General features: G+C 43.2%; 1 protein-coding gene across 2 annotated transcripts; it reads right to left on the bottom strand.

Annotated features, from left to right (window-relative positions):
* Nucleotides 1-35,510: 35,510 nt before the first annotated feature.
* Nucleotides 35,511-122,388, bottom strand: KLF7 (KLF transcription factor 7). Of its 2 annotated transcripts, none has more exons than XM_053905548.1 (4): nt 121,836-122,388; nt 78,573-79,206; nt 44,929-45,052; nt 35,511-37,812 (listed from the first exon to the last, which is right to left on the bottom strand). In XM_053905548.1, the coding sequence occupies exons 1-4, from the start codon at nt 121,935-121,937 to the stop codon at nt 37,761-37,763; spliced, it is 912 nt and encodes a 303-aa protein (XP_053761523.1). In that variant the 5' UTR covers nt 121,938-122,388; the 3' UTR covers nt 35,511-37,760. The 2 variants fall into 2 exon arrangements, with proteins under 2 accessions (XP_053761523.1, XP_053761527.1); XM_053905552.1 differs by having other exon boundaries at nt 78,576-79,206.
* Nucleotides 122,389-144,179: the final 21,791 nt, after the last annotated feature.

Raw genomic sequence — 144,179 nt, 5'->3', positions numbered from 1 at the left:
GACCCAGAATCAAAGTCTGCTTTAGCTGAGGTTTGAATGGAGGTCCTAGTCCAGACCCTGGGCACTAAAGCTGAAGAAATAACACCCTTCTGCCCTTTTTCCTCCTTGTCTCACTGGTTTTGGTTCCTACAGTGTGACAGTGTCCAAGTAGCATGTACCTTCCAAATGGATTCAGTGACATTTGCTCGCAAGAGTCACAGCCAGCAAACACTACCTTCATTGTCCCCAGCATAATGCAAAGTCACCATGGCCAGGGCAGCAGAGGCAGCCACCTCCCTGTCGGTTTCATTAACCAACCTTGGTGGAGGCTGGGCTGGGAAAGCACTAGAACTGCCCTTCCAGCCGGCAGCCGGCCTGGCCCGAGGACAGAGGTGGGATGTGATTGGGACCTGTCTCGGACGACGGTCCACCTCTGGATGAGGCGGGCCCTGAAAGCCCATCTTGGGTGATTTGGAGTGTGTTGATGGGAAAGGGAGTGGAGGTGGGAGCTTGGTGAAAAGTTTTTAGGAACAAAGGTCGAAACTGGTGGCAAAGCTTCCCCCTCAAATCAAAGAAAATGGCTTGAGGAAGTTGAATCTCTAGCCCTGTTCCTGTTTCCTCCTTATAAATCTACCCCTAAGTAATCTTGAGGGAACTGAAGCCGTTGCTTTCTCCCTGGCAATAATGGGAATTCCAACTACAGTCCAATTAGAATACACCCAGAACTGCCAGTAAAATGTTTCACTGACTTGATTTTATTGGTTTCACAAAACAAGTGAAAAAAAAAATCAGACAGTCTAGAACCTTGCCAAGGCACAAGTCTCTGTATGAAGCAGATCGAAGCCTGCCTCGTGGGCTCCTGACGTCTGGTCCTTCCTCCAACACGATGCTCTCAGCCACTGCCACCTGCTCAGGGTGTCGTGAACCCCAGCTCAGCACACAGACCTGAGGTGTAGTTGTCACTTCCCTGAATATTTGATCCGTGCCCTCAGAGGGCTCACTTTGTTTTTCTGAGCCTCAGTTTCCCCATTGGTCAGTTTCAGGTGATACCCCTCGGGTACCTATCTCAGGCACAGGTATAATTGCAAAGCCTAGAGAATGGCAGAACACTTAGAAATGCTAGCGATTGTCTTCATTCTTTCTCCCCTCCCCACATTACACTTCTGCCTTGGCTTCCTCTCAGTGTTTCCAGCCTAGACATAAATTATCCTTGCTCCTATTGACTCCCTGTTGCAAGTGCTGCGTGTGTGTGTGTGTGTGTGTGTGTGTGTGTGTGTGTTTGTGAGTGCGCGTGCCCTGCATGCCTGTATCCTTGTCAGTCTTTCTTTGTTCTTTCCCAAGGCTTCCCTGAAAGTAGCGAAGGGAATGGAATGTCCTTGACCAGCCTCCTCCCCCCAGCAGGACGAGGATGGACCACCTACTATCACCCCCTCTCCATCCCTCCCCCTCCCCCATCTTCATCTGTGCAGTCGATGAACTGAAAGCCGAGGAAGAGTAATTTGATTATTTGCCTGACCTTTGCTGGTGCCGGAAAATGTGTAGATCCACATGCTTTCCTCCAATACCCCTTTGGGGCTTTTCTGACCGAGTCCCCAAAGGAGCCCTTCTGCGGCTCCGCCTAAATCAGCCTCGAAGGGCTGGCTGTGGTTCAAAGCCTAGCGGACCCTCCCCCCAGCACCCCCACCCATCCCGCCTTTATCCGGCATCTTGTTCATCACAAACAACAATTACTGACAGTAATTAGCTGCCCAGAATAACAAGGACGTTATCTTTGCTCTGCTCTACTCAGAAGGCGCATGAGCAAACCTTACTGTGCTTAAGCACAGTAAAATACATTTAACAATACCCTTGTAGAATCCTGGAAAACACGACCCTTGCCACTCCCTTATAACCTGTGGAACCAATTCCCCTCTTCATTAAGTTGGATTTTCCTTTTTGGGTAGAGTACAAAGAGGGGGAGAGAAAATTGTGGTTAAGAAAACTGTCACTTTGTCCATAATTTTGATAATCCCATTGCTTGGTGAAATTTATTTCACCGTACACCCACTCTTTAATATGCATTTCTTGGGTTATAGGGCTTTAGGTCGCCTTTAAGGTGTCAATATTGAAGCAGAAGCCACAATCCAACGTGAAGTTACAGAGGAGAAAGGGGAGAAGTTAAGACTCTATTTAAACTACTGGAGAGGTCGGGAAGCCAACTTACCAAAATAGCAGAATCAAAAAAAAAAAAAAAAAATCTGAAAAACAAATTCACCACCAAACAGTTTCTCCTGCTCCATTTATTTCAACTAGTGTGGTATTAATAGAACGCCTAACAGCAGGGAGTTGGAAAATAAATGTATTCTCACTCACAAGGGAATGTCTAAATGACTCACAAATGCAAAAATAAATAAATGGTTCCCTATGAAAATCTGAAACTATATTACCCTGACTGAAACAACTAAGCTTCTTCACTGTAACCTAACATGTTAAATTCAATCAGTTTTATTTGAGGCCATAGATAGATCGAGCGATCAATCTCCATTATCCCAGGCTTTTTTTCATCTTCATAGTGCTATTTTTCTTCCTATGAGACATTTCAGTTCATTTCCTTGAGCCTTCCTCAGTTTAATGGCTGATTTTCAGACCAAAAAAAAAAAAAAAAAAAAAAATTCCCCCTTTCTCTAGAGGGAATGGGAAAAATAGAGCAAGGAAAAAATATTTAAGAAGGGCATGTCTTAATTCTATGTAGTAAAGAGAAGGAAAGAGGACACAGTGTGAGAAAAAGAGAACAGGTAGATAAATAATGTGTGTTATAGCTTGTTTCAAATGTTAAATGTTAACAGGTGCTGCCTCCTGACACTATAAAAAGATCAACTTTTTGTCTCCTTTGTAATTTGTGAACAGGTAGGCCCTGAGGACTTGAATGAGGTCATGCCAATTAACTCACGATTCCTGCAATCAGAGTGATAATGACATCCTTAGCAACCATCCTATCACTATGGCACCAGCTTGCTGCTATAAAAACCCTTTTTATCGACACTAGTTTTAGGTTAGGTGGCCAAAGCTGTGATCCTGAAATCCACAGACTGAGAATGTATGTTAACACTACCCCCCCCCCGCCCCGCCCCCCAGGCGCCACCTCACCCAGGAGCATGAATCTTTCTCTTTCCAAAGAGGAACATTGAGAACAACATTTTCACTGGCTCCAAAACCTAAGGATTGGGGCTTTTCCCAAACATCATATAAATCATCGGTCGGATCTTTGGAAGCATCTCCTATTAAAGGAAGCTAATGAACTTTATCTTTCAACTTCGTCCAGCCTGATTGCCCTATACATACATCGTATATACCTGCTACCTAAAAACTGCTCGTTACTGAATTACCTTTATCAATAAAGACTTTATCGGTTACTTTACAGGATGAGAATTGATAATTCCAAACACAGCTAAATGAAAACCATCAGCAACCTCTTAAGGGTTTCTTTCCCAGATTATGTTGAAAATTTTTAGTTTTCTGGAGATCAACTGAATACATATAACAAACAGAAGGGAGGAGATCAGGGAGACAGAGTCAAAAAATGTATTGGGTGGCCAAATTTATCTCCACAACCTTCTCCAGCTAGAAGCCTTTTAGTTTAGGCTAGCATTCATTATACTGGGCCTCTCCTATATGCCCCTTGTTAAATTGGGTACTTTGGGAAATCCACAAAAATCTAAGACACTTGAGTGTGTCCTTATTTCAAATAACTTGAAATCTATTTGAAAAGAGAGAGAGAGAGGCATCTGAAAAACAACAAGTTTCTGTTGTTCTGTTGTTCTGGAAGAAGCAAGTCTAGCAGTCTCTTTTATATGAAAATGTCTCACTTTGTACTTTTCCATTGTTTCCATCTGCCCCTCTCCCCAAACTCCTGGAACCAGGGACTCTGTCCAATCTAAAATAGTGCCAGCACAAGGTGGGTTCTCAACAAATCTGTTAAATGAATGAATGATTGCATAGGAAGAGTTAGTTGCAGGGGATGGAAATTGCACATCAGGGAAGACCGTGTCTAATACGAGCAGTGGGCAACATAACTGAAGTAAGAGCTATGTTCTCAGACAGATTCCTTCAGCATCAATGACAGTGTCGGGTAGGCCTGTGACTTCAGAGATGATTTGCAGAGCCAACGTTATCTGTAATGTCAGCAGTTACCATACACTTCTCATTGGAGGATATCAATTCTCCGTTTTCCTAATTGATTCCCGTAACATAGATACCCCGAGTGCTGTGTACAGCTCACTGATTGCTGGGCAAACATTATTGAAGTGTCAATATTTGCTCTTTTTCCTAGAGCATCATTTTCAAAAAGACTGCAATTCATTTGGGGACACTTCTCTTATATTTAATGCAAGGAAGTGCCGATACAAACTAAATCTTCCTTTTATTATTCTTTACCCTTGCTCTGTCACAGGGATGGTTTGACTTACCAGCCGCCATGACTGTCCTTAGGCGGCTCTAGACATGTTCCCATTGGATGCTGCTATTGGCAACTGCTACACAATGCTATTTCCATCTCTTCCGATGAGCTTTGCAGTTTAGAAAAAGACAATCTGGAGTGGCTTGGGCCACTGATGGTCAGGGATCTTGATCCTCTCTTCCACATATGGCAGCTGACTTTCCCATGTGACTTCTTGGTTCTCAGCCAAATTGGTTGACCTGAACCACACTTTGGCCCAAAGCTCAGACTTGGATCAGTAAGGAATCATTCTGCTGTTTGCAAGGCCAAACACATGCAACGTACTTTGGAACATTCTCTCCATGGTGGCAAACAAATGTGTAGTCCCTTTTCAGTTTGTTTGTTTTGCCTCAGGAGAGACTTGGCCTTGGCAGAGTCAGTGACCTTAGGCTAGGTGCCTGTAACTCATAGGGAGGTGATTTTTTGCTACACTTATTTCCGGATGCGAATAGAGCCATATTCCAGCACTTTCTGTCTCCTGGGAAATTCCTGTATCACGCCTCTTCTGGAGCACGTGCCCTGCTATCTCATTGGGTGTGCTCTCTAGCCTTGAGCAGTCCAATTTTTCAGGGTGACTTTCTTCCCACTCTTCCTGGGGGAGACTTCCAGACTTTGAACCACACCTGACAAAATCATTACTATGTACCTGGGAGTTTAGACAATGTTTTGACCAAGGCCTTTGATCCTGATGTCCCTGGACCTTTGTGAGCTTCAATCCCTAGATACCTAAGTCGAAGATATTAATAACTGCTCTATTCCTTCCAGCCACATTAGTGGTAATTGAGGTGCTTCTGAGAATGAACACAACCTGTGATCATCCTGAGATATGATCTGAGGTGATGTGCCAGGCAGTAATATTTCTGATTAGTCATCACTGGGCCACCTAGACTTTCGGTTTACTTCTAATTGCGTTTCAGATGCTGCTATTCCCAGTTAGGCAGATGATCATTGTCATTTCTGGTAATGAAATGGCTAGGGAGCCTGTCCGGTGCTGGGAAGTGAGCCAGAGGCTGGCACTTTGTAAGAAACAAGTGTTATGGTCTAGGATGGAGAGATGAAGCCAGGGTACTAGTTGAACATTATAGCATGTACGAGATCGAATCTTTATCTAGTGCCCTCTTTCATACTTAAGACTAATATGTTTTCAAAGGGACATCCCTCAGATTGAAAGCAACTCTGCAGAAAGCAAAGACACCGACAATTTTTCTTTCCCCTTTGCACCCTTCAATACGCCAAATAATCATCATTGGCCTTCCATGACGGCAAAGTCATTTTCTCACCATGGTCAATAGTGGTTTGACCAATAACATCTACAGACGGCATCGATAAACAATAATGGGAATTTTTATTTTATTTTTTTGGTGAAAGTTATCGAAAGGACTGTGGTTAAGAGCTCTCCTGATGAAAAAGTAAAATGAAGCGTCTCGAAAGGTGTGGGGCTGTCATTCCCCTCTTTTTCTGTGTGTCTAACGTCTCATGCCTCAGGTATGCTCATAACAAAATAATCACCTGGCTTCAAGCTTCTGAGTCTTTAGGCATGCCAACTGAAGGCTGACATCCCGAATCTAAATGGCTTCTTTTCAATCTATCAAGCAGTTCCTCAAGCAATACCTCATCGGCACGAAGATTTCCTTCTCCTTCCAGGTTGGAATCCATCTCTGTTGAGTCCGTAACTGTGGACGCGTCTGCAAACCACGTTTCCCACACTGTCTCCTCAGCAGGCTTCTGGCCGAGTTCAGGCAGTGGGAGGGTGCAGGAGGGCGGGAGGAAGGGAGGACTCAGCTCCAGGTGATGGTTGACAACAGTGCTTGAACCCTGCGGTTCAAGCCGTCCTTCTGATAGCCCCTCTCTCTGGAGTCCCAGCTTCTACCAAGTAGTCCCCGGCTTCTGGCCTAACATCACCTTTTCCCTGTATTTCTCCCGTCATAGGGGCGGCAGCCTCTTCCTGCTGCTGTTGATTTCTGGGTGGCTTCATCGCCTCCTGTTTGGTTTCTTGTCCCTTCCGCCACCTTCATAATCATTCTTGTATTAAATTCCCTCCATTTAAAATACTTAGAAACGGATTCTGTTTTCCTGACTTGACTGCCTGTGGCAACCCATTCTATCCTTTTCTGAGACTCTTCACTGGATACAGATTGCACCCGTATTCAGACTTCAGATTATCTCGTCAATGCTGAAAATGGATAATACAGTCACAACAATAATCGTAGCAGCTCCTACTACTCAACCGGAGTTTGCGGTGTCCCCGCAGTCAATCAGTCCTATGTACCGAGCTCGTTATTCACAGAGGCTCATCTAATTATCTCAAAGCATCCTGAGTGAGTAGTATGATTATCATCCCTATTTCCTAGATGAGAAGACTGAGGCTGAGAGACTATAAAGTAACTCGATCAAAGTCACACGGATAGCAAGTATCAAACATTGATTCGAGAGTAAGTTCATTTCAAGCCCCTAATGTTACGCCCCATGATGATTTTGATAACCACCAACACCGCACTGTGAAGTCACCGCGACTCCAGAGCGTGGTCGTTAAGCCTTGCAAGCAGCGTGTCTTTGAATAACGCTGTTCGCTCCCTACTTTAAACTTTCAGGGCTATTCCTTCCGCTTAGAGGCATTAAAATGGATATTTTCTACATGTCAAGGACACAGGGGAAAGAATAAATGCCCAACGCTGAGCACAGCTATTAAAGTCCCTCAGGGTGCTTGTGGGGGATGAGAAGACTGTCTTCTTCTCAGGGAGGGCAGCCCGGGCACCTGCTGGATGCCTGCTGCTCTCCGCTCTCTGAGATCCCTGCAGGCTTGGCCCCCCAGAGCTCTCAGGCTCTGATCTTTCCCTACCTAAAGGCTAAGAGATATGCTACAGAGAAAAATTAATAAGAGCGAAGGAAGAAATAGTCCTAAGAGGAGAAGGGGAGACTTGGAAAACAAAGGGGGATCGTCCAGACACATGTTACATCCTTTCCGCTGGCTTTTTTCCTCCCTGTCTCCATTTTCTCCTCCTAAGCTTTGTTTCCAGACTGATTTGCCTAAGCATTCCTTCCCCCTTCAATGTCTAAATACGGGGCTGAGGGTTAGGCATAAGAGCCAAATTAGCCAAACATTTTACCTTTGGGACTGAGTGATAAAAATAACAGCTCCATTTCAGCTCTCTGAATCATTTCAATAGCACTGGAAGCATGTGGAGGAGTGCCGCAGGAGGGGGGCTGGGAGGATAGGGGTTAAGGCTCTCACCCTGTATTAGAACTTGATTTATTGCAGGGATCAAGTTCATGTTCCTCTCAGGGTCTGGTTTTGAGTGAAAGCAATGACAACCTGCCAAGTCTGAAGTCCAAGATGGTCACGCAGCTTGTGGACATGTTACCTTGGCCTCTGGGAAATAGGCATCGGTGAGACCCTGTAAGCCCACAGCTTCCTGTGGAGTGTTTAAACGTCTCTGGGCCTTCAGTCCAGGGGTGTGACAAGAAATGAGGGCAGTCGGGGCACCTGGGGGGGCTCAGTCAGTTAAACGTCTGATTCCTGATTTTGGCTCAGATCATGATCTTGTCGTTTGTGAGTTCGGGCAGACCATGGGGCTCTGGGCTGACAGTGTGGAGCCTGCTTCAGATGCTTTCTCTCCCTCTCTCTCTCTCTGCCCCTCCCCCCCCCCAACAAATAAATAAACTTTAAAGAAAAAGAAATAAGAACAGTCAATTTTCTATTATTTGGGGTCACTTACCCAATTTGTGGTTGGTGAAAATCTCATTTTCCTGTTCTTTCCCTCCAGCTACTTGTTTTCAACACTCCTTCCAAAGAGGTGGGTAATAGAGAATTGAGACTACGAGCAGATCGGTCAACTCTCACTGTGTGCTTCTAAGCAACACTGGTATTGCTTGTTAAGCTGTCCCCTTCCTTCCTTCCTTCCTTCCTTCCATTTTTTTGAATGCGAAAAACGTTTTTTGAATACCAAAAAGTCAGAGATACAGGTGACCCTTCTGACCCTTCTAAAACCCTGTTTAGATCACACTAACAGACACCATATTTTTAATTTGACTGTGTGAAGGGGGAAAAAAAGATATCCTTGTTCACCTCCTTGCCCCAATTGGTGAATGGTACATGGCTGCATATACACAACATCTTTTTACACCCAAAGCCAACAGCTGCCACGATGATTTAATACTGCAGTCATAAGAGCTATTGAAAATGCAATTTTTATGAAAAGGGGACATTTTTATATAAATACAAGGATGATAGAAAATGAAAAAAGCAAAACAAATCCGAAGATACACCCTACGAATAAGTGTCTGCTATTTTAATTATTAGTAAAAAGAAGCAAAAAAATAGCAGATGGAGAAAGCTGAAGGAACGTACGTGCGGACTGAAAGACAAAGGAAAGGGGAATAAATGATATCTTAACACTGAGATGTGCGCCTCAGCAGCAATTATCACTGGCATATTCTGCCCTGACAGGGGGAGGCAGGAACTGTATAAAAGGACTTTTTCATTTCTATGTCTTACAGTTTGTGAATTCCCGGGTGACAATTACTCTGCCTCCTCCGAAGGCTTCCCTACTCGCTTCGACCACTCACAGCCCAAGCCCTTCAGAAATAAAACCCCACTGGCTCCTCCCATGGTCTTCTTTCTCTGAATTGCAAGCCTGACCTTGATGGACCTAGAGTTTGGGGGATAAAAATAGGAAAAGAAAGGCTACCTTAGGACAAAAACCTCCTCTCCAGGATTGATTCCCCTGCTCTGTGAGCCTGTCAACAAAGACCCAGACAAAGGGCCAGGTGCTATCTTGAGCCACTTCAGACCTGCTGGGGAGTCTGATGGTCAGCGTCTGAATGTTCCTGAGGTAAGAAGGAACCTAGGAAAGTGCTGGCGTACTGGCTTCAGGCTCCCCTTGGAGGTATTGTCTGTAAAGTGGCTTCACCTAAACGTATCTCCCCAAGAGTGTCAGAAATTCCATGAAGATTGATTTGTAGCGCTGGGGTAAATCAATGGGCCGCATTTGCAATTTGGAACACCCTAGGAAGATGTGATTTCAGAAAGACTGGGCTAAATATTTCTCCTTCCCCAAAGAACTCTTTTTTTCCCTTTTAGGATTCCAGTATCATAGGGGTAGTTGTCATTAGTCACAAACACCCTAGTGAGGATTAGTTTGTCCAAATTACATTCCTATAAGCACATTTTTTATGAAATAGTGGACAAAGCTCACTTTTCAAAGATGCTAGCAATCTCTTGGGGGAAAAATTGGAGATGAATATAAGGCTTAGAAAAAGTATGGAGGAGCGCATTCATGCCGACTGAATTACACAAATAGGAAATGTTACAACTCAGGGCAGGGGTACGTCGAAAGCTTCAGGGAGGAGGTAGGACTCAAGTTGGAAGGAAGATAAAACAGAAATGGAAAAATGTAGTAATCGTCCCACTTTTTGCAATGTTCACCAGTTGGAGACTTCTTTGAGAGAATGACATTTACTGAACTAAGACTTTCGAAAAATTAACATGAAATGCACTGGTACTCTTTTGGCTTATGCCACCAAGGTCTCTCCCTTAGGTTCTCATGTGCCATCCTGCCTTCTGTCCTGCCCTCCTGCTGTCCATCCTACAAAGAGCAGCAGCGGGATCTAAAACTCTAATTGGACCTTAATGTGGCTATGCTAGTGAAAAATCTTCATGGCTCCCCGTTGGTTTCAGGAGAAAATCCACACCAACACACACAGTTTACAAGACCAAGCTCACACCTCCAACCCTAGCTGTCCCCTTTCCCAGCATTGAATTTCAACCATGCTCTCTCTCTCCTCTTGGTTCAGAACCATAACTCCTACTCCAACTTCCTCCCTACCCACAGGAAACCTGGTTAATTCCCGCACACCCTTGAGGCCTCAACCTAGAGATCATCTCTCCCCAAACTAGATCCCTTCCCTTCTATATGTACTACGTGGCAGCACTTTTCTGGATCCTGTCTCCACCTTGATGACAAATGGTCCCTGTTCTTGGTGGAGCACCTATTCTGGTGGGAGAAGGCACAAGAGTGAAAAATAAGCACACAAATATACACGATCATTTGAGATGGTGTTTAGGCCTGTGATGAAAAGAAAACAAGACGGTGGGCCAGAGATCGATAAGAACAATGGTGGAGTCAGTGATTAGGGTATACTTATATCCTACTTCAGTGGAGTGGTCACAAGAGTTGGGACCCCTCCAACTGTTTGCTTTGCACCTCGCACTTCCCCATAGAAGGTGATAACCACCCAGTGTGGCAAGAGTCATTTATTCGTCTATATTCCCCAGGAGTTTATAAATGCAGGGGCAAGTCTTATCTACTTCCTCATCTTCCCCTAGTCACTTAATGGGGGGTGTAATACGGGGCCTAAAAAATATTTGTTGAACGAATGAGAGATTAGTAAGGGAAAGACTTGAGTTAGATCATTATAACCTCCTACTTAGTTTATGAAGGCCCGAGGTCAGATGACAGTAAGAATAAAAAAGAGAAACTGGATATGCTCAGCGATGTTGTGGAGGAAATATTAACAGGACCTGGGGGTTAACTGGTAAAAGGAAGGCAGTCCGAAAAAGACCTAAGGGATACTACCTTCAGGCTTTGGACTCAGGGAGAATAACAGACAGCTGACTACTCACTAAAACCCATTTCCATGTGGGCACAGGGCTAGATAATATTGCCCAGTGTCCTTTGCAAGTAGGTCATGTGACCAAGTTCTAGCCAATGGAATGTGAACAAAATGCCGCCTGCTACTTCCCGACTTGGACTATGTAAACCTCCTCTGCCGATGCTCAAGGGCCTTTCTCCTCTTGACATCTGGGTGTCAGCCCCTGAGACTTCCTTGGAAGCCATGCATCGAAGGAGGCAGAATCTCTATCTGGCTGAGTCATGAATGACCAAGCAGAGCCCACTCTTTTTCCACCTCTGCCCATCTTGGGATGGGAGGGATGTTTCTGCCTTGACCTCTTGCTAGGTCAAGAAATGGCTTCAGATCAAGAAATGAATAGAAATAAGTAAGTTAGGGGAAAATGATGGTATGGGTTTGGTGTGGAGAACACGGATAAACTTGACTTTAGAAAGTGGAGTGTAGGGGGGTGCCTAGGTGGCTTACTCGGTTACACATCAAACTCTTGGTTTCAGCCGAGGTCATGACCAGGTCATGATCTCAGGTTTGGTGAGTTCAGTCCCCACATTGGGCTCTGTGCTGACAGTGTGGAGCCTGCTTGGGATCTTCCCTCTCCCTCTCTCTCGGTTCCATCCCTGCTCTCTCTCTTTCTCTCTCAAAATAAATAAACTTAAAAAAAATTATGAATAAATAAATAAATAAGGGGGAGTATAAAGTTTCAGAAAATGTCCCAAAGGATGTTGGAAAGAGATGTGACTCCATGAGGACCAGATTGACCCTGTGGGCTGCATACCTGTGAGGCCTCTGCCATCACTCTCTTATTCTCATTTCATTTGGAGGCTCCTGTTCACGTATCTAGTCTTGCCTCATCAGCTCAATGTATTGCTTAATCGCTAAATCACAGGATTGTGTCCAATGTCAACGACTTGGACCCTGAATGGTACTCGAGCCTCCGAAACAGAGATGATAATTATGTGAAAGCCAATACACTGGCTGAAAGAGCAGAAAAGAACCATATCTCACACTTGTAACGGTAATACGATTAAGGAGCCTGTTCTGGAAAACAGTCTGCTTCTCTTGAATTGTATAAACTCTCAGGGACCTAGATTCCTGGGATAGAAAAGAAAATCTATTTTCTGCCCCTAGCATAGAGCCTGAAACATAGTAAGAGCTCAGCAGATGTTAGCTGCTCTTATTAATATCATCATTAACCACTCTCCCCTGGGGGGTAAAGTAGTCAGCCTAGAGCGTTATGACCAACATTAGACCAAGGGGTCGTTGATCATTATAGCTGAAGCCTAGGGTTTTCATGGCAGGACTTTCATTGGTGGGGGAGGGAGGAAGTGGAGGCAAGACAACTGTGGGCCTGGGTTTCCCACTAATGAAGAGGGTCAAATTTATACTTTAATCATTTCACCAAATGAGGTGGTGTCTTCAGTCTCAGAGTTACTCTGACAGGACTGAAAGAAGCTATTCATCATCCAACCTTAAACTTGTGTTCCATTTTTGGATCAGACTGCCTATGGTTCCCTAAGAATAACTATTTTTCATAAATCTTTAATTATCTTGCAAGATTAAATTGCATTGCAGTCTTATATTAAATGATATTAGTTTAAATGTAAACATAAATTATGCGTTCAAAATATGCTATTCAAATATTTTTTAAGCTTCATTTTGATTTTCTGATTACATAGAAACGCCCAAACGTCAGATATGAGTTTGGATAATTCCTGGCTAGAGATGACCTAACTTAGTGATTTTTAACCAGAGGAGCACATCTGAGTCCCGGATGGTACTTCTTGAAAGACAATGCCCCACCCAGCCCAAGAGTCTGCTTCAGGTGGGTCCGGATGTGTCCAGACTCGCACCTATTCTGAAACAGTCTCGGGTATTCTGTCCTACGGTTCTGATTAAGATCCACTGATGGGGCCCAGTTGCCTCTCCCGACTCCCCATCCGGGGCTCCTCCCACCAGTTCGCAGCCTGCGTGTCATTTATAAACATATGTCCTGACCTGAAGGGCCTGGGGCAGGTGCATTTGCCCTCTTTTGAATATTAGCAAGTGAGTCCGTTTGAGTTGTTTGTTTCTTGCCATTCTTGTTAAATCAGCGCCCCAAAGCAGGACACGATGTGGTGCCTCTTAAAAGTCATGTGTATCTGGCTTCAGAAACAATGAAAGAAGAGAGCCCTCCTCCCCCTTTTACCCTCGTGAAATTTGGTTTGGGAGGCATATGTCCCTAAACTGGAATTACTGATTAACTAAGAAGCTTGCTTTATGAATGGGACTTTAGTCCCTGTGCCCCTGGGCATGGAAATGCGATCGGTGCATTTTCCCTTTCTAGCATAGCAGCCTGAGTCTTATGCTCTTAGGATCCTGGAACTCTGTGTCTTGCCCTTGGGGCACTCCTCCTGAAGAGGGGCTGAAGTCAAATGGTTCAGCTCCTCCCCTCCAGGACACACAGGACACTGGGACAGCTGGCCTCTCGTGCTCCAGGAAAAGACTGAGCATTTGTTGATGTGCCTTAGACTCCTGGGGGACGGTACAGGACACAGATGCTGCCTAGAAAAGGATCGACCATGTGTCATCTCTGTGCTTCCAGAGGGTCACGGCACATTAGCATTGGTCTTGGCGCCTCGCAGAGGGACTGAGCATTGTCTCCCGATTTCATTCAAATTCTGGACTTAACGTCTGCACATTTGACGCGAAATCATAGCCTGGCTCATAAAATCGATGATCTTGTCTTCTGTTGTTCTATAACTTTATGTGAGTGTATCCTATGTCCCCCATTAGACGGTAGGTTCTTTGGGCAGGAACTGTAAGCTGTTCATCTTTGTGTCGCCACTGCCTAGGGCACAGTGTGGGTTCACTGATTTCAGATCAAATGAACAAAAGAATTCAGGAAAGTAGCCCCAGTATAATTCCTAGTTACTGGTGCTATTAATACAAAGTCATATCCAAAGGTAGGAGCCTTAGACCTTGTCCCTAACTGGCAGAAAGATGAAAAGCAATCAAGTTGATCATTGAACACACTCCTGTTGTTACGGGTGGCTCTCCGCAGCGAAGTAGATCCGGGCTTTGTCCCTTATTGGGGAATCATCAATGGACATCACCATTTCAAGTTCCTGAAGTTTTTAAAATACTGGAAACACCAAGAAGAAAGATCAGAGTGACAGCGGATGGCAAATGAAGTGTATAGTTTGGATTTTTCTTACCTGAAGTCCAGGCTAGGTTTTAGTAGATGATATATCAATTACAGAAGTGAGCATTCTGAGAGACACAATTGCTAAGAGTCCAGATCCATATCACCTGGTGTAAACAGGATCAGCACTCTTTTTTTTTTTTTAACACTCTTATTTAATCCACCAATCCTACTTCTAGGAATTCACCTTGAATTAAGCAATATGACGAGTGTGCAGAGGTATACATTAAGGAAGTTCATAGAAATTTGAAAATATTGGTAACCACACAAATGTCTACTCATGAAGGATTTGTTAAGTAATTTATGATATGGCTGCACAGGGCAATACTCTGCAGCCGTCAAAAAGTTAAGGTGATTTTTAAATCTCTGTTTCATCATTTATAAGATGCCTTTTAAATATTTTAACGTGTCTGAAATTACAATATGTCTTAGCATCTACGGGACCTGACGGTTATAATCTGCAGCATTTTTTTTTTTTCTTACAGATACTAACCTTACAATGAGAAGTGCCTTTCACTCACTGAAGCATGGCATATTGACATGGAAATATGGCCATCATACGTGAAGCTAAAAAAAGCTCCTACAGAACACTGCATAGAGAAGATTCCGAGATGCTATATGTGTGTTGATTTCTGGAAACATGCAGCAAATTCTTGACTTATCTGTGTAGGGTTATAAGATTATCTGGGTAGGCTTTAACTTTGTTTTTTTTTTTTTTTAATAATTTACACTTCTTTATTATTAAGAAAAAATAAAGATTATTTTCAAATGAATCAGTTGCTTTGATTTCTCCTTTCTACCCACTATGAAGCTATTACTCAGAGTGAGAAGTTCTGGACTCGTTCCCCTAAAGGAGCCAGGTGAGCCAATGTGGTCTTTCCCTCCTCCAGCCTCGGTCAGCCACATGGTCATGGCCACGAGTCTACAGTTCTTGGCCCCAATTATGCGATCCAGACAGTGGTTTTTTTTCTTTTGTGGAGTGAACTCGTGTGACAGAACTCCTACTGGGCCGGGATTACATTGATCCCAACAGCACTGATGCCATATTTTCTTCCGATGAAGGCAGGGAGGTGTTGTCAGGGAACCTGCCTAGCAAGGGGAGGAAGGAGAAAGAAAAAGTAGTTGTTTCAGGAGAGAACTGTCTATGTTGATAATGGAAAAAGTAAGGGACAGAGGAGGAAAAAAATAAGGCATTTAGAACCTATTTGCCATCTGTCTTCTTCTGCCCCAACAACTATCTACATTTGGCAGAAGTGTGGCCATCAGGATAATATTCCCTCCACCAGGACTGCAGGGTGGAACAGAAACTGCCTAAAAGGAGGACTCAGAATACAAGCGTGCTCACTTAAAATTATTAGGGCTTTTTTATTTTTTTTTAACAGTTAATTGTATTACATTATTTAAACAACCGTAATTAGATGATAACCAGAATCATTTAAATTTATTTGATGTGTGATTTTTAAATTCTTAAGCACTGTGCTAAGTGTGTTATTATCAACTAAATTAGCGTCGTCCCCACTTTTGCTCTCAATAACTTTCAGCTGCTATTATCTGGAATTTTAGTAGCATCTCATCAGTAAAGGCTCAGTGTGGTTGTCCCGTCTGTTCCATTAATAATTTCTTAATTAAATGAGATGACAGCTGTCCCTCCTTGTCCTCACTACCTTGTCACTCTCTTTCTTTCCAAAGTAATTTTTTTTTTTTTGGTCTTCCTCATTTTTGCTCCTTATTTTTCTCCCCCCACAGACAGCTCCTGGTGTCGTTCACAAATGGATCTGGAATTTCTTCTCTGATCCTCACCCCGCCTACCCCCATCTGTTCCCTCTCTGTCTTCTTGATTTCAGTTCCATATTCATTTCTCTGCTTCAAAAGCTTTTCTCACTTCTTGCCATCCCCTGTCTCTAGTCCTTTCTCTTCTCTTGGGTTTCTTTTCTGCTGAGCTCTCACTTTTGCCTGAAACACCTCAGTCACGTCACCTACCTGTCCTGTCCATTTCTCCCGATATTTCACCTCATGTTCTAAACATTCAGTATTGGAAACACAGTCCTTGTGTGTAGAGACAGAATTAGTGCCAGCTTCATCATGGAAACCCCTGATGACCTCACAACTGTCAGCTTCACATAAACAATCTCGACTGCAGCCATCCATTTATTTATTCAATTCCAAATATATATTTTTTCCTAGTGACTTTTCTTAATGAGAAATGGGGAACGCTAACTTTGGAACAAGTAGGCTGCTTGCTACCAAAATACAACTCCCGGGAGAACGTGTTTCTAAAGTAGTTCATCTTCCAGGATTGCGTTTCACTCGGAAAGATCAATTGACGGCAACTGGCTTAGAACTATACAAGGCAGAGGTTGAAGAATCTGGGACTCGGTCTTGTTCTAAGCTGAAGACCCCAGTGCCCTATAATAAAATTTATTTTGTAATGCTGCCTTACAATATAGGAACCTGAGAGGTCACATACAAAGGGAAACTAAATTAAATATAATTTCATATAGTTGATCGCTCAGGAAGAGAGGCGCTTCAGCTTACAAAGCATGTTCACATCCGTCATCACGTTTGAAGCTCACAGCAGTCCTATATGACGGAAAAGACAGGTGTTTACATCTTCACTTCCGAGAAGGGGAAACAGCAGTTCAGAGACATGAGAACTTGTCCAGAGCCACACTCCTGTAAAACGAGGATGTAAACCCAAGCCTCCTACTCCAAACCCCTTGATCTTTTCGTCATGTTGAAAAGCACAAGGAGGATGGACGCTACTACAAAAAAAAAAAAAAAAAAAAAAATCATGTGTATTAAGAACATTCAAGAAGCCAGGTGCTCTGTCAAGTGTTTGTGTGCATTATCTCCTGTAACCCCAGCCTGACCTTTAGTCTTAAAGGTCCAACCACCTACTTGACGTCTCCCCTTGAAAATCCACTAAGTTCTCTAACTGACAGTGTCTAAAATGGCATTGCAATAGCCTAGACAAGACAAAAGAACTAGGCCGGAGGTAGTTTTAGTGGAAGTGGAGAGACCCTGAGATGCTTGGGATATATTTTAGGGAGCAAGTTCACTGAATTCATTGATGGAGCAGGAGAGGGAAACTGAGCAACCAAAGACCTAGGTTCTTCACGTGAGCAATTAGATAAATGCTGGTGCTCTTTACTGAGGCAGACTGCTCGTTACAAAATGTAAATCAGGTAAGGACACCTGTTTAAATTCCTCAGTTGAATCCCCACTGCTTTTAGAACAAAGCCTTAGTTCCTGACCTTGCCCCACAGAGCACTTCATGACTTTGCCAACGTCCAGCCTCTCTCCTGCCTCGAACTTAGTTTGCTTCCTAAGCTCTGGCCCCAGGGCCTTTCTTCTGTTCTTTCAGCCCTGCAATCCTGGCCTCTCCCTGGGCTTTGCCCTTGTTTTCTCTGCCCAGAAAGCTCTTCCTTAGCTCTACACAAGGATGCTCACACTCTCCCCTTCCAAGCTCTTAGCTCAAATGTCACCTCCTTAGAGAAGCCTCTTCTTTTCTTTTTTTAAACGTTTTTTTAAGTTTATTTATTTATGTTCAGAGAGACAGAGATAGTGTGAGAGGGGGTGGGGCAGAGGGAGGGAGGGAGGGGGAGAGAGAGAGAGAGAGAGTGTCCCAAGCAGGCTCTGCACTGCCAGCACAAAGCCTGGTGTGGGGCTTGAACTCACCAACCATGAGATCATGACCTGAGCTGAAATCAAGAGTCGGACGCTTAGCCAACTGAGCCACCCAGGCGCCCCATAGAGAAGCCTCTTCTTACCACATTGTCTAAAGTCACCCGCATGGCCGTGACTGAGTCCACATTACTCTGTTTACTTCCTTTGTAGCGCTGCGTCACATTTTTAATTAATTCATTTACTTATTTATTTTCGTGTTTATTGTCTAGGGACCCTGTCACCTGTGTTTTCTGAAATACCTTCCTGAACCTTGAGCAGTGCCTGGCTCCTAGTGGATCCTCAATAAATTTTTATGCAGTAAATAAACAACCTTGGGAGTAAGTTCCATTATTATTTTCATTTTACAACTAAGGAGGTGAAGGCTTAGATAATAATTCACTGATTGTTTCACATTTAGTAGGCGGTTCAGCCCACAACTGATCCCAAAGACATCTGACACCAAGGCTCTTAATCAAAGGTCAGTGTTGTGCCTTTATTTTTGAAGTCCCTGTGTTAGTTGATTCATTCATCATTCATCAAACATTTATTGAGCATTTACAAAGTATCACAGCAGGATACTCTGAGCAAATTCTGGCTCTTCAAAAATGTGTCTTCATGCAGCTTAAAATTTAGCAGGCAATTCTTTTGTGAGGTGAAAAATAATCACCAGTTTATTTTACATATTCACCTGATGTGCTTAAATCTGCATGTATTGATTATAACAAAAGAATCGTAGAAATAAGCCAGTTCCTGAGAGGTTATTTCTTTGTCCCTCTCACCTCCCCTTCCAGGTGGGAAGAATCTTTTCTTTCAGGTAATTTTCTGGAATGAAGGTTTTGTAAGATAGGTTTTTTAATTAAAATTTTTTAAATATTTATTTATTTATTGAGAGAGAGAGAGAGAGAGAGAGAGAGAGACAGAGCATGAGCAGGGGAGGGGCAGAGAGAGAGGGAGACACAGAATCTGAAGCAGACTCCAGGCTCTGAGCTGTCAGCACAGAGCCTGATGCGGGGCTCCAACTCACAAGCTGTGAGATCATGACCTGAGTTGAAGTCAGACACTTAACCGACTGAGCCACCTAGGCAACCCTGCAAGATATTTCTTTTTTAAGTGTATTTATTTATTTTGGGGGGGGGGGGGACAGGAGAATCCCAAGCAGCCTCCATGCTGCCAGTACAGAGCCTGATGTGGGGCTTGAACTCATGAACCGTGAGATCATGACCTGAGCTGAAATCAAGAGTTGGATTCTTCACCAACTGAGCCACCCAGGCACCCCACAAGATATTTTAATAACTGACCGAAACAAAATATACAGAGCTCATTTGGCACCATCCAAGTGGCTTGTCACAATAGACTGAATTATTAGTGACACAGATGTGATCCCTTATGTTGACATTAAAGTAAAACCCAAGGAGGGGCAGAAAGAACACTCCGTTGGGAACTGAAAACCCAAGTTCTATTCGCACTTCTTCCCCTAAACTAACCTTAGCCAAATCACAGTCCTCTAAATATTTCTCTCTTCATCAATAAAATGGGGAGGCGGGGGATAGGCCTGTCCTGTTCATATCATGCCAAAATTGTGTGAATCCAATGAAAAAGTTTATGTAAAAGTGCCCTGAGGGGCAGCCTGAGTGGCTCAGTCGGCTGAGCGTCTGATTCTTGATTTTGGCTCAGGTCATGATCTCGCGGTTTGTGAGATGGAGCCTCTCTGAGCTGACAGTCTGGATGGAGCCTGCTTGGGATTCTCTCTCCCTCTCTCTCTGCCCCACCCACACTCGTGCTTGCTCTCTCCCTCTCTCTCTCAAAATAAATTAATTAACTTGCAAAAAAAAGTTCTCAGAGAAGGTCAAAAGTGCTATACGATGAGCTTCCTATCATTTCAGGACCTTATCGGCTCCTTAGAGGATGGGGAAGGTGGATGGGTCATACATCTATGCACAAAGGGACATAGAGTGCCACTCCCCTCTCCAGCCTCATTTTTCACTCCTATACGTTATGGTTCTATGCTGCTTCCCTCTGCCTGGAATGTCCTTTCCTCACTGATCATTCTTTTGTGTCATATTTCAAAACCCATCTGGAGTCTTACTTTCTTTGTTCCTGATTTCCTCTTTGGCAGAGTCATCCCTCCTTGTGTGTTTTTAGAGCGATCTGATAGATTTCTTTTATTGAGTTCATGTAATTATAGTGCCATTATTTGTTTCTATGTCATGACATTGGGAGTTTCATGAGAGTTGGGATTGTCCATTCTTCAGAGGATTGTCTTCTTCACACCCCTCCTCTAGTGGCAGCTCATTTTCACCTTCACCCACGTGGTTATCATGTGACCCATCCTGCTGGTCCAGTGTAATATCATCCCTACCCCCAACCAATTGGTTAGGAGTGAGTACCTGACCAAAGCAGAGTATCCTACTCCAAGGGGCAGAGTCATATGACCTAGGGTGAGCTTCTGGTCCAATTTGGGGATTGGAACTAAGGAAAGGAGCCCAGTCTCTTGGTTTGAAAGTAATAAACTCCAGAGTTATCAGCAGCCATGTTATCTGACATGAGGGCAAAAGAAGGAGAATGTTTAGAAAGACATGAATGAAATAAATGGGCCGAGAGGAATAGAGCTGAGACAGAGGGTCCTGAGTGTTGGAATTATCATTTCTAGTTGTTTTAGAAGTCATATTCTACATCTAGGGTTTCCACAAATATACTCTAAGATCCCTATAGTGAATTATACCCCAATCCTTATAATGTATTCCCTTTTGGGCATAGACCATTTCAGGTTGAATTTCTGTCACCACCTAACATAAATAAGTAAACATAAAAACACAATTCTAAAATATTTGCCTGGGCACCGTTGAATCTTCAGTGTTGAACACAGTCTTTAGCTTATTGTACCCATCAGATGAGCTAGTCAATAATTAATCCTTGTTTGAATTCCTGTGTCATACCATTTTCACAATCCTAAGTAAAAATGCCCGATCTTATAAATAACCAAATGTAATAATGCAGCTGTGTTTTTAATCTTTAAATATGGACCAGTTACTTAATAAAAATATAGCAAAACTCATTTTTTGAATAAACTTCCAAAATATTAGGATAACTTCATTATAAGCCTAAGTATCTATTAAATGAACCACATCTTTGGGTAACGTTTGCTTCATAAAGTGCTGATGGGCCCATGGTAGATAAGAGAGAGAATTAAGAGAAGAGAGATGTTATCATGTCAGCTCTAGAGCTTAGCACTTTTGTGGCTTCGGACAAGCCACCCAACCCCCCTGGGCTTTACTTTCCTCATTCAAAAGCAAAGAAGGGGCAGGCAGTTAGGCTTACATAATATCTACCCTATTGACTGCACAACTGGTGTTGTGAATATTAAGTGATTAGTATATTCAAGCTATGGGCAAGCTATTTAAATAATAACTTTTAAAGGATAACTTTTGCTCTTATCCTAGTATGTCACTAGTGAATACTTGGATAAGTCGTTTTCCTTCTTTCTGTGCTTATGGAGAGCTGACATCAAAAGTCTAAATAATCAAGTCAAATCAATCAATCCCACAATCTTATGACTGCTGTGCTATAAGCACTGTGACCTGTGATTAGCTGGTGAAAACCTCTACAAAGTTATTTTTAAAGAGAGGTGGGGGGTGGTGTGTAGAGAATATCTCAACATATTTTTCTGTAACTCTCTTTGGTGCCTTTCCCTTTTGAAGATGTCCTTTCTTCACCTCTCACTGAGTGCTATCTCCCAAGACAGAAGCCTTTTACAACAATAATATTAAGTTATACTTGCCTGCCATCTTATCTGGAGGGAAATCCAAATCATTTATCAAGCACATATTGTCTCTGTTTAGGGGCTGAAGAAACTGGCCCAATGAGACACGGCTCTTGGAAAGCCACTGCTGGTGAGTGACAAAACTGAAGGGAAAATGCTGAATCTTCTGCTCATATCATCTGGGGTCCGTTAAACAAAGGCCCTGTTCTTTCTATACAAAAATAACCAATACAAGAACATCTCAAAACCCTTTCCTGCCGTCGTGAAGGAAAAGGATGGAAATGAGTGGGCACTTAATCACTGCTCCCCTCTGTGCTGAGTTTCCTGACCCCTCTTCCTCCTGGTACTCTCCAAGAATTGCAGGAAATCGGACCTCTAATATGGAAAAAATAACACTTAGCAAAGAAAATGGCAAACATTTCCACCGGGGTAGTGTTTTGTGAGAACACACCGATTGGCTTTTCGGGGCTGAAGTCTCTGGAGAAAGAGAAGGATTGAACTTGGAAAACACTCAACCTCCCCCCCCCCCCCCGCCCCAACCCCCGCCTGCCATTCCCCCTAGCTTCTTCTCTGGCGATTTCAAAGTCAAGGAGAAACTGAGACGGGTGAGGAGAGGCGGGGGCCGGGGGGTGGGCACAGCAGTTGGGGTGGCTGCAGGAGAGGAGGGAAAAGAGAGGCTGTGTGCTATGAATGGAGATCCTCTTGTGGTCTCTCCTTCTCTGAGCCCAAAGCAGAGGCTGCCAGTCTAAGACTTGGGGTGCATGTGAGCAGCACGTCCAATTTCTCAAGGACAATGATTAGATTCAGATCCAGGAACCTCTTCTCTGAAATGCTTAAGCTTGCTATTAGTAATAATAATAATAGTAATAATAATGACAGCCAGCACTTACTGAGCATGTGACATATGCCAGTCCCATCATTTCCATGTATTAATGTGTAACATGTAGCACGCAACACGTAAGTACTTGGCTGAGCATGTAACATGTGCCAGTCTCATCATTTCCATGTAGTAACTCATGATTCTTTTTTTAGTTAAAAAAAAATTTTTTTTACAATTGTTTACCTTTGAGAGACAGAGTGGGACAAAGTGAAAGCGGGGGAGGGGCAGAGAGAGAAGGGGGGACACAGAATCCGAAGCTGGCTCCGGGCTCTGAGCTGTCAGCCCAGAGCCGGGTGTGGGGCTCGAACCCACGAACCATGAGATCATGACCTGAGCTGAAGCCGAACGCTCAACCGACAGAGCCGCCCCAGTGCCCCTTAACTCATAATTCTTAAAGCCATCTTCAAGTTGCTAACACAGACTCAGCCAGTCAACGTGGGGGGGCAATTCATAATCAACGTGTGATGGTGTTTCACAATCCTTTTACATTTGTCTTTGGATATAAAGGCTTCCGGTGTTTTAGAACTTATTCCAAACCTGAAAATGAAGGTTCGTTAGGAAGACAGAGATGGGGCAGAGATGAGCTAGCACTCAAACGTTCTCGATAAAGTTGTGTTTAAGGAATGAAAAGAGTGGATGAAAAGAGGAACCATTCTTGGTGACCACTCGACACCTGCTGTCCTATAAATTTTGTATCGTACATTTCTCGAAATTGTATTATCACAGAATTTAAGAATAAGGAAGGACTTGCCGATACATCTAATCTGTTCTCTACTTAGGAAGAGAAAACGAGGCTCAGTGCTTTGCCTCAGGTCCCACAGCTCGCCAGAGGCATCGTTAGAGCTAGGAAAGTAGTTCCCGACTCCTTATCCACTGTTTTGGGGTTTTTGGTTTTTGGGTTTTTTTCCTGCCTTCACTGCCTCACACGTGAAGTAATAGGGAAACTCGTCTTTGTCCTTAATAGAATTCTATGTTTTTCCCCATTGTTGCAGTGTCTCTCTTGGTTCTCCTGATGCTCTGATTTTTTTTCTTTTTTTTTTCCCCTCCTCACTCAATCTCTTGAAAGGAGATGTAGCAGAAATGTGAATGGGGAGGAGCTGGAGTTTCCGGCAGAGTGAGTGTATCAGTGCAAGTGTTGGAGTAAAGGATAAATGAGGAACCGGAAAGAAAACCAAAACTATTTGCAAGGCCGTGTTGGATATTCTAAGACGCCTGACAGAGGACAAGGCCTTTTACGTTGTCCCGAGGAAGATCATCAGAGCTGCTGGTGTTTTGACATCTGGGGCCCAGGGACTGTGTCCGTTCCTGAGGGTAACCAGGCGACAGGCCCTGCAGAGGCTGGAACCAGAGGAGTTATTTGGGGGCCGCTGAAGGGAAGGTATCCGGACTGTGTGCAGTGAGTGAGAAAGCGAAGAAGCTTATTTGTGGGAGGAAGGGCAGAGCAACAGGTCAGGGAAAATGGAAATCAATATGGGGGTGGGAGTGGGGGACCCGATGACTCTCAAATTCCCTCAGGGACAACTGACCCATCGCGAGCTTTGAACAAATTTCCTTGCGGGCTTTTTATTAACCTTTTCATCTTGAGACAATTGTAGTGAAGTTGTGTCCTTTGCAAAGAGGGGGTGACTTCTGAGAAGAGCCAGGAGAGGAAAGGGGCAGGTGAGCCGGTGCTGGAAGGGGAATAGCACTCAGAGAATGAGGCCGAAGGGCAGAGAGCCGACGGACACAGGGACGGGGACGGGCAAGACCAAGGCCTGGTGGAGCCGAGGGGAGAGGGGTGACGATGGCTGCCTTCCCGATCCCCCACGGACTCGGTGCCCAGCCAGACTCACTTTGCATCCCCAAGAGCCAATCAGCTGCTCCTCGCCGCTGCGCAGGGAGAGCATCAAAGGGATTTAATAATGGTTGGCAAATGTCAAATTACATTGAATCGAAACCAAATTCCAGACATTTCGGGCTGCCTAGTCATTAGCCACCAATTAGTGAACTCGCTTTTCAGTCAAAGCATTTTTTTATGCCCTCTCCTTTCCATGACAAGGAAGCACGTGCTGGGGCGGCCGGGGTCCGCGCATCACTCCTCAAAGCTTACTCAGCCGAGGAACAATGTAGTCCCTGTTCTCTCGCGGCTCTGTTTCCTTGCTTGCTCTCCCAACAGCACTTTCAGGAGTGGAAGGGAACATTGAGTGGCGTGTGTACCTCCCGTCCTGCAAATGTGAGGAACTCAGAGAAAGAGAGAAATGGGTCATTTTCCCCTTTTCCTGGGAATCGTGAAGTCATAAAACGTAGAGAGGACGTGGAGAATCATCTAAAACCTTTTCTCTAGGTGGAAGCAAGGGGCTTTGGCTCCTGTACATGGAAGAGCGATGCGTACCAATTACACAGGAGGGCATTAGGTGAACTCATTTCACCTCTAATGGCCCATGTTCTGATGCAACGGCATTACATTCCAGCAACAGAGCAGTAAACATTTACCACAAAACAAGACGACGCTCTATTGATTGCTGAGTATCTGCTTCATCCTTCCCTTTCCAAATTAGCTCAGATTTATGGCGATTCCCTTCCTGTTCCCTGAGCCAATCACCTCATCTCTGGGGCGGTACGGGTCAGAGGAAGGAGATAAGCAGGAAGCTGTGTCCACATTTTCAAGGAGAGCTTTTGCAATCATTTTGAAAATTCCCCTTTCTTCCTAGTTTTCCCTGTTCGGTCTTCCACAGGCCTATTTTGGGAATGGCTTTCTCAGAATATAGAAAAACCCACATTCTCCAGCTGTGGCATGGATTTCGTCCTCTAGTTTAGTTGATAAAACCTGGAGGTAAAACCAGGCTTTAGCTCAAGGGCTGCTTGACAGACAGCGGACTCCTCTGGGGTCCTCAAGCTCTTAGGGCCGGGGGACTTCTGCTTAAAAGATGAACTTCAGGGGAATCAAGGGGCAGTGATGAAGGAGGCAAAGGTATAAAAAACAAATAGGACTTGACACAGAGACATTGTTGTTGGCATCTCAGAAGCCAAGGACAGGGTCCAGAATTTGGTCTTATGCCCAGAGGGGATGGGTCATTAAGGCCGGGTAATAGGCTGGCATTTCTATGCCCAGGTTAGGGGTCTGCCAGAGATCATCTCTGCACAGGGCATGAGCCATATAAGAAGATTGAATCAAAACCAACAAAGATGAACCTTACTATCCCCAAGGAGTTACCACCAGAGTTCTTTTCTAAGAAAAGACCCAGAGGCCATCTGTTTCAACATACATTCAGGGGAAGGTCCCCGGGACTTCACCTGATCAGCTGCCCTGTTGGAGGTCCCCCAGTAGTCACTGGTGGAAAGGCAACTCTCATAGTGACAGATCCTAAACAATGCGGTCTGATGAAGGGACACACTGTCCTCTCAGCAAATCACAGGTGCACATGAAAATCCATATTTCCACTGAATAAAAACTAGAAAACACTTACATGAAATTTTAAAATGTTGCTTTGCTTTACATGTGAGTGTTTCTCAGGCTCTGAGATGCTCTGAAAATGACCCCGAGAGAACATGCTAGGTCCTAGGACCTAGGTGGGTCTAGGTCCCACCCCCAAAGAATCTGATTCAGGTTTGGGATGAGACTCAGGAAACTGCATTTTTGAAAAGAACCTTTGATGATTCTGATGTACATGGTCATTGGTCTGCCCTCTGTAAAACACTGCACACACCTGGCCTTTGTATGCATTGAAACCAAAATCAATTGCTATGTGGGGGTCAAATATGTCACATAAATCAAAACCCACCTATGTTGTAATGGACAGGACGGTGAGCTAAGAGAGAAAATTGCCATTGGGCATTTTACAATCCTGACTCTCTAAGGTTCATTTTATTGTTATTATTTTATGACTGCTTATGTGTCTTGAGAAACGTTCAAACAGGTATGCGTGTAGCTGACAAATCTTCTACAACGCACATATCCAGGCAGCCCTCCTGCCTGGAGATCGGTGTTTAGCAAACGAAGATGCGTTCGAATTCTCTGTGTCATCCCACAGATTTCTAACTGTGCCTAGGGAAACCAGGAGAACAACTCAAAGCATTGTCTTAGTGGCATCTTTTTAAGTTATGCTGAAAAGCGCACACACCCTTCCACAGGGAAATAGGGATGCTATAACGAGACAGAAGAGGAAGAAAAGGCACCTGGGAAGATGAGGCCAGCTCGCTGGGACAATACCAGAGAAGGGGGCCCAATGTGGGCTTTGGGGCAAGTTCCTCACAGTGATTTTCTGAAGACACCAGGAGGCAGAGAGCAGGGAGGGAGAAAAGAGGAAAAGAGAATAAATGGGACCACAAGTGGGAAAAAAAATCAAGATTGGGAACAGAAAGGTGTTAAAAGTCCCCAGGGCCAAAGAGAAGATTCAAATTATAGTCGTTTATTAATATTGTCATTGCATACTATATACATTAGGGTGGGATTAACCATTTCCAAGCAGGGATGGAAAGTGATTTTGTGACAAATTCGACACTGAATCCATTCAGGTAAGGTTTCAAGTGACAAGTCTTTCTGTTTTTGTTTCCATGAGTCCTCCAGAGCATGTAAATAAGATCAGGGTGTTTATTTCTTATAGCCTGGGTTCTTTGACTGGCAATCCCATGATCCTGGGTCATGTGCTTCTGAGAACAGTCTGCGAACTTAACCCCCCAGTGATGCTGCAGGAAATATATCCTCTTGCTTTGGTTTTGATATTATTTAGAATCCTTCGGTGATGACCATTTAAATATTCCCCCAAACACTCAAGCACATTCTCATTTTTACGGAGGGAACCTGACCTTCCTTTCATAAGACCAGGACCCAGGAAGTTGTTGCTTCAAGGAACAGAACCCAGCCTGGCAACTGAGGGTCTGTCATTGCCATTATTATCTAACTAGAAGCCACCCATTTGCTGGTAGCTGTTTCCTGTGATAAGCTCCACAGGCCAGCTTCCTGGAAACTCTTATTTTGATCATGTAGCAGACTTTGCCAGCAACAAAATGTTGTTTAAGTCCCTTTATGAACTCATTTGACTCTCCCGTGGTTCTGTAGTGATGGGCAAAGAACTGCCTGCCTGAATGCTAACCTCTATCTCCCGAGTCCCAAAGTTAGCCACCTGTATCTGTGATTTTTTTTTTCTATCCATGGTCCCCATATCTCCCATCCACCTTGCACTTGAAGCCTTTCCTTTGAAAGGATAGAATAAACTTGAGCACATTAAGGTACACATGATGGATAAGGCATAAAGAGTCACCTCTTTCTGCCTAGCTGTAGTTTAAATACAGGAAAGCCACTAGGCAAAAAATAAATATTTAGGAGTAGACTATCAAGTGCCTGGAAACTGGTTGGAAAAATATTTGGAGGGTCACATTGTGTATATGTGTACACATACAGATGGTGGTCTGGGAATTTCAGAAAACATGCCGCGGAGGTGAGCACATTTTTTTGCAGTTGTATCTTATAGCATATACATTTATTTCTAGGCATTGACTATTGATGGGGGACACAAGGAAAAGGTGATTTCCTTGATTCAGTCAATGCCTAATGTCCAGGGCACCATTTCCAGGATAATGGTATGACCTGGCCATGAGCCCATCCACTGAGAGCGCTTTTCCCTGAGGGAAGATGGGTGTTCCAAGGATGGGAAAACAAGGCAGAGAATGCATGCACACTTCACTCACGGTCACATTATCTGCTTCCTCCTAAGAGACCTCTGGGTCCTTAAGTAACTTCCCAGTCATCAAATCAGTCTTTATTAAATTTTCACATGCACTTAGTTTTAGATTCAATTTGAAATGTGCTCCAAGGAGCATCATATGGACTAAATAATTAGCTAAAGAGAAATGGAACAGAATAGATCTCAGACTATGGCACAGAACAGTGTGGAGAAACACTGCCGATCTTAGTTGAGCATTACTGCATGTCAACAACCCTGGGTTGACTCCTGTTCTGCAAAGGATGTGCCGTATCGCCGTGGGCAAGCTGCAACCTCTCTGAGCCACAGTTTACTCAAGTACAACGGTGGCCTTGAAAGAGATCTCCAACTTCCCTTTCAATTCTAGCGTGTGATGACTTACTCATATTCAAAAGTACCTTTTGTAATGAATCGGGGAGGAAATGGAAATAAAGTCAGTGTTGTCAGCGGTGATGCCGTGGCTAAGCCACACACACAAGCATCAAGTTAGCTCCTGGATTATCCAGAAGCAGTACATTCTAGAGTTACCTCTTTCTGGCTAATTGTCCACTGGATTGAGAATCTGGGGACATAGGAGCCAGCTCTGTCACTTACTCTGCCCCCTGGGCCTTCACAATTCGCTTGCCCTCTTTGAGCCCCGGGTTCTCTATTTGTGAGGGCAAAGGGTCACGGCAATGAATGATACCTATTCCATTACCATGCAGTCTTGCTGGACAGCTTAAATGCAGCACTTGTGAGGAGAAAATTCTATACAGATAGACGTCTTGTTCTACCACCCTTTTGTACCTGTCTGTTTCTTTCTGTTACTTTTAAACAGTATGGTGGTATGTATACCTATATTATGATAAGACAGAATTTCTTAAAAAGAAATAGGTCAAGTTCAAGCAGGCAAAATATTGATTGTCTTTGATAGCGCAGATAAAATGTTGAATGTTGGAGAAGGAATCATGAATTGGCTCCTCATGGATAACCCTGCAAACCGTCATGTAACCGTCACCTCGAAATCTTGTTTCAGTTAAAAGTTTTAACCATCTCCTCTTTTAAACCTCTACTCGTAAGCGGAAGACGAGCTACATTATTTGATAATTGACTACATTATTTATCAATTGCACTGAGCTCTGCTTTTTATGAGGCTCCTTTCCATTAGCACAGAGTACCCCACTGGGTAGGCAACTTCAGATTACAACTATCACGAGGCTTATGCACTTCTCTCCCCTAGGAGAGCCAGGTTATGCTTTCAGACGACAGCCTGTTGAGTTACAATTATCCTTCTTTTTGCACTCGCTAGTTACCAAGCTTGCTTCTCCAGTCTGCTAGTGGACGAGGAGATAAATATTGCTGGAAGCTGACACAAAGACGGCGTAATAGGGAGGACACAGCAGAGAAGGGAGAGTCACCCAGTATAAAGTCAGGAGCCATTTAGGGTGAGCTCAGGAATCCCAAAGTCTGGAGTCCTCCCTGAACTTGTATTATATTGCAAAAATGGATGCTCAAAAAGGTTGTAAAGTGGGTAATGTATTTTTAGCCATATTTTAAGCAAAAGTTAAGTCTCTAAATGTGGAAGCTTCAGTTGTCTAGAATATCCCCTTATGTAAACCATCTCGTCTCCTTATGTGAAACGATCAGACTTACTACCCGCTCCTCCTTTCAGCACAATGTTGGTCGTCCCCCACCTAAAATATCCAATTCGATCTCTTTTTTATCAGTCAGCTTCTTGGTACAGAAAAATAACCTTTGTTCTAAGTCATACTGCAAAGCTATCTTATCCTTCCTCCTGCAAAGAAACATCTAGGCAAATGACTTTGGTTATGAGAATTAAATCACTCATCTAGTTACAGAGCTACTGAAGGACCGGGAACCAGGAGACAGGTCCGTGGCCTCTGGGCCAGTGATTCCCCACCCCCGCCCCAGATCTCGAGGTGTCTCCCCAGTCAACATTGGGTTGCCCTGTTGCCCAGCTCACTTGTCTGCTCTGGAGATGTGGCAGCTGATACAATTTTCAAGACCCTTTTCTGGCCCCTGCAGCTCCTCCTTTTCCTGGTAGCCTAAATTTTATCAGGGTGAGGACACAATCACTCAGCTTCCCTTCCCAACCCACCGCCACTATCCTTTCGTCTGCTCTCCTCTTCAGAGACTGGAACATGTCTGTGCCAATGGACTAGGTTCGGTCACTGCACCACAGTTTTTCTCTTTTTCCTCTATGCAAATTTGAAGAGTTTCTTGCTGGATTCATTTGACGAGGAACTGAGGTTACTCACCGCTCTAGCCAGTTCCAAATCCAAAGCGTGAAAACAAAGCTTGAGTAGTGACACGTCCCCCGTAAGTGAGAAAGGTGCTTACTGTCGGTTCCAGTTAACGATACCACTTCTCTGGGGGAAACGCCCTGGAGGGGATGCTGGGATAACAACACGGGTTCGATTCCCTACCTTCCTCCTCACTCGGTTGTTCTTTCCTGGAGGTCGGGCGTGGGAGACAAGATTTTAGTGAGTGTTCTTTTCAGCTCTGAAGAATTTCCCGAGGCCTTTCACCCCACCCACCCCCCCTCTCCTCCATGTTTGAGGCTGCTTATATATGCATTTCCCTCCCCGCCCTATGTCTGGCCACCTGAAGGTCTCCACCTCTGGTTAGCCACCTGTTCCCCACTTTGTTCCCAACTCTCTCCTGGGCGTCGACTCCCCCCAACCCTCACCTCAGTTATTTCCTCCGACCTCTGCCTCTTTTCCCTCCTCCACAAACTGCTTCCAGGTAGCCTTTCCAAATAGGCTCCTATTTCACGCTGTCCCAGAATAAACTCTCGCCTTCTCTCACCAAACAAACTGCTTTCAATAAGCCTCTCCTACCCCCCCTCCCAAACAAATAACATCCCGTAACCCACCTTGTTCTGAGATATTGCTTTTCATAACCTCCAACCGTTTGTTCCCCTCCTCTCAGAGAAACAGTTTTCAGAGTTCCTTCTTATTGGGCACTGAGCTACCTCGGTGAAACCATAAAACACACACACACACGCACACACACCCACACCCACACACACACACGACCAACAGCTCCCAAACAAAGACAAATGACCTAATATAATCTCCCCTTCCCTTTCTCTCTCTGAGAAAGAAAACTCTTGTGAGGTGTATAAGGGCCCATTTGGGTCCCTTTGAGGATTTCCTTCTTCCCGACGAAATGAGCTAAGGAGAACTACAGTAAGGCATTCCAAGGCCAAACACATTCTACTGTTTATTACACATATTACATTCTTAAATAAAAATGCGTCACATAACATTTTTTGCATAGATATCTTACAATATACCAATTTAAAAAAGAATTATGAAACAGACCAGTAACAAAAATAAATTTTTTCTTCATTAATAATTTTGTAACATTAACATACCACCATCATATAATACAAATAATAGTTTTAAATCTTAAGACTTTTGTACAGCAAAAAAACTTGACAAAGTAATATATTTATATATATATATAAAAAGCTTAAAAAAAATAAAATGTCAAAAAAAGGCATAACCGAGGGCTATAAGACTGGGTACTTCTGTGATATATTATAAATACCAGAGAAGGCCTGAGAGAATGTGACCTGGGGGGAGGCGGGGGAGGGGAGGGGGCTGGGAGTAGGTCTCTCCTAACACACTTGTTAGACACATCTGGCAAAAAGAAAATGTATAGTGCAAAAATAAATTTCTTCAAGCAACTGTTAAGAGGATAATAGAGATTTGAAAGAAAAGTGGTGGTGGTCGGGAAGTTGTGTGCTGGGTATGGGGACAGGGTGATGAGAGAGAAGGAGTTTGGGGCGATTCATGGAAAGGAAGGGCAGGCTGCAAAAACATTCAACATTTATTTTTGCCTCTGTGTTAGCAAGGAGATCTTGGCCATAATAGGTGTATTTTTCCTCCCTGGAATGAAGCAGAAGTGAAAGATAAGGAAATTAAATCAGGTCTGGGTTTAGATAGGAAATGCATGCTGGAAAAAAAAAAAAAAAAAAGAAAGAAAGAAAGAAAGAAAGAAAGAAAGAAAAGAAAAGAAAAGGAAAGGAAAGGAAAGAAAACGGTTGAGAACCAGCCAATGAGCCCCAAAGCCTTTTGGAACCTAGATTTGCAGAAATCATTCTGCCTCCGGTCCCAAGGCCTAGGATTAAAATGTCCCCTTTCCCCACCCGCCGCCCCTCCCCTCCACGTGGAGCTCCCAGTGTGGTTTCAATATACTGGCATTATAAGCATCCGTCCCCCCCAAAAGATATTAGGCACTGGTGGCTACTCCTCTTAAACGTCAGTAGCCTGTTTTCCTTCTGCGAAGGTACAATAGGTACATCTGCACGCCTGTCTAGGCGTGGGCACACATACCACCCTCATTATTCTGACGTGGGGTCCGTTTTATGGCAGTAGACAGAAGCTGGAGTCAAAGCAGTTTACGATTCCAAAGCTTACAGTTGAAAAAAATTGTATAAACAGTCCCCAACAAAGAACGTATCACCCTTCCCTCATGACCGCTGAGAGGGAGCCCTGTTTGAAAAGAGTATCTGGTTGGGGATATTAGTGAAGTGACCGCCTAGGATTTCGCTCTCCATTTTTGATACCTGTTTCCCGAGGACTTAAAAACGTAAATGCAAAACACCTGAAGAATACAGTACTATATTGGAAGGGCGCACAGAAGAAAAGTGAATTGCAGCTTTATTTTTCCCCCCTTTTCCGGGATCTATTTATCAGGAACCAACAGAGGGGGGTTAAGAGTGTTAAAAGCAAGAGAAAACCCTGAAGCCTCAGGCCATTAGTCAGGGATCTCACGTTTACAAGCAGTTTTTGTTTCCTTGGACGCATTTTTGTTATTCCGTCTCAAGTATTCCCGAAGATCCTCACTGAGGAAAGGAGGCCGTCAAAGAGGCATTGGTGTATGCTCAGGCCAGCCCCTCTAGTTTCCAAACTGAGAGATCACCATGTTTACCGAAATTTAACCCAAACTCAGAATTCGAATTCTCTCCTCCAGCCCCTACCCTCCCACGACCACCCACTCCCCCCACCCCCCGCCAACGCTTGGCAGGTGGCCACTTCCAGAAGATGCCAGGGAAAGCTTCCACATGTACATTTCAAACAGGCTCTGCTTGATGAATTTTCACTTTGGCAAAGATCTGGGTGCAAAATTATGGCCAGAAATGCTGGCCCTCATGAGATCTTTTAAAAAGAAAGAAACGACAAACCTGATTTTTGCAGTTAAATACGTCGTATCTCTCTGACTTTCCCTACCTTCTTCCTTCTCCTAAAACCAACTTGTGCAAAAGAGAAGACAAAAGTACTCTGCACTGTAGTTTATATTTTATGAAGCGACTTCCATGGCGGAAATCATTTTGAACCAATGAAACTGATCACTAGAGGTGGTTGTTCTTGCCATTGGAGTTCATTCCTTTTGACTTTGCCATACAATTCAGGCATGGGGGCTATGGGCGGAATGTTCTGAATGCACTAGGTGAGCTGCCCTGAAAGTCCCATTTATTTCCCCTTTTGATGCAAATAGACATGGCTAATCTGGAAGCTTATCCCAAAGGAAAGTCCTTAAAAAATCTTCTCTGGCTTCTGGATTCAAAGAAGATTTTTTTTTAAAGATAGGAATCAGTTCTGCTAATCATGCGTGAGGTTGGCTGTCTTTTTACCCTGTTATAATCAGGCAATCGAAGATGGAAAAAGGGCACAAGAGGCGAAGGAGGGGAGGAGATGGGGTGTCTGAAGGGCTTTGCAAGGGAAAGCACACAGAGAGGAGGAGGAAATGGCCAGCATGAGTTCATTTTGGGGTTTCCGATATTTTTATAAAATGCAGCTTTGTCATGGAATCTGAACATTTCTTTTTCTGGACATAGGACTCATCACCACCAGGCTTTAGGCTGGGCCAATTAACTGTTAGTGGGGCAGGAGGCCAGTAGCTAGGAGAAGCATGATAATTTCACGTTTCCACATCTTTGACTCACAGCCATGTGGCAGGAGGATTCAGAAGCACAACTTGAAAGAAAGGAAATGGTCAATGGCTTAGAAACACTCTTCCTCTGAACATCAAGTTCTGAACCCTGGATAGAATGTGCTCGAGAGGACAACCGCAGGAAACACCATGCCAGGTTTTTCCTTCCAAATTTGGGATCCCCGGGAATGTCAGGAGGTAACGATTCAAATGAGAAAGCGGTTTAATGTGTTTTAATTGTCCATTAAAGCACGGTTTTAAATAACCTGTCCTCTTGGGGGGCAAAGCATCTTCAGATGGTTATTTCCTGGAAAGCCTGCTCCCGCTCACAGGCTCTTACCAACCATCTCTGTCATTTCAGAGACGATGGACATTTTATCACGAATCCGTTTCCAAAATGATGGGGTGTTACCCTCGCTTTTGTGGCTAGGTCACCGATCACAGGTGTCAACCAGGCTAGAGAAGAACAGTTTCAAAGCCATACACTTAGCACCCACCGAATTTCAGGCCAATTCTCACAGCCCACAAAGGACTCTGAAGCAAGTAAGCCTCACCATCGTGGTTCAGCGCGCCCTGCTCCGACCAAGGTCAGGAGCAGATTACAAAGGACCTCACTGATACAAAAGAGAGAGGAATTACTGAACATTTCAGACACTGATGAGGACCAAAAGGGCCTTTGTTCCGCCACATTCAAATGAGAACTTTTCAAGACCACAGATGACAACAGGGAGCAAACAAGCAATGATTACTCTTTTGCGTTCTTTTTTTTTTAAACTTTCTTTTTAATAGAGCCTTGCATTGGTCAGTTCAAAAATTAAATTCAGTATTATAAACCCTTAATAATAGCATTTCGAGAGGCAAGAGCAGCTCCAGCAGGGGAGAGAACATTTGTAAATCGTGGCAGCCACGGCTAATGCCATCACTGGTCTGTGCGTGCATTCATGCTGGAGGCTGCTGTAGAAAGGGAAATCAACGAACCAACAAAATCTGGGGTGTCTAAAGTTTCATCTAGTGCACTGACTGGAGGCGCTACAGTTTAATACAGCTGAGGTTTAAGGGTCCCTCACACATCCTTCATCCAGAAAGGATGCACCACACATTCAAATATAATCCCATGATACGCCCTGATGGACTGGCCACAAAATGCACTCAAATGCAGTAGAGAACTATAAGATTGTCAGCAAGCAGTGCTCCAGAAAATGTTTCTAAGTCATGTCTAGTTTTAAATCTTTGGAATAAAACTGATTTTTTTTTTTTAAATACCCTCCAACTAACATATACAGAATTGCCTCCGGCAAATGGGCAGATTTTATTTTATGTGTGTGTGTGTGTGTGTGTGTTTTAGGGTGGTTTTTCTTTTTCTTTTCTTTGTTGTTGTTGTTGTTGTTGTTGGTTTTTTGTTGTTGTTGCTGTTGTTGCTGTCGTTTTGTTTTTGGTCTACATCGAAAAAAAACGAAAAAGAGAAAGAAAACTTTAAGGGCCAGACCTCAGAACGCCCAAGTGTCCAACTGGCAGTTATAGCATTTGTGATAAGGAGGCTCCTTTACCCTTAGACGAATAGTTTCAACATTTCAGTGAAATCAAAGGTTGCAGAAAGCTGAGAAACCAAATGCCAAGGATCTTGAAGGTTGCTGTCAGAAATGTATTTGTGTTGCTTAGATTATTATTTCCTTTTAAAGACTTCAGTGTTGCATCCCAAATAGATATGGGGCGGCATTTTAACAGTCAATGAGTCAAACAGTCAAAGGAGGGCAGAAGGGGAGCCAGCTGGTATGAGGGAGCAGCAACCATGTGCGGACCAAACGCCATTTTTGTTTTTTTTTAGACGTGTCTTGAAGGGATGGTCCCAGAATATACAAAATATACAATCTGTCCTAATAACCACCCCGCTTGCTTGCATAGGCCATTTAATGGTCCTAAAGGCAGTCTTTGGAGTTGAGGCCAGGGCCAGCTAGCTAAGAATGCGGGTAGATAGAGACCGATATTGGATGTGTGTGGGCTGAAAATGAGGAATGTATGCCCCCTTGGAGTCAGCTTGCAGAGTACGTGTGAGGCCTCTGTTGATCCTGGGTGCTCTAGGTCACGAGTCATGGGGGGTCTAGCCAAAAAGAATTAGAAATATGTCTCTCCTTTCAGACAGACCGTGAGAGAAACTTCTCGACCCTTCCCTTAAATGTCCACCCTTCGTTCCCACAATGGCATTTCGAATTGTGTGTTTTAACAAGTGGGGGAATATGAGCTCAGTGGGTATGAGAGAGGAAGATAGGATGATGTTTTCTGAAGCCACTAGACTCGGGAGGCATCCTCAGTTCTCCCCACTCCTGGAAAGAGTGATATTTTTGGCTTTTTGTCAGGTCAGAACCCAGAGTTAGGTTAAATGTGCAGCTGCCCTTTGAGACTAGCGACATCTATGCTGAAAGTGGTTCTAAGGTGGCAATGACACACAGCACGGGGTTGGTCACCATGAGCTGAGGTCATGATGCCTCAAGGGGGATGAGAGAACTGTGATGTCCCATCTGATTGGCTGCTTCGAGAGCTGGACATCCAGGTGCCGAGAGAGTCCTGGAGAGGTTTAGTCCATGGAGAAAAGATAAAACATTTAAGCTTCCAAATAAGCTTTTTCAAGTTTTCGTTAGCAAAAACAGAGAGATTAAAAAGAAAAAATCTAGCACTGGCAATAAGGTGAGGCTCAAGGGATATACTGTGATTTATCATCAAGGACTTTATTCTCTTGGCCACTTTGCAGTCATGCTAGAAGTTTCCAGAATCCCTAGTGCATATGGTGTGCAAGAGTCAAAAAGTAAGAAAAGAAAACTCCTCCCTTGAGAGTGAAGTCTAGAGAAATGCAGGCCAGAAAGGTGGAAGGTGTTATTCCAGAGTCTGCCGCCGCTAAGGCCGTTGGTATTGACTCGAAAGATCTCAATAGTACTAAGAAGAACCAAAACCGATCAACAGTTCTGTGAGGAAGTCGGACGCACGGAATAGTAGGACTTTTCACACACAAAGGACAAATAAACCAAGAGTTAATTTTGGCTACCAAACTGCAATTTGGTTTTCTAGGTCATTTTCCCCCAACTATTTAAAAAGAAACATCAGTGCTACACATATGCAACTTTAAGACGTTGTATTCTCCTATCAAGTTGCACTGAGAAGCAAGTTAAATAAGCCCCTCTTACTGCCGTCCACCTGCAGAGACGTCACATCCATTTTCTTTGATTTCCATTGGCAACAGCGGGAAATAATTCCAATAGTGCTGAAGTAAGCAGCCAGTCTGCCTTGCTGAGTTCACCTGGTTTCCTTCTTCTTCGTCTTCCACCATCTGGCAAGGGCAAGGCATAAAGAATAGACGTATATATTTTAAATATAGCTGAGTGCATGACAGTGCGTGTGTGTGGGTCTATGTGAGTGCGTGTCTGTGTGTGTGTGTGTGTGTGTGTGTACACAGAGGTTTATACGTGAGAACTTTCTTCTGCGAGGCAATGGCTCCCCGCCTGAAGTCCAGCCCCCTGCCTCACGGCATTTCCTTTAGACAACGGCCGACGCCATGGCAACTCTGGCCTTTAGGGTTTTTAGATATGTCTCTTCATATGGAGGGCAAGATGGTCAGACCTGGAAAAACACCTAGGAAATATAAACAACAATAAGGATATAAGAGGGGTCCAGGTAACAAACCCAACTTCCAGCACCCCTTAGAAAACGATTAGCCCTACCTTAAAGGGACGCGGGTACATACGTACGAGAAATAAGGCAGTGTGTAGGGAAGGTGAGCTCGAGGTCAGACTGCGTGGGTTCAAATCCCAGCTCTTCTACTCTTTGTGTGAGTGACTCTGAGCATGTTAACCTCTCTGGGCCTTAATTCTTCCTCAGTAAAATGGCGATAATTATAGTACTTACCTCACAGGTTGGTTTGGGGGATTAAATGAGATGATCTATGTAAAGTGCTTAGAATATTAACTGGCACAGAGGAAGATGTCAATGAATGTTAACTATTATCATAGTTGTCATTATTAAAGAAGAAACCAACGAGAAAGTGCTTCGGAAACATGGGACATGCCCGTATGCTGCCCGTAGTACGGCAGAAAGTGATTAGCTTGTTTCATTGAATGGAGGAACTCTAACAGTTCAACGCCCAGATTTTAGTCTTGAGCTTTACAGCGAAAGCACAGAAATGCTGCCTGTGATACCTCCGGGTCTGTACAGACGCTCTATTACATAGTAAGTCAAGAACAAGAACGGAGAAGTGAGCTCACATTTATTGAGAATGAGAAAACACGCAGGCATGAGCTTGGTATTTCCCCAGTATTATCCAGTAACATTCTCAGCAACCTTCCATGGTAAGTGTTCACACCTCTTGTGTGTGTGTGTGTGTGTGTGTGTGTGTGTGTGGTAAGGAAACTGAGGCAAGGGTCCTGTAGCCAGCGAGCGGCAGACTTGGGATTAGAACCTAGGTAGATCGGCAAGCCCACTCTTTCAAATGCCCACTCTTTCGAATGCCCGGTTTCTTGTTGCCTGAGGTCCACCACTGAGTGCCCTCCTCAGGCTCAGATCCGGCACAGTGGTCATCTTCACTCCTCCCCCTTTCCTCTGGTCCCAGCAACTTCATCTTCTCTTGGCTAGCCATGCTTCTGCACTCCCAGGAGTACGGGCTGACCCTCCTCCTAAGGCTAAAGCTACAGCCACAGTGGGCCGACAGTCATATGACCCATGAAGATTCATGACAGCCAGTCCTGGAATGCTTGCTGAAACAATTGGAAGACAGAAGCTCTTTTCCCACTCGGGCTGCTGAGCTACTAAGATTGAAGCTGGAGCTGCTGGTGTCCGTTTGGCCACGTGGGAAACAGCCTACTTAAGAATGAAGTCAATGGGGGGAAAATGGGCAGGAGAAGAGAAAGAGAGAGAAAGAGTCCTGATGACCACATCTGAGACCCTGGATCCAGCCAAACCTAAAGACCAATCTAACTTTGGTCTTCTTAGTTCGTTGAGCTACCAAATCCCCTTAGAAGCTAACACCAGTCTGAGTCAGGTTTCTGTATCATATACCTAACAGAGTGGGCATTTCCATATGCCTGAAGCCTACAATCAATCTAAGGTTCTGGCTAGAATCTCAGTACAGTCAGCACCCAAGACAGCAATCATTCTTAGGTCTGAGTGTGTGCTCTCCCTCTGGATTCTTCTCTTGAAACTGGCCACTCTCTTACCTGTGAGAATATTCCCAGGCTCTCCTGAGGCCCAAAACAGGCTCACAGTCCAACATTCTTGTTAGGATGTTAGCAAGCTGCCCTGTTCAGGTTAGCAAGATTTCCTGTTTGGGGCAGGATTTCCCAGTGTTTGTTCATTCTTCGAACAAACAAACAAAAAAAAAACCCCACCCTACCTCCTGTGTTGAGTGAACCCACTCTACCCACTCTGTGTTGATTTTTTAAATAGGTACACATGCAGGATATAACCCCAAGGAAATGAAGCAAAACAGAACAAAGGCCAAAATGGAAAACATGTAAAAATGGGAAAAGTGCAGTAGAAAATAATCGAATCCAATAACGTATTGAATAATAATAATTCTAATTCTAATCACACCCACTTATTTCAAGCCCTAATTTAATATGAGCGAGATATTTGGATAATCCCTTAGAGTGCCATCTAAAGGGGATTTAACTTACTATAAAATAGGGATAAATATTCTTTAAAAGTAAGTGCTTGAAGTTACTGATATACAGATTAGCAATACAGCCTATAGGGAACTCAGCAGTTAACTTCCATGACTTTGTCTTATCCTGAGGGCATACTCAGTGTTGACCACTGCCTGCCTGTTCTCTTTCTTCCCTCCCTCCCGTCCTCCCTTCTTCCCTCCCTCCTTCCTTCCTTCTTTCATCCCAACAGCCTAGGGAAAGAGGATCTAAGTTGGGAAGTTCTTTTTGTAGGCATTTTTTAAAAAGTTAACATCCTCAATAAGGACTCTATAAAGAAGACACCATTCTTATCTCCTCCACCAGCTGAGACAGTCATCAGAAGGAGGCAAAGCCAAAATTTGAACCCAAGTAGTGTGACTCCAGAGCCCATGGTCTAGCCACACCTGCTCTTTAGACTGAGAAGAAGGGAAAGCTGAGCTGTCAGTTTGAGGAGTTTGTAGCAAGAAGAGTAATGGGTTTGCCCCCCACCAAATGTCTACACTGAATCCCTAGACACTGTAACCATGGTAGGTTATGTGGCAAAGGGGAATTGAGATTGTGGATGGAATTAATTTGCTGATCAGCTGATTCTAAAATAGGGAGATTATTCCGGATTATCTGGGTAGGGCCAATGCCATCCCGGATATCTTCAAAAATGCAAGAGGGAATTGAAAGAGAAGACAGAGAGATGGCAGCGGACAAGAACGCAACAGCTTGGACGAGGAGGGGACGAGTGAGTAGGGAAGAAATATGGGCCACCCCCAGAAGCTGGAAAAGATGAGGAGATGAAGTCTCCCCAGAGCTTCTAGCAAAAAAATGCAGCCCTGCTGACAGCTTGATTGTAGCCCAGTGTCACCTTTTAACCCACAGAAGGTTACCCGTAAGAGGGTGCCTATGAGAAAATGCACTTATAAAGTTAAATAAAGATGATACTAAATTTGTGGCAATTGGTAATGGCAGCAACTAGAAAATGAATCCAGAAGTGCATGCGGTCAGGCCTGAGTGGTGAGCACCTGTGAGAAAGCAGGAAAGCAGGCACCAGGAAAACGCTGGCTGTCTGAAAGAGGAACACGGGGGTTGGAGGTGGTGGCGGTAAAAGACAGGTCTTGGCCTGTGGACGGAACCTCTTTCCTTTCTATATCCTGAGAACCTAAGGGAAAATGGTAATCCTGATACGGAGCTTCATCTGAAGAAACCCCTCGGTGATGCACACGTTTAGATTTTTATTCTGCCTTTACCAATTGCCTACTACTATGTGCTGGGCATCCAGCGATATATGCGCAAGCATCTATCTTTACGCTTCAAGATCTTTCAGGGAAGAAGAAAAGTGCAAAAACAAACCAAGTCTTTCACGTGATATGAAATGTAACTGCACTCTTCCTGAATCGAACCAGCCTCATTATTTGTGCAAATTCTTGTAAGTGTATGGTGCTTAGAATTCAGACGAGGTCCCTCACCATTGGGGTTGTATTTAAATTCAATATACCAGCAAGATACTTAGTCGTGATTAATTTATATTTATTAATTTATACTTACTGAGAGCCACATAGGAATAGAAAAAGGTAATGCATAAACTCACCATCTAGAAATGCAGAATCAAATGATTCTAAGGGTAATATACCCCCAGAGGGTATTTATGACTATACAGCAGTCAGATGACCTTAAATAAGAAGGTCCTTAATGACTGAAATTTGTTCATTACAGAGGACTAGTCAAACCACTATTGTCATTTTGTCTGCTTATGAAAAAGGCACAGTAAAGTCATGAGGGCATGAAGTCAACGGCAACCCTCTAAGGCACCAAAGGGGCTAGAGATGGGTTGGTGTTTGTTACCACCTATAAGTGGGCTGACGCAAAGATCACAATGTTTCCTCTCCACTGCCCAGGATCTCGAAGGTACTGTCCTGATAGCAGTCTCCCTGAGTTGTAACTATGCTGAGTTGGCATAACAATGGCCTATATATCACGGCTCATGGAAACAGAGCCCTGTTTACCAGCACCAGTGGCCTCATGCTGCATGGGCTGAGACACAAGACTCATCCCTCTAGCAAGTGGTCACTCCACAGGCTATCCTGTTCAGTCTGATGGCAAGGAAGTGGCAGAGGCTCACGGCTTTCTCCCCCAACCCACACCTAAAGCCAGAGGTCACAAAACCCAAAGTCTTCAGGGGCCGGGCAGATAAAGTGAACAGGTGCAATGGGCCAAGGACTGACTACCTGATTGTACTTGTGATAAGGCATGGCTATGAAGCAATCCTGCTCTTCTCTAAGAGGAGACAACGGAGCAAGCGAGGATGCATGGCAACTGGTGGTCTGGCTTCACACTGGGAGACACGGGGTGTGGTGGGAACGGTGAGAGACTAGTGAGCATGTGGCCACCACGAATGCGTAGTGACGACTGTTTAGCTCCAGAGAATTCTGGCCACACGGGAATGCGAGCCCAGCGTGACCGGATCTTCTGATTTTTCTGGACAAAGCCAGAGATGCAGACATTTTTGTGGCATCTGGTAATTTTAAATGTAAGCAAAGCAAATACACAAAGACAAACTCATTTATTTTTTCAACCTCCCCAATCGGCAAAATAAAAGTCTAAATTAGACTTGGTACACGCTTTGCAGACAGGAAGCCCCATTCCAAGCTTAGCCTATGGAGTGGTCTGCTTTCTCAAATTACAAGAAGCAAGAGGGAGGTTTCTTACACTTATCCACGCTGTGGTACCAGTGGGACTCACAGTCCTGCTAAGGGCTACAGATGCCCTCTTTTCTGAAGGTAAAAGTCCTTTAGGAATGCCTGCTCCCCAGTCATACCAGGCTTGCCTTTCATCTGCTTTGGGACCACTCCAATCCCCCAATGCCACCTCCCAGACCTGCTCTATTCTTAGCACAATCGCCACCATTGAAACATAAGGTGCTGCCTGTCGTGAGACACTAAATGAGAATCCAACCCCTTATTCCGGACATTGTTGAGAATGCACTATTGGCCAATGCCACAGGACTTTGACCCAGACCTCTCCCAAATCACAATCTCCCCCAAATACTGTGTCACAGAACTTGTACCATCTGCCCAGTGAATTTCTAGCTCCAGAAAGCATATATTTTGGAGAAGAAAATAAAGCAAAAGACTAATCAAATTACCCATCTCTGACATCTCCTTCACTGAAATACCCAGTGGGCTTGAAGTTATCTCTCCACAGAAATCATACAAACGGTCAGATTTAGTCCTAGCATGTCGACTGCTGGACAGTTGTAAATTTCTTAAGAAGTCAGTTGATCTGAAGAGAGGAATACTAACTCTGGCCATTTCCCAATAAGAATTGTTCGTCCATTTCTAAGGATGAATGCAGTCCACAGTGCACAATCTGAGCCACGGCCACACCACTCTTCAGGGATGGGCGTCTTTTGTGTATGCCTGCTACCACCACACTTGGACAGCTCACAGAGGATTCATCTTCATCCCAGTTGATATAATCCTCTCCCTCAGAGAACTGTGGGCAAAGAGCCACACGCTATGCAGCTTCTTTATTAGCAGCCAGGACTAGAGAGAAATGAACTTGAGATGGCAGTTGAGGGAAGATGTCAAGTGAGAAACATTACTGAAGTATAATCTGTAGAAAAGCAGCCGATGCACATAAATTCAGGAGGCCTTGGCGGTAAGGGATAGAAATTAAAAATCAGGTTCTGTTCTTGGGGAGCAGAAGAGAACTCCAAGGGAATGAAGGACAATAGCTTCATAAAGTGGACTTCCTCGGCCAGCCCTGGGGTGGGAGGTTATCTCTGGGCTCCAGGAGGCATGGGGGCTTTATTTAGTGCTTAAAGAATGAAGATAAGAGGAAAATAGCCTCTTCAGGAAGAAGGAAAAAAAGGAGGAAAAACATGAATGCTCCTTTACAAGCATCTTAAAGGAGCACCAAGCCAACCGGCCACCCATGAGACCTGGCTACTACTGCTCTGCTCTCCAAACACACACGCGTGCGCACACACACGCACACACACACACACACACACACACACACACACACACGACTCCAGAGGAAGGCCTGGTGCAGGGAGGTGCCAGTACAGGCGCGGGGAGGCAGGATGTGAAAGCGATCGCATTTCCTCCCACGGAGAGCCAGGCCTCTACGGACATCCTGCGGGCTGGGGAACCCTGAGGCTTTCAGGGCTTTTATCGTATTAGGAGCATTTTTCTCATCATAACTGAGACCTTTAGTATTGCATTAAAAAGATGGTTAATTTTCTTAAGCTTCCTTTTAAACACAGAAATAGGATTAGAAGGATAACATGCTCAGATGCAAGCCCATTATTTGATTATGTCTAAACCTAATCCTGCCTTCACCTTGGCCTGCAGAGTCTCCATTTTGGGGTTTATTGGTTGATAATGCCAAGGCTGTCAGATACTATTACTTGTGAAGTATCTGTTGCTACGTGCTCTTTCTTCCACTATCAAATGCTGAAGGTTTGAAACTGAATTATAGGATAAGTTCTCACAGCCTCGCCATCTTTTAGACTTTAGTCCCTATTTTCAAAGGAGAACGAGTGATTCAGGCCCCCAAAGAATGGGGACTCTCTCCAGTAAATTCATTTCTACTAACGCTTCAGAGGAGAGCCTTATGAGTAGCCTTCCTTCCGTTCAGCAGGCTTTCTATTCTTTCATGTTATTAAGCATGAGGAAAACTGGTATTGATGCTAATAAAAAGATCAGAAGCAGCAGCTACAGGTGACCATTCTCTAGCTTATTACTTTTCATATTACAGTAAAATCACCTGCCACATCATCTCCTTGAGGGTAGGAACTGTGTCTTATTGCCATTCAGTGACGAACACGATTCCTGGCCCAAAGCTGGCATTCGCTAATTACCCATGTTACCGGACCACGAGTCCATATCACCTCTTGATTTTACCCTGAAAGGCACCCTTATCTCCTCGGTTTTCTCAGTGGCCAAGTAAAAGGCATTCCCAGGCCTGAGTCTCTGGGACAGAGGCTTGGGATAACCCCAGAAGCATATGGGCAGTCCACCCCCAACCCACCTCACCTTCTCCCCTCCCCATCCCGGAAGCTTCCTCGTTTCTTTACCTGTCGCAGTGGTTGCATTTAAAGGGCTTTGCACCTGTGTGTTTCCTGTAGTGCCTCGTGAGCTCATCGCTTCGTGCAAAACGCCATTCACACCCTTCCCATGAGCACTTATAAGGCTTCTCACCTGCAAGAAGAGACGGAACGACCATGGTCAACAACAAGAACAAAATGGCCACATACCTGATCAGGTTCTGCTCTCTAGCCACCGTCTTGAGAAAGGACGGTAGAAATCATTCTCAAAAGACTACATTGCCTAATACGCTGTGTCACATTTTCTTTAGTCTCCTGGTGTGGTGTTGTTGCTGTTGCTGTTGTTGTTTTTAACCTTCAAAAGTGGTCTCACAGGATCCTCTAATCTGGAGCTGTCATTTCAGTTCACAGAGTCAGAGCATTTCCTTCAACTGGTGAGGGATCAATTTTTATTTATTTTCTATTCCCTGGAGCACTTTGACCCCCACTGTCCAAGCAGAAAGGAAATGCGCTATTTTCGTCCGAACCGCAAATGCTTCTAATTCTATTTTTCTCCAGTACCTACAGTAATTTACCATTTCAGCCTTTTTAGCTTTCTCCCTCCTCTTCCCTCCTACCACAAACTGGAGCCAGGGACCTGACTGACAAGGCAAACAGCTCAGGTCTCCCAGAACCACTGTGCCTTCCAGTAAATGGGAGTGGATGGACAGTCAGGAGAAAGGGCTACAGTTTGAGAGTAAAACAGAAATCCCTTGACGATTCCTGCCATTTATGTAAAATACAGTCACAAAGTCCTATTTAAGAAGGCCATAACTTAATGGTTCCAGAGCTTTCATAGTAGAGAGAGATACAGAGTATTACAAAATATTTTTAAAGCCAATTTGTAGAGCAAGGTTTTAGCCACAGTGAAGCTGCTTGTAAGTACGAAATTCGAGCTCTTGTGCTCAAGTGACCTTTTTGCACAGTAAATACAGATGGAGGGATATGCAAGAGAAAGACATGATTTTTCCCTAGACCTTTTCTTTTAACCCATCAACGTCTGTCACCAAACATGGCAAATATTTACCCTTCCAACTGTATGGTGGGCTGGTTCTGATTATGAAGAAAAATAATCTTGGGGCACCTGGGTGGCTCAGTCGGTGAAGTGTCTGACTTCGGCTCAGGTCATGATCTCAGGGTCCGTGGGTTCGAGCCCTGCATCGGGCTCTGTGCTGACAGCTCAGAGCCTGGACCCTGCTTTGGATTCTGTCTCCCTCTCCCTCTCCCTCTCCCTCTCTCTCTCTCTCTCTCTCTGCCCCTCCCCTGCTCATGCTCTCTCTCTTTCTTTCTCTCTCTCAAAAATAAATAAAACATTAAAAAAGAAGAAGAAGCAAAAATAATCTTTACAACACGATGAAATCATGAGAGTTACCAAGCCCTCATAACTGACAGGTAGGTTAGCACAGTGGTCATGAGCTCTGAGGTCGACCTTCCAGGGTTCAGCTTTCAATGCTGCCCCTACCTGTCTAACTTGGGGCAAGTTAAGAAACTTGTCTGCGCCTCTGTCTTTCTAGAGATAATAACAGCATGGACCTCAAAGTGTTTGAAGAGCATAACTTAATACACATATGTATTATATGTTAATTAGAACAGCGCCCAGCACACTCGATGTTGACGTCACTGGTAAATATTACAAATTGCCAAACCCACAACTTCAGGATACACACACAGGTGCCAAAGTAGTCCTATGGCTGCTCCATTATATCTCTATTTTTAACAGCTAGACCTTCACTAGGCAGCGCTTAAGGAGACATTGCCCAGGTACTATACTTGACCCACTTTCTTCTTTCACCTTTCTCCTTCCCTTTATACCGGACTACAAAGTGTTCATGATTCTTTATTTGTATCACCTAGAATTGAACCAAACATGATTGAAAATTTTATTTCATTAAATCGATGCCCCAGTGAGCCACTGCTCTATAAGACCCATAGAGAAGAGGAATGAGAAACACAGGCATTTCTTTTAAAGGGAACCAAGAGGACATGAAGGAGGGCTAGAAGCACAGGAGGAAACCCATTCGGTTTTGGAAACTAGAAAAAAAAAAAAAAAAGAATCACTGAGCAGTGTTAAAAGTTCACCTTCTGAATCCTTAAAGCCGAAATTTTAGAAAATTGCACCTGCTGAAGAGAAGGTAGCAGAATGGGGCTATCAAGTCAACTTTGGGGTTAACACACCTGGAAGCTGAGTTAATTACAGACCCTATGCCTCAGTGTCCTTCTCTGTCAAATGGGGATGAGCTTCCCATGTTTGTTGTGAGGTTTAAATATGTTGTCAAATATAAGACACATATCCTGAAGCCTGACACGAGGTAAGTATTCAATCAATTTCAACTTCTCTTCCTCCCACGTTTACCTGTGTTCTCAGAAGCTGTCTAACGGCTGTCACCCAAAACTTTCAGAGCTCAGGCTCCAGACAGCTGAGCCTGGAATCACTCTGGGCAACCTAAATATTGGAAAGTAGTGTGTATTTCAGTTCTAAATATTTTCTCCGTATATTGATGGAAAATTCACCAGAAAAGTGGAGTGTTCTCTAGATCTACTCTGAACGAGTGAAATGCTGAAGGGGAAATTGGAGACCTTACTTGGGGAGAGGTGTGCCCTCTTTGAGAGGTGTGTTGGCATCATTCACTTAATGTGATTGATTACCAACCAGGCTCTGTTACTTCAAGGAAATCTGGCACAAACAAACAGAATGAGGCACCAAAGGTGTTAGAAATTCACAATGCCCTCCACCCCCAAGGCCCTCAAATGCAAGTAAAATTGGGGTTTCCTGGCACCCAGGGGAAGCAAACACACCCCAAAATGCAACAAGGCATCTGGAAATCCCATGACATTCTACAGCACCAAGCAGAGACTTCCAGTCCCCCAAATCAATCCCGCAATCGAACTAACCCATCCATCATAAGCAACCACATTTTGAAGGACACAGGAAGGACAGAGAGAAAATGGAGGTTCAAATGGATGTCTTTGGGTATTTTTTTTTTAAAATTATTATTTCAAACTGTTTGGTTTTCCTCTTGGTGAATTTTTAAAAATAGTTTGGTTTCCTTTTATTTTGACAAATAATATGAAGGATCTGTTCACTTCCTAGAAAATAATGTCGACTTTTAATTAATTCTGGCACAAACCAACTATCCTATCCAGTAGCTATTTCAGTGTCCCTTTTGCCAGTGTTCAGACAGAAACTGCAGATAGTTTGACTTGGCTTTGAATTGTATCACCTAACACAGTTTCCTGCTTGCACCCAGAACAAGTCCCTTTGTGCCCTGATAGTTTACCCAAGTTATATTATTGTGTCTCATCAAGCTATTTTTCCAGCGTCTGATCCATTTACCTACAAGTTGCCATTTCTGCAAATGCTCAATAATGCAAAATTTAAAAATAACCAAGAAAGAACTCCACCAAATGAAGGAGCAGTGCCTGATACAGGGCAGAGTTCAGAAATCAGAGGAGCAAAAAAACGTTTAAAGAATCGGGAATAAGACTTCTTTATTTAGGGCTCAGAAATAGCGGGGTTAGGCTGGCCTCATTTCTGGGTTCCATATCGGCTTCTGTAAACCAATGTCTACTTGAAAGAAAGCCGTGAAAACCCTCTGTCAGTACTTTGCATGGTCAAGATTACACCTCCCTGGACACCAGCGCCCACTGCTTGATCTCGGGGTTGGGGCGGCGGGGCAGGGAGCAAACCATCTATAATCCACGATGCACTAGTTTTCATCCGAACAGCCTACCTAAAGATTTCTGTGCATTTCATAAAAAGCTTGGCTTTCTTTCTTGGTGACAGAATAGCTTTCTTTCTAAAAGACAGGCAGAAAGGAAGAGAAAGGGGCCAGAGGGAAGGAGGAAAGGAGAAAGAAAGTAAGGAGGGAGGAAAAAAGAAAAAAGGGTCGTTCAGTTGTAACTGGAGCAGACCTCATGCAAAATCAGCTTATCTCCTTCATCTGCCCTCTCTTTCACTCTCTTTCTCCCCCTGCTCCACTCCAGGTACTAGTTCGGGGCAGAAAGCAGAAAATGGCATGCCCTTGCCAACGCTATCTGGTATGGCACCTGCACTAATGCCCACCACTCAGCTCACTGCAACTCAATAGCGATCACAAATGTTCGGGAGGGGTCTCTATGAGACAGGAAGATGGAGAGAGGCTTAAAACACGAGGACCCAGGTCTGGAAGGAGTATGTGGATGAAGGCGGCCTACAAACCGGATGGACGAGGGAGCGTGCCAGGGCCTGCACAGTTCACAGGGCCACAAGTGAGGACTCGGTCAGAACCCCCTGAATTGCAGGGGGAATATCAAGATCTACTTTTCCTATCTGGAAATTAGCCCCAGGAGACGTGCTTCCCTCAGAGGTGATAGGAGGTCTAATCAGGTGTAAATGGATTTATAGCCATACAAGGGCTCTTAAGGAGAGCTAAGGATGCTTGAGAAACAGGACTTGACATTTAGCAAGGTTGAATCATGGCAAGAATTCATGCTCTCCCACAGAATGGCCTCTGAGATGGAATGTGGGCTAAACCAGTAAGGCTTTTTTTTTTTTTAGTTCCTTACAGAGTAACTCTCTCTACATCACGATCATCAAATGTGATTGGTCCAATGCACGTAAATACTTTTGAACATGCATCTCCAATATAAGTAGGTTTATTCATGAATTATATAAGTTTACTGATGTCCTAATACATTAGGATATTATAAAATATGCATTCACTATAGAAACTAAAAAGAATGAGAGTAAATTAAATATAAATAGGAGGTACGCATTTTTCTTCCTGTGCTCAAAAAGACTATGTTGCACACCCTACTTTAGTGACCAGTGCCCCAGAGAACAAATGGAAGCAGCTTGGCTCCCAGTCCATTGGTCCTGGTGCTTCCATACTCGGTCTCTGCAGTCCATTCTCCCTACAACACTCAGACAAACCCTTTGAAAATATAAATCAGAGCAGGTGGGTTGTTTATAGGGGATTTTGGTCTTTATATTGCCATAAATTGGTTTCTCTGACATCCCCTGGATTTTACTTTGTGCATTTGAAAACGTTCTATGAAACCTTCTACAGATTTCACCAGACTGCCAAAGAAGTTCCTGACCCAAACAAGGTTAAGAAGAAATTAAAGTATAAATGCTGCACTGGCTTCCTGTCATTCTCAGAATCCAAGTCAAAAGCCTGTGCAGCCCTGTCGTATAGACTCCACGTGATCTGGCCCCTTTTTAATCTCATCTCCTACCCCCATCTCAGGGCCTTTGCACTTACTAAACCCTCTGCCTGGAATACACGCTCCCTCGTGCCATTCAGGTCCCTGCTCCAATGTCTCCTCCTCAGAGAGACCTACCCTCATCGTCCTCCATAAAACAACAGGTTCTGTCACCTTCTCCACTCAATCACTTTGAAATTAGATTGCATATTGTTTGTGTGTTTTACTGCCTGCTTCCCCTCCTAGAACGTAAGTTTTGGGCGGGCACCTGTTTCGTTCACTGTGATACCAACAGCACTAAGGCAGGGCCTGGCTCAATCCTGTAGAATACAGTGAATATTCGAATACGACATCCTGTTCTACAACAAAGAACCAAGTGCACCCAGAGGAGCAGGGCAGCCCGTGTGATTTCAGTCCCTGTCTTTCTATACATTGAACTGGCCTAAGAGTAGAAGATGTTTGTTTGCTGGCTAATCCTCTACTCCAGGGACTAAAGTATGGAGCTACAATGGATTAAGTATTCCTTCACCATCAAAGGTCACTCTTCTTCTCTATCTGCCTGAGCCTAAAGAAAGGCCTATCCTGAAAATCTCCCTGTAATATTCAGCTCACACCTGGGACCACAGTCTCCTGGGCAACATCCCCTCTGGGAAGCCAAGTGCGTCATTTTATGGAACTCATTTGTAAAGGTTCTCACTGAATATGTGTTTGGGAGAGCATAAGTGATATGTCAAATGTATTGCACCATGAATTTGCCTTTAAGATATAGATTGTAGAATAAAACATGAACATGTCAGAATCTCGCATACCAGGTTAAAAGTCCCTTGAAAATAAACATCGTTAATGCAAATTTTCTGCATTCATTTCCCGATCTGCAAATTTTCAAGTCCCTAATCCAATTCCTAGAGAGACTAAGACCTTGACACGCCCAGATTTCTGTTAAAACTAATTTTATCTACCGCTTTTTACTTTTTAAAAAGTGTTACTAGATTTCTGTTATCTGGGCATGTCAAGGTCCTAGGCTTCTTAGAATTTGGATTAGCAACTTGAAATTTTGCAGACCGGGAAATGAAAAAGTAAAATGGAAAGGAGGAAGAATACTTCGTAATGGGTTTGTATTGCCACTGAGTCCATAAAGAGGAAATCAGCAAAGACCCATCAATTGCTTTCACATCACACTCGGCAGCACCAGAGAATTTAAGCCACCTGGGGAATAAAGACACCGAGAGAGAAAATGTCACTAAGCTTTCTTAACACTGGAAAAAGAGTAAGCAATAAACATCACTCCCCAGCTTGGCAATCCCTTCTCAGGGTATATGAGCAGCAAGTAGAAAACCCCTGTTATTAACTCGGCTTTGGAAAACTGGCTCAGAGTTCCTCTTAGATTCCAGCTGAATCTTCAATATTTTCTTTTTCCAAGGAATTTTAGTCAGGTGATTGTTGGAAAACGAGACCAAGGCTTTCTTTTCCAGAACTTGAAAAGCATTTGTAACCACACCATAAAAGAAAATGTGTACTCATTTGTTCATGTTCCATGTTGGTTTTTTTCATTCATCCATTACTCGCTCACCCAGGAGCTACAAGGCGCTAGGACCTGAGTGGTTCAATTTGCATAAAGCAGCGGTCACTGCACGGAGCACACGTTTCCTCTTTTTTTTCTTTTGTTCATGAAACAACTAAGAAAACAATAACTGGCTGAGGTCTGGATAAGTCCTTACAGCCTGGATCGCCACCTTAAAGTGGCTGTTTAAAATGTATAACCTAAAATTTAAACCATACCCTCCGTAAGGCAGGGTTCCTACTTCAGCATGTGGAGAGGAGCAAGAAAGAATTCTGACATAACCCCACAAATACTGACATCTTGGTGTCCAGCCACTAGCCCCATGTGGCTACGAGCCCTTGAAATGTGGCTAAGGTGACTTAAAGAATCGAACTTCTAATTTAATTTTAATTAAAAGTTAAAGACTGAACCATGATAAAGCATAATTTATATACTCTTGTTTTGGTAGGGCTAACTACATTTAGCTTTAACTGTGGAAAATTTAGCATATGGATTTAAATATGCTGTAAGTATATATAATACACACTGGATTTCAAAGACTTAGTTTTAGAAAAGAATGCAAAATATGTCTTATTAATTTTTCCCATATTGACTTTATGTTGAAATGATCGTATTTTGGATATATTGGTTTGGGGTAAAATATTATTATTAAAATTAATTTTACCTATTCCTTTTCACTTTTTAAAAAAGGTGGCTACTGGAAAAGTTTAAATTATATATATGGCTTGCTTCCTATTTTAGACAGCATTGGTTTAAAATACATTCTCTATGTAGAAACTCCACCATCACCTCAAGCATAAGGATTCAGCCTTCCTAAACTTTTCCCCACGCTCAGTCCAAAAAAGCTTGTTACCACCTTGCCTTCCAGATCCATGAACCCTACCATGCGTTATCTCCAAAACACCTCATCTCTGTCCACAGCTGAGCAGGCAAGGTCAAATACCTAGACCAAAGCCTCATTCATGGATGATGAAAATACAGCCTCTTCCGTGTGACAAGTTGGATTCAATCTACATTAATTGTTGGCTCAAATCTGTACCGAGCAATGACACTGCTGGAGATTAAAAAAAAGCACAGGGTCTCTGTAGTAGGTGACTCCCATGTGGGGAAGCCCCACGCATGCATACAAACAACACAAGGCCCATGTGTTTGATAAATGCGTGTGAATGACATGTGGAGGAGGGGATCCCTAAGGCTCTGTAGAAACATTAGGGTAGCCATGCCTTGATGCCTTGATGAGACTTGAATCATTGCTCCATTGGAGAAAAATGGACTTGTTATCAAAAACAAGGACTAGCCATCAAAACCACCTTTGCTGCCTAATAGCAGTGTGGCCTTGTAGAGTCGGTAAACTTCTTTGGGACTTGTTTTTAACTGTATAGGGAAGGAACAGAAAAAAAAAATCTGTCCTACTTCCCTTCTAGTTATCAAGATGCGATGGCATTTACCATATAAAAGTGATTGGTCGATTACAAAGTCCCAAACACGTGAAAGATGTTCTCACGATGATGGGGATATCAGAAGGGAGTGTGCAGGTGCGTGGAGGCCAGAGAAGGCTATGGGAGCAAGGGCTTCTCCATGAGATTTAAACTACAGCCCAAGCATCACTTCTCAGACCCACTTTACCTTGCGAAGCACAGCCAGGAAATACACAGGATCAAACAAATCTTTGGGGGCCAGCTTCCATTTTTAATGACTCAACTTTGACCAAAAAGTTTCTTTGGGAGGGATGTGTTAGGTTCTTGGTGAATTGGTTTGAAATGTTGGAGGAAGACAGGGTTGGTCATGAAAACTGGCAACTATCCCAGAGGCTGGAATAAGTATAGCTGTTGGCAATTGGAGTTTTTTCAATGTGCAACCCGTGATTCCAATACGCGTGTTTCAGAAACCATAGTGTGTTTCTCCTAGGCCAAGGGGTATCATAATATTCTCAAAGTCAAACTGAATCTTTATTTAATTAGAAATGTATGCAGTGTTCTAATATTTTTAGTGGGCTAATACCCTCCCCCCTCAAAACAAAACAAAATCCCACAAGGCTTAAGATAGGAATTATTGTAATTCTCAAAAGACTGTAAACTCACTTAAAAATTTAGATTTCAACACTCATACCTAAAGTTATATGTTCTCAAGTCATGACACAGATAAGCATGACTATGTAGGTAAACTCCATGCTTTTCTGGCATTGAGGTTAGTTTTTTTTTTTGCATTTTTTCTTATTTGGCTTTATTCTTTTTTGTCTTTGTTGCTTTAATTTTTAAAAATTATTTGTATCAGCTTTTTTAGAGATAAAGCCAAAGAAAGTTTAACGTCAATTTGGAAACTTAAGTATATTTTGGTGATTGCCAAAGTTACAAAAAGTTAAAAGCTAGACAGAAACTGAATTTGAAGACAAAAGTTAAAACATTTATCTTTTTTCCTGTGAAGATGATGACACCATGTAAATTTACTGAAAATGAATTTATAGGAGACTTCTTCCACTTAGTAGTAAAGGTACTATTCTATAAGCCAATTTCCCACAATTCGATTTGATGTATTTAGATAGGAACATGATTGCCTAAAAATATGAATTTTAAGCTCATGGCCAATCTTTCGTTTTTGCATTCAAACGTGAAGATGGTCATATTGCAGAGGATGTATGCAGGGCACAGCCTAAGACCACCACGTGACCAAACTACTAGTTTCTGAATCACTTCTAAAAAGGTAATTTTAAGGGGCGCCTGGGTGGCTCAGTCGGTTAAGCGGCCGACTTCAGCTCAGGTCACGATCTCGCGGTCCGTGAGTTCGAGCCCCGCGTCGGGCTCTGGGCTGATGGCTCAGAGCCTGGAGCCTGCTTCCGATTCTGTGTCTCCCTCTCTCTCTGCCCCTCCCCCACTCATGCTCTGCCTCTCTCTGTCTCAAAAATAAATAAAACGTTAAAAAAAATTTTTAAAAAAAAGGTAATTTTAAGAATGAAGAGAAAGAAATTTTACTTTAGCTCCACACATGTTCCAAGTTTAGTTAATATCCAAAGTTATCAACAAGCCACTCAGAAAGTGACATCTCCAAATGCAGACGGGCGCCCTCAGAAGCAAGCCAATCCCAGGTGAGAATGCTTCCCCCGAAGATACAGTTCATTGCAGAGGTGGGCAACTCAGGTGTACAACTCCAAGCGAGCACTGCAAGAAACTGATTCTTCTGCACAGAGGGTAGTAGTAAGGAAAAGAACAAATGTGGAGCACACAGCTTTGAGGAAAGGTAGGCTTACTGGACACTTCCTGGGGAGGATTTGAGGGGGCCTGAGGTCATTGTGAGAGGACTATACCTGGGAGTGATGGAAACAGGGGGTGCGTGGAGGTCCAGTATAGGTGGGTGGGGAGGGAGGGGGAAGGCTGAAACAAGTCTCATCAGACCCAGGACCCATGGTAGCCATCAATGGCACACACACAGTAGTTGAAGATACCTCATCTATTATCCCTGAGCACAATGAATTTTTTACTAAATAAAAATTGGAAAATACAAGCCCAAAGCATTTACTATCAGGATTAAAGTTAACTTTCTGCTACATATTTGATAAATATGAAAAGAAATACATCGGGGTGCCTGGGTGGCTCAGTCGGTTAAGCGTCCAACTTCGGCTCAGGTCATGATTCCACAGTCTGTGAGTTCGAGCCCCGTGTCAGGCTCTGTGCTGACAGCTCAGAGCCTGGAGCCTGCTTCGGATTCTGTGTCTCCCTCTCTCTCTGCCCCTCCCCTGCTTATGCTCTCTCTCTGTCTCAAAAATAAACAAAAACATTAAAAAAAAAAGAAATACATCGATGGTCTAGAAAACCCATGGGAGTAGACAATCCAAAAACCACCCCAGATATGATTTGAGAAGCTAGCAAATGATTGGTTTCAGCATCCTGAATTTGTTCTGATTAAGATAAAGTTAATATTAATTGTTATTCCCTAATTATATAAATGCAGATGGTGGAGAAGTGACCCAAGCATATGATTATTTTATATGGCAATTTGCCCTAAAATTAAAAAGAAAAAAAAAAACCAGGTAAGTTTATCAGTCCTCAAGAAGCACAAATTGGATAATTTACATAGAAATGATAAAGAGATGGGCCCTCCCCTGGACCAGCTACTACTCAAGCACGGATCTAATTCTCCAGAGATTTTTAGAAGTAAATATTAAAGCAGCCAAGCTTTAAAACATCCATTTGTCTGCATAACTCTTTTCCAAGATGATCAAACACTGTTTTTCAGAGACTGAATTTCCTCATTAGCTAAGGCAACCCAAATATGTACCTTACCTGAATATGAAATATAAGGAAAGGGTAACTCAAAAGGGAAAGCTCAGCGTCTTATTTTGACAAATAACAACCTAAGACAGAGATGCTCTTCACATACCACTGCCTATGTACTCAAAAAAGACGTCCACAAAACCGTCTCACTTATTTTTCTACCCTAATCTACCCGTTGCTCCTTATATAAATCCCTCACTCTCCATCATCCTTGAGTAGCCCTCCCCAGCCTGTCCCACTTACCAGAATGTCCTGTACTCAGAATTTAATCTGTCTTCCACATGTCACCCCATCCTAATGTGTTTCTCCCGCTTAGACAGCTGAAATCTTGTCAGAGTTTTCACTCTTTGGCTACTTATTTATTTACTATGCCCTGTGAGATATTTAATTTCTTACGTCTTGATTCCTTGCCCTGCTTTCCCTACCCACATTACATAGAAAGTGCTTTTAACATTGGAATGCCTTACACCTCCAATTCAATAAATGGGATTAAGAATCCAATGTGTGTCCAGGAAAGGGGCAAGGTGATTCTCACTTGCTTCTGTGTCATCATCCGCAGCGTCTAGCACAGGCTCAGGCACGTCGTACGGAATCAATACAAGGCTTGCGAATGAACAGATTGGTGATCCATCAAAAATTAACAGCCCCAAAAGTTGTTACCACCTTGCCTTCCAGATTCAAAACCCCTAACACACAGTATCTCTGAAATACCTCATCTCTGTCCACGGGTGAGCAGGCAAAGTCAAATGTCTAGACTTCTGGTCTCATTCACTGAGGGTGAAAATACAGCCTCTTTAATGTGACAAGGTGGATTCAATCTACATTAATTATTGGTCTCTTATGTACTGAGCAATGACAGTGCTGGAGATTAAAGGTAAAAGCAAAGGGTCCCTGCATTAGAGGAGTTCCCGGGTGGGGAGGCTCCATGGATGCATACAACAACACGAGGCCTGATATATCTGGTAAATGTGTGTGCATGGACATGTGGAGGAGGGAAGCCCTAACACTCTGTAAGAACATTATGGCAGGCATCTCAGGGGGAAGGAACAGCGTGCGCAAAGCCTAGAAATGAGAGACAGTGGTTTGTCATAGCTGAGGCCAAGGACGAGTTTATAAGGAGGAATTTCAAGAATGGCTGAAGAGATGGCAAGACCCTGGTGGGGTCTTGATGACATGCTATCCCCCCAGGAGACTGACTGCCTTGAGGTCAGAACCCATGCCTCTGCATATCTGATGCCTCAGAGCCTCCCCCAACATGTGGCATTAGTACTTTAAAGAACATATCCTGTGTGAAGTGGTTCTAGACCAACTCTGATAGAGTTGGGTGCTCCTTCCTCTTTGGTCCCATAACTTCCTTTCAAAGAGTCTTATCATATTGCTTGAATAATTTTTTACATGCTGTGGCCTCACAAAACCAAATGGTTCCGTCATGGACAGAGACCAGGTTTATTCACTTTAGTGTTTCCAACACTCAGAACGCTGAAGACAGGTCAAAGACCCTCGACTAACTTGACTGAATGAACATGCGCATACGTTATTAGTCCTTCTTCAAAACTACTTGAAACACCGCAACCTAGATTCTCCTACATCCTCTTTCTGCTGCTCTGTAATATGAATAATTAGGAAGAAAACACAATGATTGAAGCCACCCATGGAATCTATATTCACACATACACATACACACACACACACACACACACACGCACACACACACACACGACATCCCCCCCAAATCTGCAAACAATTCAGCACAAACATATTGACACCCACATATATAGAAACACCCCCACACAATCTGTCAGCCTACATACCTCTAACCTGAAACAGCCTTGATTTTGTCTGTGCTAAACTCACAGCCACAAAATACTTTCTCTTTATTCTTCTACTTAATTTTCATCCTGGGAAAATGTCAAGGCGATGTGACTTTACCCTTTACCTTTTGGGGGGGATGCAAGGAATATTAAGATGTGGTTATTCTGACACTTTAAGCTTGCTCTCCCAAGTTATTAATTTCCCATTCACTTCATATTATTCCAGTAATGGACTATCCTCATAAAATGCAAAATGTAAATTAAGTTTCCATTCAAAACTTTTGGCATTCCACAGACACCTAGTTCTCATGCAGTTATTTTGATTTTGTAATGTGCCATGAACTAGAATATACTAAAATTTTTCCCTTACTGTATTATACATTTAGAATTTCAGAACTCAAGTGTTTCATGTTCAAATGCCTGCATTACAAGCTAAAATGGAACTATTCTTAAGACAAAGAGCATAGCACAATGGCCAGGTGACTTTCCATATTCATTTTCCCTTTCTCTATAAGAGAACCCCCAAGTTTTAGTTGGGCTCACCGCTACCCAGAATAAAGACTATTTCTCAGCTCCTTTGCAGTGACTTGTTGACATATGACTAAGTTCTGGCTGATGAGATGTGAGTGCAAGCGACAAGTGCAATTTCAAGCTGTACTTTCAAAGGTTGGGACATCTTCTCCCCTTCCCATTTTCAAAATAGCTGTATGAAAACTAGGTTCCTGGAAAGCAAGCCTGGTGGCAGCCATCTTGAATTGTATGGACACAGGCAATTCCTGAAGGGCAGAAACCCTAGGGATGGGGGACAAACAGGACAGAAGGAGTTTGGGCCGCTGACAACTTCTCAGAGTACAGCCGTCTGAGATTCTGGATTTTTATGTGAAAGAGCAAAAAATCTGATATCTTTTTAAGCCCCTGCTAGCCTGTGTCTCTATTACAAACAGCTTCATTTATGTTCTTAATAATTCAAAGGGTAACGGAAACTGATGAATGAAAACAATACATGCCTAAATGGCCCATACTTGCAGTATAAACATTATTTCATATCTCAATCACTTCTTTTACTCAGGAAGGTTGCCTGAGCTCCTGTAAATGGTGTCTCATGTGTGCAAGTACAATTTAGTAGAACACACACACGTACACACGCACACACATGGCTCACAATCAGGAGACCTGGGTTCTAGTCCCCATTCTCACTACTTAGTATATGATCTTAGGAAAGTGACAAACTCTTTGAGTCTCACTTTCTTCCTCTGCAAAGTGGGGCTGACCGCTTCTTTGATGTTGGCCTTACAGGACCATTGTGAAGTATGACGAGAGATAATACCTGTGTTAATGCTTTGTATATTGTAAAGCAGTTATAGGCATGGTGATTATTAAAATATTCCAAACAAAAATCCTTCTTTATGCAAGGTGGCTCATAAAAACACCTAGTGCCTGAACATACTTTCCTAGTGAATAAAGGGCCTGCCGTCACTGTTTTCAGTCAAGATGAGTAGAGATCTGTGTGCCAGTCTTAGGAGCAGATGCCTCCTGGGGCTGGCCTTTTATTGAATTCAATGCTCCAGGCCTCAGTGCCTCAACTGGCAACATGTCATTGATTAGAAAGCCAAAGAATTTAGACCCAACTGCACAAACCCAACACCACATATAGAAAGGGAGCCCAAAGCCTGTGTACCAATAAAATATGGTATATATCTCACCATGCCTTATGTATCATGCACTAAAATATATTTGGCTTTTTCTAGTGGAGATATAGATGACAGAATCAAACCATGATGAGATGTCTATATTTTCCTTCCTCACAGATATATACATAGTGTAGAAAACTAAATGTGAGAGAAAGACACAAAATGTTATACACAAACTAGACGATGAATGTATCTGTTCAGAGAAAGCACCTTGAATGACCATCCTGAGCCAAGACTGTGGCCCAATCCAGCCATCCTCAATTAATGATAGTGTTTTGCAAATCCTGAGGCAATGGGCTATTAGGCAATATTTAGCGAGCTCTCCTTATATGCTGGGCACTACAGGAAACTAAGGGCTTTATGTACATTCTCTCCTTTAATCCTCTCAATAGCCCTATGAGGCACATCATTCCCATTCCACAGACAAGAAAACTGAGGGTCAGAGGATAAAACCACTCACCAAGTTCTCCAGCTTATAAGCGGTCCAGTCAAGATTTAAATTCAGGCAGCTGCACCTTCAGTCCACAGGCTTAATTAACCACTACATCACTCTCTTACTGAAATGCCAGCAATTAAAATAGAATAAATGTTTACATTCCCCTTGAAAACATTTTCTGATAAAGCGAATCTTTCAACTGGAAAGAATGTCAAAAATATTTAGATGCACCCATATAATAGCTGTTGTAACTTTTTAAACCTGAGTAAGTGAAGGAATGTAATCTATTGAGACTAGAAGCCAAGGGTGTGGACTACAATTCACTCCTCCTCCCCTAGGTCCACCTTGAGCTCACAGAACAGTGCTACCCACCAAAGGACCTCTGTGTGGGACAGATTGATTTTCCTCAGAAAAGAATACCACATATCAACTTTACCAGTGTTTTTCCATTTAATTCCCTTCACTTTCTCAAAACACATTTGTTTAGCCTGACACAGCCTTAGATAAACCAAAAATGGAAACCCCCCCAAGGCCAAAAGCAAAGCCAAGGCTTCATCCTTAACCCACACCTCCAGCTGCCTGAGAGCCCCGCAGAGTGGAAGTATAAAGTGAAGATGGCCCAGTACTGGGCTATGTCTTCTACTCCTTAGCAGGGGTGAGTTTCTCCAGTCCTCTGCCACATCCTGTCCCACACCGACCCCAGATGCCCAGATGCCCCACAGGGATAGAGAGTCACAATGTGGCTGGAGAATCAGGCAGGGCTAGACCACAGGGCTTAAAGATGAGCTCTGTCCGATCTGGTGGCCACCAGCCACATGGGGTTCCTGAGCGCTTGAAATGTGGGCGGTCTGAATTGACATGTGTTTTGAATGTAAAATATACACTGAATTTCAAAGACTTAGTATGGAAAAAAAAAAAAAGGACGTAAAACTGCTCATTAACAATTGTTTATATTGATTACATGTTGAAATAAAGCTTGGCTATATTGAGTTAAAGTCTAGTATTAAAGTAATTAGTACAACTAATTAATAAATGAATAATTAATAAAGTAAATAAACCAATGAAAATAAATAAAGCTGCCAGAAGATTTATATGTAAGTGTACACATGGCTCACATAATTTATTTATTTCTATGGGACAGTGATCTTAGCGGCCACATTTAAGAATCTGGACCTTAACACAATGGTGGCCATTGTGAACTTTTAAGCAGAGCCATAACATGATCAGATGTGAATTCTCACAGTATCATTCTGGCTATAAAATGGAGAATGGGCTGCTGAGGGAAATGAGCTGATGTGAGAGGACTTCTGAGAGACAGAAGATAGTGGCTGAAACACAGATGTCATCGCCCCTAGCAGCAGAGATGGAGACAAGTGGACAAATACAAAACATGCTTAGAAAGTAGTGCCAGCCCGATGCGGATGTTGACTGAACAAGGGGAAAAGGCAAGGGTGTGTATCCGGGACGCCTCCGCGGGGGGGGGGGGGGGGGTTTGCTATGAAGACTGGGTGGCCATTCAGCTTCCACACCCTAGGTAGCATGCATCCGGGTAAAAATGGCCCATCAGGTTATCCCGGGGTTGCAGCAGGCTATCTACCTGAAGTTCCCCTGCAAGGGGTATGAATCATGGGTGTTCCCAGACTCTGGAACCAGCGCATGCTGCCCCAAAGTGCTTTCCTTCTGAAGAGCTCCAGAACAAGTAACCCAAGATCCTGCTCAGACAAAAACACCCTGGAAAGCTGTCGGAAACGATGAGGGTAATTGCCGCTGAGACCAGGAAATGAGCCGAAAGCACAACACATGGGATGGGCTGCAGTGGAAGCGGGGTGGGGTCTTTGCTTCCAGGCCTCTTCCTGGCTTCTTTCCTAGGAAATTCCAGGAGAATGCTGCCGGAGAACCGGCTTTGGAGTCAGACCGGACTCATAAGTCAGGTCCGCCCCTTACTCTCTGGGTACCCCTGGGCCGTTTGCAGGTCTACATCTCCTCCTGCCTCCGTGGGCAAAGCCCCACCTGCAGGACTCAGGACAAGGACGCAGGCACAGCACCAGCGCGCTTCCTGCTAAGTGGAGGGACTGCCCGGAACCCCGGGCTGGGACCACTAGGCCTTTCTCCTTCGCTGCAGTGCGCTCAGCACCCGCCCCCCAGAAAGGAGCGGCAGGCGTGCCCGAACCCCCCAACCTTTAGCCGGCTCACCTGTCGCGGGCGAGAGCACAACACAGCTCCCCGAAAAGCCGGGCAGGCTGGTTGGGTGTTCACCGCACCGCGGACCGGACCGGACCGGACCGGACGCGGTGCCGAGGGAGGCACGCTCCTTGCAGGGCAGGCATTATCATGAATAATTAAAGCGAAGCTCTGCTTATCTAACTGAATGAACAAAAGGTGCCTCTGACACAGCAGCCACTTTTTGTTGCTGCTGTGGTTTTAGGAGACCTTTTTCCCCCCCTCAGTTACTGCTGCTTCAAATCTGATCATCTTCAGAGGTCTCCCTATCAATTTGGGTAAATTAGCACGCTTCTCCTCCGTAGGGAGCTGCGGCCGTAAATCACGGATATGAGCGTGTGTAAAATTATATAGCATGGGCCCAGTGTAATAATAAACACATTTATAGTTTATAACCGCTGTTTTCTCCGCATTCGAGCCGTCTCACTGCCTGGGCCCCAGGGGCTCGCAAGCGCTCCCCACCCGCCCCGTGCGCGCCCGCAGTCCGGCTTTGTGCGCAGATTGCCTGCCCCCTCGGCTCGGCCCGCTATCTGCCGAATGCCAGCCGGCTCCTCTTTGTGCTGCGGCGGCGGGCAAGGGAGGCCACCCGCTCACGGCACTCGGTGCAGCGCGGCAGAGACACAAATGAGCAGGTGACCTTTCAAACCGTGTCAAAACGGGCCCTTGACCCAGAGACCTCAAAACTTCGGCGGTTTCGCTGTCTGAATCAGCCCGCTGAAAGGACCTATGTTTGCACAATGTGATTGTGTTTACACAAAGATTTAACGCCTCAATAGAGCAAAAGCTGTTCAGTTAATTTTAATTATTGCTTTATTCTTCCCACAACAGAGTAAAAAAAAAAAAAAAAAAAAAAGGTTAACAGGGAGCTCGTGGTAATTGATCCCATAAGCTTTGTGCCCAGGGTCCTTCTAGCTCCGGGAAGGGCAGTAGACGGAAGGAGGTATGAAAGGATTGTTTCCAGTCTCTGCCTTTGCTTATTAAACATGCTTTGTGGAGAAGACGGATACCAAAGAAAACCACAGGAAAACTTCAAGACCTGACTGTGGTGAGGGGAAGACTCACAGGTGGGTGGGAAGCGTTCTACACGCTTGGCAGTGAACTCAGTCGCAAGCAAAAGGCGAGTATCAAATGCGGACGGGGGCCCTGCCGAATACAACGATTTATGAAGGTTATTTCTCTAGCAGGTAGAATAAATAAAAGGGGAAAGTAGATTTGAGAAAACAAAGATAGACAGGAACATAGGATCAGATAAAAAAATATATATATGTAGGCAAACAATCCTCAGGAACCCACACGGGTCATGCGCGCTGTTCCTAGCACCTTCCAGGGATTTGTCTCTTGGTGTGAAAACCTTTTCTTTCTGCAGATCTCTGGAAGACAATGCAAGTGCCTGTCGCTTGGCGGTTCCCGTAGATCCTTTTGGCAGAATGTTAGACACCAGCTATTCTTCCTCACCGTGTGCTTTTGTGAATACGGAGGAGAGACTGTTGCACACAGCAGCAGAATCTTAACCTGAGCTTGGGATCGCTGCCCATCAGGGGATCGAGAATCCCTGTATCGCACGAGGATTCTTCTCCATAAGACATTTAATACATCCACAAATATCCTCCAAAAAGTGGGGGGAGAGGGGGCTAACGCAGGATTATCTTGAGTCGACATTTATCGTACAAATAAAAATAAAAGCACAAATTGTTTGTTCGCACTCCCCTAGCAAAGCTCCGGTGTACCTAAGCCAGCAATGTGCAACTTGTGCAGCAAGATCCATCCACCCCTAGCTTCTTCCGACTTCCCGAAGGCACCTCCATTTGGATTTGCCCATTTAGTAATAAATGAGGGCTGTTAAGGTGCATTCTTGTAAGGGGTCAGGGAGAAGTGTCTCTGTTCACGATTTCTCTCCACAAATTTTCTACAACGTGCAAATGCACGAGTACTGAGATAACGTTTTGAGAATCAATACCTTGCATGTGTTTGCATCTTCGAAACCAGCTTTCTTTCTTAAAATGGAAAAAAAAAAACCCTAAGATCAAGGATTTTTAAATTCAATCAAACTAGACAGGATATAGGAACATACAATATTCCTATACATTATATCATTCTGTCCTCTTAGCTCTTCTGAATTTGCTGTCATGTTGGACAAGTACGATAATAACTCGTGTTACTTAGCATATGTGTGAAATACATAGAATGGCAAACAGTAGGCCACTTATTTTGCTCAACTATAACAATATACCCTGCATTCATTTATATCCTGTTTTAATTCAGGCACTCTTGCAAAACAAAAACAAAACAAACAAACAAAAAAACCACACCTGATTTCTACAGGAAAAACAGCATAAGGCAGGCTCTACAGCCCAGCAGAGAAACCGGTGACAAATCACCCTCTGAGCCTCAGTTTCCTCATCTATTAAATGGGAACAATGAGAATATCTGCCCCGTAGGTAAGCGAAGGTGAAATGAAATGAGGTGTGTGAAAGCACTTGGTAAACTCTAACGGCTAAGGCAAGTTATATTATTGCCTGTTTACTCGGAAAAAGCAACCGTGTGGAGGCAGCCATTCCCAGGCTTGGTACCCAATTGCCTTCTCCTTCCCAAAGCCAATCTGAGTAGGAATGCCTCAGCCTACCCTTTCTTTAGCCCATCTGCGCTGGGGAGCTGTCTAAATAACCACTGCCTCTTCAGGTCATGGAGCTAAATATTACTAATTCCCTATTGTGCCTAAAACTAAGGTCCGATAACAACTGTGATCCAAAACATGGCACTTGCCATGACCCCAGGAGGCCGGCCCACTAATCGCAATCCCTCCAAGAGGCAAGGGATAAGCTAATCTGTGTGAAAGACACAGATGTCACGTATTCCCTACAGCCACATTCACATGTATGAGGGGAATAATGTCAGCAGTATTATCTCCAAACAGCAAGGACAATGCCATACAATTCTAATAGCATATTGTCCATTGTATCTGGGGACGACACTTCTGACAATGTTATTTTCTATGCATGCGAGCGTAGCTGAAAGGGCCGATGCATGATTCACATCTCCCGACAAAAATGCAAGCATAAAGTATGTGTCTGTTAGATATTGCCACTTAAATCTTTTTACCTTCGATGGCACCTTTCTCCCTGAGAACTCAAACTGCTTCATAGTACTTTCCACACGGTGTTGGTGCAAACTGGAATCGTGAGCGACGGGAAAGGCGCTGCAGTGGCACATAGAAATGCAATACGGTTTTCCTAGCAAAGGTTTCTATTTTCTGACTCAGACACCTCTTTCTGCACCAACAGTCGAACTTCTTTTTAAAAAAAATTTTTTTTAAACGTTTATTTATTTTTGAGACAGAGAGAGACAGAGCATGAACGGGGGAGGGGCAGAGAGAGAGGGAGACACAGAATCGGAAGCAGGCTCCAGGCTCTGAGCCATCAGCCCAGAGCCCGACGCGGGGCTCGAACTCATGGACCGCGAGATCGTAACCTGAGCTGAAGTCGGACGCTTAACCGACTGAGCCACCCAGGCGCCCCTCAAACTTCTTCTTAATAACAAGGAAACAATGTTATTATTGTTATTATTGAGGCTGCCGGATGCCAGAGGACAGGTAGAATATGATCGTCAGTGCCCAGTCGGTGAGGCCCACTTGGCTAAAAGCCTCCCTCCCACACACCAGCCTGGCAGCTCATGTGATTCAAATCCCTGCCTCAGCAAAACCTCAAATTATTACAGGTCAGGAGCCGTCAGCAAGAGGGGAGGGGATGTCACTTGCGAAGAGTCCCAATCACAAACGTTAAATCTAGAAAGCTGAGCGTCTTGCGGAGGTGGAGAGAGTTCTCTCATGTTATAAGGAAGGGCGGGGGTGGGGGGGAACCAGCACATCTAAGTCCTGACAGAAATAATAAATCATACAATATTTATACTTAGTCAATTTTTTAAAGATCATAAAAGGGAACCAAGACCTGGGGCATAGTCTTAAGAGGATGAGGAAATACTTTGCAAGTGGTGAAGAGTAACACAAAGAGAAGAAAAGGATAGCTGAGGTTGCATTGGGCCAGGGTTTCTCAACCTTGGCACCACGGACCTTCAGGGGGCGATGATTCTTTGTTGCGGGCCGTCCTACACACTACAGGATGCTTAGCAGCATCCCTGACCTCCCTTTACCAGATGCCAGGAGCAACACCCCCCCTTCCAAGATGGACAACCAAAAATGTCTCCAGACATGGTCAAACGTCCCCCGAGGGGCAAAATCAGTCCAAGTTGAGAATCACCGCATTAGTCAACTAATGACCTCACATTTGGGAGAACGGCTGGGCTAAAAGGTTTGCTCTCATGTATAATGGCCTCTTTAGCCATTGAGAGCAGGCCCCAGAACCACCACCCCACCCCCCGCCCCCGCCCGCCTTCAACAGTCACGACTTTCCTGTTCCTGCTGGAACCTCATTAGCCTCACAAGTTCTTGAAGGGTCAGGGAAGGCCCGCTGGAGTGGATCAGCACCTGTGGTGAGCAGGCGGCCATGTGACGTTGTGAGCACAGAGCGTGCAGCTGAAGGGCTGAGGACTGCCTCCAGCTCTTCTCCAGCACGGGGCTGCTATCTGCCCCCTAAAAGGGGCACTTTTTTTCTGATTCCCACACAGGCAGAATATGGGTTAGCAGCAGCCCTGCTGGGCAGCCCGGCCCCATCAGATTCCTCTTCGCTAGGTTTGTCAACTGATTTACCTCATATAAGGAGCAGTAGTATGGCATGCAGATGAGAATGAGCAAAGCAGGTGACTGAGGAGAATGGAAAGGTTGAAGCAGTGAGGTTGAGGACTACCTCCTTTCCTCAACCCCCAAAGCGTGCCTGCATGCCCCGACTGCTTTCATCCAAAGAATAAAGATTGCCCACCCACAAGAGCATGAAGATAGGAAGCTCAGAATTGGGAACTGGTGTTCACTCAGGGCTGAGGCTACCCGTGACTATGCCAGTTTTCGAAACCCCCTGTTTCACAGATCTTACCAGAGCCCGAGTGTAGACATGTAACTGCACCCAATGGACGGGTGAAGGAACGGTGGAAAAGACAGACACCAGGCCATCTTTGGGCGGTTCACTCCAGATCCTGCTTCGGTTGACTAGGGACGATCCGTCATACACATGGAAAGTTGTTATTCTGACGATCTCCCTCAACAAAGACTAAACACTCAAGCAGTCAAAACCGCTCCCTCCCAAAGTCAGAATATAAAACCTGTCGAGCGATGAAGGAATGTTCCGAAATCTGACGACTCCCCATAACCAAACGGCCAAGTCCTTCCATGGGGAAATACTCCTGAGTGATTAACAACCGGTCCTTTGAACAGAAAGGGCAGGAATAATATTTTGCCCGCTCTGTAGTTATCCTCTGATGATAAGGTTTTCTTTTGTAGTTTGAATGCTACTAATGGTTAGCGGGTTTAAGGCCTATGGAACATTATAATATTCTCTCCGTCATCCTAGACTAGTTTGAGGTCTCCCACCTATTTTAAGGATACTTGAAGCAGAAAAGATTCCACAGAGCCTGATCTGGTCTTATAAGTGGCTTGTTGCTTTGAATAGAACTTCTCCTTTTTCACTTTTGAGAGGGAGTGGTACATCTCATTAGTATGGAGAACCAGTGTCCGCTATTCACGTCGAATAAGAGTTGCCTTTGCTAACTATTTCTGAGCACGGTCACACAACGGTGGGCCGAGTCTTCTCACTAAAACAGCTCCTTTCTAGAGCAATGAAGCTGCCTCTTCAAGGGGCCTCAATGTGCATACACCTTCTCAACCATTTACAGTGGAACCCCCTTGAAATATCACTTCACTTCTGAAGAACCTTCGTCCCCATACTTCCAAGGAGGATTTCGATAATGAGGAAATGGAAACCTCTACTTCAATAGGAGATGCAACTATTTGGAACGCGATTAGACTTTTTTGTACATCACAAAACCAATTTTAGGTTTCTCTCACACCCCATTTGTTCATTTGCTATAAGGAACGAAAATAAGGTGTGCGAAACATGCATTGCTTCTGTGGAAAGCAATGTCCCACCAAAAAGCATTTGAGACCTTCGCTATGCTTATCAGAGGAATGAAATCCATAATGTAAAGTCATGTGTCTAGAAGTCTCCTTTTACTCCTTAATGAATAAAACAGTTGGGAAAATCCGATGATTGCCTTTAGTCCATTTTATTTCTTACTTTATACTCTGTAGGATACCAAGAAGAACGGCTACAAAAGACTCTGGTCCATTTAAGAGATAAAGAGCCACTACCTTTAAGATGTTAAAGATCCTGCTTTGTTATTAAGTTAGTGATTTTAACGTTCGTGCAAATGCTCTTAGTGCCCATATCAAGTATAAATGTGTAATAATTTGCCAGTTCTTTCTAAAGAAGACCAAATCCACCATTTAAGTAGTCGTCGTCAAATGTCTTATTTCTTTCAAGTTCTAATCAAAAGGTATGCAGAGAAAAGAAAGACTCCAAGATTCAATCTATTTTCACAGCTAAAGGATCTAGTTGAGAAAGCAGGATGAGGGGACGCAGGTGCCAGACATTGTGTAGAATTTGCACTTATGCTCCATTAATTGCCAGCATATCTTCCTTTTCCTTTTTCCTCCCCTCCCCCGCCCCCCCTTAAATCCCTTTGGAGAACAGCAGAGCAGCAGGCCCAGACTGGTACCCAGCAGCAACACCAGGAGCAGAAGTAGCCAATTAGCCTCCAGAATACAAAGAGGGGGGAAAAAAAAAAATGATGCAGTTACCTAGCAACCAGAAAGAGCAGAAACAGCTGTGTAGCAGGCCCAGGCTGGTACCCAGGCAGAAACAGGATAGCCAATTAGCACACTGTATTTAATGCTGATGTGGTTTCCTAGTAACAGGCTGTACAAGTCTGTCTGTTGCGTTTTCTCCCTCCCTTCCTCACATTTTCCTCAATCATGCACAGTATTACTATTTGCCCTAATTACTGTTTCTCCACTGCTTCGGGCGGCCATTATTTTGTCCCCAGAGAAATTGGAAGAACTCAGGAAAAAATCTTCTGTAATGACAGTATTTAGTTTCAAATTTAGATTAGCTGTAAGCCTTGAGACACCAAACAACAACAACAACAAAGAATGAAAAAAAAAAAAAGCCAGCAAATCGCCTTCTGCCTAAATTTGTAAGTAGCCTATGGTACCTTTTCTATATGCTAATATTTACATGTGGGTGAAGCAAAAAATATTTAATAATGCATAACGTCATTTTGCCATACGCTACCCTTCCGAATAGGCTGAACCCTCCGTGTACTTGAATTTATTCATATTGATTTCCTGACACTCTCTCCTGAACACCAGGAACATAAGATGTCTTATTACCTATATCAGAGAAGGGAGATGTATCTTTTGTTTTCTTTTTAAAATACGAATACTAGTTTCAACAAGCTCGTGACCAATGGAGAATTCAGTATGAACAATCATTATTTCCTTTCTACAAGAGAACTCGAGTGTGGGTAAAGAGTGTGCGTACCCCACGGCAAGGAGATGCAGACACCGTAAGTTCCTAATCCCTGTAATGAATTCCAGTAAGGTGACATTAACCACGTGAACACGCAAAATGAAGACCGAAAACGTTTAAAAATGACTGCTACACAGCTATCCTCTGCTACTCCTACTGCATCGTGCTGCCCTCGGATACTAGAATATGTACCAGTCAAGCTTCTTCTTGGGTTCTATTCATCGGGGCATAGATTATATAATTTTACATTTTTTAGGGCATCCATTAGATGCCTAGAACCTTCCTCACTTAACAGTGCCTTCGCTTTTGGAACAATTTATAGTCCTTTTTACAAAATTTCCCTGATATGAAAATAGCAAGGGCTCCAAAGGAAGACATTATATACCATAACACACTGAACTGGGCGATAATAATCTACCATGAAGGGAAAGTTTTTTCTCAACCGAAGATGGTTTCTGGCTTCCTTCCCTAAAACAAAAGGATTGATTGCTTTTATCAACTTTAGCTTAACCTAGTGAAACGGTTGAGACTGTTCTGTCCCAACAAAGTTGGGATTTTGAACAATTGTATTGTTTGCCTGAAAACAGTATGTGTAATACTGTTTTACTTTACTGAACTCCCTAAGTTAAATGTCAACTATGGTAATGAATAGAGAAAGGATACATTCTAAAGGCAGAAACAACAAAAGAAGCCTAACTCTATGTTTTATGATACTGGATGAGTGGTTTGCAATATAAAATGGGTTTTAAATTATAAATGCATTTTATTTTGCAAACAAAATAAAAGGGGTCTAACCTGAATGCAGGTAACTTTTGAAGGGAAGAAGGCAAAAGACTCAGGGTCTAAAAAAAAGGGGCGGGGGCAGTCTGCCAACTAGGCCTAGTTCAGGGGGTCCAATCCCAGGTGAGTCCTTAACTCTCCACCTCAATAAGCACAGATGGTGAAGGAGAAAGAAAGGTGAACAGAAATATGGGACAAACCATGAAAAGCTTATTCTCACTGCAGACACTCTTAAATAATTTAAGTGGGTTGACCTCCATTATATAAGCTAGTCAGATTCCAACATTGGCTACCAAACATAGAGACACTGCAGGAATGAGGAATAACTCTTGTCATTGGTTGGCCAAATAACTAGCACATTAAAAAGTCACTAACTTTTGATTACTTTGAACAATCTTGCTTCTACTAACATTTAGCTCGATAACTGTCATGTCAATAGGACTTTTAAAAACGGTTGAAAAGAAGTTACTTTTAGAAAATGTAGAACATCCAGGAGCAGAAGACGGAAGGTGAAAAATGCTGTCCCAGCTTCCAAAACGCCCCCATCTTGTCTCCCTGCTTGCTGGAAGATTCCTGAAATTCCACTAACTGCCTCCCGTAATCGAAGATTAGAAAAATAATAACAAGAAGAAATGTCATTCTGACGTAAAGAAGGGTAATAAAGGAAGGCTTCAAAGGCAGGAAGTGACTCAGTGCAAGAAAGCATCAGGTGTAAGGCTCTTAGGTGGGGCCTGAAGAAGGAACTGAGATTTTAGGAAACAGGTTTACCCACGGCCATCCAGTTCACCTCCATTAGGGTGGGGACAGACAGAAATCACCTGGTTGGAAAGAGCCAGACTCTCACCATTAATACCTGAGTCACCTGGCAGAGCTCTCAGCCCCACTGCACGTATCCCCAGCATAGGCTGGGTCCCCAGAGAGTTCCATTTGCTTACCAGAACTAACTTCCTTACATGAGAAGTTTGTTTTCTCTTGATCCATTTTCAAGGCTTCCACCATCATTTCTACTAAATTCAAGCCAGGTATCTTTCAAAGAAAGACAATCATTTTACAAATACATTTTCATCTATCCTTACATTCTAACTTTTTAAAAAGAGATATTCCAAAGTTTAAAAAAAAAGTTTTGTTTTGCTTTTTTTATTACACACTACCTTCTTCAACTCCTTTTTTTTTTTTTTGTCTGATTCAAACAGACTCACTCCATTTTTGTTTTAACTTCAGAAGACATAAGACATTAAGTATTGTCTACCCCCAGCTAATTCTTATGCTATCACTTAGCCTGTACTCTTTACAAAGCTTCATTTAATCTCCTCAAACCTCCCAATGTAGTATGTGTAGGACAACCACACTCCTCACAGTCATTAACATTCTTATTATAATACAAACAGCTCTGTACATTATCTATTTATTAAACAGAACAGTTACTTTTTTTTTTGAAGTTCACATTTGGCCTTCCCAGTGTCATTCCTTCATTTGCACAGACTTCTCATGACCTTCTTTTTCTCTTCTCTATCAAACAGAGCTGGCCTAACCTTTAAGTCTGAGAATTTATAAAATTCTATTACTTCAACTGCCTTTTCTGAAATGAGATTCCTCTTTTCTCTTCCCTCATTCCTACCTCCCACCCCCAATCCATGCCATCTTCTCTTTTGAGATCAGGTTCCAAAGATAGTGACTTTGTAAAACCACATTTCAGGCTTTTGCATCAAAAAGCAAAGTCCTCAGGGCTGGGGGAAGGAACAAGAGTCTAGTATAATGGGTGTTCAAGAAATATCGTTTATGATGAAATACTTATTAATTTCATACTTTTTTCTTTTCCTTCCATTCTTGTTTTAACATGCTTATTTACTTTGCGACTACCAATTATCCATTAAAAGGACATCTGGAATAGGCATCCCGTGAAGCCTACATTTATTACCATATTAAAATAATAAAATAAACGTGCTTGCTGTGTATATGCCGAGGTTTATGCCATTTCAGCCAGTATATGTTTACCTAAATTTATCTTCATAAATGTTAACAGCCAGCATATTGCTAAATTACCATGTGGTGAAGCTCTAAGAATTTCTTGAATCATAAAATTCTCCCATCAATTGTTTTCCATCATCTCATTCACACCCGTTCTTTTCAAACACTTTCTCCTAAGCTCTTGAATATGCTAAACCCAAACTATCACACCCTCCTATTAAACTCTCTCCACCTTGTGAACTGAACAGTTAACCCTTATTCCAGTTTCCATCCCATAATAGGGGTTTAATGAGTTTCTGCCTCAACACATGGATAAACTTCATTAGCAGCCATGTGTCTCAGCATATTAAAGGCCCTCTAATGTCTTAAAATTGCCCTATTTCAGTTGCTATTGTATAAATTCAAAGAATTCTTATCTATGGGGCTGAGGAGGTTGAAAGTGGTCGATGGGCCCCCTACAGTTCCAGACTGAGGTATTTAATTTTATCCTGCTGATACGCCTGACCTTGAATTAGGCCTTCTATTTATACAAATGGGTGTATTATCACATTGGCATCGTTTGAAACGATGAACAGCATTCATAAACACCCTGTTCAAAAAGAGAAAAGCGACTTTTTCTGAATCATGCTCGCTACTTCTGACCTCTGGTAGGCATCCCTACTCTCATGCCATGCTATGTCTCCCTTTGCACTCTTTCTTGGAAGGGCTGCCCCCAGCACTGCTTACTCAGTGGCACAGAGCCCGACATCTCTGGGCACTTACTACCCCATTTGAGGAATGACTGATAGAACAAACAAAGTGACTAAGAGGATGATCCATTAAATAGCACGTAAGCCCAAGGGACAGGAGGCCTGGGTCAAGTTTTAATTCTGCCAATGACAGGTCATAGAACCCGGGCTGGGGCATTTTTACACTGTTGGTGCTCAGTTTCCCCCAACACGTGATAATGCTTGCCTGATTTCATAGGGATAGAGTATTAACATTTGTCATTTTAATGAGTGCATTGGGACTGTTAGAAAAAGTCTCTCTTTAATCCTAAGGTAAAAAAAAAAAATGGTTTAATAGTAATGACCATAATAATAGTAACTATAACAGTAACAATAATGGGCCTAGAAACGGAAGACCATTCTTTTGTAATTTCCTTGTTCTGGTACTTAGTCACTTGATGAGGCAATATGTTTAAGGACCCTCCCAACTTTATTCTATTTAGAAGACACTGAAAGTAGTTTTCATTGTCAATTTGTATTTAAACTATGTCTCTCATTTCCTCTTAATAATGAGTTATTAAGAAAAAAATATCTACTTGATTTCTTTTCCTCTTGTTAGTTAGCATAGAAGTTAAGAGCTCAGATTTGAGCAATACTGTTTGGTTTGAATCCTGGCCCAACCACCTAGGAGCTGTGTGACACTGGGCAAGTTACCTGACCTCTCTGGGCCTCATTCCCTCTATATTATAAGAATAGCACCAATGTCATTAGATTAATACGAGGACTAAAAGGATTAAGTTTGTAAAACACTTAGAACAATGCCTAGGATGTAACACCCGCTTTATCTTTGTTGAATAAACAAAATAAATCACATTTCAAACTTTGAAGAACTTTCATTATATAAATTAAGCACTTTTATTCGCCTGTTAAACACAACACTCGTCTTTTCGTTTATAATATTTTTAGCTACCTTTTCATTTGAAGACAAACTATTTCCCCAGATCCAAGGTAAGCTTAGAAATGGTGCCACCCCGTGACTCAGTGAGACCTGTCCCAAAGCAGACATAAACAGTTAAGTAAATTGCACACTTGTGTTATCTTCCCACCTAAAAAGAACCCCTTTACGTTCTTTGGCACAAAATCCAGAACGTCCTTATCAACACCCGTTGATTAGTCTAAAGCAACCCCCTGTCCATAGAAAGAATCCTCCAAGTAGAACATGTGAGAACATGGCCTTCTTTTTTACCCTCCTCTGTGACCAGCAATCAAAGATTTCATTCCTGGCCTTTGTCCTGACTTTGTCAACATGACTCACTCTGCATAGTGTACGTGAATCTCCATATTAGAAAATTTTATTTGAATTTCCATATTAGGCAAGTCTGATCAATTAACACAAAGTGCCATTTCAATCCCAGGCTTTTTTTTTTTTTTTCTTCTTCTTCTCAGAAGTGACCAAGAAGAAACGTGGAAAACAATTCTTTCCCTTTTTGCATAGAAACTACTAACGTTTTAACAAACTGACTTGTGCGGAACGTGCGCATAATAAAGTGATTTTTTCAACTGGAAGTGAAGATTTCCTTTGCATCAAAATATAAGGACAATTTAGCTGACTCCAAGAAAATGAATAAAACTATGATCATGATAATTGAATTATTGAGCAAGAAAAGTCCGTTACACAAAGACCAGAAGACAGAGTGGGAGAGAAAGGTCTGTAATGGTTGGCTGCTAAAGGACATTTTTACGCACATGCCAGCACTAAGTGCTCCTCGCGATGAATAAACCATATGTCCATTTTTATATGCTTCCTTTCACTAAGATCCTGAGACTTCACAATATTCCCTTTGTCCCAGTCCCTGCCTTGTCTTCCCCCTCCCTCGGTTCCCCCATCCCTAACTTCACCTCCTTGGGCAAACAATATTTGTGCCCTAGCTACCAACTTGAACATCTGCTACCTTAAAAAAAAAAAAAAAAATCACCTCATTGCCTAACATGCTCCAGGGCAAAAAGTTTGAAGGATTCAGCATCCTCAAAAGAACAGCCACAGAAGGGGGGCTGGAGGGGGGGAGGGGGGCGGGGAGGCATATCTTTTCCAGCTCAGTAAATTCTATCTATATAAAGATTAAATGAATAACATTTTAAAAATTCTTCAGCGCAAGCAAATCCATGTTACCAACAATGTATTGTCTTTCTTAGGCATACAGGGAGACCCACACATTTTATTTTATTTCATTTTTCCAACTGTGTCTCCTTTTCAACATATTACCGTATAGAAGAGATACAGTGTATACAGAACTCTAGAGAAAAGGAGGCCAATGGTTTCCCTCTTTTTACCAATTGTTTTCTCATCTTCTTTTTTTTTTTTTTTTTCTGTCCCCAAACACTTACCCATCTGAAAGATAAAGAAATGTTTCCACTGGATTAAAGCGAGCCCTGTGTTAAAAGAGCTTGCCCGAATCCAACCAGAGCCCATTTCTTTTAAACTCCATTTCAACACTGGGTCGGCAGTTCTGCCCTTTCACTCGCTTATATCGGCGACTCCTCCAACCAGAATTCCATATACCTTTGCCCTCAAGCTTGCACTAGTCCATTGCTTTTATATGTTTGCACTTAATTTGATTCCATCCTTCATGCTTTTTTCATTATTCTTAGTTCATCCACACCACATAAATTATCACCTTTGTGTTCAGTTCCCCATGTGCCCCATTCACACCAATTCCAAATAAATACTTCTGATTCTCATCCATTTGATCCAAATTAATTCACACTCTCTCTCCCCATCCTCCACCTCCACCTCCCCTCCTATTTCTCTTGCGGCACCTACTTTTCCTTCCATGCTTATCTAGGAGGGAGGTTTTACAGGCAAAAGGCTTCTGGAGGATGCAAGGTGATTGCTTTCTGCAAGGTCTTAGGAAAGCCGAGCTCTACGGTGCTTCCACCTTCAATGAGCCGACGGCTGCACGTCCAGATGCACTTTCCTCAACTGGTGTCCGCGAGCATCGTCACCCCCTGCACAGAGTGTCGAAAAAGGCTTCTTGCTTTTCGATGGTATTTAACTTTGGCAACGGCCTTATTTCCAGTATACATAGAGCTGTTTTTTCACACGATCATCACTAATCAAGAGCAACAGCAATCCTACTAACTACAACCAACTCCACTACCATCTTTCATGAGCTCTCACGGCCTGCCAAGTCTTTTACATACGTTTATTCATTGAACCTTCAAAACAATCCAGAATGTAGACACAATTATCCCTGTACTTTACAAGCGGCTACACTGAGACTTAGGGAAGACAAAGCACTTAACCAGGTCACAGATCTAAGAAGCAGTGGAGCCAGAATTCAGACCGAAGTGCACCAAACCACAAAGCCCCGCTCTTAACCACTCTGCAGTACTGCCTTTCAGTAATGCATGGTGCCTCCTTGGATAAATCCCCCGCGGAGAGGAGTCTTTCCACTAAAGTCCACCCTACGGCAAGTGGTTGCAGGTGCTGGGGAACATAATTGAGCTCCACCTTGGTAATCGTTCCGAGTAGACGATGCCCAAAAAACAAAGCACCGAATAAGGGATCACTCCTAAGAGGTCTCCTTCTGACACGTCCGTTGGGCAATGGGGATAGGAAAAAGGAGGAAATGCTCTGGACTCCCCCTTGGAAAAAAGAATCCTGCTTCCCCAGAGCCTTCCGGCCTCCATACTAGGCAGGATGTAGCCCGTCTCAAAGTCAATAATTCAACAATGTGTCCATACTCATGAATTCCAAGCCCCCAACGAAGCTCAGCATTCTTGCCTCATCCTGCTTTCTCGGGTTTCCTGGGGAGAACAGGAAGTGAGTCACCAATGAAAGCCCGGGAGCACTGCAATGTCTTGCCATTACTTTCCTCATTGACTTGAGAAGAAAGAAATATAAATAATGATGACCTTCAGGACCCTCTCAGGGAGGGAAAGAAAGCTGACTCTCGCAGGGGATGTTAGCCTTGGTGTCTGTGGAGTGGACAACTCAGACCCAAACCCTCACGGGGAACCCTAAGTGGGCCTGAGCTGTGGGGTTCAAGAGTCACGTTAGGAGACCGTCCCATGAACCGAGCAGGAGCTACATAGGCAGCTAAGTGCAGAACTGGAGGAGTACGTGCCTCAGTCCTGTATAGCAGGAAGCAATGTATTCTCATGCTCCCATGGGAATGGTTTTGAGGTTCAAAATGGTGATTTCTTCTGGACATGTATGCTGCATCTTACTTCAGGGAAGTACTCCTGTCCTGCACAAAGGCATTTCACGCCCCCCCACCCCAGCGCACCGGAGCCTCAAGGGGCCTTAGGCCAGTCTGCGTGACAGACGTGGCAAACGGGGCCCGGTGAGGTAAAGGGACACTCTCAAGGTCACAGAGCTAGTTAGTGGCAGGGTTAGAACCAGAACTAGCTAGTTCGTTTTTCTGATTTTCCAGCCAATGAACTTTTCACTGCACACGTCCTTGGTGGCACAGACCAAAACCCGCCGCAGAGCACCAGGAAGACGAGCTACAAGACCAAAAAGAACTCCCGCCAGCCACTTCTCCTGGCTCAAATCCAATCACGCATTTCTCTCTGGCTACACTCTCACTCTGCTGCTTCTGCTTCTGGAGCTCTTTCCTACTCAGTTGCAATGTACAAGCAGTATGCACAACCATACAGGCGATACAGCCGGGACTCATTTAAAAGCCACCAATGACAGTAATTGCTCCTAGGATGCTAACGCCAAGAAGAAACACCATCCCTAAGCTTGCGTCTCAAAGCACACGACGAAACACAGGTTTCAAGGAAAATGCCAATCTCACTCTTTTCTCTATAAACCCCACTCTTCCAAATTATCCCATTGCTCCAAAGATCACTACGATTCCTGGGAATCACGCAGATAGTCCTGAGAAAAATATACAGTCCCCGCCGGTCCCTGCCCTCCCCTACCACACACATAGCGATGTAATCACTTTAGCAACTTCTCGGTAACAAGCTCATTAAAAAGCAATTCTGCCATCTCCCCATAAAGCACGCGCCAGAGAACAATGCAAAAGAGGAGATGCCAATTAATTATAGAATGATCACATCTAATGAACTCTGAAACCCTCCTGCTGTTGGTGACTTTGACGAAAAATCGGGGACGCCCCGACTACCTTGCGTAACTGTGAATTCTTTCAAATGGGCCTCCTCAGATTCCACGGTTGATCAAGGCTGCAGAACTACACTCCTGAAACACCGAGGAGTGTCGGGAGGTGACAAGTGCCCGGACGGCCGGAGCCCCCCCATGGGGGCATCCTTGGAACCGCCTGGTTCCATGCCGGGGTTGGCACCGCCCGGGAAAGTACCGCACGGCCAGCCCGGGGCCTGCACCCGGGGCCTCTGCGGGGGCTCAAGGTCACGCGAGCGTCCCTCGGCTGCCCCGCCCCCGACCCTCGGGCCTGGCTCCCACCCCCCGAGGCAGCACGAGGCCGCTCCTCGGAGCCCCGACGCCCTTCCCACCGCGAGGCTAGAGGAGGAGGAAGAAGAAACCACGTGCGGCCAACTTGTACCACTACCTGTGTGAGTCCTCTGGTGGGCCTTTAGGTGGGAGCTTTTTGTATAAACTTTCCGGCACCCGTTAAACTGACAGCGGTGAACCCTCTTCTTGTTTTCGGGGCACGCCTCGGCCCCCACCCCTCCTTGCTCGCTGTCGCTCTGTCCGCTCTTAACTGTCCCCGCTGCCGCCACGGCCGCCGCCGCCGTCGCCACCCCTCCCACCTTTACTGAGCCGAGCGCAGCCTTCTTGGCCACCAGTTTCAACGTCACCGTGCCATCCACGGCTGAGAGAGTCTGTGAGGTTTTGACCAGATGGCGGCTGAGCTCAGGGGACGAGGGGGGCGTTAATGAGGTCACTGCGTTGAGCTGGGCCTGGTTGACGGCCGTGTAGCTGTCGAGAGAAGAGCTGGTTGGCTGGAGGCTGAGGCAGGTCTCAGAGAGCAACTTGTCCCGAGAGAGCAGAATGTCCACGGCCGAGCTCTTCTCGCAGATGGTGGCTTCCACGGGGAGCAGCAGTGGGTCCAAGCGCCGGAAGCTCTCCTCAATGCACGGGGGAGGAGAAGCATGGAGGAAACAGTCCAAGTCCTCACCGAAGGTCTCCGAGATCCTCCTGGGCTCCGTCTGTAGGTAGCGTTCCAATTCAAGGCATGTCTGCAGGGGGGAAGGCGGGAGGGAGAGAAACAGCCATCAGAGGCAAAGAACACCATGAGGCCACATGTTGACAGGCAGAGCAGGGAGACACAGAGAATGGTTTCGCGGCCGGAGTCTGAAATTCTCTTGGTGGAAGGTCTGACCTTGTTATTTACTCCCTGAAGGCTTCTGAAGGGTTCCTAAGGGCCACATCATGTGAGTTTAATGAAGGGGAGCTAGAGGCCCAGAAGGGCTGTCTCGCCCCGTCGGGATCCCAGAGAATATTCGGGGTTAAAGTCATCTCCTGCCCTACAACCCAAGTCGGCAGGTGAGATGCTCCAAGCAGCCCCAGGAGTTCCCGCGTAAGCAAGAGGCAAATAGAATCAAAGTTTTTCATACCAAAACAAGACTTCCCGTACTCCACGTTCATTTTTCAAATAGACGGGGGCAAGTCACAAAAATAAGTCAATTTTCCAACCTGCCCTGAAGAACAAACCATACCCACCCAAACTAAGAGGTGACCTCGGCCACGATGAGCCAACAGCAAGCTCTGCCTCGGATTCCCTAGCTGGCAGGAACAGACACTGTTCTCAAGAATGCCTCTCACAGAATCTTTGATGTATAAGACAAAACTCCCATTGTCTACAGCAAGTTATTCAAAATCCGATTGCTACCTATTTTGTGGCAAGAAGCATGAGTCCCATTACAATGGTTTAGTATCTCTGACTATGTGATAAGAATAGGTTCAAACACAGCTATTTGACTTGCTAAAAGATAGGACCCAATAGATTTCAACGTAAAGCTTTCACCTGGTAAAGAAATAGAGCAAACTGAAGAGTTCAGAGTTGCAACAAATCTTCACCCATGGTGCTCCTCAGACTTTGTAAGGTGGTGGAAATGCTGTTGTGGCAACAGTGTGGATATTTAAGTTTGTACTAGAAAGCTCTCCTCACTTACAAATCCCACTTTTCCAGAATCTTGTGTAAAACGATGGCACTAACTTGCACCATCAGCTCAATTTGCTCTGGTTTCTGGGCTCCGACAAAGAAACACTGATGACCAATTTAAAATAAGACTAGCTCCTAATTTACTGCCTCCGTAGAGCATCTTCGATTTCAACCGATGTTCAGAATCTAGGCTTTTATTCTGTTAAGAATAGATTTTAATGATATGCCTCATTGTGCTGTATATGTTAAGGATTTTATTTTGGTGACATTTCAAAAGGTTGTTTTTGTTTTGGTCTTTGTTTTTCTCTTATCCCATTTATTCTCCCATATATTTGTAATAGAGATGCGCTATCAGTGGGGTTTACCTTTCCCCGGATATAGAATTCATAGAACCATGGAGTTTCAGAGCTCTTTGTCTGGATTTTATATAGACTGTGCTTCTTTACCATGTGCATATGTCAGCATTTTACCTGTTTTTCTTAGACTGCATGCAATAGCCATTGCCATTGCTTCCCTATTTTGACAAGGTTCTAGCTGCATTTGCACTAGGCTTAGTACTTAACCTCTAAATCAGAATCCATTGATGGTCACTGCCTTTGGTATATTCTCTGCCAGCCTGCCCTTCAAGGCTTCCAGTCCCCATCTGTATCCTCATGACATCTCATGCCCGACTTCTCCTTCTTGCTTGTCTCACTCCACTCCTCCTCTCTGAATAATCCAAGCTCTACCTGTGAAGTTTTCTTTCCTATTTGCCAAAGTATCTACTACCACCGTATAAACTTTAAACTTCAAAATCTTTAAATCACTACTTATGGTCTCTCACTGGTTATACATTTATTTGTCTTGTGTCTTCTGTTTATTTTTTGTTAGTATTTTTTATTGCGGTATAATTGACCTATAACATTGTATCATTTTCAGGTGTATAACATAATGATTCAATACTTGTATACACTGCAAAATGATCACCACAGTAAATCTGGTGACCAAAAAGATTGGTTTTTAATCAGCCTTATGGTAAAACTCTGCATTAGCGAATAAGACAAAATAAGATTTTTAACTATGAATTAACTTTGGCTTTCACTGTTGACTTTTAATAGTATAAACTAATGAACGAGTCTAATCTTCATTCAACACTCATGTCACAAGTTTTCACTCAACTCCTGTGTTCACAGCAAGGTACAAGGCTTTCTGTGTGTTGGAAGCAGATATTAATAGATCCATGCGAGGTAGGTGCGCAATAAGAAATTACAAGCTAAAAATGACATGAATTTACAAAGCAAAGTGATACCAAATAACATAACATAAAGTATATTGATGAGTTCTTAGGGGATGAGTGGACAATGAATTCTACATTCTATAATATAATGGTATTAATCAAGAAAAGCTTGTGGGAAAAGTCAGTTTTGATTCTGTTGTACTTACTGATTAAATAACAGCTCTGGTTGAGTAGCTTCCCATCACTTCATATTTGAAACCAACACTGCCACCTTCTCAGGTCTAGAAATTTGCATTATCTTCAGTTGCCCCTCTTCTGAATTCCAGGTCTCAAAAATTTCTTTTCCCTTTTTCCATCTCATTGCTAGAAATTGCCATTTATCTCTCTCCAATAATGAAACCCTCAGGCTTAGCTCCAGTGAATTCACTTCTGAATCTTACTCCTAAAACCTCCCTTTAAGCTCCTCTTCTCTTTTAAAACCCTCACCTACCAAGCACAGTGCCTGGCACCCAGCAGGTATATAATATCTATCAAACAAGGACAAAATCAACTTTATACCCTTACTTTGATTATTCTATCTCCTCCACTTCACAGAAGTCATCTCCTGACACCCTATCCTGGACCATGCTGAGGCCAGCAATCTTAGAAATGAACACTAATACATGTCTTCTGGAACGTAACTGTAATGCTTCTTCAGCTTTGCCCAAAACTGATGAACCAGATCTTTGAGACACAGATATGTTCTGGGTAAAAATCAGCTGAATCATGGATGATAAGTTGTCCTTGAGGCAGTTTTTTGCTTCACACACAAAGATTATTTCACAACATAGTCACCTCTGTCTTTTGATAGAGTTTCTGTATGTCATGTCTTCTTACATACTTTCTAGCTCAAAGATTTGAAAGCCACTAAGAAATTGTTGTGATCGTTAGGAAGCTCAGATCTCTTCATATTCAGAGTTGTGGGCAACTCAGAGATTCTAAACACATTTACATACTTTTCTGGGAAGTTAAAAAAAAAATAATCTACCCAGTATGCCCTAGTTTAAATCCCAGGGGCACACAGGTCACACTAATGATCTAAAGATAGAGATACATCTACTAAAATGTGGGAAATGCTGGACCACTTAAGAGCAGCTATCATTTGCAACCCTAATGCAGGGCATTCTTATTCCAACTGAGAATCAGAGAAGCAGGAGTACCCATCAGGATGTGCTGGATAACCCTATGAAATCATTTTGTAATGGTTTTTGTCTTGAGAAATCCCCTTCTTATAATATTCTACTTAGAGAGAAGAGAAGATTTTGTTAATCAGAAACTCATCAGAAGTGCTGGGAAATAAAATGTCAAGAATGAGAATTTTAATGTTAGATTATTTATAAGCCAAAGAGAAACTTTATCTCCAATGTTTTTCTTTAATGATTACAAGGACTCCCTTAAGAAATGACTCTGATGTTTAATTGGAATTTACTCATAGATGTTAATACATATATACAGAGAGAGAGGTTTATATAGAAATAAACATGTATATGTGTGGGGGGGTTTACATACATATTTCCTAGCTCTGTCTGTAGGAAGAGTCTACAAGCAAAGACACCTTGGTAGCAGTGAGCGCGCCTACTATACAGATCTTGGTTTCTAAATATCATCATCCAATAAAGGGAACCAGGGCATATTGGAGAAACAGTTGATTCAAAGTGTGGGGCAAAGTAAATAAAAGATGAGCCTAGACTATCTTGTGGTACTGGAAGGTAAGGAAGTGTTCATAAAGTGGTAGAGATATGTCAGAAAGACTCAGGAGCCAATTTGAAGGAGCTCTCAGTGGCCAAATCTGGACAATATGAGCAATAGCAATGAATAGTGATAATGTATTTTTAACACATGGAATAAAATTAATATCTATGAATCCATAGTGATATAAATAAATACTTGAATCAATAAACAAATGGAAAGGGTTAGCTTCTCCTTCTAATAAAACTGTAATTAATAAACATAGAAGTGATGATGGAAATAGAAAATCACCATTAAGCAAACAAAAAAGTAATAATGACTACAGGCAAGAATCACCAATGGATGCTAAAATTAGTACATGAAACTATAATGAGAAGCAAGATATTTGCCAGTCTCAAAGTATCCCCCCCCCAACAAGGTGGATATATTTTGACTACATAAACAAAAATAATAACTTAACAGTAGGGAAGCCTGGCATGCACCACTTTAAATATACGATCAAAGTCAGCAGCACCAGTAATAAAACATAATCATATTTTGTACCCTGGTATGACAGGCTGCAAAGGGCACAAAATTATTCTATTCCATTCCTGCCAAAAACATATAACCTCAGTGTAATCATGAGAAAACATCAGAACAACCCAAACAGAGGGCCATGCTACAAAATAACTGGCTAGTATTCTTTAAACCATATCAAGATCAGGGGTGCCTGGGTGGCTTAGTCAGTTAAGCATCTGACTCTTGGTTTCTGCTCTGATCATGGTCTCATGGTTTTGTGAGTTTGAGCCCCCATCGGGCTCTGCACTGACAATGCAGAGCCTGCTTGGGATTCTCTCTCTCCCTCTCTCTCGGCCCCTCCCCCACTTGCATTGTCTTTGTCTCTCTCAAAATAAATAAATAAAAACTTTAAAAAATATATCAAGATCATGAAAAAAAAGGAGACTGAGAAGCTGTCCCTGATGAGGGGACTAAGAAGATATGATAACTAAATGCAATGGATTTTGGATAGGAAAAAGACATGGATGGAAAAAATCATTTAATTCAAATAAAGTAAACAGATTAGTTAATGGCATTGTATCAATGTTAATTTCCTGGTTCTGATCATTGTACTATGGTCATGAAACATTAGGGGAAGCTGGGCAAATGTATACAGGAACTCATGCACAATTTTTGCAACTTTTCCGTAAGTTCAAATAATTTCAAAAGAGAAAGAGGAAAAAAAAAAAAAAAAGAAATGACCATTAGCAAACTAGGAGTGTCTCCAGATTGCAAATTTGGATGTAAAGTTCAAATATTTGTTTATCTACCAGAACCAGAGATTTACTCTGTCCCAATGACACTGTAGCTAGCAAACCCCAACTCTGAGACAGCAGATGTCAACTTAATTACATAAATTATGCCTTTCCAATACTTCATGTGGGAGATATGAGACTTCCCTCAACCTGACCTAACAATACAACTTAAGAGTTGAGCCGGTGGATCAACTTCCACTCCCTCAAAAATCCATTACAGTCAGCAACGGGAAGGAAATGTACCCAAGTACCAAGTGATTTTCTTATTATTTATGAGGTCCAAATGAGCTTTGTGAAGACACTCCAACATCTCAACTTCAAAATGTGTGGTTTCTTCTCCTAGTTTCATAACATCAACTGAAATTGGTTTTGAAGTCATCTTAAAATTTGATCATCCTGAAGTCTTTTTTAATACTCTCTCCATTTTGTTCATAGTACTTACTGAAACATGCTTATTAAAAGTGATAACCCAAGCCTTAGTTTAAAAAGAAAAAAAATTCAAACCTATTACTGCCATGCCTACAACTTCTGTGACAGGTTCTGGAGGCAGAAATTGACAGAGAACAGAATAACCCAAGTCTTGTAGCACAAATTAAGTTCCCCCAAATCTCCCAATGTTGGCAAGAGGTAGTTACTTTAATGGGATCAAGAAATATGTAAGAAACTTGGCCATATATGGGCATGATGATGCCAAGGTTACCAAATGGTTTTCATTAAACCTGTCCTTCTCTCATCATAAATTATATGAAATTTGTCATTCAGGATTGCAAACATCTCCAGTCACTTTTGCCATTTCCCCTACAACCCTCCCCTAAAGATTCTCTTTACCTATTTTTCCACTCTTTACTTTCCCTCGTATTCATATGCTTGATATAATCTTTCAACTTCCCTCCCACTAATCATTCTTTCATTCAAAGTTCAACATGGTCTATCTTCTTCAGGAACTTTGGTCTAGAAAAAAAAAATGGAGTTAAGAAAATATGCTGACTGCCAAGTGTTGAAATACACACCTCCTCAATCCTGGACAAATAAACAGTATCTCCAAAATGAATCTATGAGTCCATAGACTGATGGTATGCCTGGTTTATTAAGATCATAATCTCCTTGTGGTTTTAGTTTGCATTTTCCTAATGACTAGTGATGTTGAGCATCTTTTCATGTACCTGTTCACCTATTAAGGTCCTCTGCCCATTTTTAAACTGGATTATTTGTTTTCACGCTATTGAATTGTACGAGTTCTTCATATATTTTGGGTATTAACTCCTTGAGTACAAGGTTTGCAAGTATTTTTCCCCCACTCCACAGGTTTTCTTTTTACTTTATTGATGATTTCTTTTGCTGTGCAGGAGACTTTTAGTTTGAGGTAGTCCCACTTCTTCATTTTTTATTTTGTTGCTTCTGCTTTAGGTGTCATATCCAAAAAATCATTACCAAAGCCCACGTCAAGGAGCTTTATTCCTATGCTTCCTTCTCGAATGTTTTCTTTACACCCATGCCAGCATGACATGGGTGCAAAGGAAAGGGAACCCTTGTACACTGTCGGTGGATCATAAATTGGTGCAGCCACTATAAAAAACCAGTATAAAAAAATTAAAAATAGAACTACCATATGATCCAGCAATTCCACTTCTGGGACTATATCCAAAGGAAACAAAAGCACTAAGTCAAAAAGATATCTGCACCCCCATGTTGATAGCAGCATTATTTTTAATAGCTGAGATAAGGAAACAACCTAAGTGTCCATTACTGGATGAATGGATAAAGGAGTTGTAGAGTATATATACAATGGAATATTATTCAGCCGTTAAAAAACAAGGAAATACGGGGCGCTGGGTGGCTCAGTTGGTCAGGTGTCTGACTCTTAGTTTGGTTCAGGATATGATCTCACGGTATGTGCTAATGAGTCGCGTGTTGGACTCTGGGCTGACAGCGCAGAGCCTGCTTGGGATTCTCTCTCTCTCTCTCTCTCTCTCTCTCTCTCTCTCTCAAAATAAATAGGTAAACATTAACTAAAAACAAGGAAATCCTACCATTTGTGGCAAATGGGTGGCCCTTGCAAAAATTATGCTAAGTGAAATAAGTCAGACAGAGAAAGAAATATGCTGTATGATCTCATATATGGAATCTGAAAACAAACAAAACAACAACAAAACTCATAGAAAAAGAGATCAGACTTGTGGTTACCGAAGGCAGAGGGTTGGGGGAGAGGATATTAGAAAAGGTGGTCAAAAGGTATATGAGATATATAAGAACTAGAGATGTAATGTAAAACATGATGACTACAGCTAACGCTGCTGTGTGATATACAGAAAAGTTTTTAAGAGAGTAAATCCTAAGTGTTCTCATCACAAGTGTTCTCCTTCTCATTTCTTTCTTTTTATTGTATCTATATGAGAAGATGGATAATGGGTGAACCTACTGTGGTAATAATATATGTAGGTCAAACCATCATGCTGTGCACCTTGAACTTACACAGTAATGCATGTCAATTATTTCTCAATAAGAAAGAAAATTTAATAAATTAATTTTTAAAAATTACAATCTTCTTAAAAGCAATGATCATATTCCTTAAGTTACATGAGTACTCAAACAATAACAGTAATATTTCAGAAATAAACTTCTCCCTTATTATCTCAGATGGCGAAGATATCTAAGTGTTCGAAGTGGTGTAAAGTTGTAAGAGTTAGAACTTTCTAAAAGAATGAGCTAAAATCTCCTTACAACCCCCATCCATAACCACCACCATAACTACATCCATAGTCAGTTGGGCACACTCTAGTCCAGTCTCCTCAATGTCATCCCTTTACAAACCAAGTGTTTAGAACGTAAAAAGTTCTTGTTTTCATTTCTGTATCTTTTAATGTGAACATAAGATAAAGCCATTGGTCCAATATTTTTGCCATCACTCGTTACTGTGTCCTTATGATTAATTATTTGGAGTCTTTGTATCCATGAATACTCAAGTTGGTGAATCAAACACAAGACAGAAAAGAAAAGAAATCGCATTTTGTGAATTATTTTTTTCTGGAATAGTATAGAGTCAATTAAATAAAATGCCACCTACGACTACCTATGTTTATAATTAATTGTCAGTCATTTGTGGTCCCTTTAGCCAGCTACCCTTAATGCCAATCATTCTACCTATTTCATTCACCTAAAAGATCCAAGAGTTAAAAGGGCAAAGAGATCAAGCAAACCGGGGAAAGAATATAGATGCAAAAATATAAGGATATATCGTTTTCTATTTCATGGAAACTGGCAAAGTCATGTTCTTCTGAGATCAGACCTGGACCTGATGATGATATTGATGATGATGATGATGATGGTGGTGGTGATGGTGATGATATTAACGGTGACGATGCTTCTAGCAAGGAAGAGGTGAACTCTGTTCCCAGAAAGAATGCTCACCCAGGTAATTGCACATGCAAGTAACTGCATCCGGCTACCCATGGGAGCCCCTTCCGATATTTATTATGTGTGGTTTTGTCACGTGCTATTAACCATGGTACCACCATCCCCAAAGAGCATGAAGTGCAGAAACAGGGAGATGAATCCCTTACCTTTCTCCTGGGATTGTCCCAAAGCTTAATTACTTTTTTGCACTTTAAAATCTTCACACACATCCCAGAATGGAAATAAAAGTGACACAAGATAAGCCAGTGATAGTGGGGTAATTTGAGCTTCTTTTTAAAAATTATCTTCTAAAATACTCTTTTTTTCCTAATTCCTTCTTAGATATACTTTATACTTTATGTATACTTTATACTTTTCATACTTCATACTTTTTAGCAAAATCTGTATTCCTCTGACTCCTGAAACCAACTCTGTAGGACTGCAAAGCTTGATATGCATGGGAATTTTGTGATTTTTTTTTCCCTTTAAAGGATGATATGATGTAATGGTTCTGACATGTTTCAAGTTTTTAAAAATTAAGTCAGAGTTGAAAGATGGGAAAGGAAGTGGACAGCACCGTCAGAGAGTTCTGGTACCATTTTTCTTGGGAGTGAGTGGAGAGATAAGAAGCACCATGATTATGATTAATAGGTTCATTTAAGCCCACTGGAGAACCTCAGACACCAAGTAGTTGGACTTTATTGCACATCTTCCTGGGTTTCAACATTTTAAAGCGGGTTTGAGGAGGAGAATGTAATATTAAGTTTAACCCATGGTAGAGACTGTGTATGAGCCAGTGACAAGAATCAACCACATAAGACCCAAAAAATGATTCCTGTTAAACAAATATTCACTGTTGACTTTCATTGCCAGGAAATATTAAGGTGGAAGGCTAGGAGAGAATGATTTTGTCTGGAAAATAAAGGTAAGTAAATATATAGTACAAGTAAAAATCTCCTCCTGAATTTTTTAGCTATTAGGCTAAAAAAAAACCCAACCGCCCCAAAGCCACATCAATAGCACACCCCAGAGGTGCAACAGCATTACACATCACTGTCAGAACTGCTGAATTCCACGAAACAACCATGGGACTACAATGTCAGATCGCATTCCTTCCCTCTGTTTCTTACATCAACCGGTTGCTGGAGATGAAACCAAATTAAGTATTTCCCTCTGGTAATGTGTAAATTCTGACAGACAATGCAGTGAAAATTAATTGAATTCTAAACCAACATGAAAGTTAGGAAATGTGTACCAAAACTTCTTCAGCATCTCTCCTCTCCCCAACTATTTTCCACATACAGGGCCGCCTGGGTGGCTCAGTCGGTGAAGCGGCTGACTCTTGATTTCAGCTCAGGTCATGATCTCATCGTTCATGAGTTCTAGCCCCACATCGGGCTCCACACTGACAGTGTAGAGCTTGCTTCAGAATCTGTCTCTCCCTCTCTCTCTGCCCCACTTGCGCGCTCTCTCTCTCTCTCAAAATAAATAACCAAAAAAAATTATTTTAAACATACAAAGAAAATATTTGTTTGTATATTCTTCCTTGGGGAGGTGGGGGAGGAAAGAGAGAAGATTAAAGGCCTGGGGAGAGGGTGCTGTCTTTGAAATAGGCCGTCTCCAATATCCCTTTCATCTTCCAAGGATTCCTTAGTTGCAGCGCATAAAAGAAATCCCCAAAACAACTCAAAGCCAAATTAAATGTTAAGGTGAGTTGTAAAATCACATAACTTGAGCAGAGCGGGGGCCCCCGTCTTACGCTCCTTGAAGGAAGGCACTGGAGTCCCCCACACCTCCAACAACTTGGAAAAGGACTCCCTCCTTCAGAATGTCTATGATCCTCAGAAATAAGTGTCCACAAGGGACAGGATGGCCCATGCCCTGAAAAGGCTTCCTACCTTGGTTCAGAGTTGTTTCTCCAGATGTCACCTGTTTCAACATACTGATCCAAAGTCCGTCACACTGGCCTCTACCCACAATTGCTGCACCTACCCTCCACCAGCCCTTTAGAAGAGTCACTCGCTATTACTTGGCTGCTGGGCTAGAACTAAATTCAGACTCATGAGTGGTCAAGAGACACCATGGCTCACGTACAGCTGGATCCCATGAGATGTGTGGATATGCTACCAAACCAAGCCCGTACTCAGTTCGACATACACTGGAGGAAACCCCATGTGTTCATTTACAGCTTGAAAACAAGTTTCATTAGACGCCCCTGCTTTGGTCATTACACTTTCATGGACGAAATGAAATTCGTGCTTTAACAGTCAAAGAAGAATCATCCTACACTGGGCCAAAGATCTAGATTTGGGCTGACAGTGAGGTTTAGGAAAGAAGAAAAATGCAGAGGAGGCACTCCTAAAGGAAAAACCCATCACTGTGCAGAAGAGTGCCAGCCAGGCCTTGCTCAGGAAGGGAGGCCCACTATCCCCACCGCTGATGACAGCCCAAGGCCTTGGGAGAAGGCTTCCCCTCTGAGGAGTGATGGCTTCCCAAGAACAACAATGGCCCTGACAGTTTTTCAGCTTCACCATTAATTTTCCATAAAGAGCAGTTTTCTCGATGAGCGCTTGTGTCAGGCAGGGCCTGATGCTTCAGAAACCTGTAATTATTCTTGGCTCCCCACCCCCCACAGCCTCTGCACCTGTGTCAGTTCAAGGCACCAGCTGGTCGTGTCTTGCCTCCTGCCTCTTAAGGGGGTGGGGTGGAGGGGTAGGGGAGCCTTCATTGAAAACCCAAACTCACATTACTTGCCTCTTCTTCCAAAACACAAAAACAAACAAAAAAAAATTTTTAACTCACCAATCTCATCCCTTCCCCCAACGGGTCTTGCCAAAGGAAACAAATAAACATTAATTGGCTAGAGAGCCTTCATTCAAACCAAAATTACTGAAAAACACAGTAACAGGGAAAGGTCTGACAAGGGGTTATTAATCCTGTTTTACAACCCACTCTTACCCAACCCCCCCCCGCTCCCGTTAACTTTGCACTCACATGCACACACACCCTCCCCAAACTCCCGGGGCCCCTTTGCACTGAGTGGCCAAGATGGGAACATGCCGAACCCATTACATCATCTCCCCTGCCTCTCCCAAATCACTCGCACAGGCTGACTCAGGCTACTGGGATTTTTTTTGTTAAAGCAAACTCATTTCATTGACTCCCTTCTGGAACACTGCTTTATCCTTTTCATTTGGATTAATTAAATATACCTTACCCCTAATCCCCCTTGAAAATCCATGTATGAGTGTTTCTTTTACCCAAAAAGCACAGTTGCACACATGTACAATGTACAGAAACATGCGTGTGTACACACATTCTCTCTCTCTCTCTCTCTCTCTCTCTCTCTCTCTCTCTCTCACACACACACACACACACACACACACAAAGCTTGAATCCCAAAAACAACAGGTTCAAATCCCATAGGGCCCCTTATGGCAGACGCGATTTAGTGGCTTGTGATCATGGAGGATATTTCCAAATCCAAGAGAGTTTTCAGGAACTTCCATTGTGGAATGACCTGGGAGCACTAGGAGGGGTATTTACTCTACTCCTCAGATGGTGTAAAATGGCAGCCAAAAATATAACAAAAACAAGCCCTAAGTCACTTTTCCTGACATGGATGGTTGTACATTTACTTAAGTTGAGGTACACAGAATCAACTCCCCCAAATATTTAAGGTGACTGCATATATGTGCCGCTGTACTGCCCACCCCACTTAAGGAAATAGACAGCCCTGTGCACACTGAGGGGCAGAAGACAAGGGATTAAGAATATTGGCCCTGGAGCTAGACTGCCTGGGTCAAAAATCAGGTTAAACTACTTACTGGCTTGCATCATTGTTGGGCAAGTTACTTAACCCCTCTGTGCCTCAGTTTCCTCATCTGTAAAATAGCTAACAGTAGCAACCGCCACACAGGAGTATGTGAAAGTCCCAATCACTTGACATATGTCAAGTGCTTAGAACAGGGCCTGAAACATACACTATGTATGTTGTAGCTATTCTCTGACTAGGGTTATTTTCACTACACTTCCAAGAAGACGGTAAATATAAACAAATATAACAATGGCAGAGAAAGGGAAAATAAAAAACACCAAATAATTAGCCAAGTAAAATAAACCTGTGGCGTATAAAAGGTTAAGCAAAGCAGGGGACTCTAGCTGGGCAACTTGCCTCCCGGGGGGCTCAGTTTTCTCTTCTACCAAGTGAATGGGTTGGACTTATAAGGAACCTACCATACTAGTCTGGAGTTCTATGATGCTGTGAAATCATAGTGGAAGGGTAGAGGGTGAAACGTGAGAATGGCTCCTTCAGAGCAGGTTCGAAGGAACTGACCCATGGCTCTGCTACCCCGAGGGATGGTGAGAGGAAGGAAGTTGGAGACTCAGGAAGAAAATGGTCCTTGGACTCTGTTCTGCAAAGGATGCTGTGAAACTAATTCTCTGGTTCACCATGGATATCAGCCTCACATCTAAATGTGAACTTCACTAGAATGGAGGCTCCTCAAAGACAACTGGAGCCGTCCCTGAATCATCATGGCCTGTCTCGAGCATTTGTCAGATGAATGAATGAATGAATGAATGAAGCAACTCCCAAACAAACCAGTCAAAAGTCAATGGTGATCACAATCCTGAGCAGGCAGGAGTACAACAGTATGAGGAAAGCCAAAAATTCTTCCTTCTTAGAACAAAGAACATCAGAAACACTGTGTATGCATTTACTACCAACATTTCTTACAGGATATGTCAGTATTTTAGGATCTAGCTATAGGTGATATTTACTTGTCTCTACAGTGTTTTTTATTTGAAAAAGAAATAGTTCAATGTTTCCTGTCTGAGCTACATCCAGTATTCTCAACTGTGAGGCACATTTAGGTTCACAAAAGGCCACAGGACAGCCCTGGGAATATGTACCTGGGTAGGAAGTAAAAACCATTTCCTCACCTGGGACAGTGTCTCCCTCTTCTGCCACTTGCTTTTTTTTTCTCCTCTGACCTCTAGAAGCCACCAGAAAGAGAAGCAATAAAGACAAGTGGATAAGATGCTATTTTCAACTCTTGTTCTTTACTGATGAAAAGAACCTGACCTAGGAATCAGATTCAATCCCCTGCTTTCCCCACACTCTCTCTCCCCTCCCCACTCACTAAGCTACTGAACCTGAGCAGGCATTCCACTTCCTTCTCCGTAAAATGAGTGAACCACACTCTCATAAGCCCCTTCCAGCTCAAAATACATGCTGCCAATCCTTCCGTGGCCTGCCATCGCGTGGACCTCCTTGCCGCAGCACATCAGCTCCTCTAGGATCTAGCCTTGCTTCCCTCCTCTCTTACCCCTATCCCATTCACACAAACACACCAGGCTCATACCTTGTCTCAGAGCTACAGCGCCACTGTTCCCACGCCCCAGATGCAGACTGCACACTTGCTCTCTTTTAAATCTATTGGGCTTAATCGTCACCTATTCAGTGTCCTTTGATCTGCTTAGATAAACTAGCCCAAACACCCTATTTGTTCTTCATCAGGATACCTCATTTTAGTTGCTTTTTAGTATTTACCAAGTCCTGGAAAGATCTAAATTATTGGTTTTCATGCTTATGGTCTATCTTTCTCTACCAGGCTGGAAGTTCCAAGAGAGTAGGACTTAGTCTCATAAGTCAATGAATCTCCGGGACCTAGTGCAGCACCTGGAAAAGGCATCCAAAACATACGAGTTGAATGAATAAACAAATGAATCAGCAAAGCCATTCATCAGTCCTGGAATTCTAGGGAAGAATAACTGGTCTATCCTAAAGCTGGCCTACAATGTCTACCTTATCAGGTCTAAGGCTTCATCGTCATTCCTCCTCGATGCACACTCGATGCACATTCATCAAACAGAAGTAAAATGGAGCCTCTTCTCGAGACAGATCAGTCTTGGCTCCTCAGATCTGCCCAGTTCACACAGATGCCAAAAGGGCATTTCTTCTCAGCAGTGTATATTGCATCATATGCTCTGAGTGTCGCTCAGATGAACAAGACCCACCCCTCTCCAGGCCTCTGCACCAGGTGCTTATTAACTGGTGCCTTGAGGGAATAGATTAAAGGTAGAGGCTCAACCCACATCATATCACTTATTCCCATTTCTTTCACCTTGAAAGACCTCCCTGAAAAAAGTAATTCTGGCCACTGGTCTTCAAAGCTCTTGAGGGTCACATCAGTTGGGTCCCCAACATTGGCATCCTTACTATCATCAGTCCTTACATGAAAGGCTCTTAAATGAAAAAGTTCATTCAATTTTAGCAGTCATCAAGGGCTTGTGTTTTCTGTTACCCTAAATAGTGCCACACTCCATTTACATAGGCGAGGCCCCCAGAAATCCCTATGTGGGCCCATTCTGGTGACTTTCCCGTAAATTCCTAAACACAGAAGGATTTCGTTTCTCTCCATTCCCTTTAAGAATTTTACATAAAAAGATATCTCTACTGAGAGGTGCTATTTATTTCGGGATCATTATTTCACAGATACAGAGCCCTCAAACACTGAACCTGGAAGTAAGCCAAAATCCAATTAAGAGGGTATGGCGTTTGAACTAGGCAAGAGCTAAGGGTGAAAATGTTGAATATAGCTGTACCGGGTTTGTGTGTGTGTGTGTGTGTGTGTGTGTGTGTGTGTGTGCGCGCGTGCGTGTATCACCGACAATGAAATGTAGATTCTTTTTCATGTATTTCTGATGCCTTTCTCTAAACCTATCGTTGTTCCAGAGCCACAAAGCTGTTCCCTTTCTTGTTCATTAGGTCAGGCAGTAGGAATCTTTCACATGCTGGCTGCACAAAGACGAGGGAGAAATGAAGAGAAGGTTTTCCATCATGTAAAGAGAAGTAAAATTGTGCTTGGCCCATTTCTGAGCCACATTACGATGTACAGATTTCAAATTAACAATTCAACCAAACTTGACAGGGAAGAATCTAGTGCTGGGGCCCTGAAGTTTGGATTCCAGTAGCTCGGGGACCTCGCTTAACCTCAGGTGGCTCAGCTGATATCGGACGACATGCACTCGCAGGCACACCAGACTCTCATTGAAGAAGAGACACTAATTTGAATCATCACTGCCATCCCCTCTCCCCTTTGTTCCTGTCTGAACCAATTTCCATACAGTTTCAAAGAAATCATCAGCCCATGCAAAGGGGAAATCCCAATGGAACAAGAACTACATTAGCAGCATAAGGGGGAAAATCTAATTTCCAATCCGGTTGCTTTGTTGTTTCAACCTCTAAGGAAGGTTCCTACATATGCACAACGTAAATTAAGTTTTAAAACACCACCGCGATTCACGATTAATAAAAACTCTCATGGGAAAAAGGTGGTTCTTGATACAAATCTCCTTACACGATGAGGGTCAGCTCTACCCGGAGCTTGTGGGTGGTCTGTGTCTTTGAGGTCTCAATCATCTCAGCCAACAAAATATTTTAGAACGGTATGTATTCATTGAAACCAATGGACTTGCTACTTAGTAGATTATGGAGAATGAATTCTCAGTGTGAGGCAGTACCCACCTTAAGAATTCTTAAACTACTTTGTTGACAGAGCTTACTAAGACATATTCTAAACACTGAGATGGTCCAAATTAAGGATTCCTTTTTGGCATGACAGACTATGCCAATACAATTTCCTAGTGCCCTACTTGCTGGAATAAACTCATGCAAGACAGCAGTGTGACTACATCATTAATTAACCTGAACCACATACCGGAACATTGCTGCTAATAAAACTCCCCTATAAAGAAAACATGTTTTTTCTACTCAGAATCCTGGAATGTGGGCCCCAGCAGTGCCACTGCCTTAATGAAGGAGATATTTTGATGTCGTGTCTCTATCAGCGATTGCCATGAAATTTGGTCATATTTGGCTTGATCTTCAGTAACGTGAGTTCTTGAATGTGCTTTCCGGAAGAAGAAAATGGAAATGTCATCCACACTATCAGGGTGTGCAAACAACTATGGGAATGAAAGGATCACTTTTGCTAAGGTAGGAGTGCTTTATCTGTGCTGTTCTTAAAAGCAGTCTAAGCTCTCAACCTATGATCCACTAAATCAGAGATCTAGAGAAACCTGCCATTATCTCTAAAAAAAAAAACCACACACACACACAAAAAAACAGGCTAACAGCATCAGGAACAGAGTCATAACTACAGCAGCCAGATGAAACTGGGACTTTTTAAATGCAATCCACACGAAATGATGTATACTTTTTTACAGAGAATTCCTTTGTGTACAGCTTCTGAAAATGCTTATCAATATTGATCATGTGACTTTGGAGTTCCCCCATGAGACTATCTAGGCAGCAAAGGATTAAAATCCCTATCCTATTTATGGGGAGCCCAACCTAGTAAAGAAAACTGAGCTTTCCATAGTTCTGTAGCCATACAGAAACAGAGCTAAAAGTTTCTTGGCTATTAGGCTGTTTTTGGTCCGACTCTAAATCTTCTACCAGGATCTCAAACATTCTAAAAATTCAACAGGGGTTCCTGGGTGGCTCAGTAGGTTAAGCATCCAACTCTTGGTTTTGGCTCAGGTCACGATCTCACAGTTTTGTGGGTTCGAGCCCCGTTGTCGGGCTCCTCTGTGCTGATGGTGCAGAGCCTGCTTGGGATTTCTGACTCTTTCTTTCTCTGTCCCTCCCCCACTTGCAGTCTCTGTCTCTCTCAAAATAAACAAATAAACTTAAATTAAAAGACTTCTAAAAATTCAACAAGTCATCATCCCTCAGGATGAAGGAATAGGATTCCGAACAAAAGTTCAGGATCTTCCCAAACTGGAAACGCCACACCTTATCTCAAACTTCACTTCACAAGCTTTGCAACTACATATCTCTGTGTAATTTCTCCTGGTGAGACTGGAAGAAGAGTCTTGGTTTTGACACCACCCTTTACTGAGAGAGTCCTGGGGTTTCTCTGATTGCTCCATATCTTGCTTGGACTGTTAAAAGTAAATAGGATTTCAATCATTCCAACATGTCCATATCAAGAGTCACTGTTGAGACAGGAAGATATGAAACTAGTATCATTTTTTAAGATCTGCATTAAGAAAACTTATCATAACTGTTACTGAGAACCTAATTCTATTTGTTTATTGGATTAATGTCAAATATATGAAAACTAGAAATAATACATTTTTAAAGGGAAACTTGAACCTGCTATCCAACATTAAAAAAAATTTCCCGGTTGTAATAAATATTAAAATTCATATTTAAGTAAACCAGATTCAACATTTCCCCCAACCAATGCTGTTCAGAATCGTGGCTATTGGCCCATTTCAACACCAGGGTTATCAATCACTCTTTTCTTTTGTTCAAGAGTCAAATAGAAAATGCAGCTTTAAAAAGGACATGGAAGGAAGAGAAGCAGCAAAAAGAAGAGGGGGGAATACAGCAGCAATGGAAAATAGATGAACAGTGAGCATCTCATTCCTGTGTACGAATCCTGGATGCCAACAGCTCTTATCAGATTACGCACCTCTAACCAAGGGAATCCATCAGACTCTGGGCAGCAGAGCAGCTCGAGGGCATAACTGACACTTGGCCCCGCTCCCTACATGAAGCCTAAACATTAATTTTAAAGTGGTTTTGTTTATAATCATCTGGTAGTAACAAACTAGAGAGGAAGATGGTCAGTGGGCGAATAACATTACCGTGATTAAGAAATGTGTGGTAGAAAACCATCTTTGTTTAAAAACCAAGTGTTGCACTGGGATATTGTGCCTAACCAATCTTAGATATCAAAATCCTTCAACTTTGGGACTTTTTGTGGATATATAAAGTCAAAGGCAAGGCAGTGGCATGGAAAGAATACAGACCAAAGTCGGGAGGCCTTCTACCAGCTCTTCCTCTGTAATTAGCTTTGGCCTTCCTCAAGTCAGTTCCCCTTTGGTCTTTGGCTTCTCATGATCAAATCTTGCTTGCTTAAGGGAAGCAAGGCATGAGGAAGATGGACTATACTATCCTGATCCCCCTGCCTAAAGAAGTACCATGCCTCCAAGTAGCTCAACTTCAGACTCTGGACTGCAGTTTCTATCCTATCTCTTAGATGAGGACCCATCATACAAGGCCACATGGCCGTCCTTGAGGCGCTGGAGTAGACAAGTATTGTTTCTACCGATGCTCTACTCCAGAAGTTAACAACGCCATTCCTGATAAATCTACGTGGGGATTCACAAACTCAAATACCTACAGGGACCCGGAGGATCACATACATTAGTAAAATAGTCAAGGAGTGTGACTGTAGGGCCTGGTGGAGACCATGATAAACGGTTCCCACAATTTTCCATGAAACTCCTTATTTAAGGAGAGACTCAGCTTTTGATAGTCTTCTGCTCAGCTACTCTTGCCCAGCACCACTCAGCCTAAACCCCTGCTCTCAACAAGAATCTCGTCACAAGAATGGAAAGCTGCAGAGGCGGCACCATGAAATGTCACACAGAAGACAGTGAGAACTGTGACAAATCTACAAAAGCTTGGAGGTCTGGCACCAAGTTTTAAACTTCCCTTGGGCTAAAGCACAGTGTTTGGCATAATCAGCTGCTCAATAAATACTTCTTAAATGATTTTTAAAAAATCTTAATTAAGAGCCACTATTATTTCTCATTGCATGCTCTTCCCTGGGGTGACTGGGTCAGACTGGTAGATTTATCCAACGGGATAATGACCAGAGAGCAAGAACTCTGCTAGGATAAGCAGGTTACCCCCACTTGAATTTTGCTGGCCTTTCAGGGGAAGGTACTATATCTTATATCTCTTTTAAATTACTTACACAGTATTTACTGAGCTTCTGCCTTCTACCTGATGCTTTGCTAGAGACTTCAGGGAATCCTAGGGTTCAATATCCTCCTACAAGTTGCCCATGGTATATAGTAGGGAAAGAGGGACTGAAATGCATACAACTTAAAGATAACAAGGTGTACGTGCGACTAATAAACAGAATGAACAAAATGTTATGGCGACAAAAAAGAAGGAACAATTCACTCTCTTGGAGAGGTCAGTGAAGGCCATGTGAAGAAATCACATTTGAGCTAGACCTTGCAAAATGAGTGAGAGAAAAGGAGCAATGACATTCTAGAAAAAACATATGACATGAGAGATAGTGTAGACACATGAAAGCCACCCCCCGCCCCGTGTATTTGGAAAGGGAGGAACAGCCTAGGGGTTCTGAGCATGGGGTACATGTTATAGGGTAGCAAGAAATGCATCCCTGGGTCCTAGAAAATGCCAAATATTTTTGTCTGACAATGCTCTGGCCTCAGGCCTCCCTCCTCAACACCCCCATTTGTTCTGGCCTCAGCCTTTATACTTATGAATAGCAGTGGCTGTTTCTCTAGCTGCTCAGTGGTAGTTCAGGGAAAAACTAAGAGCTCAAAAGACAGTAGTGAGGCCCAGTGGTCATATTAATGTTGCCAACTAATATTCCTGAATGTAAATGTTTTCGACAATCATCTCAGGAATTTCCTTTACAAATTTATACTCCTAATTTAAAGCACACATGTAACACTTCTTCAAATGAGAATAAAAGAAGACAGGAATAAATACTACCAAAAAAATCTTAGCTTAAAAAAGAAAGCTACTGAATCAAGCGCAGAATTAAATTTAGCCCTGAGTATCCTGGTAGGCAAGGCAAAAAGATCAAGAATGAGTTAAGAAATTCTCAGCATCAAATAAAAGAAGCATCAGTTCCTTAGAGATAGTTGATCTGTGCACACCAGGTTTACCAAGAGGAGAAGAGGAAAAGAAAATGTGGAAGAGATGAAAGAACAAAGGAGGAAAAGAGAGGATTTAAAAACATATCTCCCCCTCTTTAAAAAAAAAAAATAAAGGCAAAATTCCCCATTGAAAACCATCAAATGTTTTGCGGGTGAGGGGACCAAAGGTTTAGTGCCGGGATATGTTTTTCTCCTTTGTAGTCTCTCTCTGTTGGTGTTTTTCTGGCTTTCTAAGCAAAGAGGAAACCTCGCCCATTCCTGTAGACATGCATTTATGACCACATTCTCCTGGCCAACAACCCTCCGCGGCTCCTTGAGGCACTTCTCAAGGGTGGAGTGTGAACAATTGGATCTGGTTATGAAGCGACTGCTCCTACTGCTCAGGTTGGACGCTGGCGAGCTCAGCGAGGGCTTCGGGGCAGAGCTAAGTCATTAAGGACAAAATGTGCAGGCACATCTGACCTTTGGAAATGCAGCCCTCGTTGGAAGCTTCCAGATTCAAAACAAAAGCTCCAGGGCTGGAAAAAGAGTTGGAGGAAGCACGCCGTGAGTGCTGGGCCCATCCCCCACGCATTCCCCAGTGACTGAAAGGCTCACAAAATCAATAGAGCCGCATTATTAACTTTGCAATATCATAAGAGAAGGCTTCACTCTCTGCCTGGGTGGAGGGGAAAGGCTGGGAGAAGCAGGCTGGCTCCAAGGGAAAGGATGCTTCATTAAAGTCTTAACTCTAGGGAGGCAGCTGCCACGTCAGCTCAACAGATGAACCTGGTGTTGATAGCCTCCCAGAAAAGTCTTGCCCTCGATCCAGGAGTTACGGGGAAGAAAGTAAAGCTGGAGCAAGGTCTGAACGGCCAAGAGTTTTTGTACGGTACGGACTTCCAAAAGGTCATGCCAGGGGGCTAGCCAAAAACAAAATTTTAAAACATATCATTCAAATGTAACACTCTTTCAGTGGCAGTGTCGAATTTTAAAGCATCCCACTGTTGCTAATTTTTCACTCACTTTTCCTGGGTTACCTGCAAGTATCGAAATAAATACTTTGTTTTCACCAGAAGAAAGTGCAGAGCTATTGTTATACCTGAATGGAAAGGAAACCACCAACTCTATCCTTATGCCCCCTCTGATTCGCCTAGAACTCCCACCGGGCTGGCTCACCACTTCCCATTCTCAGATCCAAGGAGCCAATCCCACTGTCTCTAGGACCAAGTCAGTGTCACCAACAAATCTTGTGCACACCTAATGACCAAAGAGGGGTTCATTTCATCTTTCCTTTCATATGAAGTATGCTTTGGTCTCTCCTTTATCCTGCCCCCAACCCTCAATAGTGACAGTAACTGGCATTGCAGGGCTGCGAACTGGCAGACATTAAAGGTAAGCAAAGTAAATTTTCAGATACGTCTCAATCCCAAAATCCTTCCTCCAACCCTGCAGATTAAGCAAATGTCTTATCTTTGTAAAGTCATTAATGCCTTCAGCTTCTCCAACTCTAGACAATAGCTTAAGCATCCCCTGTCGCAAATCGTACCTACATCAATTCAATCCATTTGCTGTTAAAGAAGTATCACACTTCCCAGAAACGTTTTTCCCTTTAACTACATACCAAGGCAGAATTGGGAGGAATATAGCTTGATACACTCATTGTCACTGTTCACATCACTCAACAGGGGACAATGGCAACTTGCCAATCAGTTCTGGAGCAGAACTTAAGGAAAGGAATACTCATCATAGCTATATTTTTAAAAACCGGCACCATTGATGACCATAAAACACCTCCTGCTTTTACATGCACAGACTTTGTTACAAAGGAAGGCCTTCACGGACACGCAGAGGCAAAATCTCTCACCTGCTCTGCTTTGCTATGTAACACGGAAAGACCTTTAACTTTTCCTCTCCTTCACTTCCTCCATTTTCTTTTCTATGTAAGGAATACTATGCATCTATTAGAAAATAAGTTAAGGTTAAAACCAAAATCTTTAAACAGTAATACATGTACTCAATGCCAGCAATATCTACGGAATATGGGATGTGATGACTTCTTTGCTTAGCAAGACTAAAACTCCAGCCACAAACATAGCAGGGAAGTTATAAACCCAAGAGGCTAGTCAGACATGAAATAAAAGTATCTAAAGGCTCTAAGTTTTGTCAACCCCAGGTATCTGTTCCACTTTAGATTCCTTTTGAGTGGTAACTGTAAACTTTCAGGAAAAAGTTCTGGGAACATTTTGGGGAAGTATACCAAAGAGCTGTCAGATGAACAGGAAAATTCCTTGACTATTTCAGATGGGACTGGGCAAGTCACTGAAGAAATATTCTGTCTTGGCACCCTGTCCTTTTCCTTATATCTCAGTCATGATGTAAACTTCTGTGTGTATTTATTTATCTTTGGGTTCTACTTCTACACTCTAAACTCCATAAGAGCAGGGACGATGCCCACCTGGGTCACTACTGCATCCTTAGCACCTAGCTCAGTGCTTAGCATATTGAAAACCCTCAACAAAAGGAAGAAAGGAGGAAGGGAAGGACAAAGAGAGGGAGGACTTAAATGAATGAATGAAAGAGAGAACCAGGAGAGTGATGTCACCAAGGTGGTGACATGGTTCATTCTTGACTCCACTTCCTCTCATAAGATGAGCCACTAACAATGATTCATAAACAAGGCACCACTGAGAAACTCAAGAAAAAGAACCCTCCCCCAACAAATCACAGAAGAGAAATGAAGCACAGCTACAAAATTAAGCACTCTCTACTTCCCTTTCGATAATCTCAATGGTTTATTACGGATCAGTCTTCATCCCTTGTCCTAATGTCTTCGTCCCTTGTTAATGAATGACATACTCTGATGAGCAAGGGCCAGTTGACTTCAGAGACTAGGAGTGAGTTCTGCTCTGAAGTGGCCAAGAAGAAGTAGGTGGACAAGTGGACAGGTAAAGGACAAAGCAGTCCCCACAGCCAGAGAGTTAATAGAGACATGGGATTCTTCTGTTCTCTTCTCTCCACCTATACCACTCTTACATTAAGGCTGCTGGTCCAAAGTCCTCCAATTTTTTCCATTTTTACTTGTAGGTGAGGTTGGGGAATTCAAGATCCACTAGAACCAAACACACCTTGCATCATTCCCTTTCCCTGCCTACTCCCTGAACATTCTCTCTCTGGCCAGTGTTCCTTAAGTACCAGGGCCAAGGATAGTGTACCCTTGACCCCTTCCCCCAAGTCAGACAGACCAATGTAAAACCATCACAGCTGACTCCTGTCTTCTTTCCTGCCACCCTGAGGCCTCCCACTTGCTTTGTTGGGCTCCCCCTCCCCTCCTCTGGAGGCAAGGTATTCCTTCTTCCTCAGACTTCATTCTGGGTAGAGGGAAGCCTTTCCCTTGTTCTTTGTTTCCCTGAGGGCCCTCCTCCCCCAGAAATAAATACCTCCCAGAAGATCCTGAAAGTAAAGCTTCCAAACTTTCTTTTACTTAACTTCACTCATGCCTGCTCAGCAAAGAAAGTAATTGGTGATAACAGAAGGAAAAGTGGATAGGGGAAGGGAGTGGAGGGGAGGGGAGGGGAGAGAAGAGGAGAGGACAGGAGAGGACAGGAGAGGAGAGGAAAGAAAAACAGTGTAGTGCTCACATCATCTCTCTTTACCCTGACCCCTCCCTAGAGGGCTTGACTCTACCCCCTGCCATGAGGGAAGCACCCTGGGGACAGGTTGGCCTGGTGAATCCCTGGTGAGCTGCTTTTTAGTGGATCAGACACTTACCTGGATGGGCCAGCCCAGAAGCTTAGCAGGAGATGGGGACAGGTAAACACTGGGAAGCCAGAATGAAACAGTACTTCCCAACTGGATCTAACTCCAGCTTTATCAATGATAAACCTGATACTCAACCTCTGTCTCGCTGATTCTTGACTCTATTTTCTCAAATACATTAAGGGCAGGAGAAGTGGGCTTAATTTACTGACTGCACTAAAAGAACAGCAATTGTGCTATAATTATAGACCACTATTAACAGTCCAAATTATTGATTCTCTCAAGAAGCTTGGTAATTTTTAAACTAACATATAAGACTTAAAAAAAAAAACATATAATGAGGAAAACACAAGTGGCCCATTATTCCATCACCTGGATTGCTCTTTAAAAAAAATTAAAGTAATGAACATATGTGAAAGTAAAAAACATTTATTTTTTATTTTTTATTTTTTTTACATTTATTTATTTTTGAGAAACAGAGTGAGACAAAGCATAAGCGGGGGAGGGGCAGAGAGAGAAGGAGACACAGAATCCTAAGCAGGCTCCAGGCTCTGAGCTGTCAGAACACAGCCTGAGGTGGGGCTCGAACTCATGGGCCGTTGAGATCCTGACCTGAGCCGAAGTCGGACGTTCAACCGACTGAGCCACCCAGGTGCCCCGAAAGTAAAAAAACATTTAAATGGAACAGAAAGGGTATAGAAAGTAAAAATTTCCTTTTCCTCACCCCCCATCATTCTCTCCTCCTTCTCCCCCAAATTGTCAGTAAGTACTTACACGTATCCTTCTATTTGAAATGGTAGGCATATCAGCATATATAATAGACATTTGTATTTACTCTTTTTTCTCATTTACACAGAAGACAATGGGCTTTTCGTTTTAACAGCCAAGAGAACCCCGTTGCAAAGAGGCTGGGGTTGGGAGGCCTGATTCCTTCTAGCTCACTGCTCTATCCCTGCCCACAACCACATTTGCCCCTCCTTTTCTAGGTGTTTCTTTCTGCCACACCTACCCCACTAACTCCGAGCAAGTGCCTCAGAAGGAACTAAGCCATCTGATAGCTATATAATAAGACGTCTCCTTTGGGGGAAGCTGGGTGGAGGGCGCAAGGGACTCTGTTAGATTTGCAACTCATTGCTGAGTCTACAATTATTTTGAAAATAAAAAATGTTTTTAAAAGGGAAAATAAGTCAGTGCCTGATGGGGAAAGTTACTGTGGAGGAACCCTCAAGCGGGAGGCAGAGGAGGAAGCGACAATGGCCAAGCTCTCTGCTAACAGAACGTGCTGAAGGCCAACACCAGCCCTTAGCCCCTGCTGCCCGCGTGGTGCCTGCTGGCCGGGCCTGCAGATGAGCCAGCTCTTTAAATGTCTTAGGACTGATTTGATTTTCTTTAAAAAAACAAAACAATGTTTTCCAATAAAGCTATTTGTCGCGAACTTAGAAATGTTACCACTAGATCTGGAGCCTGTTGTGGGCTTTTTTTTTTTTAATAGTTGAGTGTGTTTCTATCCTCTTTTAAAAACTCAAAACTAAATCCTAAAAGTATATAAATATTTAATTTTGTAGAGAAAGGTATGGTTCTCCAGATGGGGAGCCCGTCCAATTCATGATCTCAAGCATTTTATGGCCCCACTTCCCTGCAAATCACACTGATGGCAAAAACCCAGCTGCATACTCAAGTGTTTTGCCACATTCCTGACCCCGGAATCAGATTTCTCATGCGGGAGGTTGAGCCAAAGGGGTGTCCTGACAAATCCCTACAGAGGTGGATTGAGAGGCTGACATTCTGGCCCTCTTCATCTCCACTTTACGCTGAAGGTCTGGAGCTAGAGCAAACTGGAAGCTGTGAGCTTCAGGGGCCCCATCCCAGTCTACCTACACGGAGGGAGGAACCATATCTGCCATCGGACCCAGCAGACAGAGCAAGAGCGGCCCATGCCAAGCCACCACACAGGCTGGTCCCCAGGGCCATCCCAGGTGCAAACTTCCATCTGCTTCTAATGGATATAGAAAGACAGAGCCACTCAACCCCGAAAGAGAGAGAGGTTAAAACCCTGGTGGCTCCTCATCGACAGAGGAGGTGTGCTCTCATTTCCACCAGTGCTCCAGGTGAGGCAGTCTGCGACTGGACCTTTGGACCTGACACTGGCCTCCTAAGTCCTCATCAGTATGGCACCTGTCTTAAGTAGCATGGAGATCTGAGCATCCTTAGTGGAGTCGGTGTGGCCCTCCCGTCGTAGAGATCAACCTCCCTTTTTATCTATAGTTACCTCCTATGAGGGTTACCCAGACAGCATACTGGGTATGCTCTGGTGCTCTGTCACCCCAATCCCTATGTAACGTAAGCTGGGTTTCCCTGGAAGTCAAGCTAAGAGGTCACGGTAAGTCTAGGACTTCCTACCCAGGTAAGTCCCCATCCTCTTATCATCTATCAACATGTGACAGTACATTGTTAATGAGTCACACAGACTTCCACTTTCAGAAGCAAACTGTCCCCAGAATTCTTACTTCTACGCAAACCCCAAACTTCCTTCATCTCTGGGTACAAACGCACACACACACACACACACACACACACACACACACAACTGTTTTGTGAATGGTAAAATACTTTAATCTTTAAAAATTTAGCTTAAAAATTAAGTCAAATGTGTCATCTTTATCCAGAAGTTTTGACATACTATGGACTATAAACTAAGTTTACTTTTTCAAAATTTATGTAAAAAGCCAACACACACACACACACACACAAAGTAGAAAGTTTTGTGTCCCTGCTTTTAGACAGCCAGTAGGAAAATTCTTTCAAAGTGCCATGAGTAAGGCACAAATAACAGCCCTATTTGAGCAAACAAGAACCAAGTATATCCCTGCTCAGAAAACTGAACAGAAATCATAAGGAGGAAGAAAGCGAACAAGAAGGGCTAGTCCAAGGCTTGAAACAAAAGCCTTCCCTGCCGAAGAAGAGAAAATAATAACACTGTATGGCATGCGACAGTTTACAAGTCACTTTCACATCCATGTATCATTTGATTATAACAAATCCTATTATTATAATCCCCATATTGCAGATGGGAAAATGCAACTTTGCAATTTGCCCTGGTTTATACTTACAAAGTCAGGACAAAATTCCAGGTTTTCTGACTCCAAATCCCTTGACTTTCCTACCACACTAGGATTTCTCAAACTCCATTTGCATTCTACCTTTCTGTATTTTTACCAAAACAGCGTTCCATCTGTACAACCATTTCCCTATCGTTTTCTTTTTTCATTGCCTCACTAAGGCATTATGCATGCATTAAGGCTACATGTATTTTTAAATACTTGTCCTGTAAATGTCCGTCCATCAAAGCTAACCATAAAATTAAAAACAAGAGAACCAAAATGATAGTAACTTTTAGCTAGGTGTTCGCCTGCCAATAGTTCTGGGTCTGAGATCTGTTCTCTTTTTTGTGAGAAGAAGAAGAAGGAGAAGGAGATGGGAAGGAGAAGGAGAAGAAAAGGAGGAGAGAGAAGAAGGAGGGAGACGGAGGAGGGAGGGGAGGGCAGGAAAGAGAGAGAGAGAGAAAGTGAGAATGTAAGAAAAGGAAAAGAGAAGATGGAGGAGGAAAAAAAGGAAAGATTATCAAGCCTTTGTTGTTAAAAACATACCACTACAAAGCTGAGTCTTTCTCCTTGAGTTGGTCATGGGACTGGAAGGCAAAAAAAAAAAAAAAAAAAACTGAAAAGGGGAAAAGATTACCTTCCGTGGTGATTCCTTGTTATTTAACAGTGTTCTTGAAGCTCAAGAAGTGCAGCCAGCCCTTTAAGAGGCATGGCCTTCAGCTGTGCTGCACCATGCATTGTGTTAACATGGGAATGCATTTAAAATATTGAAAAGGGACTCACAATTCTTGAAGGCCCAATACTGGCTTGGACTTAACTAGTGATCTCTAAGGCTCAGACAGGTTATCTGCAAATTGAGGAGGAGGGAGAGGAATTGCAATAAGGTGTCCCATGGTCCTCAAATTCTAATACTTGTAAAATCCTAGTCTCTATGAATAAGGAGCATAAAAAGGAGATCATGGGGGCAAAAGCAGGAGGAGAAGTAGGCAGACACATCTTGGGTAGAAAGACAAAGGTTTTTCTGCATTCTGCTTCTCTTTCATGGAAAGCTGTGTCAGAACATTTTAAGTTCACATAACGGCTACATTTTTCTTTCTTTCCTTCTTTCTTTCTTTCTTTTTTTCTTTCTTTCTTTCTCTCTTTCTTTCCTTCCTTCCTTCCTTCCTTCCTTCCTTCCTTCCTTCCTTTTCTTCCTTCCTTCTTTCCTTCCTTCCTCTCTCTCTTTCCTTCCTTCCTAGAAATATTTTTTCAGAAATGTTTTAATGGTAGCTAATTCACACAGGAAGGTAAATAGTTATTAGTTTAAAAGTAATGAATATATATATGAACAAGATAATGACCCTCGATCTTTACTTAGCACTCAGAAATTTTTAAAAAGGAAAAGGAACTGGAGATTGGAGAAAAGGAGGAGAAACCCCCAGCATCAAGTAATTGAAAGGAATGGCTTTTTTAAACAGGAAAAGAATGACCCTGAAAATCACCATCTGGTCAACCTAAGTGATATCCTTACTAATATAAGGGAGCCACTATAACATAATATATTTTTTTAAATACCTTTAATGTAGAACAGCATCCTGAAAGCATTAGAAAATGAAGGCCAAGTGCCTTGCTGGCAGTATTTGCGTGCCAAGGGTAGGAAGAAAGCAAATTACTGGATTCTCAGGAAAGTACTTTATTATAATGCCCTGGGGTTCTTCACACAAAAAGCATCACTTCCTCAGTGAAACAAGTCGTCTAAAATCCACCTCAACAACAACAAAAAATCAGCCGTTAAAGCAGTCAATAGGATTCTGTACCACATGTCTCTATGTCAGACTAAGAAACCTCAGAACTGGCTATATGTTTTTCTTCCACAAAAGGAGTTTTTCCCACCACTGACCCATCGGGTCTCTGGGAGTGACAAAAGAAACCCTGACAAATAGCAGTCATTTGGTAAGGAGGGCTGTCTGACCAAAAAATACGTTTAGTTCGGATTGTCCCTTTTGCTCTCACTTAGACCAAGGGGAGGCTGCACGCTCAGGAAGCTCCGTTTCCAAATTGGAAAATGTTGCAAATACCAATAAGGAATGAACATGCTCTGGAGCAACTGCTCGGTGCAGGCAGGGAGAGGGGTAAACCAGATGGTCTTCTCCATCCCAGATTTTGAAGATCTACAACAGAACCTGGATGACTCGGAGAAATTCAGATGCAATTTGGAAGCTGCTTTATAAGACAGAATCCTAAACAAAGGCACTCAACAAGGCAAAGAAATCTAAGATGCAATGAAAATGGGTTCTGGGCAAGAGCAGAAAGCCAACCGGTTTGACACTGGGCGGAGCGGGGGAATAAAGGTTGTCCCCCAGTCATAGCATTTTGGAGGGGAAGGTGCCTTCAAGAGCTGCCAGTCTAAGGGTCACAAATCCAGACGCATGCTCACCGGGTCAGAGATCAGAAAGGAAGCTAGGTAGAAATAATCGGTACAAGGTTAATTGAAGAGTGCCTGATCTGTCTAAAAGCATTCAAACTAAAAAGAAAGTTGAAATAGGTGTGCTGGTCAAATAAAACACCTCTTCAAGCCAGTTCAACCTAGAAGCTTCCTGCTTGTATCACTGATAATCTAACTTTCCCTAGCTCTACCCCATGGTGTAACGCACAAGGAAACATACTAACACCTAAGGACCAGAGGGGTCACAACATTTGATGACAAGCGCAAAACAGTGGGTATATGTGGGCCAAAATGGCAGGATTATGTTGCAGACTAAAATGACGTTAAATAGAAAAAAATTAAATGATATTAAAGCAAAAATCTTCTGCATGTCTTCGGTTTGGATATACTAAGTTTACATGAAAACAAATTACCATCCAGTTAAACACAAAGCTACTGAGAAGCGGGGGAGGATGTATGTAGAGAGAGGCTGTACGAAACAACACCTAAGTAACCAGAGACCCAGGTAGTTAAATCTGTAGTTAGATTTGTCACAATGGCCCTGGACTAGCGGCAAATGGAGCTCTGACTTCCATTTTCCAGGCAGAAAAAGTGGGGTACTTAGAATCCTTACATCTTGTTTTCAAAAATATTTTTCTAAGTTACATGTTCAAGATTCCTTCGGGATACGTCTCAAAGAGCAATATAAGAAAAATCCTATCCATTCCTGGTATTGGTTAATGTATATTTTTACAAGATTGGATAAATGTGGGACTTTTAAAAATGTTCATTTATTTTGAGAGCGAGAGAGAGAGAGAGAGAGAGAGAAAGGAGAGGGGCAGAGAGAGGGAGAGAGAGAATCCCAAAGCAGGCTCCACGCTGTCAGCACAGAGCCCCACGTGGAGCTGAACCTTACAACCATGAGATCATGACTTGAACCAAAATCAAGAGTCAGAGGCTTAACCCACTGAGCCACCCAGGCGATCCACTTGAGAACTTTTTTAAAAGTGAAATTCCAGGAAAAAGATCTCATGGATATAGTAAGTCGTATGAAGTCTTCCCAGGAAATCTATGAAGTGGGGAGAAGGATGAGAACATTTTCTCTTGAGACAGCCGGAAGCAGACTAGACAAAGAACTGGAAATGTTCTTTCAAGGAGCCCCCCTCCTGCCAACCAACGGGACCTTCCTTCTCTGGCTTCTACGTATCTGAGAAAACACAAATGTACGCACTCCACAGAAGGAGGGAAGGCAGTCTGCACACAGAGCTGGCATCCCTGAAATGAATCTCTCCATAGGTGCTGGGCTAAACCTTCAGTATGAGGAAATAATCTTGGCGTTTTATAGCAGCATGTGCGTGATTCTTCCCCCTCCCCCATAAAACTCCCAACACGAACAACCACATCAAATTATTGCTTTTCAGAGGCCAATTCAAAAACGCCCTACTTTATCACAGAAAGAATATTCCTTGTGTATGTGAGTGCTTCCATTATGTCTTATTTGAAGGAGGAAAATGAAATAAAAATCCTATCTGAGATATTTATAGATCTCATAAAACCTGATTCACTCTCATAAGCTGCTGTAAGCTCAGTCATCAGGTAAGGCAGAAATGGCAGGTGTAGTAACCAGCACTGTATTATGTTATATATGCCTAATTCTGGCTCTTAAAACATAACCACACGCTGGAAAAACTTAAGAGAAGTAAGTCCTAAGTAAGACTGGAGAGAAAGAAAGGGGAATGGCTTCGACACATGCATGAGCGGGCCAGCCCGTCATGTAGGCCGCCGGTCAGGCCAGTCCTGCCCCAGGTCTAAGTATAAGAGACTTCACAAGAGCTTCCCCTGTGGGATGGATGAAGGAATGCCATGCCCGATGCCCAGCCCTCACTCTCGCCCTGCCTTCCACCATTCACCTTTCCCTAGCCATTCCGGTGATACCATTTAGAGAAAAGAGCATCGTGTCACTTTGCACTGTAATTGGGGAGAGGGAGGATGGTTGAAAATGGAGAAGGAACGGGAATTTGTTAAGTGGATGCTACATTCCAGACCGTGGGCCAGAGAGCCAACGTGCCTGCCCTTACATGGGCATTATTAACTCCATTCCACAGACGCCAGAATGAGGCTCAGAGACGCTGTCTCAAGGTTTCAGCTCTGCCTTATTCCAACACCTCCATGTAATTTGGCTACCACCAAACACTGTGACCTCAAGGAGATGTAGCACAATCCAGTCCTCTTAGAGATGACAAAACCAAGCCCCAGAAAGAAGCCCGACCAGAGAACAGTTCAAATCCATACAGGTCCATTGGTTGCCAGGCCATCGTCTTTAGCTTCTGCCCTGGTGTCTCCTATCTAATCAAGAGTCTGCATAAATGTTAAAAATTCAGAGTGTCGAGCAGACTGCCTGAGTTTGGATCCTGGCTCAATCGCTTCCAAGCCACTTAATACCTCCAACCTCGAGGTCTCCCTCCGTAAAATGGAGATACACAGAATCTGTATCTCACAGGGTTGGAAGGACTAAATGAAATGCTGCAGATAAGGTGCTCCAGTGAGATCATCCGCAGGAATGAAGATGTTAGACATATATTAGATATTATTATAATGCTTACTTGGCGATAGGAAGAGTCACCGAGTGGAAAGAGGGAGGAGGAAAACGTGTTCCACCACTGGTCTTGCAACTCATTTACTTCGCAGCCACAAGAAGACAACTTGCTCAATCTTCCTCTGCTTCCATTTTCCCACCTCTGAACGGGAAATTCTGTAATATCTGCCCGCTCCTTGGCCACAGGAGGAACGTGCTAACGACAAGAGACCATGAGCAAAACACCCTGATACCTTCTGAACAAAAGCTTAATACAGATGTTTGTTAGACGCTCAAAAGCAGTGAGAAAATCCCCATCACAGAGGAAATTATCTCCTGGTCCATACTGAACACTGAGCGAGAGAGGCAAATGCACAGGTGGGGGCTGAACAATCTTAGAACACAGAAGTGAACCCAACGACTCAATTTGACACGGAGCAGCATCCCCGGGGGCTTACGGGAGAATCAGCTCCGCACGGGGCCTCTTCCCAGAAGACATCTTCTATCACCATACGCAGGGACTGTGCTCTGTTATCGGGATCTATGGTGGCCATATGAACAAACATCAAAAGCTCAAAAGGTATGGGACGGGGGCAATCTATTTCCACTCCTTTGCGCGCTGACAAATGTGCCGCCTCTCCAAAAATAAGAGCCAGCACCGTGAGCACTCCGTTGCATTCCTGCTACCCGAGCTCCGGAAGATGAGCCCATGGAGCGGGGTCAGGAACAGGCAGGCACTCCCTTGCACAGCAACTGCTCCACAGCTAATTGCCGTTTTCACAGCTGGGTTGAGCTTTCCAAAAGGCATCCTTCAACCCTAAGCTCTGAGCTCCTCTCATGATGTTCTTTCTCCCCAACCCGTACCCCCATCAAAGGCAGTTTATAGATAAAAGGATGTAGCTACAGTACATACATTTTTGCAAACATCACAGTGTGAAATGGAGGCACTTCTAAGGCTTCTTTGTGAAGATCACCACATGCCACGGTCATTACCACAAGAGCTAAGCCTTCCACGGACAAGGAGGCAGCCTCCTTGCCTGGATGTCCTCCGTGGCAATTTTTCCACAGTTTATTTTTGCTCCTCTTACTAGAGACATGGGCCCTTTGAAATCCTTTATAAACAGAATCTACTTCCAAACAGTGAGGTCAGTAAGAAATATGGGGAGCTGCTTCCTAACGTCTATCTGGCATCATCCAACAGATGTTCATGCATGCATCCATCCCTGTGAAACCACAGAGCAGGCTGAGGTAAGTGGAAAATCATGGTCAAGGGCCTGCCGAGAATGAATTATTTGAAGCACGGCATGGTGGCAGTTGAACGCCCAACACCACAAAGGTACCAGAAATGGAGTTTGACCAGGTTAAGTAAACCTGTAGAGGGTCACAGGAATGTGAGCCAAATGGGACCACACTTGACACTTTAAGGTGAGGGAAAGCAAAACAAGAAGGATGAAACAACGCTTGGGCAGTCGCTATTAACCAGTGAGCTGGATGAAGTGCATCCACCGGCACTGTCCTGCTTTATTCTATACCTCTGTTACACTTGGACTCCAAGTTACACAAGAAATCAGGTATTTCCATGTAAGCAGCAGGCACCGACGACTCTAATACACCGGATATTAACTCTCTGAAGCTTAATGGCTCAAAGCCTTGGCTACTTATTGGAATCACCTGGAAGCTTAAAAACCAGCAACAACAACAACAAAAACAACGATGCCTGGCTTCCGCTCAAAGGGATACTGACTTAATTCGTCTGGGGTGTACCCATGATTGAGAACTATTTGCTGCAGACATAGTCAAATGTTAACTCCTGTCATATCATAATCACTACCTATGTATTGAATGCCTACTGTGTGCAAAGCTCTCTATGAACCTGAAGGGTTACATATTAAAAGTTTATTAGCAGTGCACCTGGGTGACTCAGTCAGTTAAGCATCTGACTTTTGGTTTTGGCACAGGTCATGATCTCCTTTTTCATGAGTTCGAGCTCCGCATCGGGCTCTGCCCTGACAGTGGGGAGCCTGCTTGGGATTCCCTCTCTCTCTCTCTCTCTCTCTCTCCCTCTCTCTCTCTCTCTTTCTCTCTCTCTCAAAATACATAAATAAACCTTAAAAAAAAGTTTACTATCAAAATTATAACCAAGGCATCAACTCTGCTCTAAAATATACCACCTCACTGGAAAACTAAGTCAGCGGGAAAAAAGAAAAGAAAAAGAAAGGAAAATTGTACTATAAGACAAAACTAAAAAGCATCATGAAAAATTAAAAAGCTCTACACAAGAGCGTACAAATAGTAGCAATTACTATCGGCCAAGGGAAGGGAAAGGAGTGTCCTGGAAGATGTGGCAACCATCTGAAACTTAAAGGATGGGTAGAATTTGGACAAACAGAATCAGAAGGGAAGAGGGAGGAAGAAGAAAAAGGCTAAAGGAAATGACAGAAATAAAGACAGAAGCAGGAAAGGCACAGTCATCCAGTTTGGATGGCATTTACTGCACTCAAGAGGGGGAAATGTGACTATTACCCAGGCCGGGAACTGGAACATCTTAGAATATCCTAAGTCCTTGAAGTTTGGCCTCATCATATGTGCAAGAGAGAAAGAGCCATCGACAGCTTGAAATCATGGTGATGGAGGTAGAAAGTCAGTCCAGGGGAAATGCAAGGGGCCGCTCTGGGGCAATGGCAGAGGGAGCAGGAAGTTGAAGAGCACGGTGTAGTATGTCAGGGGCCAAATCAGTGGGATTTTCCACCTGATTGGATTCGAGGGAAGAGAGGAGCCAAAGATGACTAGAGCTTTCAAACCTAGACCACAAAAAAGAAGGTCATCTCAAAAAAGAAACTGGGCAGCCAGGAAGAGGGGAAAAGAAGTTGCTGAGTTCAAGCTTTGGAACACATTCAACTGGGATGATCCTGGGACAACCCCTAAGGGATTTATTGTCAGTCCCATGTTTTCAATCCAAAAGTGGGGACTGAAATTCAAGAACATATCTGGAGTTGGAGATGGAGGTCACAGCTTTGAGGAAATAAAGAAGTCCCCTTTAGAGAGAAAACTGTGACTTCTAACATCAGTGAGATGCGTTCCCACAGAGAGTATCCCAAGATTGGGTTGAGAAGGGAAAAAATCATCAGGCACAGAGGCAAAGAGCACCCTTCATTTCCTTTGCTCAGGATGGCCATGTGGAATCAAGCCTGCTTCATCCACCAGCCCCAAGAGGACATTCTGAAAGGTTACAGAAGTTGACTTTCTTCCCAACTGCTTATCCCAATATGGAGTATTTTGCTGTTGTTGTTGTTTAAATCTGTAGAACATTACAACCTCACTGCCCATCCAACCTGCTCTAGAAACTTAGAAACACTTCAAATTTTTTTTTCCTGAATTGGCACATGATTGCTGTTGCAGTTTTGTTCAGTCCCTTTGTTGGCCTGGTGTCAGCGACGAAGCCATTGAACATTCGATGCTTTTGACATAAAACCCCAGTTCTATGGTCCATCCAACCCCCCTACTGCCTACATCCTACACCCTCCTTACTCCCACTCTACGTGTTATCATTTAAGTGACAGTCCTTTTGTAAACAAACCTACACATATAATTGGGGGCTTTTGTTCATTTTCTTCAGGACAGTGTACATTTTCCAGGTTAGCACACATTATTAAAAGTGGAAAAGGGATTAAATCATACACATAAGCCTTAGCCAAGAAAACCAAGAGCTTGGTTTAGGCCCCAGATAATTCCAAAATTCCATGTACTAGTACTGTTCTAAGTAAAAAGGGCATTTTCTTGTTCCCTTAAAGGGGAGAGAGGAAAAGAGAGAGGAAGAAAAAATGAGAAGTGACTCAAATTATATTCAGACAGTGTAACAAAAAGCAAGCAAACTGATGTGGGCATCCAAAAGGGTCCTGAGCCCTGGAACCACCAGCACTGTTAACCACAGGTGTATGACCTTGGAGGGTTCAATGCCTCATCTGCTTTAACAACCACTTGGTCCAACACTACAGTCTTTGAACTGAAGAACCCAAGACCCTTTTCAGGATTTGAAATTCCAAGATTCTATGTTCCTAGGTTTGGTACGAGGCCTGGGGCCTGACTTTCAATATGGACCCTCAGGGAATGTCAATAAACCCAAATTCAGAAATAGATACCGCATGTGGCTCTACATTAATTATTTTAATTACCTCTAATCATTTCCGAATGACACAGACATGGATGCTGTTTCCTGGCCATTATGGACATGTGTATTCACACTGTATACTCATCTGCCCTACAAGGGCCACCAGCCCCGACAGGCCATTAGCTAAAAAAGCAACAGGAAGTAGTAAATCTAAGGCACACTTTATGAACAAGGTTGTAGCAAAGTGGGGAAACACAGATAGGCATAGGGCAGTACTCAAAAACTCACAAGACTTACAATTTCTTTTTCTGGCAGTTATGTTCTGATTCTGTACTACTGAATTTTGAACATGTTGACTTTCCCCTACTGGGAGTCCAGCTTAGAGGGCAGATATGTAGTAAAAAGTACCTGCAGTGTAACCTTCACTCACAAGCTTATATCCAAGTCAACTCTGCATCACCCCAAGAGTCTCTTTGCACCTAACCAGCATTAAGAAGGGACTAAGTCTTTACTGTGATATATTTTCCACATTTTAATATAAATAAACAAAGAGAATCTCACAAGGTGTGACCGACTGCATTCACCAGCTCAATAAGGAATGGTATCGCCATGAAATCAGAAGTCACCCACACCTCAAGCAGGCTGATACTGGACCCCTAACCAAGACTGCTGCGGGCTCTTGGCTGTGATACCAACGTTACGACGCCTGTGGTGGCGAGGACAGCTAGAAGCTGCTCTATTGCAGGGAGAAATGGACACAACACCCTTAGCAGGACGCTTAGCAAGTTCTCCGGCACGCCAAAATACCAAGGGAGGAAAACAAAAAGGAGTCAAGATGGTAGAAATAACCCTCCAAATGAGCAGCAACAGATAAAGGCAAGGAAGGGGAAGGAACACGATCATGACCGTGTTTAAGTGAAAGCATATCCTGGTAAAGGCAATGCTTCATTTATTTGGGGAACTCTTACACTAAACTGGGAAAGGACAGTTTCTCAGGTGGATGCTCTAGGGCGAGCACACGATGTAACAGGGTAGAGGGGTGTTTCTTAAGTTGCCCACGTTACATGAAATGCTCATGATTAGGTACTGCAAATCGTTCCACAGATTTTAAGCCATTAGTAGTTGTAGAGCTTCCTAATCTCTGTACTTGTTAAGATTCAGCAGTTTGGGTTAAAATGTTTCTACTTGTTTATGCTAAGGAAGCATTCAGATGATTCAGGAAAACAAAGGGATTTCTTTGCAGAGACCAAATCTCCACCCCTCACTCTCCTGGCACCACTCAGGTTAAATCGGGGAGCTGTCCTAAACTTTCAGCAAATCCTAATTCCAACATACATGCTAACTAACGTACTGAGTGAACAGAATCACAGAGTAGTCTGCGTTCACCAGTCACAGGGTCCAGCATAGGAGATAAAGAACTCCTTGCCCACTACTACAAACTGCAGAGATAGGGGGCGTCAGCCATTCGATCAACACGAGCCAGTTGGGGCTGGCCAGAGTAAACTGTATTTTCCTTTGCCCAACGGGCACAGAGTGATTAAAGAAGACTGCAATGCCTTCTTGGACTCAAAAAGTTAAAATACAGGAATTCTCTGAAGGGAGAAGAATCTGAAGATTTATAAGAGTGGCTACTAAAAGCCCCATTAGGACCCTCTCTAAACTAGTCCCATTTAAGTGGAGAGGCAAAGAGCCCCCACTGGCATTTATATTTAAAATGGGCTGGAAGAGAGGAAGAACCACATCTGAACACTGAAGGTCTCTGACATACCCACACATAAATCATTTCAGGGTGAGGCTGTCACAGTGCATCTTCTGCTCTGCCCTTTAAATGGATTGGACCCCAACATCACATTCTCCTCAGGGTGGGGGGGGTGGTGGTGGGAGTTGCATGGAGAACAAAGAAGTCACCACTTCCTTTATCCCCCCACGGAAGACAGAGGTAATAAGAATATCTGCCATGTAGCATCCACTCACTTTAACATACTAAACTACAAACAGGTAGATGGAATGATCGCGTTCGTGACCCCTAAATCGACACAAAGATGTCTCCATTAAAAAGAACATGGAAAGAATCTATTAAAGAAAGGCTAAGTGTGTGATTGATTGCATACACATGTGCTTTCATTTGTAAAGCTACATTTACTTAGTGACTGCATCCTTATGAAGAAAATCTGAATTACAGGACAGTTTTCTTTTCCTTTTTTTTTTTTTTTCCTCTCCCAAGTCATTATTTCAAATTAAAAAAAAAAATAGATTGATGGTAACTAAAGAGCACCCACATAACATACAAAAAGGCAAAAAAGCCAGCTAGTTTATCCTTTCAGTGTGGTTAGCTAGGCTCCTTTGTGTCTACAAATTTCCCTGGGTGGTGCTGTTGCCAAGAAATTCTAATTCATGACAAGGTTTTCTGCAAATTGGGGACAGAGGCAAACCTACAGATGCAGGGACCCTACAGTTTGCTTTGTCTTTCCGGCTGAGACAGCACCTGGCCGCTCAGGCCTGTAGAAGGCAGTGCACAGGCCAGAGCACCAAAAAGAGGAAGCAGCAATGTAGCTCAGAGAACAAATCCCATCCCTGGTATCATGAGGCTGTTCTTGGAAGGCAACCATTTTTGTAGGTTGTCCCCTAGAGATGCCTCGTATCAAAAGCCCTTGTAACAAGCGTTACAGGGTGCCTGAAACCAAGATGAAACTGCAGTGTTATGGGGACACTTTAGTTCTTACTAAAGTGCCATTAGTTTAAAACAATGGGGGAATGGGGGGAGGAGGGAGGAATGTTCTATGATTTATTTATTTGTTTCCAGTAGCAGTGGAAAATTTTCTCTGAGCAAAAAGGAGGCCTGAAACTGACCCCATCTGCCAATTATGAATCAGCATTAATGACAAGCATAATTCCATAAGAGTTTTCAAGCAAACATACCACGCTCCTCAATGACATGAAGCAAAGCTAAGTGCAAATAACAACTTAGAACTTCATTACTTGACCTGCACTCCTGAAAGAGCAGGCGAGGTATGGAAAATATATCCAGATTCTCAAAGTCTTTGTAGCTTCTCGGAGAAAAATAACCAAGTGTATCATATCAAATCCTTTTTATTTTCCAAGGCAACAGCGGGTCCAGAAAAATCATGATTTCTATTGGCAACAAAACTCATGAATGTGTTTCCCTTTATCCATCAGCAAGTGGTACCCTATACGCTACTCCAGCTTCTGTCCTACCTTTGACTTTTTCCTGCTTTTGCTCAGACAGCTCTTGGAAAATTTCCTGCAAGTTTCCAAAGAACTTAAGGCTAGTAGCCTTAAGAGTTGTGCGTCAGCTGAATTCCATAAAATAATAGACCACAGAAGCACAGTGTAATTTACAGTTATATGACAGGCAGAGATGATGTTACTTGGGCCAAGTGCTTAAGTATGCAGTCAGAGCCGGGGAATGGAGAGCTGTTAATGTAGGATGTCCATCTGGATTTTAAAATTACACCGGCAATGATGTTCAGAGCTGGAGCTGTATGTTGCTATAGACATCACTGCCTGAAAGCCCAATGTCAAAATGACGACCCCTGTGACAGCAGGACCATCCCAAGCTCACTGACGGTTAAGCAGGACGATGATCCCAGACCCCAGTTTAAAATAACATCCCCAAATAGTCCATCTTTAATTTTCAAAGGCACAGATGTTCTTGGGTTTATCATCCAAGCCACTCTTTCTCTACAAACCAAATCAGATTATTAGAATCTCTGTATTTCGTTCATCTCAAGCCCAGGTACACTGTTCACTTGCAGAGAACATCTAATAATTGCTCCCCATTTGACCTCTAAAATCTGATTACCCCAGAGCATCAGGAAACTTCCTCCTGCCTGGGGTTCTTTGCAACAACCTTCTTAAGCCATTTTGAGCAAAGGAGTCTCAAAATTTCACCATCTGATGGTTGATTTGGCCCCAGCAGTTGCATGTAACCATCCCCCTCTCCTTACACACAGAAGCAGCAAAGGGTGGGGGAGGGGAGGGCCAAGGAGAGGGAGGAAGGAAGAGATGGAGGTTGGAGGTTTTGTCATCAGCATGAACTTAGAGTCATAGTCACCTTTAAAGAGAGCAGTTGTGACTATAGAGAGCAGGGCAGAAAGGTCCTTGGAGTGATATCTTATTTAGTAGTGCTTCCCCACAACTTATGTTTCGGCATAGACTATGAGCATGCTTCTCAAACAGCTTGGCAAAGGGTCTTAAGGTAAGAGTAGCTGCCAGTTGGAGAGGGTTAAGGCAAGAAGTAAGGAGGGAGGTGTGTGTGTGGTGGTGGGGGGGGGGGTGATATTCCTTGGCCTGCGGTAGAAACTAAGCTAGAGGTTCCTTGAAGGAGGTGAGTGGAGATGGATAGAGAGAGGAGGGGGAAGGAAAAGCAGAGAAGGCTTCTGAGGAAACAATAGATCTAACACTTCCCGAATTATCAAACCAGTGATGCTTCTTTACATATCCAGACTTTCTCCTGGACGCTCTAAACCAGATCTAGAAAAGCAGGTTTCCTCTGGAGCGGCCTTCCCCCGAAGCAGGCTTTACTACTGTGAAAACTTGAACCAAAACAAAGTTGTGTGATTCATCAGGAGGGAACGCTGTAACAAATAAAGCCAACTTTCTTCCCTCCAACACTGCTTAACAGTTAGTCACAAACAAGGGCTGCCTTGGGCAGGCTGACTAAATCAACAGATTCCCTACCCTAACCTGTCTAGACAGTCGTTAATACGCAACCGGTTTGACACCAGTGGGCTGACAATGTGAAATGGAGGCTATTTCGGAAAATGAAATTCTGGCCACATTTTGGCTTGATTAGCATGTGAAATAAAAGGAGGAAAAGATCTAGCGAGACCCTTCATGAGACAGTCTCATTAAGGATGGGGGGGGGGGCGGAGGAAGGATGCACTGAAGAAATGCCTTGCGCTAAAAACGTATGAACTATGTGCGCACTGAGAGACAAAGTCGAGTGTATCTGCCAGCATCCCTGGGCAGCAACATACATGTGGACACAGGGGCCGGTACCTGGAGGAAAACTCACAGCCTCTAACCAGGGGAGAACAGTAACTAGTAACAAAGGTACAGTCAGAGGATCGGCTTTGCCCCTCTTCACCCTACACCAAAAGCCAAACCTCACCCGCGAAAGCGGCAACTGTTACTTCCCAGCCTCGAGCTGGCAAATCCCGCTTTGGATCCTGGCAGGAGAAATTCAGCCGTTCATTAGCCTTAACAAGCTGCTGTCATGGAGCGAAGTTACATGAGCAGCCACACACCGAGCCTCTCTCGGTCTTCCCCAAGGGCAGGCTGGTTTCTCCAGGATGGACTGTGCGAGTTCACACTTCCGATGTGCAAACCCAGCCTGTGTTCTTGGACGTTCCATGGGGCACAGTGTAGTATTTTTAAAGGATACCCCAACCCCCCGCCCCCCACCCACCATCTTTCCTGCAGAGTGTCCCTTCAGCAGCTCCTAATCCATGCTGAGAAAACCACTGTTTCCGCAGCAGATCTAGCACTTTCCACTGACCAGCACTTTCTTTATTCCACTTCACAAAGCCCGGTGAACTTGTCACCAGACCCACTTTGCCCTCAGTGGGACGCCTAGCCAACTTGGCATCGGTGCCCTTCAGCATCATAGGAGTTTCTTAACTAGTCCTCTAAGACAAAGTCAGAGGCACGGAAGCACATACCACCCTTTGTCAGAGGTTGTGCTGTCTAACTAGGGAGGGACCCCAAACAAAAAAGAGAAACAGGGACACATACAGAGGCATCGCACTGGGGAAACCTACAATGCATGGTCAGCGTTAGGTAGATACATCTTCCCGTGCTCCTCCTAGATATCCTGGAATAGCTTTTGTCACTGGGCTCCTCTGCCCTCTGCCCACCTCCTCAATCTCAAAATCAAGTTTCTCTCTTGTCTTGACACTGGCTAATTACTGAGAAAACACTCGGCTATGCTCCTACCTCCTGACCCCCATCTGACGGTCGTCAGCACCAGTTGAAAGAACTGAACCCGATTTAAGGTACCAAGCAGGTAGAGCTCGAGCATGTAGGGACGCGGTATCCTGGCATTAATGGCTCATCGAGCCCCAAACCACCTTTCCACCCGGTTCCTCCGAACCCCAGAAGTTACGCAGGTCTGTGCTGGGGACAGTGAGCCCGACAACGTGTGCGCAAGGATGTGTGTTGGTGACTGAAACGCAGGCAGCTCAGACCGGCTGCTCAGCTCAGCACGCTAAGGGGTTAGAGGGTGGGTGGAGAGGTAAGCGCAGATGACTGTTTCCGAAAACATTTTAACCAACAAACAGCCAAAAAAGGGTGGGGGGAATAAAACAAACAAACAAAAAATTCAACCCCGAGCCCACACCAACGCAGCCCCTGCGCCTCCGCCGCCACCACACGATTTACACAAGTAATTTAAATCATTCACCTGCTGCCAGGTCTCCTCCAGGGATGGCAAAGCTGAGAAGTAGCCGGTGTCGTGGACAAGTTGTAGCTCCTGGAATATACTATAACTAGCCAACACGTCCATGCTGCTGCTGCCGGGCAAAACGGGAGGAGAAACCCTCCCCCGAACACAGTTGGGTCTGTTTGTTTGTCAGTCTGTCTGGCTCACCCCCCAAGAAGGCAGACATCCAGTGGCCCTTTTGTTTTGTTTTGTTTCAGTCAACTAAAAAGGAAAAAAAAATCAATGCAGGAGAGAGGAAGAGAGGAGGTGAGAGAGGAGAGAGTGAGTGGGGTGGATGGAGAGAGGCATCCAGCGTGTACAAGTGCAGACCGCTGCCAGGAAAAGGGGACTTCTCCACGGGAGTAACAATTCCCTTCCAGGGCTCTAATCACTCCAGCTCGTGGATCAGGAAGGGGGATGCAAACTCACTGACACGAAGCTGCCATCTATTTCTGCAGCGCTGTTCGCTCCTAATGCAATCTTTGCTCTTTATTTTGGGAGGTTGCATTTTTTTTTTCTCGCGATCGCTTCTCTCCCCCCCCGTCCCTTCCCTCCCCACCCCCCACCCCATCCTTGCTAGTTTGTAGTCTCTCCCCCCTCCTTTTCTCCTCCTCCTGCTCTTCCCCCTCCCCAAACTCCCCCCCTCCGCCTGGCTCTCCGCGCAGCCGTGGGATCTCGGAGGAGGGCGTCCATTAGGCCGCGTGTGACCATGTAAGGTAAACAGGGGGCTCATGAAGTCACTGAGGACCAATGGGGAGCGCGGAGCGGGGTCCGGGGCGGGGCTTGGCTCTGGCGGCGAGCGCGGATTGGCGGGCTGCGGATCTCCCTGCTGCCTTACAAGGCGGTGCGAGGCGAGCTATTTTTAGAGGGCTATATAAGGGGGCTGAGGCGGCCGCGCGGCGGCCGGGGAGCGCGAGCGCGAGGGACGGGGAGGGCCGCGGTGACACTCGCGCCGGCTCCCGGGACGCCGAGGCGGCCGGGCTTGGGCCGCGCGCCGGCCTCCGACCTTCGCTTCGGTGCCTGGCGGAGCCCCGGGCGCCGGGAGCCTGCGCCCCTCGGAGGGGCGGGGTCGCGTGTCGCCATCCTGGCGGTGACGCGGCCGGTCAGGAGGTGAAAGTCCAGAATGCGGGGTTAGGATGCCTCCTGGAGGAGGAGCGGGGCGGGAGCCCGGCGGAGCTGCCGTCGGGGGGTGGGGGAGGAGGCAGTGACACTTCCCACTCCGCCTGGCTCCGGGACCCGGGGGCGGAGAGCCGCGAGGGAGAGGCGTGCAAAGGGGGGGGGAAGGGGGGGGCTCACTAAAAAATAAACCGAGAAAGAAAGAAAAAGGCCCCCAAAGCCCTTTCACAAATTGCCCACAGGCTGCCAGGGCGCAGGAAGAAGCGCCCGAGGAGGAAGTGGCACACAATGGAACCGAACAAAGGGGAGCGGCGCGGAGACAACGACCGGCGCCCGCCCCCCGCACGCAGTCCCCGCCCCGGTGCGCGCCGCCAGCCGTCCTCCCCCTCGCTGGGACCCCACGCGGGGTCCGCGTCGGGAGGCAGACGCCCAGTTAGCGTTGATCGAAAGGGGACATTTCGCGGGAGTGGGAGTCCGAATGGAAGGCGCCCGGACCGACGCGGGGCGCAGGCAGCTTCTGTGTCTCCCCATGTGGCTTAGGGAGAGAGGTGTCTAGCGAGCTGCGGTGGTGAAGAGTCGGAACCGGATCCGGCTCTGGAATTGGCACGTAGAAATATCCAGAGATACTCCTCTCTTAGATGCAGACCCTGCACACGCACGTTTCTGGGGTCGACCAGTTGTTTGCTTGACCTTCCGTGGTCAGTGTGATTCACGTTTCCCTAAAATGTACCATGAGCCAAGCCTACACCTTTGGAACGACTGCAGAATTCGGTACTTCTTCAGATGAGAAACTTAATTTTACTCCTAAGAAAAGAAACCCATCCACCTTAATCGCCCTTCTCTCCTTCTGACTCTGTGGGACTCCATATCATAATATTTGTTAGATTCTGCTTTATAGAACGAGCATAATTTGAAATTTAGTTCTTGCCAGGGGAAATTAAACAAATTACTGGGCTTGAGGAAAGTCTAATTTATTTGCTTTGTGATGTCTGGAGTTCTGTTGGTTAGACCTACAGCATCCGTTGTAGGAGAATAATTGGCAGAGCTACTGGAGTGTATATAAGTCGTGCAAGGATCTTAGTGCATTTAGTATAAGGCATATACACATTAGTAGTGCTAGGGGAATGATGGTACAGAAAGGTTAAACGGCTACATGAATAAGATGATATCATGATAGCACACATATGTGTTAGCACAGGCCATACTTCTCATGAAGGCCTCTCTTTGAAAGGCCAGATGGGCCTTTCCCAGAAGTAGAAAACCACTTAGAGCCATCACATCCCAGTTAATGCGTTAACTTGATCCTTACGGTCACTGGTGCTGCTGCTTACTTGGCCCTGTGACTGAGCTTCCTAGCTCAGACCCTCTGATTACCCATCTCAGAAATAGAAATAATGGTATCTGCCTCGCCTGGATGTTGTGAAGAATCAAAGTAAGGTTTGCAACTCACCTAGCATAGTATCTGGTGCCATTAGGTAGATGCTAAATGTTAGCCATCAGTATCTCCTGGCTTTGGCTAAGTAGACCAAATAAGATATCTGAACTAATGAGACCCATGGAGGGGTGGTGGGAAGGGACATACCAAAGTCTTAGAGACTAAGAGGAGCGGTATAAGCCCCTTGCCAATTTGTAATAAGTATTACGAATGTAATGTTCCTATTGTGTGGGGGGATGGGGAGGAGACCATTGAAAAGCCCTGAGGCAGAAAACAAGTTCTCCAGTAAATAGGGGAAGGAAAAGAACTTAGACACAGAGAAACTCAAGAAGCAAAAGGCAAGGCAAGGCCAAAGCATGTAATTTGATGTCTGAACTCAAGTGAACTTCATTTCTGTTTTGTGCATTACCCTCTTGCCATTTTTGAACAAAATATGACATTCTTGTTAACCTGTGAGTTCAAAGATTACACAGATAATAGTTAACGAGTTAAACACTTTCAGTATGCCAGGCTGTATGGGCACACAAACGATTTTTATATGCAATTCTTCATTTCATCCTCACAACAACCTGACGGAAGTATTTTTGTATCTCCAACTTTATAGATGAAAATACACAGGCTTAGAAATAGTTGGTCAAGGTCACACAACTGAGAAGGAACTGAGCAGAGGTTCAAATCCAGGAGCATCTGACTTTCAAGACTTTGCTTTGCCTGGGGGTCTGTGTGCGGTGAAAGACTTAAGTTTCTTGTTTTAAGTCAAGATTTGTTTACAAAAATGCTTCGGTGTGGAGAAGGGGGGCTTCCTTTGAGGTTTTTCTCCTTGTAAATATCAACCGTCCAACTTACAGAACTCAACCAAAATCTCGCAGTGTCAATCTGAAAGACCTCATTATGACTTTCTTCAAAGCTTTATGGAATATTTTAGAATTCATTCTAAGAGATTTATGCCACAAGGCACTCCTAAAGTCACATTTCAAAAAGCTACTTTTTATAGCCTAGAGACCCTAGTGTCACATCGCAAAACACATACAAAGAATCTGAATGTACAGAATAATCAACAAATTAAGATCACAAGGGAACTTTGGCGGTCAAACAAACCAAAAATAAACATCACCACTCTAAGCACCATATATTGAATGCCCTCTCTGTATCAGGCATTTTAGACATGTTCTCATCCGATCTTCACCACGATCTTGTGAGGGAGCTGTCCCTGCTCCATTTTCACAGATGAAGGTATGCAAGTTCAGAGAGGGTACGTAATTTGCCCATTACCATATGTCTGTTAGGTGGTACAAGCCGATTCAAATATAGGTCTGATTCCAAGATGACTCCAGAGTCTGTGACCTCTACACACGTTGCCTTAGGAGACACTGATACTACTTTCAATAATATCACCCTTTGGAAGTTATCCCGTAGGAAACACCTAAGAGTAAATAATGTTTGCCTCCCCCGCCCCACAAAACTAAGAATTGAGGACGTTTTATGAACAACATAGTAAAAATTTGATATGTAAATAGACGCAACCAAGACATCAGACTGTTTCTACTAGAAAAGTCTCGTTCGTTAGTATAGGAAGTCCTTATTAGCCTTGTGTGATTAGCGCTGGTAAAGCCTCCTAAAAATAAATCTACTTAAAGCAGGGGCCAAATCTCAGAGCAGTTGGTGAAAAGTAGACTTCACCTGAAAATAAAAGTCGACGTTATTAGAATATGTTTACTCTATCTTTTATTGAACAAAATTTATGTTGTAAGTACCACTATGCTAATTTTAGGATGAATAAACAATAAATCAAGATTACTGTTGGCTTAATTTTTTTTGGCCAAATGTGAAGAACCTTACAAACATGCTTTAGTTCATTTTTGACTTTTATGCCATAATCAAAAGGAGGGTCATTTTATTAAAATGTTCGAGGGCTTCATCAGTTTTCCCCAGGATCTCAATTAATTTTGTGATATTCGAAGTATCGTCTTCTCTTCTTTTAAAGCATCAACATAGTCATCATCCCTGTTGATTTTACCTTCAGTTGTCTGTTTAACTTTGCAGACCCTCACTTGCCACTTGCTCTACCAATTTCACTTTCATTGACATCACGAAACCTTATACCTTTCGCAAGATTTGCAATTTCACTTCGCAATAGAACTAAATTTATTTGCATTGGATTACAAATGTTTACCACCATGGGGAGTAGAGGAGGGGAGCCTTGTGTTCAAAAGATGTTTGAATGGGGAACTCATTTATAGGTGGCCATGTCATTAATAAATATTTCCACATACCTAGGATTTTTGCTTCCCTTCCCTTCCCTTCACAGTCTCACTACAATGAAAGAACGTGTGAACTTAGGGAGCATGTTTTGATGATATCACAGAAAATAAGCATGTCAGAGGAGGTGGAGGTTAGTAAACAAGACTGAGAGACACGGTTCGAACCTGGAAGAAAAAGTATTTGTCCGTATGTGTCATAGAGCGAATGACATATGTATATACATATAACCAAAGAGTTGTTTCATCCTTGAAAAAAAATAGCACCTTAATCAGGCTCTCATGTCCTGGAAAAAATACTCGTCACCGATAGACATCACCTTCTGTTTTCATTCTGTACTTGCTATCTGCTCATAATTTGGTTTCCCCCTTGTTCTACCTGCAGGGAAAGAATGTACTGGCTACAACCACAGGAGCCCGGTGCTCATCGTGACAGTTTTGGTTGTTTTGTCAATACGAAGACATTTTAGTTATAATTGTGTTTTCTGGGAGTATAGTTAGCATGGGCCTGGCTCCCTGGATGTGTTCAGTTTTGACACTCTGACATGTTGAGGTTTCTGGACACGATGAGCTAAAAAAAGGAAGGAAGGAAGGAAGGAAGGAAGGAAGGAAGGAAGGAAGGGAGGGAGGGAGGGAGGGAGAGAGGGAGGGAAAGGACAGAGGGAGGAAGGAAGGAAAGAAATCTTGGTCTTAACGAATTAACCAAAAACTCTTGGCAGATAGTTTGCTGATCTCCAGAAAACATGCCAATATTGCTATCGCTTGTCAGAATTCTTCGGGTACGTTATAGTTTAATAAAAAACAAAATGTTGTTTTTTTTTCATGAAATGTTAAAGCCAACCCTGAATGTTGAATTCTTCATTGTATTAGGTCATACAAACAGGATAAAGGTGCATTGCTGGTGATGGGCATGTTGCTCTGACTCAAGTAGTCTTTTGCTTAACAAAAATTGACCTACCGGAGTGATAAAGGTAAGGCATTCAAAAATTTCTTTAAAAGTTTACTGTCAGGAATGTCCTACCCAGACCTTAGAATTGAACATTTAATGTTATTATGACCTGTAGTGCATTATTCCTGTGGTGATTAATATCTGCAGTCACTTTTTTTTAATGTTTATTTTTGAGAGAGACAGAGAGACAGAGTGCAAGTGGGGGAGGGGCAGAGGGAGCCAGAGACACAGAATCTGAAGCGGGCTCCAGGCTCTGAGCTGTCAGCACAGAGCCTGCCGCGGGGCTCGAACTCACGGACCGCGAGATCATGACCCGAGCCAAAGTCAAATGCTTAACTGACTGAGCCACCCAGGCACCCTTGTAGTCACTTTTCCAGCTTAAGCTACCAGCACTTACAAGCATCAGTATCCTCTAATGAAGAACAAAACCATCACATAAATTCAATTAGTTATTCAACAAATATGATGCGTGGCACCTGAGTGGCTCAGTGGGTCAAGCGACCAACTTCGGCTCAGGTCATGATCTCACAGTGTGTGAGTTCAAGCTCCGCGTTGGGCTCTGTGCTGACAGCTCAGAGCCTGGAGCCTGTTTCAGATTGTGTTTCCCTCTCTGCCCCTCCCCTACTCATGCTCTGTCTGTCTGTCTGTCTCTGTCTCTCAAAAATAAATAAACATTAAAAAAATAATAAAATATATGATGCAAAACATTCAGTCATTTGTCGTACAGTAGGCAAAGCGTTTGGTCATTGAACATATATTAAGCAGAGTGCATATGTTGAAAATAGAATTGCAAGCAGACACATTACCAATGTTGGTAGTATTATATCTTAGAAGTTTGAAAAGGCATTGAAGTGTCTGGTCCAACCTTCACAGACCCACTGCTTCCTTCTGCAACATTCCTTCCAGGAGAGGCCCAGTTGCTTCAGTGATGGGGAAACCCCAGCAGGCAGTGGGATAAACCACTGTGATGGAACCTAGCAGGCTCATTTTCCCTTCCCCACCTAAGAATAGCATCAGAAGCTATTCTGGGGGTTCTGGACAAAGATTTTGGGAAAGAGGCCAGCAGAAAATGAGGAAAGATTTTTAAATAATAAAAGAATTCCTTTGGCTATGTAATGATAGAAATGCCAAGACAGTTTGAAGCCTGTGTGAAATCAAGTTGCTAATGTTTTAGGGATTATTACCCCTTACAGCCTGTGAGGCACAGTTTGGAAAATTGTGTTATGTTTCATCCTGAGTATTTGTTTGCAGTGACATGTTGAATGTAGCCCAGCATTGCTATTAATATATTAAACATCACTGTCAATGTTTTATGCGAATATTATCATTTTTCTTTTAAACATGCCATTTGCAAAGCGTTTGGTACATGCTTCATGGGATTTAACAGCAGAATGCATCTCAGATTTTGTAATGGAAATCAATGGGAGAACAGATTGATTTGATAGAAAGTCTCTGTGCTGCAAACTTTGCTGACAGTGACCATTCCTTTAAGTGAGGGATACCTATTCCACAAGTGCCCAATGATGAGTTTTTCTGTGTATGATAGATCTGGGTAGTTTGGAAGATTAATAATGTCAGCAGCAGTTTTTTGCTGACTGGTTGCTCATTTGAATTTCACTGAATTCTCTTTACCGGAAGCATGCTCGTTTGCATGGTTAGAAGAGTCAGCTGAGTCAGTTTCGAATCTTGGTTACTGCTGTCCTCTGGAGTAAGCAAGGCAATGCCCTAGCCTTCCATTTATGCCTTCTAAATAGGTGTGCGGGGAGGATGCCTCAGGGTCTACCACAGCCTCACAACCCTCTCTCTACTCTCCCCACTGTTTTGCAATGCTCGTAGACCATTCTATGCCAATGTGGTCAGGCTTTACAGAGAGCATTTCATTTGGGCCTCTCCCAAACTGGGTCCCACATACAACACACTCTTCTGTTTTGCTTCAGTGCTGGTCATTATTTGGGAAGGTAGGGAAATGCCACTGACGAAGGCCAAAAGGGGGCGGAATGAAAGGGGCTCACTCCCCCTTTGGACATGTCCAAACGTGAAGTTCTAACCCAGTTCTCTTTGCCTCCCACATTAATCTACCCTTTGCTTTTCTGCAATATCGATCCTTGAGTTTCGAGGGATGTCGATGTTAAACCGATCCCGAGTATTTTCGTCCTTTCCACGTGTTCACTGTGCATCGTTGCCCTTTTGAGATGATAAATTTCTGGGGAACGTTTGTCTGATCACCCTATAGAGAATCCAAGATCTGTTATAGTATACATAAAGTTTTTTAAACCCAAATTAAGAGAGATCAGACAAAATATTTTTAGTAAAATTTAAAAATAGTATTCTCCAGTACTGTTTGGACACTGTATTATTTGTGCAGGTTTCTGTGAGACTGGCCTAAATAGGAGGAAATGGCATTACCTCAAATGATGTCAAATGTGGTTAAAAGAAAATGAAGATCTAAGGCACTTAGCAAAAATGTCTGTAATTAAAATTACCAACATCTACATAAAGTACATGAGATGCGTTGTCAAGGAACCCACTTCCCAGACTGATTTGGAAATCATAAAAATATTTTAAAATAAGGTACTTCCCAGTCTATCAGGAAACAGAGGCTGTTACATTTGTTACATTGTAAGAGAGACTGTAATCCTGAATATTGTAATATTTCACAGAGTGGTGTAATAACAGACTTTTCTGGGAACTAGTAACAACTTTAGCAAAAGGAAAGCTGGAAAACAAGAATTTGTTAAATTTAAGTTTCTTTCACACCGACCTGGACGAAAGGATGTCCTGATGTTAAAAGGGCTTTAAAGATCACTTAGAATAGAGATCTATGTTAGCAACTTGAAAGTAAGTATTCAGTAACCTTGGATTTCCTCTTTCTGTGTTACCTTTACCATAGTAACTTTCTCACCTGTAATTTGGTCTTCTGAGTGGACTTACTTATATTGCCTTTTGTAAACATGTAGCGTCTCTTTTTATTTATTTGCATCCTTTATTATTTCATCTAGGTTCAGAGAGGAAGTATGAATAAAGACAATAAAATATGAGAATGACAATACAGAAAACTATTAGCATTAACTAAAAGACAGAAGTCAAGTGCTCAAGGGTGAGGGAAGAAGAAATGTAATAAGGATCCATTATCATTCCAGCTGTGTCTCCTAGTCAACATTGATCCAACTATGTTGTTACTTAGATATTATTTCCTTGTAAACTTGCCTCATGTGAACCAATACTCCTAGAGCACAAGTTATTTGGTTTATGAACTGGCAACACTGAGCTTCATATTTTTCAGTTCTGGTGGCTCCACTAAGATGCCCAGGTAGTCTTATTTAAAGCCACATAATTTCGTTTACTTAACATTTATTGAGCACCTATTCTGTCAAACAGGAGGCTGGGGGCTGGGACTATAAGGATAATGAGATGATTCTTACGCTTCTACATCTGATATGTTAAATGAGGAGAGATACAAATAAAAAATAATATGGGTAATATGGCATACTAGATTATTGAGACATACTTCCTCCTTGTAAAAAATGGCCAAAATTCTGGGACCTAAGCACTGATGAGCGGACAAGATAATAAGGAATCATTGGGCTAAAATCTAAGTGACAGTGAAATTCAACATCACTTCTGGCACAGAGCACTCTTAAACTCAATATTCCAAGCACTGGCTGTATATTAGAAAGAGTTTAAAAAATACCATCGAGTGATATGGCTTCCAGCAAGTGTAGACTAGCTGTATTGGATGAGTGCCCCCCATCCCCAGAACAACTAGGAAATCTAGAAAAAAAAAATTAAAATTACATGATGAAGGTATTGGAGAAGTAGCAATGCAACAAAAACTCACCAAGCCTGGATAAGACATAATGCTTCATTCTTATCAGAAACATTGGAAGCAAAAGACAATGGAATGACATATTCAAAGTGCCATAAGAAAATAAGTGCCAATTTAGATTTCTATACCCAGTGAAAATATCCTCCAAAAATTGCTGGGGGCAGATCTACTCTAAAGTAATACTAAGCACAGATGTTCACCAGAAAGATAATGGTACCAGAAGAAGGTATGGTGATGGGTGGGAGAAAGGAATATAAATCTTGATTGTATAAGACAATAATAAGAAGATCTATGAGGTTTTAAATGATGTGAAATAGAAAATAACACAAAAATAGGGAAATAGAGTTAAAATAGTCTAATACCCTTGCATTGTCCCAAGACATGGAAAAGTAGTAATATGTATTAGGCTTTAACAAATCAGAAAAATGTTTTCATTTGTAAGGCAACCTAAAGAAAATAATTTAAGAATCTTAAATAACAAGCTAGTAAAAGGGGAGAAATAAAATTAATCTAGGAAAGGATAACAAAAGAAATAAGATGTAAAAATAGAGAATAAATAGTAAGATGGCATATTTAAACCCAAAATTTTCAGTTATTTCAGTTTTGCAAACAGACTAAAATATCCAATTAAAAGACAGTGCATAACTAAATAAAAAACAAAACTCAAGTATAATGAAATTCCCATTTTTATAGATTGGAAATGGTCTAATATTGGCAGCTTGAAGTACTTTTATCAGAAATGAATGCTATTTAGAAAAGATACTTATTAAACATAGAGAGAATGAAAGGAAGAAAAAAGATAAATTATGCAAATATAACTAAAACAAAGTTGGCTTAGCTCTAAGAATGCTCAACAAATGAGATTTGGGTTAGTAAACGCAGTACAGATAGTGAGGTATTTTATAATACAATAGAGTACACGAAAAGATATAGCACTTCTAGATCTATTGATATAGACTCAAAATGGTAAAGTAAGCTGGAAGAAGTAGGAGAGAAGTAGAAAAATCTACCATCATACTGATAGAGTTTAACTTTTTTTTTTTTTTTTTTTTGGTAACTGACAGAACAAACAGACAAAAATCAGTAATGATATAAAAGATTTGAGCACAAAGATGTCTACCTAATTATCATATATAGAACCTGACACAATGCTCATAGAAAATGTATTTTCAACTTCATGCAGAAAATTGATCCAAACGGATCATATATTGTGCCATATGCAAGTCTCAGCAAATTCTAAAGAGTGAAAACTAGACAAAATAGATGATTTCACTATAGTGGGAATTAAGCCAGAAATCAGTAACAAAAAGATAAGTGTAAAGTTCCCATGCATTCAGAAATGAAGAAATATACTACTACATAGCCTGTAAGTTAAAGAGAATATCACAGGAAAAAATTGAATATATTTTGAACTACTTAAAGATGGGATGTAGACAGATATGTAAGCAAGCATAGTAAAATGCTAATGGTAGAATACAGACAGTGATTATACGGTTATTCACTGGAAAATTTTGTTACTTTCAGCTCAGATTTCCTTTGTGTCAAAAATCTTTTTAGGCTCTTGATTTTGCCGTGTAACACGCTTCCTTCCCTCTCAATTACATGTCACCTACAAATTGCATAGGCCTAATAATAACCGCTTATGTGTGTAAACCTTCCTATATACCAGGCCCCATTCTGAGTGTCTGCATGCATTATTTCATACTCACGACCACCCTCTGAGTGAGGGACTAATCATATGCCCATTATACATACTTAAAAACTGAGGCATAGAGAGGTGAAGCTGTGGGCTACACAGCTTCTAGGTGACAGGCCAAGTAATCAAATACAAAGCCTGCATGCTTAACTTTCAGCTTAATTTTCATGCTTTGTCCTTTCAGATTTCTAAGGGCAATTTATATAGATGAGACTAAAATGCCGAACCTTTTAAAGACTACCTTCCAAGTTGAGTCTTTATTGGCGGGAGGGGACCATGAAGTCAATGGACTACTTGTCGCACATTCTACACATTCTGTATCTTGTCAGCTTGTCCACGAGGATACCATGAAAGTTCTCGCTGGCTGCTTTGCTTAGATGAACCATGTCCACAAGCCCTTTGCCTCCGGCCAGGTCATCCCCCAAACAGGGATATTGTTTGGTCTGGCTTGGCCTGACTCCATCTTGTGGCGAGGATGCTGGATCCTGGGGATGGTGGCTTCCCTTTTGGGGACCGTGGAAGTCATCAGTTTACTAATTAATTCTGGGATTTGACTAAGAAATGATGTCAAGAATCAAAATACAACCTGACCCAGGAGGGGATTTTGGTGGGCCCCCAAATAGATTGTTATAAGAATAACAAGATGTTACTATAAGAAAAATAGGATTCTTAGCCACAGGCCCACCTCCTGGGTATCCCTCCCATTGCTTTATAAATTTAAGTAATTTATAGATAACATAGCTTACTCTGTTCTAATACCTTCTAGACAAGTCTACACTGTTTGTAATTGCCCCTGGTCTTATGTCTCTGCTTCCAACTTTTATACATTCTTCTAGAAGCTAAGTTTATTGAAGATATCCCCCAAACAGGGCAGAGTCTTTAGGTACTTTACATATTTTCCTCAGTAGAGTCATTCATCAATGCATTGTGAGAGTTTCAGTTCTGAAAGGTTCCTACTCTTGGGTTCAGTTTCTCTTTCAGTGATACAGACCTTGCTATTAAAAGTGTGCTCCTTGGACCAGCTATCTTGATATAGCTGAAGCTTGTTAGAATTGCACATTGGCGAACCACACTCCAGACCTACCGAACTCCAATATGCATTTTAACAAAATGCCCATGGGATCTATGTGCACACAAAGCTTGAGAAGCATTGTCATAGGCCAAGGGCTCATGACCTCTCTGTTTCTGAACTTGTTATAAATGGCTTCCTACACTTATATTTATATAAATTTATATTCCTATCAGAGCATAGCTTATTATTCCCATTTGTCGGGTGAGAAAGCTGAGGCTTACAGCTTAAAGCAACTTTGGTGAAATCATATAGTAACTAGTGGCAATATCCGTGGTAGCACCCAGACCCTTTGCTTTCTTTCCACCGCACAACTATATCTGCAATGTATTGCTCCAAATTTCTGAGCCGTGCTGGAGGGAGAGCGACCCATCCTAGCACCATTTACCAAGCGCAAACACTTGCTCCTCTGTGGAAAATGCTCTTAGTTGCCCAGCCAACTCCTTTTTAAATTTGCTACCAGAAACCTGATGTTTCCGTTAGAATACGTTCAGCTATATACATACTTGCTCCTTGTAGCTAGGGGTGGCCCAGGGCAATTCTGGTCAGTGAGGTGTAAATGGAAGTGTGTGGGCGGTATGAGCTTGCTGGGGCTGTGGGAACAAAGTGCCACAAGCGATAGCTTGTAAACAACAGAAACGTATTGTCTCACAGCTCTGGTGGCTGAAGTCTGAGATCAAGGTGGATGCAAGGTCAGTTCCTTTCCCGGAAGGAAAGGTCTGTTCCCCGCGTCTCTCCTTGACTTGTCGATGGCTGTGCCCCGTTCACATGGCATTCCCCCTGTGTGCACGTTTCTGTATCCAAATTTCACCTTCTTATAAAGACACCGGTCATATTGGACTAGGGCCCACACCAGTGACCCCATTTGCACTTGACTACCTCTGTAAAGCCCCTATCTCCAAATAAGATCACACTCTGAGGTACTGGGGGGTTAATATTCCAACATATTCTTGGGGGGTTGGGAGGAAAAACACAATTCAACCCCAGCACACGGGAAGAGTATGGTGTTCTTGGGGTGCTTTGGCTTCTCTCACAAAAGGGGACAGCCACGGGTGCTCTCCTTCCACTGTCCTTTCTGCTTTATATTCTGCCCCCATAGCTGGAGCTGCTCTGCCTTATTGGGATTAGGAGAGAAAGACCAAGAGAACTAAGGAGTTGAACCGACATTAGGAGGTGCCTGACTCTTCATATCTGTTACAGGAGGAAAATTAACCCCTTTGCTAAAAGTCCTTGTAGTGGGGCTTTCCCTGGCTTATAGCCAAACACGTTCTTAATATACTTTACCACTCTCCAATAACTGGCGTTACATGATTTTATCAAATTATACAATAAGCCAGAGTAAAAGAGCTAATTATTACAGGCTATGCTTATAAATGATTTAGATGGAGAAGGAGGTTGAAGGAATTGAATAACGGAAGTTATCGTGCCTTTTTAGACATTTTGCAAACAACGTCTAAGAAGAATATGTGTGTTGGAGGCTGTCCACCAACGGCCTTCAAGCTCCCCTCTGTCTCTAGTTCTCGAAGGAGACTGGTGTCTCCCACCCTCCAATGCTGTTCTGCACAAGCCAATAAAAAAGATCCTGCTTGCTATTCCTAGCATTTATAGCAAGGTCCTGGCGTGAGAGAATGAGGTCATGACTTGTTGCCCTCAACAGTGGAAATTTTAGTATGTCCCTCCATGTACTTCTTTGACGACTGAACGTGGGATCCTCTCTGCTGTTAAAATTTATAGTCTTAAATGCACCTAGGTTCCCTTTCACGTGCTGTGCCTTGTAATGATCTCTTTGGGGCTCTTTGGGGAGCCAAAGGAATCTGACAACAAGTGGCTATTGTGACTCCAGATATTGTAAGTAGGAAGGAAAGTGCCGGGGAGGAAAGTAAGGCAGTTGCCGATGAACCAGGCAGGCTGTTCTCTGAACAGGACGGGGACTCGGGGAAAGCAGGAGAGTCTCCTTGGGAGTGAAACTGAAGGAGGTGCTCACTCTCTGTGCGTGCAGTGCAGGGCCAGCACCTCGTAAGTTTCACCCTGGGCATTTCTCCTGTGTTCACCCTACCTTTGGCTAAGAATGATCTTCAATCGACACTATGATCTGTTATTACTTTCAGTTGAATAGCTATACTCCTAATAAGAACACATTCACAGAAAACGAGATTTTCTCCCCCGCATAGCCAGGCATTTCATTTCTTACAGTGATACCTCAAACAAGCAAGTACCTATGTACTCAAACTGTATACGTATTGTGCATGTACTATCTGTAATACTAAGAAATTCTGCAATGCAGGCACCATCCGGGTCTGTGGATGAGACCGCAGACACTTTGTAGCTGAGACCAGGACAGATGAAATGACTGACGCCTGGCCCCCCACCTTGTTCCACTCCTACGTTCACTGCCTGCATCCTGCCCTCCCTTCAGGCCTAAAAATCTCCCCTCTCTGTTTCTCTTACTTTAATTCCCTCAATCACCACAAATTCTACCTCTTCGTCTCCTGGTCAAATTTTTCTTACTTAACTAAAAGATATTGTTGCTTTGCTTTTGTGGTTTCTTTCTCTTTTCCAGCTTAAAAAAAAAAAAATTCATTGAGTTTGAGAGTAGATCAGTATGTCAAGTTTTCTCAAAACATTCTTTAAAGCCATATTCTGACTTAAATGTCTAGAGGGCAGAGCTAAATGGGGCCACCAGGTAAAAAAGCAGGACGGCTCCACACACTTAGAGGGGACGGGGCGGGAGAAAATGGAAAGGAAAAATCTTATTAGGTTTTGTAGGTCAGGGAAATCCTTTCTAGCCTGGATTTTTAAACCTTCTGAATTTTAATTGAAAGTATTTCTCCGGGGTATTTACTTTAACATGACTGTGCACTCTCAAAAAAATATTCCCTATTCATATTAGAAAAATATTACAAATTCCAGGAAGACAAGATTGCATTAGAAGGAAGAATTTGATGATGTGCCCTTTCTGCTTCGGACAGTAACCGTGAAATTGCTGGCAGCTACGAAAGCTGCCAGACTTCTACTGAGCATCTCTGCTGGGAAAATCTTAATGCTCATGGGCATGATACATGACTGTGTGCTCCCACCTAGAAATCGCCAGTAATTCTTACAAGAAGTGAGCAGGACTCCTTTTGAGATTTATGACCATCTGCACCCGAAAATGCCCCCAGATTAGAAAGGAAAAGGTTGGTTTTAACGTATCTGGGGGCTATTGTAGAAAGGTATGAAAATTAATGAACAAAACTTGAAGCCATACTGAATTCCCATTTCGGCCTCCAGTGCAAAATATTGCTTATTCTTTGTATGGTTCTCTCTCTCTCTCTCTCTCAGAGAAATTCTCAATTGTTTTCTTACAACAAATGGAAAATCAAGTGATAGTTAAATATTACTGCTCCTCTTTTCTTAATTCAAGGGCATGTGTTTACCAAACTAGAAATTACTCAATTCTCTTTTTTCTGCACAGAGGCATATTACTACAACTATCATTGTTAGTAGTAATTCAGGTTAGAATAATACACTTGTTTAAATAGAGCTTTTTGTATTTCTGGCTCAATATACTTTTAATATTGTATCTTTTCATCTTCATTATGTTCCTACAAAGGAGGTTATTTATCATTTCTGATTTATAGACGTAAAAATGACGGCACTGGAAAGCAAGAGGACAAAATGTGAGGTCAAATAGTCGTGAAAAATTGGTCCTTCAACTCACTTCCCAGATTCGAATTATTTAGCTCTCTTTAGAGACCAGAAATGGAATATAGTAATATGTAAGGAGGAGTTTTTGGTTGAGACGGTGCTTCAGTGTAAGAACACGTTTCCAAACTAGGGATCTTCCTTTCCAAATGCCTTTAAACATAACACAGAAGATCGGCTATTTGGATGATTTCAAAGCTGACCTACCTGAGTCAGGGAATTTAGTGGACAACCTTTTAAGGACTCTTGAGTAGAATTCTTATGATGCCATGACTAAGTGATCATGCCTTGACTGCTTCATCTGCCTCTTACTCACATTTTCTCAGCACTTTATGAAGGCTCATTTTGGCCCCTCCTTGGAAACATACTTGCCCACAGTTGAGAGGTTTTGCTGCAACTCTGCTGCAGTGTCCCCACTTGACACGGCGTCCCCGCTGTGGGGCTAGAGGGAAAGCTTCCCTCCCACAGGACTCCAAGCCGGAAGTGGTCTCCACAGCCAATGAAGGATGCACAATATGTCTATTGCTCTGCTATCTGGCCCGATTTCTGGCTTTCGGTAGAGGTGTCCCTTCTCTGCAGTTTGCTGCTTGATTCATTGGTGCCACCCCCCGCCCTCTCCCCCCCCCCCCCCCCCCCCGCCCCAGCTTTGGTTCTGTTCTGCGAGTCTCAGGGATCTTTGCAGTCACAGGAGGCCCAGACAATATATGGGCATGGCCGTGACCTCCACTGTCAGCATTAAGAATACAGGATAACTCAGCCCAGCTAAGAAATGAGAAGGTGGGAGGCGGGGTGCTGGCATTACGAGAGCAACCATCCACTATGTGCAACCTGGGCGACAGCTAACACTCATCTCAGCAGTGGCCGGGTACGAGTAGCTCAAATCAATCTAACACTCAGGCTCTCCAGTTTCTAGTTTTACTTAGGTGCATCCTTCGCTTCAATTTCCACATTTAGACCTAACAACTTTTTTTCTTGATAATGACTATTCATTGGGTACATGTTCCCAGCTTTTCCATGTAATATTACTATTGGGCAGTTACTGGTTTCTGTTCCAGCATCCTGAGTCGCTTGCTTTGCTAACCCCACTCCGGTTTTCCTCTGAGCTTCAGGATGGAGTAAATCCCTTCTCAGGTCTAGGAGTGAAGCATGTGCATTAAGCCTGCCCCGTCAGCATTTCATATTTCCTTGGATTATGTGGATGATTCAGAGGTAAACAGCCAATCAAAGTGAATCTTGGGACTTTACCAGAAGTGACCTGAAGAGACTTGTTCTAGCTCTATCCGTCTGACTGTTGGGAGCCTATGTCACTGAGCCACACCACACAGAGCCTAAGAAGGAGCAATCCCAGAGGAAGAAATAAAGCAGAGCCAAGAAACGGATGCTGGTGGCCTCATTGAGGAATGACTCACACTGATCTGAAGCTGTATCTATTCCTACAAATTTAGTAATAAACTCTCTTTTTAGCTTAAGCCAGTTTGAGTTGAGTCTTGTGCCATAATTTCAATAAAAAATGCACTAACTGGCACATTATCTCATTTTTTCTCACTGCTTCTATTTGCATAAACACTGAGTGAGCTAATACATAATATTGTTGTAAACAGCAAATGAGCTAATGCATATAAAGGAAATTTCAAGAGTATAAACAGAAATATGAAAGCATAAAAGATCATTGTTTAATGTTTATTTACTTTTGAGAGAAAGAGAGACAGAGCGTGAGTAGGAAAGGGGCAGAGAGAGAGAGGGAGACACAGAATCCGAGGCAGGCTCCAGGCTCTGAGCTGTCAACACAGAGCCTGACACGGGGCTCAAACTCACAGACCGTGAGATCATGACCTGAGCTGAGGTCACATGCTTAACCAACTGAGCCACCCAGGTGCCCCTAGAAGATCATTGTTGGCTGACCATAAAGTTACCTTCCTCTTGCCATTTTCTCTTTTCAGTCATGATATTTAAAATCTGATTCCTGTGAAGAAATTGGGCAAACTGATTTATGAAAGAAGACCTAACTCATTAAAGGTTATTTGGCTTAATTTTTCTTTCATTCCTTTGGAACTGAATTCAGCAAAACATAAAACCAAGTGAATAAATGCCTATCACTCTCTTACCCCCCACCTCCTGTTACCGATGCTTCCTTTATGTCTACATAGTCCATTCACTTCTTGCCATATCCATTATCACTACGTTAAACCAGGTCCTCATTATTCCTTGCATGATGTGTTGAAATTATACGCTGGCGTACATGTCTGGAGAGGGAAACACGGGAGGAGTTTTAGGTTTGGTAGGAATATTGGTTATATATTTGCTGCATGACCGCCAAACTTAGTGGTCCAAAATGACAGTAAACATTTATTTTTTTCACACCATTTCTATGGTTCAGTGTTCGAGAGTAACTTAGCTAGATGGTTCTGCTTCAGGGTCTCTCAAGAAGTGTCTGTCTAAAATGTTGGGTGGGGCTGCAGTCATCTGAAGGCTTGACTGGGGCTGGAGATTTGCACCTAGTTTGGCTCACTCAGAGGCCTAACAAGTTAGTGCTGGTCATTGGTAGGAGGCATCTTTCATGCCACATGGTCTTCTTCATAGGGTTGTTCGGTGTCCTCATGACATAGCAGCAGGCTTTCCCTTGAGCATACAATCCAAGAGAGAGCAATAAAGAAGCCACAGTTTTATGACTAAGCCTTGAAATCCACACTTAATCATTTCCACAATTTTCTCTTGGTTACACAGGTCAGCCCTATCTAATGTGAGAAGGGATACAACAAGGCATAAAAACCAAGAGGCAGGGATCATAGGGAGGTCATTCTGTCAGCTGGCTATCTCAACTGGGGACAGTGAAGGTTTCAATCTGGGGTGTTCAGGTTTGAACATAAAGTACTTATGTAGTGTCAAGGTGGGTGGAGATGCACAGCAGAGAGCTAGATTGGTGAACTGTGATTCAGAAGAGAGATGTGCCCTGTGGTCATCAGCACAAAGATGGCAGCTGAAAACACGGGAGTGATTAAGATCACCCAGATGGAGTGAGAAAAACACAAAGGACTAAACCACCAAAACCTGAGGATGGACAGAGCATGAAGAGGTTGCACAGAAGACTAAGAAAAATCAACTAGAAATGTGGAAGAAAAGCCAAGTTAGAGCCATATTGTCAAAACCAAGGGAGTTTTAAGGAAGGAATATCTCTAATTTCCCACTGAAATCTAGAATTCTATGATCCCCATTGACAGTTGTAATGATACTGGGTTTTGCTAAGGGACTGATGTATTTGACATAGAACAGGAAAAATCCAAAAGTCTTTGAAAGTCAATATCTCACAGATTAGTTAAATGTCTCATTGTCTGAATTATTTTTGGTGGAGGTGATAGATTTTGTTTATTTTGCTTTACAAGTTGAGTATTTTATTTCCCTATAAATTCTGTCCACATAGCTCCTCATAGTCTCTCCTGGGCATTAAAAGAATACTCATCATTATTCGGAATATCCGACTTCATTATAACTTCTTATATTCTCCTATCTTTTGAGGCAGCAATCATTCCATTCTCTATGATTTTGAAAGTTCCAGAATCTTTAGACCACCTCTCTGGTCTACCACATCATGAGATACCATAGACTAAAAATTCTGTTAAGCTCATGGTTTTTGGTTGGTTCATTGGTACTCTGGTCATCTATAGTTATCAGAATAAAGCTTTAGGAAACATACCTTTAATAGAAATATGAACTGATCATGAATATATTAGATGTTTTGTTTGCCTATTTTAACTTTGAAAGCCTTCAGGTTGGATCTGTGTGGGTTAGAGATTTGTTTTGTTCTGTTTTGTTTAGGACTATTTTAGTCAATCTATGATCTATTTATCCTGCACCTGACCAAATATATTTGCTCTGACCTGTTTCATAAATAGCTGTTTGCTGTTTACTTTCCAGGGAGAAAAGTGCTTGGTCAGCCAAGGAAAATACTGCAAATGTTAACAAGAGAATCTTGTGTGGCAGCTTAGCAAACCAATTGCATTTTGACCCTCTTCTCTCTTCTGAAGAATTCAAGTTCAGGTCTCTTCAAGCGGAATTGAATCAGGAGGAAAATAAACCAAATTTATGTTGATTTATAAATCAAATTCTTTCCATGAAAATGAAACCTACAAATAAGATTAAAACATGCACTCCTGAACACTTATGAAAATAATTGACAGTACTAATGTCCCCAATTTTCTCTTCTCACCATCTCTCATTACAGAAAAAGCACAGGAAACATTTCATTCATATCTGGAATATAGCCACTTCTGGCATGGAAAGCAACAAACTTTATTTAACAGCTACACAATAAAACATTTCACAATAGTAAGTAAAGATAGTCCAAGCCAGGGAAAGCTACTGTCCAGTGTGCATTTAGCTGTAACTTACCTGGCATGTTTAGGATGCCGGCCATCACCTGTCCGGCCATCACCTTGGGGAATGTCACTATTTGTGGGTTGAATTGTGGCCCCTGAAGTTCGTATGTTGAAGTCTTCACTCTGAGTATCTCATAATGACTGTATTTGGAGATGAGGCTTTTAAACAGGTGAAAGGAGAGATAAAATGAGACTGCTAGGGTGGACCTTACTTCCATATGTCTGGTATGTCCTTATATATGCCCTCGTAAGAAGAGGGGATTAGGACACAGGTACACACAGAGTAAAGACTATGTACAGACATAGGAGGAAGGTAGCTGTCTACAAGTTTAGGAGAGAGGCTTCAGAAGAAAACAACCCTACTGACAGCTTGGTCTCAGCCTTCCAGCCTCCAGAGAACTGTGAGAAAATAAATTTCTGACATGGAAGCCACCCAGCCCGTGGTGCTTTGCAAAGTAGCCCAAGCAGACTGGTACAGCCACAGTGTTAGGCAGAAAGAGCTCTGCAGCTAGATTTACAGGGACTGAGCCTCTGAATCCCAGAAATACAGAGAGGGTCTCTCTGCTTTTGCCCCCATCAGCCCATCACCCTCTCCTCCTGAGTCTCAGCTCCATTCATTCTTGGATCTAGTTGTTGTTCCCCCCCCCCCCATATAACATATTATAATCTAAACTAGCCCGAACAATAAGCAGCTGGAGAGCGACATTTCTTTCAGCATGTGCACACACACATGCAAACACACTTTCCGTGTTAATAACTAATAAATATTCCAGTAAGTGTTCTGATGGCCAACAAGAGGCAGATTCTCAGCAGCCGAGGTACTCTCGTAAATGAGCTACATGGGAGAAATTCCGAGTCCGCTTACATTATACCCCTCAGTTGTATATTAAGGCACGGGGATTCAGTTTGAATCTGTCAGGTATAGTCAAAAGCTTCTTCCAGACATTTTTCTTTTTTTGGCTTCTTAATTTAATTCAGAATATATGTTTGGGAGAATGCCCACAAGCATGAATTAAACATAGGAAGTGAAAACCATTAACATACGATCTAAAATAAGTCCTATAAAACAATTTTTTTAATCTGAATTAAATTACCCCAGTTCATGCAGAATGTTTATGGCATTTTTGCTCTTTAGGGCAACAGAGTTCTCTCTGGACCTCCCAACTTCTCTGAAAAGGAGGTGGCAGGCACAGAGGGGAGAGGAACTGCAACCTACGAATGGAGACTTCCATTTAATGCAGTCGTGACTGGGCACTCCTATCGCTAAGCAAATTTTAAGCACGTGCCCTCAAAGTATACCTTTGTATTCATTTCTTTGTAAGTGATATACTTGTACTACTGCAGTAATGCATGAGGTACATTGTAAAGCATACACCAAAAATAGACATTTGGAAAGGACGAGTTTAAAATTTGTTCTCTTCTCATGGATTAGGCTGTGTTCTCTCTGCTTTGGAAACCACTGGATGATTGACAGCGGTGTGGGAGTGGGGGCCAGATCCCTGGGCTGCCTTCCACACATCTATATGGTCATCCTGCCTCTCTCCAGTTTTAAAAAGTACGCACTTCTGAGGGTGCAAAGGAGCTCATGCCACGCACTGCTTATACTCAGGGCCACAGCATCATCTCTCTAGAAACTCCCTGCGGATTAGCCATTAAACACAAACATGTGGACTTTTTTCTTTTCTTTTGGCTAAGCAGTACCTATCCCCATGGAACCATTGGTCCAAATACTCAAGTTTAGCTGGAATTACACTCTAAGGTAGAGACATATGTTGCACTTAACTATCACAGTAGAAGAAAATGATAAAGTTATGAGAATGAGCTCGGCATTAAATGTTTTGGTCTCTGTACCCCCTTGTAAGTGAACATAAATGTGTGGGATAAATGTATACGGTAAAAGTCATCTTGCCACAACAGATG

The sequence above is a fragment of the Panthera pardus genome, unplaced genomic scaffold, assembly GCF_024362965.1.
Source record: "Panthera pardus isolate Hobbes unplaced genomic scaffold, ASM2436296v1 HiC_scaffold_10, whole genome shotgun sequence".
Classification (NCBI taxonomy): domain Eukaryota; kingdom Metazoa; phylum Chordata; class Mammalia; order Carnivora; family Felidae; genus Panthera; species Panthera pardus.
This window is presented reverse-complemented; position numbering and strand designations above follow the sequence as displayed.

Bases quoted from the DNA above. Each gene is read 5' to 3' on its own strand.
- KLF7 (XM_053905548.1), bottom strand. From the start codon at position 121,937: ATGGACGTGTTGGCTAGTTATAGTATATTCCAGGAGCTACAACTTGTC. The intron at 79,207-121,835 runs GTGAATGATTTA...TCCCCCCTGCAG, and splicing joins TGGAGGAGACCTGGCAGCAG to ACATGCCTTGAATTGGAACG. The intron at 45,053-78,572 runs GTGGTACAAGTT...CTCTTCTTGCAG, and splicing joins CCAGAGGACTCACACAGGTA to GTGAGAAGCCTTATAAGTGC.